The following is a 144,179-nucleotide window of genomic DNA, read 5'->3' on the forward strand; positions in this document are numbered from 1 at the left end:
CGAGATGTTTCAACTACTGTTTTTAAAGTGGTGATTGCATAAGCAGCTGTTGTTGTACCATATACTAACTTGAAACAGGAGCCATCCACATACAATTCCCCTTGGGGGTCAGATAAAGGAATGCCTGTGAGGTCAATCCGACCCTTGTCTCTTCTTCGGTCGGAAATATACAATCATGTACATCATTTTTAACTTCGTCCGAAGGGAGGGGTAGTAACGTGGCAGGGTTCAGAGTGGCACATTGTTTATTCGTAATATGCGGGGCAAACAAAGTCAATTCATATCCAGTAAGGCGCGCACTTGTGAGATACTGTGTTTTTGTCATATTTAATAATGCGTCCACAGCACGCGGCACCATTACTGTGAGGTCAGAATTTAGAATTAGCCCTTCTGACTGTCGGATGGCTACCGCAACAGCAGCAGTGGCTCTCGGACAGCTGGGCAGCGCTCTGGCAACATTATCCAATACTGCATAAAAATAAGCACAAGGTCTCTGCTTACCACCAAATCCTTGTGTCAATACTGAAAGCGAGCAACTGTCTACCTCGTGTACATAGAGCACAAAAACTTTTCAGTAATCAGGAGTACCCAAGACGGGTAAAGAACAACGTGCAGATTTTAAAGAATCAAAATATTGTTGACATTCATCAGTCCAAGGAACAGGTTCATGCACATCTTTAGTGGTTAAATACAACAACGTTTTAGTAAGAAGAGAAAAATTAGGAATCCATTGGTGACAGTAGGAAGTAATGGCAAGAAAAGCACGAACATCACGCTGAGTACAGGGTACAGAGGTGTTAGAAATGGTAGTAACACGCTCAGGGGTTAAGCGCCTCCCCTATTTCGACAGTAGATGACTAAGATAGGATTCGTTTATAAAAAAACACATTTTATGTATATGCTTGCCATTACAATAAAACATTAAAAGCTGTGTGAGGACACAGAGAGAGTTTTAAAACATAAATTCACTTGAAAGAAACAAAATGTCGACGCAGCGTTTCGGTATGTTGCAATAACACCTTCTTCAGGACAGTTCTCTAATTAAAGAAAACATGCAGTTATTATTCACATTAACAGAGTCTTTTACTACAATCACACAGGCTTTTATCTATATCATCCATTGTTTTAGATTTTCCACATGGCATGCATTATCAACTTTATTCCCAATTTTTTTTATATAAAACATGTTATAGGCACTCTACAAGACAGACAAGTGGGTCTCTTAGATTTCAGCTGTTCCAGTAGCAAAGACTATACTCATAGGGTTATTTACTCTACGTAATCCATTCTAAATCTAGACAGGAATTTTTCATAATTTCAGGCAGTTCAATACCTCATTTAGATTGTGTGCCTTTCCTTTAATTTTGGGCTTTCTTTTCTTCTAAAAAAAAATTTCCCATTTTTTAATTTTACACAGTAACGTTGAAAAATGTTAGAGATAAGGAGTATCTCTAAACCCTGCTTATAAATCTGACTGTATAGCTGAAACTACCTAACTCTAAATGTAAGACATTGGTGTTTATAAAGGAGACGGGTAGAAAATATAGAGAGTACCATAACTTGCATGCTGCACACAGATAGAACATATGGCAGTACAATTGGGCAGAGTGAGGCGCTGTAGAACCACTCAGCCTACAGACAGAAACTTATTTTTCAGGCATACAACACAAGTCTCATAAGGATATTCAGTAAAAAGGAGACAGGCATAATATTGACACATTTGTCTGCCATTCAAAACGAAAGAACAGGGAAATGTGCGCATGGTGGTTTTTTATAAACTAATACATGAAAATGTTTTAAATACAATCACTAAATCTGATTTTTTTTATTATTATTGTGTAATATAACGATAAATCTGTAGTAAACGGTACTAGTGGGCATTTGAATCAGCTGCCAGTCCATTTTTCCTATCAAGTGTTCTAGGGACCTTTCTTATTTTTGTATATATATACTTGGCTGTCAGTATAGCCTTGGGGGGCGCGACAAAATCTGAAGCTGCGACCAGATAACGAGAATCCAAAAATCTGTCGGCTATCAGGATGAATCGGAATGCTAAAGAAAGCATTCTTCAGATCAATAACTGAGAAATACTTATCCTTCGGGAGAATCATAGTGAGAATAGTAGTGATATCTGACACCACTGGATATTGAGGTATTACAATCTTATTGACCTCCCGTAAGCCAATTACAAAACAATATTTATCAATATCCTCTGATGCTCCATCAATTTCAAAAGCGGAAGAATAGGGCTATTACAGACATTGGCTGCAGTTCCTTCCACTATACCCTCATCAACCAAATCTTGTATTATGGACAGTAGGGCACGTTCGCCTGCTGGCGAAATCTTATATTGTGGTATACATGGCAACTTCACACCTTGTTTTAGAGTTATATGGACAGGAGGAATGTCCAACAAACCGGCATCCGCGTCTCCAGTAGCCCATAGTGAAGAAGGGACAGATGCTAGCTTGGGCGGAAGAGGTTCATTTTTAGCGAAGCACTGCCTAACATTTTTTACTAGGAGAATATATAGTTAAATAGACACCATCAGGGGAACAGTAGTTTTTTGCATTTAATTTCTTCAACATATCCAAGCCCAATAAGTTTTCTCCACAATGCGAGGTCAATAGAAATGGGGAATCAATTTTAACAGGTCCTATAGTAAAGGGAATCGGCTTGGATATGGGGCTTACCACCGGAACTCCTGAAAATCCGACTGAAACGTTATTTTGCCCAGACAGAGCAGCCCCTGGGACCAATGAGCGAGCAATAGAACTATTCATTGCGCCTGCGTCAATTAAAAAATCTTCAGAAGTCCCCATCAATATCCCTTTCCTATAGGGTCCTTGCTGATCGACAGTTACAGACACATGGCCCCCTCCTCGTCCAGGGCTGTCCTATGCGTAGGAATACCCATCTGGTTCCCTAAACTCACAATCCTCATTATAAAACTGCCTACCTTGAGAATTGTGAAAATAATGTCTTTCTGTGTTTCCACGTGCCACCTCTTCCCTGCACATATCACTCCGATTGATACCACCACAGCCACGTCCTCTTCCTCTCACAGCCCCATTCTGCGCCATCAATAATGGACACTGAGCTTGCCAATGTCCTTCCTGGTTACAATATGCGCACTGATTTATTCCTAGATCATGGGTCAGACCTCCGCCTCTTCCAGTCCTCACCCCACTTGGGGTGGACCCTCTACCGCCTCTTCCTCCACCTCGTCCTCGGACGACTTGCTGTAATAGTACTCGAGTTTTAAGATCTTTTGCTTTCTTTTCCATTTTATCTTTACTCTCGTTTTCCCTATGTTCATAATACTGAGCCATGCTCAGAATCACAGAAGGGGTAGAAGTAGTCCATGTACTTTTGGCAGCTTGCAATCGAGCAGAGACCTCTGGTAATAAATTGGTCACAAAGCGATTCACAAATAATCAAATCCCACCTTCCGTAGCAAGGCCCTGCCCACTAAAATCTATAAATGTGCCTTCAAACCTAGTAAAAAAATCCGACACACTTTCATCCTTATTTTGTTTACATGCTCTCAACTTATCCCGATCTACCTCACGAGGTGGAATCAATGAATGCATATATGCAATAATTTTAGCTGGGAGTGTCGTTATTTCATTCTTCGGCTTATCCCCTGGTTTGCGATCCTTGTCCCAGTCTTTCAATTGATCCCATGTTCCCCTTAGCTCCGCCACATGATCTGTATCATGTACTTGTCGCCACACATCCACTGGAACTAACAGTCCGAAAAACAACTCAATGTCAGCTAAGGTCATCATTGCAGTAGCAGCCGCTTCAGGTGACTCCTTATAGTAAGCCGTAGGATTCTTTCGGGGATCAGGAAGTTGGGATTTTAGTGAAAGGACCTCACTCTTTTTCCATGGAGTGTAAACCCATCGTTCCTGAAATCGAGTCTCCACTCTATCTCTAGTTACTACATTCTGATTGTTTCGTATCTCTGGTATCTCAGGATGATAAATGGGATGTACCTCTCTCATTGGATGCTGGGAGTCCCAATTGGGACATTTCAGAAATACCCTACCTCGGTATTTTACTACAATTTCTACATTCTTATATACTTCTTCGGGGCTTAGATACAATTTTTGAATTCTGTCTGAAATATCATATCATATCTGAGGAGCTAGCCCATCCCGAAAACACTGTTCCCATACATTAATGAGATAACGAGACATTTGATACAAGGCATGCTGCTGCATGACCGGCTCAAAATCCCTCATAGTACTCCGGATATCAGCCACTGTATATAGATCGTTCCGCATCCATTTAACTGCCTGTTTAGCTATTAGTTCTTTCTCATCATGCCCTGCTGATGCCCTCGTAATAAACCTTCGACTACTTAAGTCCCCGTAATCCCTGGAAGGGGTCAATTCCGCTGATACAGGTGTTGTGCCAGCAGATTGAGAAGTCCATACAGGACTCGGGACTGAAAGAATCACACGAGGAACCCCTATTGGAGGCTGTATATAAGGGATCAATGAAGCCGTCTCCCTTACTGAGGTAGAAAGGACTTTAGGAGTCCCTAAAAGGACAGGAGAACCAGCTGTCACAGGAATTTGGGCCAGCGGGACAGAAGCCAAATCTAAAGGAACAGCAGGATACACACGCTGAGGGGCATACGGGGAGGAGGGGGTCGGAAATTTGATTAATTCTTCTATTTTATCTTCTGCTTCAGTCCGAGTGACATAACTTGTATCTGTCTGTAGTCTAAATTGTCGATTCATACAGTCAATATTTTGCTCAGTCTGAGTTTTATCATAAGCAATGGCTTTCTGAGTAATAGTTTGTCCTGCTTTAATTTTCTGTAATTTTTCTGATCTAATGCATCTACGTTTTGCTTCTTTCTGCCACATATTTGGTGTATCAAACATTGCCTGTTTACTTCGTTTAGAGAACAATCGATCTTGTAAATACTGGATCTTTTTCTCATCAAAAGACCCCGTCAGTGGCCATTGTAATTCCACATTGTCCTTCGTGTATTTGTGCCACAATGTGTTAAACAGAAGCGGAGTAATTCTGTGCTTACAATACATATCATGACTAGGGCTTCCCTCAGTGGGAGCTGGCTGACTGTCATCCAATTGTGTGCCTTTTCGGCAAACACATCCAAAACATAATTTACTAATGCACTGCATTGTTCTTAATTCCTATTCACAGTTCTTGAACCATTCACAACAACTCTCTCTCATACATGGCCATGTTCATACAAAATTCTTCATTTTTTCACATTCACAAATGACATAAAACATAAACGAGAAAACGAAAAAAATAATGATAATAAGCAATTCAAATTGACATGTCGTTCCAAACAAAGAGCAGAGCTTAATTAATTCCAATTCTTACTGACAAGAACCAAGATCAGATAGTCGCATCCATCAACTACCTAGAGATTGCCACACAGGTTTTCAACCACAGACCGACCTACGGACCATCCGACAGCCTTCCTGGTTCGGCCTCCCGAACTATTCTGGCTCAGCCCGCTATCTTAGCGTTGCTCCAGATCTGTCTGAGGGTTACCCAAGTACAACTGCCGGCGTTTCCGAGAGCAGTCCGGCCGGGAGTATACTATCACATGTCACACCAAGGCATCTGGTCTATATCTCTATTGTAACCAAACAAATCCAGAGAGGAGCATCCACCCGTGCAGTCTCAATACTGCCCCGTCAGACCTCCACACAAGTTCTCCATGGCTTACCAACCACCAAATCCAAAGATCCAAAATCAAAAACACCAAAAGAACACCCCCTTTCGAGGTGTATCCGACACAAGACAAAACAAATCACTCACCTGGTGCACTCAGGTTTGATTGCGAATTCTCCACTGCCAAGTCCTGATGACCAATACGGTCAGCTCCTGGGTTACGCCCATAGGACTCCGGTGTGGGGCCACTAGCAGCTGAGGCTCTCTGATCGCGAGAGCGGAGCAACTCCAGAACTCCGGTCAGTCCACCCCCTCGACCAAAGATCTCCCTCTTATTGTCACTTTCTTTCCCGATTACGGGAGGACGACCCCAACGCGGACACCCGGCGGAGTCGCCAACTGATGTACCGATAAACTAAATAACCTATGGAGCTATACCTACCAATAGCTCCCAATACCAGTTACCAATAATCAGTTAGTTGGCAGTGAAGAAGGTTCAATCATTTATTAACAAAGACTCTGACAGAGGAGCCTCTCCCGACCTCACAGAGAAGACTGCTGGCACATACTCAATAGCTTGCATATATACTGTAACATTCTCAAACCGTTATCCAAGAAAGGAAAAATACAAGTTGATACATGTGGTTTCATAGGAAAAACCATATATGGCACACAAAGCAGCATCAGAATAGCTCTGTTCATTGTAGCAAGGTCAAAGAAGTTGACTCCCTTCAGCCTACGGCCGGGAGGGCTCGCAGGATGTCTCCAGGAATGTACTCATCAGGCTTGCACCCACTTGCACCCTTGAGGATCCTAACAAGGGAAGAAGCAAGCAACCCTTCCTCAGCTGCCTGTCTATAACTAAAACGCAGGGATCTTGCTTGTCAAACAGAAAGTTACGTTTTCCTAACCGAGAGTCGAGGCTAACGCCACAAAAAGGCATCAGTTCGGCTCTGCTAACTATTCTAACATGAAACATACATGAAGATATGTGTGCTTTTATACAAAACTAATCAATCGATATATTTCTCATCTAAATAAACTGAATACATAGCTACATCATGCTAACAATTATAATTATTTGTGCCAAGGCCCGCAGCAAGGGGGAAATTCGGACTTCTGTCCTTCAGTATGTATGTATTTAAGTAGGAGTGTATGCATCAATTAAAAGATGGTTGGATGGCGCACTGCTTAGGATAGATGGATGCTGAGCTTTAATTGGGCCAGGTCTGAGGGCTGGCACTTATTTTCAGGGAGCTTCCAAACGGGTGTCTATTGGGCTTTATTTTTGGCCCTCGCAAACACAGTCAATTTTTTGTATTTTTTAGTACACTGCAGTGAGAGCATGCACATCGATGTATGCATGCTTATTTTGCTCACTACTGAGACCTGGAGACATCACACTAGGTTACCCATATTGTATAAGGAAGGAAAATCCTTTAAAGAATGTTTTTCTTCCAAAAGTAAGATATTTGGAGAGGATTTTCTAAAGCACACAATGATACTTATCTTGATTTAGACCACGGCCCAACTTGCATAGCCCACACCCCTTTAAGAGCTTTGCCTCCCCTTTTAGAGCACCCCCACTTTTTTTCTCCCACTTACAACACTAACTACACCATAGTAACAAAGAAACATTGTAAGCTTCCATTGAAATCTACAATGGTACCAAGTTTCATAATTTTCCATCAACGCTATCAGCCTTCTACCACAGTACAAGAGTGTCTATCAGCACAAAGATTTCTCATCCACAGAAATGCTGTGTAATGTGTGTACCTGTCTGCTGGAACACTCATCACCAAAAGTTATTAAAACATGGGAATTGGCCAGAAAAACATATACCATACCATAAAGCGATTCATAAATGGGCACACTGCCTCTGCACCACCCTCTTCCCCCTCCTTCCTTAGCTTTACAAAATTAAAGAAAGAGCCACACCGAACCTAGTAGACACACTATAGCAATACTGGAACTTAATTTCAACAACTGTCTACCGGAACGCTCATGAAGAAAGCGTACTAACACATGAAAATTAGGGGGTAAAACATATACCATGCCATAGAGCACTTTATAAGTGCTCCCAGTGGTACTACATCACCTTTAGTAGCTCCACATCTGAATGTTACTATGTTCTGTGTTTTAATCAGAAACATACCCACCTCCCCCACACCCACCACAGCCCTTCCTTAACCATACGAAATCAAACATAAACCCCCACCATTCCTAGTAGCGTCACTATACCCATACACAGGCTTAATTTTAAGAGGTGTGCGCCGGAACACTTATCAACAAAAAGTATTCAAACATGCAAAGTGGCTGGAAAAACATAAACAATCCCATAGCACAGTTAATAAATGGGCCCAGTGAAACTACATTACCTTTACTAACTACACATGCCTACATTACAAATGTGTGTCTTAAAATCAGCAACATACAAACCTCACCCACCCATACCCATGCTTAACCTTAGGAAATCAAACAATGAGCCCCCGCAATCCCATTACGCCACTATAGCCATACATAGACTTAATGTCAACAGGTGTCTGCCGGAACGCTCATCAACAAAAGCTAATAAAACCTGCAATTTTCCAACTCAAACATACACCATACCATAAAAAGGTTTATAAATAGTCACAGTACTACTACACCAGCTCAACACCCGTCCTTGCTTAACTTCACGCAAGAAAAGAAAGTGCCCAAGCAAACGTAGAAACACCAATGTAGCCATACAGAGGCTTAATTTCAACAGATTTCTTCCGAAAAGTTCTTCAGCAAAACGTATTAAAACATGCAAATTTGCGAGTAAAACATATACCATGCCATGGCGTGCTTTATATGTGCTCCCAGTGATACTACATCACTTTTAGTAGCTCCACAACTCCACGTTACTATATTCTGTATTTCAAACTGCAACATAACTACCTCCCCCACACTCACCCCTTCCCTTAGTTAACACCTTAGCTGCGTGTAAACATTCCTCCTCAGTGCTGCGCTGTCCATTGGAACCAGTGCTGAATGGACGTCCAATGGTCGTGCGCAGCACTGGGGAGGTAGCGCTGCTGACGACCATTGGCCGTCAGCAGCACTTAAGGGGTTAACCGTACGATATCAAACAGGAACCCCCACCATTCCTAGTAGCGCCACTATACCCATACACAGGGTTAATTTTAACAGGTGTCTACCGGAACACTTCTCAGCAAAAACTATTCAAACATGCAAATTGGCGGGTAAAACACAAACCATCCTATAGCACAGTTTATAAATGGGCCCAGTGAAACTGCATTATCTTTAGTAACTACACCTGCCCACGTTATAAATGTCCGTCTTATAATCAGCAACATACACACCTATCCCACCGATGTCCTTGCTTAACTTTACGAAATCAAACAACAAGCCACAGGACTCCCGTTACTACCACTGTAGCCATTCATAGACTTAATGTCAACAGGTCTCTGCTGGAACACTCATCAGCAGTAGCTATTAAGACCTGCAATTTTGCAACTCAAACATACACCATACCATAAGACGGTTTATTTCTAGTCACAGTACCACTACACCACTTCAACAACCGCCCGTGCTTAAATTTGGTAATAAGGAGGTTTGTAAATGTGGAGGCATTGAGATTTTCTGGCCCATTTATGGGGGATGACAGGATCCAGGTAAAACAAGTATTAGATGATTCGACGGGGTGCATTACTTGTGTGCAGAAAATGAGACATAGACTTGGCATTGCAGGGTGATAGTATCAGATATTCGTAAGGTACGGGAGAAAGAGTTGATATTAAACTCGAAGTTTCGGATAGGAGGGTATAGAAATCACTCTGACCTATTGGATCATTAGGTGGCCGATTTACGACATTTGTTGGGTAAGTGAGACAAGGCTAGACCCGACTAGATACAGAACGAGGCAACCGCACGGGGAAATTTTAATCAGCCGGGTATTTCGAGCTGTTCTGAAGCACTATACTTGGGAGAAAGTAACTTGGTTCTCCACAAGATTGCTAGATGATGCTAAGAAATCAGGGAAGATTAGGATTGAATAATGGGAATAGGATTCAACCAATGGGGAGGAAGTTTGGTAAGCCTAAAGTACGGAAGAGACTTTAGCTCTCGGTTTGGATCGCGGGTCACTTTACTACAAGCAGGCTGATTCAGAGGTTAATTGTGGATGGTAGAAGAGTATTAGCTTGATGTAAAATGAGTGGGATAGTGGATATGTTATTTTTAGGTAAATGAGGTGGGGCGTACCAGATAGGAGACTGCCATGATGACATTTCCATACAGAAAAGACTATGACTGTGATACGTATTTGCGGACTGGAAAGGGAACGCTGATAGCTCAATGAGGAGGCGGTGGTGATTGGTTCATGTTGAAGGAAGGGTAGAGACGGTGACGGTTATTGGCTGTTCAAGGATTCAAAAGGTACTTGCGCGAATGCGTCTCTGCACTCCGGATTTATCAGGCCGGGGCAAGGACCGTAAGAATATATTTGTCATGGAAGCGGTAAGTGGAAATAGGATAAGGAAATGAGCTAGATGTGCTGGGTTTATGGATATCGGGGTTGGACGACTTTATGAGGATTATACGTTGAAACGCCAACATATGGTTTATTTTCTCGTTAACAGTTGTCGGCCGATTGGGGAAAGGCATTTGGAATCTAGAGAAGGAGAAACCTTGAGAATTGGACTAGAGCAATATACATAAGGGGTGAGTGAAAGAGACACGTAAGGACAATTGATTTAGGCAACACGGTGTAATGACCCATTTGACAGGAGAACTGTTTTTGTGTTCAGTCATGTTTTTTATAGATTTTACTGGAAATATAAAGGATGATCGTGTAACTTCAGTCAGTATACAGGATTTATGTGATTGGCTACAAAAAAGGAGTTGTTTTTCAAGAAAATAAGATAGTGATCGGGGTAGAGGTAAGCAATATTAGATGGAAGGCGCTTGACTCAGGTCGGATGAAATACTGGTTAGGCAACGGATTGGGGAATTTGAATTTCATATATTTTTCTGTGTTTTCCATGTGTGGATTATTCGCCAGGTGGGAGAACGGTCCTTCTATGGATTGGGGATGTTGAATTGATTCGGTGAAGAAGTTGGTTAAGCTAAGAATGGAAGAATAATAAACGCATATATTCAGGCGAGTTCAGTTAGAGAATTAGCTCTTAGCTAGAAGCAACATTTTATGGACATAGGGTTCATATATTTATTGTTTGCATTTTACTCTGACAGGGGTACTTTGATTCGAGGACATTCATATCCACCTCGACAGGATTAGACAAACAAGAAATCTTTGACAGACTCATGTGCCTAGAATCAGATTTGGCAGGAGGTGAGATGAACCTCTTATGTTAAATGTTACTAGGTGATTGAGTAATGGCGCAGGTATGACTAGGTACTAGTCAATACAGGAATGTCCCACTCTTATAAGTGTTATGGGCTCACCTCTGAGGATGTTAAATAAATTACAGCAGATTTGATAATGTAAAGGGGACTGCATAGTATGACTTGGGGGTGGTATCAGGTTGCGAGTACCATCAAGAATAACCACAGGCTATATTCAGCAAAGGAAACGCACGTGTTACAGTTTCTGCACGAATAGTTAGATAATGTATTTTTAAGATTGTTAAATAGGCAGAACTATGTTTTGATGGTTACATGTTAAGTATACATGGGATTGAAGAATGTGCAATTGTACATGTTCAAAAGTTGATTATGATTGTTTATTATTGTGTTTGCTTCACAGCCCTGATGATGTCCCGGCAAGGGACAAAACGCGTCAGCTGTTGAGTTCATGTAATTTTGAAAAGTTGGATGATATTGATGAATATTCGCAATAAAGAACAAGAAGCACAAAATATCTGACTGGAAGAATTTGTTTTGGGACTGAATAATAAGAAAGCAACAAATTGTTATATAGCATTTTCAAAGAAATTATTACGCTCCTTCTATATTGATTGTACAGGTGGCATTATTTAGGTTGGTGACGGTGGACCATTTGGGAGTTGAGCTTAGTGTCAGACTTATTATACATTTAAGAATTTATTTGAACAAGCCCTTTGGTGCACAGAGTAATAGACTCTCACCGTCCGGTTGTTGTGGGTTTTCTGGAATCTTTAGGGTCTTTGTAGCACAGGAGTGTAGTAATGGAAGATGATAGGGTCAAACTGGCCGCAGAAGTATTCCAGTTGGGGAAATCAGCCAGCTCTTCAGTAAGACCAGACACGACTAAAATAAGTTTCAGAGATAAATTTCTCAAATTAGTGAAGCTGCGGAAGGCAGAATTATCGAAGTGGTGGGACGGCATGACACTTAAGAATAATTTGTATCAAAAAAGGATACCAAGAGGCCTTTATAGATTTAAAAACTGCATTTGATGTAATACCCCGTGCCAAATTATGGGACGTTTTATTGGACATGGGTTTCCCATCCTATTTGCTACAATTTATTATCAAACTTCACGAGGGTACCTATGCTAGAATTCGATGGGGGACGCAGGGACAACTCACAAAGAGTATCCCTGTTAATAGAGGGGTGCGGCAGGGGTGCGTGATGGCCCCCACTTTGTTCTCCCTCTTCATAAATGGGGTGGTGAAACATCTGCAAGAGATACCGGCAGATGCCCCCATCATAGCCGGGGAGAAAACACCATCGCTCCTCTTTGCCGACGACACCCTTCTGTTATCAAAAACCCCCAAGGGCCTCCAAACTCTCCTTGACCAGTTTAGTGTTTTTTGTCAGGAACGGGGACTTACAATAAACACTGCAAAAACCAAACTAATGGTCATGACCGCCAAGAGAAACCACAGGAATATACACCTGACTTTGAATGGATCTCTCCTTGAGGTGGTCGAAGAGTTTGATTACCTTGGTGTTAGAATTAATAATAATATGAAATGGGAACCCCATATAAGTAAAATGATTTTAAACCTTAAAAGAGTTTCCGGCACTATTTTAAAAAACCAGCGTCTCTCAGTGAGCAGGCCAATTGCCCCTGCCTTGTCAGTTTATGAGGGAAAAGCAATAGCCTCAGCGGTTTATGGCTCAGAAATATGGGGCACCGAGAACACCAATAATCATGTCCTAACTGAGAATAAGTTCATGAGGGACTTGGTTTCACTACCAACTTCTACCCCATTAAAACCATTATTTGCAGATCTGGGTAGGAGGTCCATTCTGGATATTGTTCAGCTTCGTCCCCTCCTATATTGGGTACGTTTGAGGAGGACTCCCGAATTAGCTAATTATGCTTTAGTGTTGGATGAAATGTTAAAACTAAACATTTCAGGTAAAATCAAGTGGCTAAATATCTTAAAACAACTTGTAGCTAGCGTGGGTTTAAGCGATGCATGGGCCTCCCAATCCCCTCCACCAAAACAAATGGTAAAAAAACTATACTGGGACTGGATTGAGGCCAAGGCTTTACAGAACCCAAATTGGGGACAATTAACTGAGAATTTTTTGACCCATAAGTGTAATATAAAGCTAGAATTGTTTTTGGATTTTATCCAGATTCCTCGGGATAGGACACTTTATCTGAAATTTAGATATGGAACATTGCCCCTTAAAAATTTCACGTCTAGATGGAGTAGAAGGAGGGAAGAGGATACGAAGTGCCCAGGCTGTACAAATCCTGAAGAATCATTAGGCCACTTCTTTTTTGCCTGTAAAGCATATACCCTACCTAGGAACAAATGGCTAAAACCTGTATTAAAGAATCTTGGAGTCAGGGATCACAAATCAGCATTACGTATCCTCATCTCCAACACCTCTTGTATGGTTACTATTTGTGGGGTTGCAAAGTTTCTATCATGTGCCTGGATCATTAGGTTAAAGTTGTTAAATAATGTTTTATATGTATGTGTGTATTGTATGTTTGTACTTTTTATGATACATGTGTCGAATAAAAGTATAATGACTGACTGACTGACTGACTGGATTAAGAATACTCATCTTCCCGACCTTTGATGATCTGAAGGATGATCATTTAAAGGAATGGGAAGAGAACTTATATGCTTCATCGTTTACAATGATGAATATATTGATTAAAAGTGCCAATAGAAAGGTGGAGAAACTGAAAGAACAAATTGCAGATCAGGAAAAAGAAATTAAAGAGTTTAATTTACCAGATTTGACAGAAAAGAATTATGTAGTCTTGAAAGAAGTTATTAACCGTCACCAATTGCAGATCTAAGACAAGAAATTGAGTAAATTGCATTGGGACGAAAAGGACTATAACCAGGGTAGAGTTTTTACCTTCGCTAAGAGTTTTGACGATATACCCAGACCCAAACAACCGGTAAACCTGACACCTCAAGGGGAACTCAGTTCCGTAAATTATAGTAGTTCTAGTGTATCCTCATTGGATGATGCATCTGCTCTAGGAGCAGTTGGAGGAGCACCAGCAAGAAACTCTTGTTCTTGCAAGGAATTGAATAGATAGAATAAAGAAGGGTCGGAGAAAGATTCCCACCGAATTAGAGGGGGGCGGAAACACACCGGAAATACAAGGATGGGCACAAGAAGTCAGAACAAGAACAGGAATTAGATCAGGGTAGTGAACTAGGTGACGAACTGGAAGTGGTTCATCTATCGGATAGAGAATTGAGTGTAGCTGAAATATCAGTTTTAAAAAAAGGTTTATCTTTTTGTTAATTTTGTGTTTCAAACAACAACATAACTACCTCCCCCACACCCACCGCCACCCTTGGTTAACCGTACGAATTCAAACAGAAACCCCACCATTCCTAGTAGCGCCACTATACGCCTACACAGGGTTAATTTTAACAGGTTTCTGCCAGAACAGTTATCAGCAAAAACTATTTGAAAATGCAAATTGGCGGGTAAAACATAAACCCTCCCATAGCACGGTTTATAAATGGGCCCAGTCGAACTACACCACCTTTACTAGCTAGACATCTATATGTTACAAAAGTTGTTTAACCCCTTCCATGCTCATGACGAGCTCAGCTCGTCATGAGGCATGGTTGAGCTGTGCTGATGACGAGCTGAGCTCGTCATGAACAATGGGAATCATCCAAGATCAGCACAGGAGGTAAAAACACCTAGCAGCCAAGGTGTTAAACACTCTGTAAAGTGTATAGCAGGGCATTGAGAAAGTAAACAAAGCTCTAATTACCGAATACACCGTCCTTCTACTGTATCTATATTGAAGATATTAAATGGAATCAATAAATTGACAAGTGTCTCAAAAGGGGTAGTGAAGCTCAGCATCAGTAAAACACAGACCACTTCAGCACCTACATATATCCACCACAGCGACATAGCCTAAAAAATAGTATCACTTACAATCACATGTAGTTCTCCAATGTCAACAAAGTCATACAGAAAATATACAGCACATTTTCTTTTGTTTTATCTCTCACACATTTATAAAAACATCTCTTCTAAAGAAGCACTCCCCATTCACTTCTATTCCATAAGAACAGACAATAATTAATACATTTACTACCATATATTTTAGTATATATACCTTTTCATTATTCACTAGTAAGAAACTACAAAAACTATTAACTATACCCAAATGCAAACCAGAAACCATGTTCATATTATATCTCAACCTATGATCACATGATTCAAACTATGCATACATATAAAAGGTACGTATCACTTTTCCTATCTCCATCTCCATGTAATCTCCAAACACTGTAGACGGCCTCACAGTACAACAACCTACCTTGACTTACATTCAAATCTACCTCTCAGTGTCATCAATGAGACCATAACCTGCCCACATAACATTTCTGGATTTCGTTTTATCACATTTTACTTAATAACACATACATCTCCTACCACCACCCCCCCCACACCACTATTTCCACAAAAAGTATAATTTGCAAACGTGTGACATTTTGTTTATCTCCCCGAATACATTACAAACCCAAATTAATGCGGTACCTCATTTTCAAAACCATACAGTACTATAAAGATGACAAACTACACTTCTTCTCTGTGAAAAATTCCTAAACTTATATAAAGTACTTATTTAACAACAGCTCACATTTTATGCATATTTTATAACCAATATCAAACACCACACTTTACTAACACTATATTACTTTGAAATAAAAAATACTTTCAAAATTAAAAACATCACCTCAAATACTTAATCACTACTACAGAACACATAACACACCTTGTTCATTTCTATCTCACCTTTGTAGTGGTATGCAGATTGCAAATATCACACACGCATGGAATTCTTAATTCGTCACACACTACATGTAAAGCACCACTTTCATCAACAATGGAATCAGTAATGGCACAATTTCTGTCGCTCCACACATAAATACATGTACAGAACAAATCAGAATACTTCATTTCTTCAACGACATTCCAAAAAGTATCTCCATTGGTTAATTTAGAATTTTCCATACAAAAAGCTACTTAATATTCGGTGCCATATACAAGTCACAAGTTCAACCTATTTTATCACCACAATTTCTGGAACATTCTACGACACCTGTAGGTGAAAATTCATCAATTTATTTTGTAACCTAACAATATACTTTTGCAACATTTTATCGAACATTTCACGGCAGGTAAAAATTTCTCAATAGAGGTCATTAGTTCATCAGCTTTATCCCCCAACTCCAGCAGTACCTCAGCTTATGTCTCCAGTGCCATCAGACCCGTAGGACTCAGTGCTTTCCACTTTCCAAATACCAAATTAATTTCATACACACAAATTTACCTTTGCACTTCCTATATAATAGCCCCTAATCACCATACACAAGTTACAATGTTCGAAACAAAAGTTCCTCCAAGTAGCTATAACTAAATGCTGACACTACTTGGACAGATGTGGCACAGCGGCCAGAGAACATGACTTCACATCATATGACACACAGTTTAGGCTCACGCTTTTATCCCAGAGTCCGGCAGCAGCTAATTTTAGCAGCATGAGACTCTACACAATACCTCACATATTTTCCGTAAACAGGACTTTCAGACCAGAACGGATCAGTAGTTTGTCCTAGTAGTTATAAACACATGCTGACACTACTTCCACAGCTGTAGTGCAGCGGCCACAGCACATGACTTCACAGCATAAGACACACAACTTGGGCTTCCCTTTAATCTCCGAGTCCCGCACCAGCTCACCTTAGCAGCATCACACTCTAGGCAATACCTCACTTAATTTTCATAGCCTACCACTTTCAGACCGGTAGGTATGAGAAGTTCACTTTGCACCCCCTGTATGGAACACCCTAAACACCCCACAGAGGTTACAGTGCTCCTACCCTCCTATTTCCTACCTTTTCACCTGTTTTTCCCCCTTACTTGCTTCAACAGAATCACTAAATGGCGGCCAACACTTCCTTCTTCCTTGACACTCTAGTTAATACCTCACATATTTTCCGTACCCAGGACTTTCACACCAGTACCGGCCAGTGGTTCCTCCTAGTAGGTATAAACACGTGCTGACACTACTTCTACAAGTATAGCGCAGCGGCCACGGCACATGACTTCACAGCATAAGACACACAGTTTGCGCTCACGCTTTAATCCCCGAGTTCCGCACCACCTCAGCTTACAGCAACAGACTCTAGGCAATACCTCACTTAATTTCCGTAACCCAACACTTTCACACTTGTAGGGGTGAATACTTTGCTTTGACCGCCTCTATAGCACACCCTAAACACCCCACAGACTTTACAGTGCTCCTACCGTCCTATTTCCTAATTTTCTGCCCTTTTTCCCCATAACTCATTTCAACAGAACCACAAAATGGAAGCCAACACTTCCTAGTTGCAACCGCTCTCAGCCAATAAGCAGCAAGCTCGTGCTCGTAACGCCTCAGCCAATCAGATGGCAGAATTCCCAAATATAGATATCTGTACATTTCAATATTTCTCCAAAACTACTCAACGGATTTACACTAAATAAACAAAGGCATGCTTTCTAGAACAAGACCCTTCTCCCTGCCAATTTTTGAGTAAATCCGTTTACCCGTTCAACCTGTAGCCTTGTCTAAAGTTTCCTATGGAAATTAAGGTTGAAAAAACATGTTTTGGGACCCCCCTTTTCTCTCTGCCCCCTTTACAAATCACCCCCAAACATTCAACATAGGAGCTGATCTCAACAAAGAATTTGTTTTAAAAATTTTGCGAAGATTCATCAATTGGTGCCAAAGTTATTGGGAATAGAATGTTGCCCTTTTCCTATTGTAGCTAGGTCCTAACTATAACTACCTACTACCTACTACCTACATGTATGTATGTATGTATGTATATATACATATATTCACTGAAAAAAACCATAGGTTTCATACCAGTTATAGTTAGGAATTAGCATTTAAAAAACCTATTAAATTCACTGAAAAAACCATAGAATTCACACCAGTTATAGTTAGGTGGAAATTTTACTGACATAAAACCAATGAAATTCCCACGTTATAGTTATTTGGACTCACTATAACTTGCGCGTGTAATGCACTGGTGATGACATCACATATTACATCACTCATGACATGGTCAGTAACATCACTCATGACATCATTTCCTCCAAATAACACATCATACTCAATTTTCGATGATTAATCAAATGGCCTTTTCTCTGCTTCACTAGACATCCCTCATACCCAATGACAGCATATTTTCCATTATTGATATCTTCTGTGATGTTCCTCTTATAACTGTAGTTTTGCAGAACTTCATACAAACAAGTGTTCTCAAGGTGAGTACTTCTATTTGGATAGTATGTATCCAACATGTTTGTCTTCAAAATATCTGTACTGTTTGGTTCTTTCTCCGCCAAATATTCAATTTCTTGTACAGATTTCCAAACTCTGTTTCGTGTTGCAGCAAGACCTAGACTCACCCAAATGATTGTTCTTGATTTGCATAGAGACTTGCTGATAATAACCGATCAGAACATTCATATGCTCCAATTTTTCGATGCGACAACATCTTCAGACTGAAACTGTATAATTTCTTGCTTAGACTCTTTTCATGTGAAATGTCCTCCCACATTTCCTTCAGTTCTGTCTTTTCTTTATTTGTGATGTAAGATGTCACATATTGAGCCACAGCAATAGAGTTGTCAGCAACGAACTGAATATCCATGTTAGCATTCCACATGGACAAAATCACTGGGTTGTAGTCGTTGATGTACTTGGACTCTTCCTTTCTTTTGAAATTATATGTATTTTTGGGAGATTTCCTCGTCACAGTATGTCATAGAGATGACATCAAATTATTTACTCTTCCCTTAGAAATCACTGATCGTGGAAACGCAAAACGACATTTTGTGTAGTACTTTTCCTTGTTTTTAAATTTTCGACGACAGTACTTTCCACAACGATGAGATTGAAAACGTAAAACTTGTTGCCTTAAACTGTTTTCTTCAGTAGTTTTTGGAACAGCACATGTTGAATACTCTTCAATGAAACTCATCACTGTTTCATCAGAATCTAATCCAAATTTGGGTGCATCTTTATTCCATAACAACATATGTATATGGGGAGCACCTCTCGCTTGATATTCCTTCCTCCAAAAGAAATCCAAAACCTCTCCAAGGGGAGGATTTTTTTTGTTGGTAATAAAAGACATCATAGCTTCAAATCTATGATTAAAATATCTGCAAACATTCACTGGATCCAAAGAACACAGTTCTCCAGGTGTTTTCAATTCTATATATTGTATGTTTCAATTTGCCTCTCGTAGAAATTGAAGTAAGTCGTCCCATGCATACTCAGCACAGCTAGGAGTGAGGAACAATGTGGGAGTTCCTAAGTTTCTTAACATACATTTCAATTCCCCATGACGACGGAACCAAAACTCATTTGTTCCACGCTGACATGCCATGAGATTGATTAGCTGAGATTCCAAAATACTGTCTTTCAGATTGACTTTCTCCATAAAGTCCCTTGCTGAAACATTTTGCAGATGAGCTTCACTTTCAATATATGATTAACTGCATAAGAAAGCCCAGACAAATCACTTTCATACAGTAGATGAAACAAATACAGAATGCATTGCCGAAGCCTTGGATCTTCAGCATATAATCTTAAAGTCCGGTATTCAGCTGCAGGAATTTTAACAGGTCGATCGTCATATCGTCCACCACGACCTGTTGGAAATAACTGTGGAAAACAACGAGCTTCCAAACTTTCTTCCCATACACCAATGGGACTTCCTTTTGCTGCTTTCATTTGAAACAAGTCAATTGCATTTCCCATTACTTCTTTGGAATGCAAAGGATGAACAGTATAATGTTCATATATTTCTTCACTTCTAGACACATCAACTTTTTCAATTTGGCCAACTGAACAATCACTGTCTTCTTCTGTAGCTGTTTCCTCTGCTCCAACACTTACATCTTTATAGTACTCATTGTTTTTGACCAAATACAACGTTGCCTTTTTGACTTTGCTAACATCCACTAAATCTTGCCAGATTTTCTTACTCTTTGTCGGAACCCCATTAACTAGAATAACCAGAGGATCCTCGTCTACTCTTTCTACACCAATTGTATCAATATTTTTCTTGCCATCTAGAGGCAAATAAACAACTCTTCCCTTTAATCCTCTTTGTAAATCTGTAGGAGGTAATTTCCCTATCTTAGGCTCCATGCGAACAATAGCTTGAAAAGGATGGACACATTGAATCAAAATTGATTCATAAGTATTTAAATCCATCAATTCAGAAGGAATATCTATCAACTGAAGATTATTATGAGCAGCTCTAGCAGGCATTCTATTTTCATTTAATTTTTTCAAACAATAATTACAAAAACGCTGATCAAAACTCAAATCAAAAGAATTCTCCACCAACAAATAACTTACAAAATCCTTCCATTCACTATTATTTTCCAATTCACATTTTGCATATAAATCAACTAACCTAGTCTGAATCTTATAATGAGTCCGTCGACAACACACACAAGTTAAATTAGGCCTTTCACTGGATTTCACCTTAAACTTGGTAATTTCCTCGTCAACATTTTCTGTACTTGAAATCTGTACATTGTCTTACACATTAACATCCATTACTATATCCATTTCTACACTGTCCTCTTTGTTCCCAAAATAACAAAACTCAATTTCTTCACAAATAGTCTTCACATCTACTTCAGATCCATGCAAAAGAGCACTGTTTAACTGTTTAAGCTTAAGTGCTGTACTTTTTGCATAATACAACCTTCTCACTAATTTCCTCACCTTATTATGATGCACTGCTAACATCCTAAAATGATGAAAAACACTGTGACATACTTTTCTAGAAAGACAAGCCAGTGAATGCCCATGCAAACCTGTGTTTTCTCTTACTCTGCAAGGATCTAACTCTTGCAAGATCTTAATTTTTTGTTTTAGACTTTTTTTACTATATGTACGTAAGAAATTTCGAAGCAAATCGATTGAATCCTGTCGCACACTACAAATACTACTGCACTTCCATGTGTACACTGGACCCTTAGTACGTCTCCATAATACTTCATCACTTAACACCTCTTCTGCATCTCTTAACATAAGTTTCTCTTTTTCCATTACACAACCATCTTTCACCTCATATGCTTGACCACTGGTGTCAACTGCATGCACCAAATCATTTTCCTGAAAGTAACTCTCCTCATTAAAAAATGGCTCAGAACTTGAACTATGCATCCATTCTCCAGAAAATACTTCACAAAAATTAGTCCGATTAATAATTCTTTTCCATCTACTGTTCGATTTGAAAACATCAATTGCCTTATTAAGTATCCTAATTCTATTGATTACTAAAAGAAATATTTTTTTCTTAACTTCAAAAGCCTGATCAACAATCTTCTCTACACTTTTCTTTTTCTTGTAAAAAGCAGCTCTCTGTTTACCATTCTTTTCATTTTTTAGCAAATTTAAAACTACCCTATTGCGAAACATTCCTCTACGAATGTCCCTAAATTGATGTAACCTTCTATTGCTATCCATAGTCTTATCTCCTGCTCCAATAGAGACATTTTTTGAGGGCCTCTCCTTCCTTTTTAGATTTGCTCTCTGCTTCTGGATATTCACATTACCATTAATATTACTTTTTGATCTACATAAATTGTGAAGAAAAGACTTAATTGTCTTACCAGGAGCTTTTCTGGTGTTTTTTGAAGTACTTGTTGTAGAGTATTCTTTTAATTCCTTTAATGATTTTGTTCTTTTACGTATGGTATTTTTTCTATTCCTTTGCCTTGATGGCATTTTTGCTTGCTTTTAAAATGTTGATTTCAATCTGTGGTTCTGAAAAAAATAACACATTAAAGAACACTATTAGCAAACAACAAAGTAATGACAAAAAGAAAACAATAGAAACACTAATTTGCAACATATTAAAGTTTATACCACAGCAACTCAGGGCCTTATTTATGAAGGCCTTGCACCATCAGAGCGTCACTTATTCCCATGTTTAAAGTGATGCACCGGCCGCACAAGGCTATCATAAATAAGGGCCAAATGAAAATACCATTGATTTGCCCCCAAAATCGTTTTTAGAATAACATTTTAGAAACACAGCGAAGATTCTATTTACAAGCACTCAATATCACTACTGAACCCTCACTGTTTCCCAAAATACAAATCCTCTATCTTGCAAATGTTGATATCAAACATTATCAAAAAGCAAGACACAAACCAACAACAAAAAAACTCAGGGCCTTATTAATGAAGGCCTTGCGCCACCAGTGCGTCCCATGTTAAAAGAGACGCACCAGTGCCACAAGGCAGTCATAAATAAGGACCAAATGTAAATACCATTGATTTGCCCCCAAAATAGTTTTTTGAATAACAATTAAGAAACACTCCGCAGTACCTATGTACAACCACTCAATATCACTTTTGAAACCTCACTGTTTCCCAAAATACAAAGCCTCTATCTTGCAAATGTTCATAGCAAGCATTATCAAAAAGCAAAAAACAGAACAAAAGCAAATAAACTCAGGGCTTTATTTATGAAGGCCTTGCGCCACCAGAGCGTTACTTATTTCCCATGTTTAAAGTGATGCACCGGCAGCACAAGGCAATAATAAATAAGGGCCAAATAAAAATACGATTGATTTGCACCCAAAATCGTTTTTTGAATAACATTTAAGAAACACTGCGCAGAACCTATGTACAACCACTCTATATCACTTTTGAAACCGCACTGTTTCCCAAAATACAAATCCTCTATCTTGCAAATATTCATAGCAAGCATTATCAAAAAGCAAAAAACAAACCAACAACAAACAAACTCAGTGCCTTATTAATGAAGGCCTTGCGCCACAAGAGCGTCACTTATTTCCCATGTTTAAAGTGATGCACCGGCTGCACAAGGCAATCATAAATAAGGGCCAAATGAAAATACCATTGATTTGCACCCAAAATCGTTTTTTGAATAACATTTTAGAAACACAGCAAAGATCCTATGTACAAGCACTCAATTTCACTACTGAACCCTCACTATTTCACAAAATACGAAACCTCTATCTTGCAAATGTTGATATCAAGCATTATCAAAAAGTAAGACACAAACCAACAACAAAAAAACTCAGGGCCTTATTTATGAAGGCCTTGTGCCACCAGAGCGTCACTTATTTCCCATGTTTAAAGTGATGCACCGGCTGCGCAAGGCAATCATAAATAAGGGCCAAATGAAAAATACCATTGATTTCCCCCACAATCGTTTTTTGAATAACATTTAAGAAACACTGCGCAGAACCTATGTACAACTACTCAATATCACTTTTGAAACCTCACTGTTTCCCAAAATACAAATCCTCTATCTTGCAAATGTTCATAGCAAGTATTATCAAAAAGCATAAAAAAACCAACAGCAAACAAACTCAGGGCCTTATTTATGAAGGCCTTGCGCCACAAGAGCTTCACTTATTTCCCATGTTTAAAGTGATGCACCGGCTGCACAAGGCAATCATAAATATGGGCCAAATGAAAATACCATTGATTTGCACCCAAAATCGTTTTTTGATTAACATTTTAGAAACACAGCAAAGATCCTATGTACAAGCACTCAATTTCAGTACTGAACCCTCACTATTTCGCAAAATACAAATCCTCTATATTGCAAATGTTGATATCAAGCATTATCAAAAAGCAAGACACAAACCAACAACAAAAAAACTCAGGACCTTATTTATGAAGGCCTTGCGCCATGAGTGCATCCCATGTTAAAAGAGACGCACTGGTGCCACAAGGCAATCATAAATAAGGGCTAAATGTAAATACCATTGATTTTCCCAAATCGTTTTTTGAATAACATTTAAGAAACACTGCGCAGAACCTATGTACAACCACTCAATATCACTTTTGAAACCTTACTGTTTCCCAAAATACAAATCCTCTATCTTGCAAATGTTCATAGCAAGTATTATCAAAAAGCAAAAAAAAAAAACAACAGCAAACAAACTCAGGGCCTTATTTATGAAGGCCTTGCGCCACAAGAGCGTCACATATTTCCCATGTTTAAAGTGATGCACCGGCTGCACAAGGCTATCATAAATAAGGGCCAAATGAAAATACCATTGATTTGCACCCAAAATCGTTTTTTGAATAACATTTTAGAAACACAGCAAAGATCCTATGTACAAGCACTTAATTTCACTACTGAACCCTCACTATTTCACAAAATACAAATCCTCTATCTTGCAAATGTTGATATAAAGCATTATCAAAAAGCAAGACACAAACCAAACAACAAAAAAACTCAGGACCTTATTTATGAAGGCCTTGTGTCACCAGAGGGTCACTTTTTTGCCATGTTTAAAGTGATGTACCAGCAGCACAAGGCAATCATAAATAAGGGCCAAATGAAAATACCATTGATTTGCCCCCAACATCGTTTTTTGAATAACATTTTAGAAACACAACACAGGACCTATGTACAAGCATTCAATTTCACTACTGAAACGTTACTATCTGCTTCCAAATATTCTCCATACAGCAAACAAGTCTCTATCTAAATTAAATACATTATTACTTACCTTTACAAATGCTTCGGGAGATTGAAAACAATGTCAGACACACACACCAATTTTTCTTTAGCAGAGCAAAAGGTGTGCACTCAATACACTGAAACCAAGACTGGCATAGAAAATTTCTAACTTTACACACATATGCCTTATTTCAACCAATCAAAAGTCTTCCCTCACTATTTTCAAACAAACACCCTTCCCCCTCTCAGATCTTTCTATCTGTTACCATAGCAACTCCCTCCTAACTGAACTCTCAGGTTCAAAAGTTTATTCTACAATGTTGCAAATTAAGTCAGCAAGGATGTTTGACCTCTCGATACACCAGCTTATCCAGGGCATTATTGCTTTTAGTGACTTTTTCTTAACCATTCAAATTGCTTCTTATACACAACACAACCATGCACCCTAACTTTCTGTTTTCAACTAACTGAATCCACCAATCATTGCTTGTGATTCAACAGCAGGGAAACTCCACAATTATTTTTTTGTAAACTCCTACTGTTCCAACTGCCATTTCATTCCCACACTTCATCTGACTGCACCTGAACCTTCTCACATCATGTATTCTGTATGGATTATTGGAAATAGCTACATCCACTGGGCTCAAAGGTATGCAACAAGCAGAAATTATCACAACCTTGATTTATCAAATGTGGAAATCAAGTGGATTGGCCAGAGAGGATTGAGATGTCATCAATTGATACCATTGGTGAAAACCTTTTTGCATCTGCCAAACCCTGACCTCTTAATAGTGCACTGTGGTGGAAATGATTTGGGCACTATGACTGGGGTTGGTCTGGAAATGCGTTTAAAGGACACCTTTGATCAATTGATGACACTTTTTCCACAAACTGCCTTGGTATATTCCAATATATGCCAAAGACAGAAATGGAACTGGTCCAACCAATTTTGTCCACAATTTGAGAAAGCACGGGAACATGTGAATAAATCTGTTTCTGCTTACATGAGAGACTTTGGAATGGGTTCAATATACAACAACAACTTGCGTTACAACATGCAAGACATCTACAGAGGAGATGGTGTGCACTTCTCAGACGAGGGGAATAGAATATTCCTCCTGAATTTAAGACTGTGCTACGGAACCTACTTGTAGGTACATAAATCAGGCACAGAACCCAAAAGCTCTTTTCAGAGCTACCCTACCTCTAATCATTCAAAACGTTTATCTTTTTCTAACTTTTTTGACTATTTTTCACCAAAATACGCTCCCCGGTACGCTTACCGGTGCGCGTACCGAGCGCTCCCCCCGTGAAATTTTTCCCCCCAAAAAATCATTTTTGGCCTATTTGAGCGTCCTAAACCCCCCTCAGAAAACCTAGAGGGTCAGGAAGTGACTACCGTGCCCCCTTCTACCCATTCCCAAAGTTGTTTGTCCTCCATTTTGTGTCTCGATTCTACCGAAACACAAAATGGAGCTGCCGGTGTGCCTACTGGGGCGCGCATCGGTAAGCGCTCCCTAAAAAAAGGTGGGAAAGTAATTTACAGAAAAACCACTGGAGACACTTTCATAAAATATAGAATAGGCCCAACTACATAGCAATCCCTATCATTTACCCAAATTTGATGGAATTCCATTGAGACATTTATGCTGTAGGCCTGACTAAATATCCTGAGGTAAATTACATGACAAAAACACATATGAAGTGTTAGAATTGACAACCAATTAAAATGTTACTTTCATTTTCTACTATTATTTCATGACATTTGATTGGTTATGTACCTGAATATATATAAAGAAAGAGAGAGAAACACAGCCATTTTGACTACTACTTCCTGAAGTACATTTCAAGAGCATTTTCACTGACAACTTAAACTTCTTTTTGAAAGGTAAGATGTTATTTTAAAAACTGAAGTATGTTGTGCACTATAAGTTAATTTGGAAAACATTTTCTGATATTTATATACTATCCCTCTGTAATAGTTATAGAATAAGATAGACTTCTCTGTTATAGTTATGGATGGAGTTAGGCTTGTCTTGTATAATTATGAATTTACTTAGTCTTTATCACATACACTTTTTTATATTTCTACTTCCAGTCTGATACCATACACTGCCCAAAGATAAAATCACTGTTAAAAAAACCAAAGTACCTGTCTGAACTTAAACCCAACAGTGCCCTATCTCTACTGATATATTTTTGTTAAATGCAAATTACAGCACAAAAATGGAAGGAGAGCAAAAAAATTCCATCAAAATTGTTCTGGAGAGCAACAATAATAAAGTTATTGAACCCAATGACTCAGAATTCATGGATGAATCACGGGACTATGAACTACTTCAATGTGTACAATCAGTAGATTTCCTGATTCAAAATGAGGACATTTCTGACAATCAAATATTAGAAGTTCTGTTAAATTTGGAAAAGGAATCTGACAAATAAATTTATATTTAATAATTCAAAAATTGTTTGAGACATTATTCATTTTTATATGTATTTCTTAAACTAGTACCAAATTGATTATAATGTAAAGTCAGACTTAAAATATTCTGTGCAACTTTTTTGTGTTACATAGTAAGTTTGCTCATAGTTACTTACTTTCTCCCACTATATTATCTCCAATGTGTATTTAACATCTCTTTATCATCTCCTGCCTCCTAATTGTTTCTGCTTTCCTGACAGACTATGCTACGAATTCCATATACCACAATAACTTCTGTAACAACATGCAAGATATCTACAAAGGAGACGGTGTATATTACATTTTAGACTCTGCGTTGGTACCTACATCTTGGTACTTTAATAAAAAATAAAAAAAACAACAAAAAGAACAATTAATAAACATACAATATTTGAAAAGTAGGGCGGTCGAACTCACTTTTAGCCCGAACGGCTGAATGGATTTCCACCAAACTTGGCAAAATTGTAGGGACTGGTAGCCCGATGTGCCTTTGCTATGTCTCAAGATATGTGCTCCAGTGGATTTTGAGTAATTTAGGTTAAAAAATATATATATATCTATAAGCGCGCCCCGGTACGCGCACCGGGGAGCGCAGCGGGCGCAACACGCGAGGTGCGCACGAAAAGCTGATTGGCTATCGGGTGTCTGTAAACATTCGAAACAGTCCGGACCGGCCGCCATCTTGTGTCTCGGTAGGATAGAGACACAAGAGGTGGAAAAAAAAGGGGGAAATGACCATAAGGGGGCAGGGTAGACCCCCCCTGACCCCCTAGGTTTGATGTGGGGGCTATAAAAGGGCCCCGCGGTGCAAAATAATTGTTTGTTTTTTTTATTTGCGTGGGGGGAGCGCCCGGTACGCGCACTGGGGAGCGGACCAGGGAGCGGCCCATGGTGAAAGAAGAATGACAGAGTTTTTAAAAAATGTAGCCTTTTTTTATAAATTGGAGGTAGTTCTAAATAGAACAGTTTTTTTTCTTCTTTTTGTTGTTTTATATCTTTTTTGTGTTTTTGGAACATTTTGTACTTTTTTTGGCTTTTATGAACTATTTTATATTTTTTTGTAATTTCTATGGGGAGAAACGAAAAAACAGGGAATTGAAAATGGCTCAACTGGAGCAAAAAAAAAATAAGAAAAAATTAGGGTTTTTGGGGCATTTGTGGTTGTCCCCAGCAAGGACGATGAGCTTTATGCTCAGTTCACTATAGGAGATGGTCTTACCACAATGGATACATGTTCTACGGAAATCCGCAAACCGTGGCTGAATTCAAGGGATCGTCTCCCTTGCCTCTGGTCCCGATGGCGTGGGTTGCTTTCTTTTGGAGGTGGTGCTTGAAGATTGGGGAGGGTTACTGGCTAGTTCCCTCATCTCTGCAGCAGAATAGTTCATTGGATGCCTGCGCTGCATGTGGCGAATCATGGTGTTGTTTCCAAAAGAGTATTTTTTATTAGGGTTCCCCCTGGAAATTTCCATGCCACAGATTAGGCAAGTGACCTTGGCCGCATTGATTTTTTCTTGCCCTCTGGGATCGAAAAACACTCCCATACAATGTTTTTGGCTGGTATGGGGTATTGTGTTCTTGCAGCCATCTTCTCCTCCCCTCCTCCTCCTCCGCCTCCTCCTCCTCCTCTTGTTGACCACCAATGTAATCTTGTGGTGGTCTTCTTGGTGGTTGTGGTGGTGGTGGTTTTGGTGCAGATGCTCCAGCTGCTGCTGCTATTGAAGCCATTTCAAAGTACAAAATATACCTCAAAGATTGCAAAACTAGTCTTCCTAAGTCAAAGGACAAAGTCATAATAGGAAAAAAAAGTGGGGTCTTTCATCATTTGGAGAAAAAAAAGGCCTGAACCAATGAGAAGTGTTATTTTAAGGTCACAAGACCAGGGATTTCATCATTATGAAACCAAAACTGTTCTGCACCAATAAAAAGTGATAATTTTAGGTCACTTGACCGGCGCGCTTACGCGGTGCGCACCCGGACGTGTCGCGTAAGCGCGTCACATGTTTACATTGCGCAATCGTATTCGCTCGAGTGCTTCCGGGTGCGCTTACGCCGTGCGTATCACGTGGACGCGGCTCCGCGATACGTCACGATGATGTTTTCGTTCGCGGCAATAGCGCTAACGGGACTGAAGAAAAGTGGAAAATGACTCACTCTCCCCACCAGGGATCTATCCAGCAGTTTGCATAATAAAGCAGCAAAGGAATTGACAGCCATTCTGTAAAATTAAAAGACATCTTTATTATAATTAATTATGAGGCTTTGTCGTCCAACCGTAGTTTTACAATTGAAAGAGGGAGCCTGCCTGAGCTTTCTCAGGCAGGCTTTTTATACAAAAAGTTTGCCCCTAGGCTCACATTCTTGCTGTGTCACACATCATTGTAGGTCGCTCCCATGGTACCATAACAAAGCAGGCTATAATTATGAATTCCATTCTACTTGCCCAAACTGACCAACCCATCTTCCATCATGAACATATGTCAAACTTCACATATTTTTCTGTGCAGGCCGGAGAAGCTCACAATAGAACTGGTTTCCTCCCCATCATATAAACAGTCACCTCCCCATTGTAAAAGCCCAGAAGCAGAGAAACAGAGCCAGGTGTGGAAGATAGAAATGTAGGATAAGGGATGCTTGTGGGTCATAAACAGGCATGGCTACTGTATTCGGCCTTCTAATCTTGCTCAGGCCAATGTACACAACAAGTTGCTCAGATCTTTAATATAGATTGACTAGAGGGCATGGACTGGTTTGGTGAGGCCAACATCACGTAGGCAGATTCAGCCTGTTCAGGTCAAATGGGAGTCAGGAAGAACTCAAGCTAAGGAATACGTGTCCTTTAAGAATCATTGGCTCATGTATATGCCTATGTAAAGGGCAACAACTAAAATGGACGCTTGTTCACAACCTGGGGCCTGTGGGCTCAGAATGAATTTGCCAATAACTCCTGCATGCATCATTGTATTGTGATGAAAATACACACACATATTAAACTTGCCATTTTCGTTTCTCTGATATCAAAATCATAGCAGAATAATGATATTTTAAACACAGGTTCAGATTTCAAAGAACCTCAGACGCCCCTTTTGCCCTTACATAGGCAATTACTCAGTCTATATTAGCAGCTGTGTCCAAAATCCGTTATAAGCCTCTTGGAAGGCTTCTATTGTCCATCAAATCCGCTTCCATCATCTTCTTCACGTTGGGCCTCTCGATCCAGGCCTTTTCATGCTCAGTAGGAGTGCCCTCCTGGAACACCCACAGTTCATTCAAAGTCTCAATGTCTTAAAACAAATGCACCAGTGTCTCTTCTCTGTGACACCTCAGGAAATGTGCTCTTTATTGATCAAGGGCACAAAACATCTCGTGCAGAAACAAGCACCACTGAGAAAACACCCTCTCAAGATCAGTAGCTCCTTTCCGACTCCAACACTCATCATTTAGTGTCAGAGGACGATCAAGCTGCTCTTCTCATGGGCACCGGAATGTAGTGCCTTTTCCAAACTTGGATTCTCAGGTGCACTGCCTTTCTGCTGGAGCAAAGGGAAAAGAGGTGTGTGTGGGGAAAGGCCAAAAACTCAGGCCAAGGGGGTCAGGGGACCGCGCGCTGCCAGAGGTTCAAGCACATGACAGTTTGAACAAGTTGAACAAAGTGGATGACAGTCCTGCCATCAAAAGCAGGGATCCTTCGCATCTTTGCACTGAACTTCTGAGGCAAAACAGAAAATCAGCTCCTTTTTTCTTTTCTTTTTACAACGCCTTCTGATGAAACAAATGGCTTGCTTAGGAGGTACCACTGGAGGCACGCTGATGATCGCTGTCCATGCTGATGACCGCTGCCCACGCTGCTGATTGCTGTTCACGCTGCTGATTGCTGTTCACGCTGCTGATTGCTGTCACGCTGCTGATTGCTGTTCATGCTGCTGATTGCTGTCAGGAATTGCAAGGCCAAGAAGTCTGTAGTCGTCTGCCATGTTTACTGATGGGGACCAGGCTTTTTTGATCACCGGTCTGCAGGGTAACATTCTTCCTTTTTGACTCTGGAAGATTCCCGCAGAACCTAGTGATATAGGAAGTGTAACACAATTGTTAGTTTCCTTCAAGTCAGATATAAAAACAGTTCATGGGTTGGCTTTTGACAAGAGAGCTGCAAGCAAGTGGCCTGCAATCTGCAAAGGAGTGGCAATTCGTCATGGGAACCTAAATGGATGCCCTCACACAGTGGCATTATCTAATGGGATACATTATTTAATGGGGTAAATACATATTCTCCTTAATGATGAAGCCTAGGTGTTCCTAAACTCCTTATCTAGAACATCTCAAATAGAGCAATGGCATAATACACATTATCAAGGACATGAAGAAAAGTCCCTTTTTAAAACAATGTGCATCAAGTGCGCTATGTAATACAAAGGCTAATGATCAACTGTGCAGACAAGTGGACAAGAACTAGGGAGTCCTGGTATCTGCATGATTAGAACACATCTTATTAAAAAAATTGAAACAGCAGAAACAGAAGGGAACTGAAAAATTAAAAATAGACATAAAAATATGCCGTACTAAAAAGAATGTAAACTTGAGATATCTCCTATTGAGATGGAAAATCTCCTATTGAGATGGAAAACTTGTATTGGGTCAATTAACCAGGCTATCACTATCCTGACAGTCAGTCTGAAAAAGACATTTGAAGTGGGCCTAAAGAAAATTCTCGAAAACTAGTCTGGTCACACAAAAGGGAATGGTATGTAGCATAAGGGGGGTTCCTAATACATCACTGCAGTCTAAAAGTGTGAACATGAACAATACACCCATAATAATAAATGGGCTGACTGGTGAAAGGAAGATGGAGAAGGGAAAATGGAAGTAGGACACAACTAAAATCTTCAATAACTAAACATGATGCAACATTGGTCAGGTAAAAAGCAAAAAGAAAAATCTATAGGAAGGACAAGAGTTTGCTTTGGTGGCCTAAGGCATGTGACACAGCACCAAGAGCACAGGGATACATGAAAGACCAATGTTACACCAATTTAACTCTACCGCTGACAATCTATACCCTACACGGTAATTCTAACTAATGTTCAGTTGTCTCTTCAGGGAAAAAAATGAATCCATAGGCTTATTCAGGAATCAAAAAGTGCGATAAAAAAAATTCGATATCGAAATTAGGCCACCTTTAGTCACGGATCTATAATTCCATCCTTAGGCCCAATCAAGGATACATAAATGCAGAGCTGCCTGTCCTTAATGAAAAAGGCAGTAAGTGACTAAGAACGGATGGCAATCTTTGATCCAGTATATCATTTTAGTTTTTTTAAAAAAATCATTACAGCCAAATTAGGCATGCACTGGAAAAACAGCTGCCTTACTCGCTCACAGTATGGGGTCCATATCTGTGAAATTTATCCTAATACAAATTCATCCAATTTATTGTGAAACAATGCATATCGTCATATGCGTTCCTTCACAACACAGGGGAACTTGTACACAAAGGTAGCACCATAGAACAGAACATACACACAAAACATTAAAAAAAATAAATCAAATAACGCGTTTCAGTGGACCAAATGTATAAATGAAACATAAACACTCATTTTTTCTTAAAGAAATTACGCAAAAAAAACATTTCTCTTCAACCATCCAACTCACGTGTCTTGTGAATTAATCCATGAATTATCTGTAGGAAGAAGCAGAAAAGATACACAACACACACATTTCTCATAATACAACATCAATTATAACCCTTTTTATCAGACTACAAAACATGGCACAACGTGACATACAAAAACTTTTCATTACTTACCTGTAACTTTTTTTTATGTACTTTGCAAAAACGCCCGTTCTCACTCAGGCCTAAGGCCTTTAAGTTGCAGAATTTTGGGGAAGGGTTTCTACTTATTGCCTATCTAAAACTTAATGTAACACTTCGTTTTTCTTTTTGTCAAATAAACTTAACTAAAAAAAATTCCTAGCATGGAGACACACATATACCAGTTCTACAGATCATTTAGCAGAATGTTTGATATTTGTTTTCTCAAAGAAATAACTTTTGCATTTGCCCTTTTTAAATCATGTTCCTTCATTTTACACAGTGCTTAATTTGTAAGACATGAAGTGCAGGTGCTACAATTTTGCATGAGGAATACCTTTCCTATTTGTTTATTATCTCAGATGTGCGCTTTTAACGCAGATGTAATGTGAATGCGGCAAATGAGAACAAGCCAGCCTGCAATGAATGAAGGTTACAGATTTAAATCATATACAATCAACTACATCTCATATAAAGCACTTGTGTGCAGCATTTTGAAAGCAATTGAGGGCTATGCAAACCACGTGTGGGCTCTACAATCCTTCAGTGTATTGACAAATGAGGCTGTAGTTTTACAAATTAAATAGTGTTCCTTTTATTATTATTAGCGGGATGCAATGCTGTGTCAACCCTGCCGTATTTCTAATTTGAGATAAATGTGTTGATGACATAATTTACAGAACAACAAGCGTTTTGTGGGAACATGCTGGAGCTATTATTTATTCTTTGGCTAAAATGCAATCATCATTACTGTACATGGCCCTGCATCCTCTGCTCATTTTAGTTCAAAAACAAAAACCTCATCCCAGCTAATGTCATATTTTTAACTCTCTAAGAAGATACTTTTAAATTGTGAACATGAGCAGGAATTAAATTTATGGAGCAAGTCAGGCTATTCAAGTGACCTCAGGTCAGGACCGTGGCAGGGGCAGGGATTTAAATACAAAGCATGCTGCATTCCACAGGCGAGGCCCTAATTAAAAGGTCACAAATGTCAACAAGACAGCCTTACAAGATAACATCTCAGCTGCGACTGCTGGAAACACGTTATACAGGTTCTGCCAGTCCCCTGCTCGTGGTAACTGAAGCTGACAAGGCCAGTAGGTTTTTTAACCACTTCCACATAACCTGCAATATTTCACTATATTTAAAACAATAATTTCTCTCTTTTTTCTTGCAATTCTATGACACATTGACTCGCTGAATCATAAGAAGGCACAACCTGCAAACATATATATTAAGGTCTAAATGTATGCATTTACTAAAGAGACGCTTTAAAAGGGGGCCTTGAAACCATTCAAAACAGTCTATTTGTCTGAAAATCGACTTTTGCATTCTGGATACTAAGAAATAAATATTCTATAATTTTATTGCTTAATGGGTATTACTAGAATGTCTAATACCTAATTTATGAGCCATACTTTTGAAAATACTAAGTTATACCTTATAGAAATGAGCTTGTTTGCGCCTAGGGTAAGGGAAATTGCGCACAGAGGTGTTTGGTCATTTTCATGGTACAACATAACTTAAATCAAACATTTTAATGCTAGGGGGTCATAGTATGAGTGTTAAGCTTCACAAATATTAAAAAACGATTTTTGTAGCACTTGTTTTTAATAATTATATTTCATAATTAATAATTATTTTTTCCTAATGAAGCCTAATTATTGCTATTTGTTACTGTTCTACATATAAAATGCTCACTACATCCCTTGCCTATTATTTAGATACATATTAACACACAAGCCTAGGCGCAGCTGCCTAACTGGGACTGCGTGAGATTACTGCGCCACAATTTTTTTAAAAAGGACTGTTTGCAAAATTCCGCCACCCGTGTTTAACTAGAGAGGTGCTGGCTGAATGAACATTCTTATTAGATATACTGCAGCTGAAAAGACTTGGCTGTGAACATCTAACACAGTGCATTTAAGTGAAAATGCTGTACATTAATTTATTTTTGCAGAAACATGTAATTTCGTTTTTGTCTAGGGCTTCATTTATATCCATTAAATTTGAACCACCCACATTGAGCTCATTTCAGACATAAACAGAAAGGGGGAACAAACACTCAGGACACACAAAACAGCGCGCTCTAACCATTTCTTGTACATAGGGCCGTCGCAATTTACAACAAAACCCAAAAACAAAATAGACATTTAAACACACATTTTAACCCATAGGTCAACGCTTAGGACAGGAACAAGGAACAGCCTACAGACTGTGTTCAAAAATAACCTGCCAAAACTAGTTGTAAACCATATTTACAACAAAAACGTTTTAGTTCCTATTTTTTTTTTTTTTTTTTTTAAATTCTTCAATAGAGAGCTCATAAATTGGAGTTCCAACCGAAGGTATCAGACGCGAATCCTCCAACCGGGAATCCTTTGTTGCAACCTAGTCAATACTAATACAAAACAAAATACCGCGACCAGGCATCTGCGCTCACTAGTCGGGTTTCAAACTTCATGGGGCTATCTCCAACGATATACACGCAAATGTACGTGACCCACGGTTTTTGAATACTGCAGTGTTCAAATAAAACTAAGGAACCAATACTGAGGAAGATTATCCAACGATAATCTGAACCACAGCAACCAAAGGCCTACCAACTGAACCAAATGTACCGGTACCCAAACCAAAGCGTCACATTTCTGCGACCAATAAATAACTAAGGACTGCGTCACATTTCTGCGACCAATAAATAACTAAGGACTCAGAACCAAAGGACTGGGAGCGACCCATTTTTATTCTTCAACTAAAACAGATGGAGAAATTATCTCTTCAACTGCCTATACAAATTGCAATTTGCATATACACAAATATTTGTCCAGATTATAACTGTCAATTCCCCACTGCACTAACAGTCTGTTAAAAAAAATACTTACAGCAAAAAAAAGAATGGGTTCCTTAGTCAGGAGTGACATCTTTAGGAGAGTCTTAAGTCAGAAAAATCAAAAAACATACTGGGCCACAGAGACAGATAATCCCCCAGAAAACCCTGTGCCCAGAGTACCTCTTTTTGGTAGAATTCTGTCTTGTCTTCCCCAGCAGTTTTTCCATCCTTTGACAAAATACTCCTGCAGATAACCACTCCATGATAAGGCCCCGAGTTGGGCAGCCAACTGAAGAAAAGTGGAAAATTACTCACTCTCCCCACCAGGGATCTATCCAGCAGTTTGCATAATAAAGCAGCAAAGGAATTGACAGCCATTCTGTAAAATTAAAAGACATCTTTATTATAATTAATTATGAGGCTTCGTCGTCCAACCGTAGTTTTACAATTGAAAGAGGGAGCCTGCCTGAGCTTTCTCAGGCAGGCTTTTTATACAAAAAGTTTGCCCCTAGGCTCACATTCTTGCTGTGTCACACATCATTGTAGGTCGCTCCCATGGTACCATAACAAAGCAGGCTATAATTATGAATTCCATTCTACTTGCCCAAACTGACCAACCCATCTTCCATCATGAACATATGTCAAACTTCACATATTTTCCTGTGCAGGCCGGAGAAGCTCACAATAGAACTGGTTTCCTCCCCATCATATAAACAGTCACCTCCCCATTGTAAAAGCCCAGAAGCAGAGAAACAGAGCCAGGTGTGGAAGATAGAAATGTAGGATAAGGGATGCTTGTGGGTCATAAACAGGCATGGCTACTGTATTCGGCCTTCTAATCTTGCTCAGGCCAATGTACACAACAAGTTGCTCAGATCTTTAATATAGATTGACTAGAGGGCATGGACTGGTTTGGTGAGGCCAACATCACGTAGGCAGATTCAGCCTGTTCAGGTCAAATGGGAGTCAGGAAGAACTCAAGCTAAGGAATACGTGTCCTTTAAGAATCATTGGCTCATGTATATGCCTATGTAAAGGGCAACAACTAAAATGGACGCTTGTTCACAACCTGGGGCCTGTGGGCTCAGAATGAATTTGCCAATAACTCCTGCATGCATCATTGTATTGTGATGAAAATACACACACATATTAAACTTGCCATTTTCGTTTCTCTGATATCAAAATCATAGCAGAATAATGATATTTTAAACACAGGTTCAGATTTCAAAGAACCTCAGGACGCTCTCCGGAGCGCGCCCTGGGGCACTTCAAAAGACTACACTTTCCAGGGCGCTCACCGGGGCACGCCCCGAGAGCGCTCCAGGGTAAAAAAAAAAAAAATATATATATATACATTAAAGAAATTGTTTTAAATACAAATAAAATATAGGATTCATTCATTTTCAAAAATATTACATTTTATAGCTATAGACATTTGCTATTAACAACTTTTTGATATTCAAAGAAAAAAACATAGGTTTGGGGCCTTATATATAGTTAGGAATTAGCATTTAAAAAACCTATGAAATTCACTCAAAAAACCATAGGTTTCACACCAGTTATACTTAGGAATTAGCATTTAAAAAGCCTATTAAATTCACGGAAAAAACCATAGGTTTCACACCACTTATAGTTAGCTGGAAATTTTACTGACATAAAACCATTGAAATTCCCACGTTATACTTAGTTGGACTCACTATAACTTGCGCGCCTGCAATGCACTGCTGATGACGTCACATATTACATCACTCATGACATGGTCAGTGACATCACTCATGACATCACTGATGACACCATCTTTGTGACAGAGTGAGAGACCTCCTTTCAGTGTAATGTAACCCTTGAAAAACATAATCAAAAATAGAAACTAACATTTTCAAAAAAAAGGAGAAACCCATACCAGTTACAACAACCAATTCAGTAATTCCACCATCTATATACACATCCTCTCATTCAGCAACAGTTTTATATAGTCACTCATACATATACTCACTCATCATATGTAGTGATACACATATACATCCTGTTACACACCAACAGTCATCCAAAAGTTACTCACACACATACTCACACATGCAAATAAACTATTGAACCTCCATTTATTTGAATATACAGCTATACACACACTACCACCTTACTTCTAAGGAAACTTACACATACTTACTCTCTTAAACAATCACTTATAGAAACACATACTTATTTAAACAGGAACTCTTTCAATCTCTCACTCACATATACTCACTTATATACATTAATACTCACATATACTAGATTAAAACATATGTAGTTACGATAAAGACACTAGTGAGAAAGTCATTCACTCACTAACACACACATATACACACACATCCACCCATACAGTCCTGCACATATGCTGTCTTCAATAGATATAGAAACAGTGAGTCAATCATTGATGCATCTCTGTGTTAAGTAACACCCCCACCAAACCATACAGACACTCATACTGATACTAAAAAAAACATCTAATAACCCATATACACACGCATGTAGCAACTCACCAACCCATGCAGCCACTTATACACAAAGTGAAACACTGATACAAACATTTAAATATTTAAACAATACTCGCTAACAATAAGCCAGTTAACCAATCAATTTTTTTTTAAAAAAACATCCATTAACACCCGTATTTAAACATGTATTCGTCCATCGACCTTTACAAATACATATATAAAACATATTGATTTTTCAGAAAGACACACATCACTGGATGGTGTCATCAGTGATGTCATGAGTGATGTCACTGACCATGTCATGAGTGATGTAATATGTGACGTCATCAGCAGTGCATTGCAGGCGCGCAAATTATAGTGAGTCCCACTAACTATAACGTGGGAATTTCAATGGTTTTATGTCAGTAAAATTTCCAGCTAAGTATAACTGGTGTGAAAGCTATGGTTTTTTCAGTGAATATATATATATATATATATATATATATATATATATATATATATATATATATATATATATATATATATATATATATATATATATATATATATATATATATATATATATATATATATATATATATATATATATATATATATATATATATTCACTGAAAAAACCATAGGTTTCACACCAGTTATAGTTAGCTGGAAATTTTACTGATATAAAACCATTGAAATTCCCACGTTATAGTTAGATGGACTCACTATAACTTGCGCGTGCAATGCACTGCTGATGACATCACATATTACATCACTCATGACATGGTCAGTGACATCACTCATGACATCACTGATGACACCATCCAGTGAATGTGTGTCTTTCTGAAAAATAAATATATTTTATATATGTATATGTAAAAGTTGATGGAAGAATAAATGTTTAAATAAGTGTCTAAATGGATGGTTTTTAAAAATTGATTGGTTAACTGGCATAATAAGACATCATCAGCAGTGCATTGCACGCGCAAGTTATAGTGAGTCCATCTAACTATAACGTGGGAATTTCAATGGTTTTATATCAGTAAAATTTCCAGCTAACTATAACTGGTGTGAAACCTATGGTTTTTTCAGTGAATTTAATAGGTTTTTTAAATGCTAATTCCTAACTATAACTGGTGTGAAACCTATGGTTTTTTCAGTGAATTTCATAGGTTTTTTAAATGCTAATTCCTTTGTATATCGAGTTTCTAACCTTTTTTTTTTTTTACAATTTGCTGTTTTTTTTAAAGTATTCATGTTTTTTTTATATCATTTTTTTCTTTTGCGCTCTGGGTGCGCGCTCCGGGAAGCTTTCATCTAAGCTCTCCGGTAAGCTTTTCCGTGAGCTCATCTGAAAGCGCACCCAGAGCACAACTGTCGTTCGTGAAAAAAAATATGAATGAAAAGTTAATAATAATGCAAAACATTTCGTACCATACAAATAAAATTAGTTTTTTTTAATAAGGAAAATGATTATGCATTTCTGTAAAAGTTTGATGACGTCACTTCGGCGCGCAACGTAAGTGCCCTCGGAAGCGCCTACGTTCGCGGCGCATAAACGCACGCAAAAGCGCATACGATCGCGCCACGTTTGCGCCCCGGAAGCGCCTACGATCGCCCTGCGTAAACGCACCGGAAGTGCTCCGGAGCGCGCAGCGTAAATGCGTCGGGTCATGTGACCCTAAAATAACACTTTTCATTGGTTGCTAACAGTTTTTTTTTACAATGAATGAAATCCCCACCCATTTCCTTCACTTCTTCCTTCACTTTTGTGACTGAAAGACCTGCCTTTTTTGCTGTTCCATATTCCTTGATTAATCATGGCTGCCAGACCATCCAGCAGTGAAGATGACTCCAATGATTTCATTGATGAAGAGCCTCCACAGACGAAGGTCAAAGAACATTTCATCTGGAAATTTTTTAAGTTTCCAGCAGACCAGAAGAAGGTGAATGCACCAAAAGTAGAGTGCAGGATCTGCAAACAGGTCCTGTCACGGGGTAACGCCCCAAAAAAATACTCTTTTGGCAACTTCACCATGATTCGCCATGTGGAGAGGAGGCACCCCCAGAATTTTGCCCGGGAAAGTGTCAGGGCTCTGGCACAAGAGGCTCCCAGAGATGGGGCCTCTACATCAACAGGAGGAGCAACTTCTTCTGGGAGAGAACAATCGCAGGAGCAGGTGGCAAACATACAACCTGCATTTAACCATGGGGTCGTCAAATGCAGATACTGCAATCAACTCCTCACCTATGGGGAGCAAAGTGTCCTGCTCATGGTTCGAGCATTGGAGAACCATCGCTGCCCTTCCCACCCCTAATTTTTTTCTTTTCTTTTTGCTCCTGTTGAGCAGTTTCCATTCCCTGTTTTTGTTCCTGTTCAGTTAAAAGAAGAAAACCAAAAGTTCTTTTCAGAACTACCTCCAATTCTCATCAAAGAGCTATATTCTTAAAAAAATGAAGAGTAAGTGAAATATAGTGCATTGATAATTGAAAGGAGAATGAGTAAGAAAGAACAGAAAGGTATGAGAGGTGAAAGGAAGTGAAGTAGGAGGAATGAAAGAAGGTGAGTGTTAGAAAAGAAAGTTATGACACAGTGAATAAACTGGAGGCCTCATTTCTGAAAAGTGACGCATCGCTACGTGAAAACAGCGATGCGTCACTTTTCTGGACGCACTCCTTATGACATTCCAGATATGTCATATTTAATATATGACTAATCAATTCGCAAAGAGTTACAGATATGTCAGTATTTCTGACGTATCTGTAAACACAAAAGTAACGCATTGCTGGAGTGCGTCACAAAAGTGACGCAACTCCAGTAATGTGTCCTTTCACATGGAAAAAGCACCATGTGAAAGGTTTGCTGTGAAGCAGGCGCAAGATTTTGGCGCAACAGCATCCTAAAAAAGACGCACTGCGTCATTATTACCAAGCTTTTTGCAGGGGAACACCCCCTCTGCATGCATTATACCTGACACTATTTTTAAAAAGTGACGCATCTAGGTACATGGGTCACTTTTTAAAACTCTGCGCCACATTATATCTGCGTCAGGTATAATGTATGCAGAGGGGGCAATCCCTCGCAAAAAGCTTGGTAATAACGACGTACTGAAATCTATGAGATTTCTCTGCGTCACTTTTAGGATGCTGTTGCGTCAAAATCTTGCGCCTGCCTCACGTCACTTTCATGTTTACAGATATGTGAGAAATACTGACGTATCTGTAACTCCTTGCAACATGATTCGTCATACATTAAATATGACACATCTGGAATGTCATAAGGAGTGCGCACAGAAAAGTGACGCATCACACCAGCAGTGTAATAAAATGTGCCTCGTCGCACTATATTTAAAGGATGCAACAGCATCCTAAAAGTGACGCAGTGAAATCTCAAACATTTCACTGCGTCGCTATTACAAAGCTTTTTGCGGGGGAACACCCCCTCTGCATGCATTATACCTCACGCAGATATAATGTGGCGCTTGATTTTAAAAAGTGACCCATCTACCTAGATACGTCACTTTTTAAATATAACGCAACGAGGCACATTTTTTTACACCACTGGTGCGATGCGTCACTTTTCTGTGCGCACTCCTTATGACATTCCAAGTAACGCATTGCTGGAGTGCGTCACAACAGTGATGCAACTCCAGTAATGTGTCCTTTCACATGGAAAAAGCACCATGTGAAAGGGCTTGCGTCAGTCTAACACCTGCTGTAAAGCAGGCACAAGATGTTGACGCAACAGCATCCTAAAAGTGACGCAGTGAAATCTCAAAGATTTCACTGCGTCGCTATTACAAAGCTTTTTGCGGGAGAACACCCCCTCTGCATGCATTATACCTGACGCTATTTTTAAAAAGTGACGCATCTAGGTACATGGGTCACTTTTTAAAACTCTGCGCCACATTATATCTGCGTCAGGTATAATGTATGCAAAGGGGGCATTCCCCCGCAAAAAGCTTGGTAATAACGACGTACTGAAATCTATAAGATTTCTCTGCGTCACTTTTAGGATGCTGTTGCGTCAAAATCTTGCACCTGCCTCGCATCACTTTTATGTTTACAGATATGTCAGAAATACTGATGTATCTGTAACTCCTTGCAACATGATTCGTCATACATTAAATATGACACATCTGGAATGTCATAAGGAGTGCGCACAGAAAAGTGACGCATCACAACAGCAGTGTTAAAAAATGTGCCTCGTTGCACTATATTTAAAAAGTGACGCATCTAGATAGATGCGTCACTTTTTAAATTTTGCATAACAATGCGCATTTTTTTACACCGCTGGTGCGTCACAAAAATTGACGCACAGGAGGCGCAAAACTAGCAGCGCAAGGCCTTCATAAATATGGTCCTGGATTTTCCCCATGCTTCGCCGGTGCGCGTACCATGCGCTTCCCCCGCGCAAAACGAAAAAAAAAAAAAAAAATGTACTGCCCTGCAGGACCCTATTTTAGCCCCTACATCAAACCTAGGGGGTCAGAGGGGGTCTACTCTTCCCCCTTATGGTCATTTGCCCCTTTTTTTTTCAAACCCCTTGTGTCTCGATTTTACCGAGACACAAGATGGCGGCCGCTCCAGACTGTTTAGAATGTTTACAGACACCCAAGAGCCAATCAGCTTCCTGCGCGCAAGTCGCGTGTCGCGCCTGGAGCGCACTCCCGTGCGAGCACCGGAGAGCGCCTATAGATATATATATTTTTTTGAACCTAAATTACTCAAAATCCACTGCAGCACATATCTTGAGACATAGCAAAGGCACATCGGGCTACCAGTCCCTTCAATTTTGCCAAGTTTGCTGGAAATCCATTCAGCCGTTCGGGCTAAAAGTGAAATCGACCGCCCTATGGAAATTTACATGGGGAAAACGTGTTTTGGGACCCCCCTTTTATCTCGGCCCCCGCTTGACGTATCCCCCCCAAACTTTCAAGGAAGGACCCGAGCTCGACGAGGCCATTTTCAGGAAATTTTCAGGCAGATTCGTCAACCGGTGCCAAAGTTATTCCAAATAGAATTTTGAGATTTAACATTAAAAAAAATCCTAACTATAACTACCTACTGGCGACCGCCAGTAGGTAATATATATATATATATATCATCAGTGAGCAAGGACGTAAGTCCGAAACGCGTCTGATGACTGGCGCCACCTTTGCCATTTGGTAATAAATATCTTTTGTAACCGAAGCCTGGTTTGCGGAGATTATTGCAGTAGTCTGTGAACTTGTGTGTGCTGGCTGACGGCTGCCGCCGGCAACAGGTTGGATTTGATATATATATATATATATATATATATATATATATATATATATATTCACTGAAAAAAACATAGGTTATAGACCATATATGGTGATGACATCTCAAATGACATCACTGATGACATCTCAAATGACATCTCCCATACAAATACTTGGGCAACCAATCAATAACCCATATAGTTACTCATATAGCTACTGATCAACACATGCTGCAGTTTACAGAACAACAGACATAATGATGCACAAATTAAGACAGTTTAGTCACTAACCCATGCACTCAGTGAGACACATTTAATCACTTACTCATATAGTCAGTCATGCACCTACTAAATCCTTCATCCAGACACTTATACATCCACTCATTCTTCAATATGTAAGACATATTTTAACTTTACAGAAACATACAGTCACTGGATTTTGTCATCAGTGATGTCATTTGAGATGTCATCAGTGATGTCATCAGTGATGTCACTGACCATGTCATGAATAATATGTGACATGATCAGCAGTGGATTGCAGGTGCGCGATATATAGTTAGTGCAACTAACTATATATGTGAATTTCAATGGTTTTGTGTGAGTAAAATAAGGTTTTGTAAATGCTAATTCCTAACTATATATGGTCTATAACCTATGGTTTTTTCAGTGAATTTTCAAGGTTTTGTAAATGCTAATTCCTAACTATATATGGTCTATAACCTATGGTTTTTTTCAGTGAATTTCAATGGTTTTTTAATAGCAAATATCAAAAGCTGTAAAATGTATTCTTCTTTTAAGGGAAAAATATATTTTATATGTATTTAATATAATTTTTTTATGTATATAAATTTTTTGAGGGAACAAATTTATCAACTATCATGCTGAAGAAGAGTGTGGGGAAAAAAAACAAAGATGAGGACTAAGAGGAAAGAACAATCAGTTCAAAAATACAATTGCTTTAAAGCATGAAGTGCTTTTCCACACATTTACATTTAAATAACCCATATTAGAACATACAAAATATCTACAGAGGAGACGGTGTACATTGAATTTTAGACTCTTCATTGGTACCTACATATTGGTACTTACATCACCCACACAACACAACAGCTCTATTCAGAGCTACCCTACCTCAAAGCACTCTAAAATATTATTTTACTATTTCCCTTGGTTTTCCCCTTGTTACGCTTTCCGGAACGCTACCCGGTGCGCGGACCGGGCGCTAACCGTGCGAAAATTTGAAAAAAAAAGGTTTTTTTTTTTACATATATGGGCCTCCTCAGCCACCCTCAGAAAACCTAGGGGGTCAGGATATGTCTCCCGTGCCCCCTTATACCCATTCCCAACATTGTTTATCCTCCATCTTGTGACTAAATTCGTCCAAAACACAAGATGGCGGACTTCCGTTACGCTACCGGTGAGCTACCAGGTTCGCTACCCGGTTCGCGTACCGGGTAGCGCTTCCACCACGAAATATCGACAAAAAATGTATTTTATGTTTTTTGCCCCGCGGGTCCTTAAATAGCCCCCACATCAATCCTAGGGGGTCAGTAGGGGTCTACCTTGCCCCTTTCATTCATTTCCCCCTTCGTTTATTTCCACCTCTTGTCTCTCGATCCTACTGAGAGACAAGATGGCGGCCGCTCCGGACTGTTTAGAATGTTGAGAGTCACCGTAGAGCCAATCCGCTTCTCCTCGCGAAGTTCCGTTACGCGTCTGGTACGCGAACCGGGGCGCTAACCGGGACGCTGTCACAGATATATATATATTTCTTTGAAAGTTAATTTCTCAAAATCCACTGGAGCACATATCTTGATACCTAGCAAAGGCACATCGGGCAAACAGTCTCTACAATGTTGCCAAGTTTCATAGAAATCCATTCAGCTGTTCTAGCTAAAAGTGACTTCAACCGCCCTATGGAAAACTCAATGTTAAAAACACGTTTTGGGACCCCCCCCTTTTTTCTCGGCCCCTGCTTGACGAAACACCCCCCAAACTTTCAGAGGACGCTTTGAAACAAAATGTGCCATTTTCCTGACAATTTCAGCCAATTCCGTCCATCAACGCCAAAGTTATTCAACATAGAATTTTCAGAAATCCCTATTCAAAAAAATCCTAACTGTATATACCTACTGGCGACCTCCAGTAGGTAATATATATATATATATATATATATATTCACTGAAAAAACCATAGGTTTCACACCAGTTATAGTTAGCTGGAAATTTTACTGATATAAAACCATTGAAATTCCCACGTTATAGTTAGTCGGACTCACTATAACTTGCGCGTGCAATGCACTGCTGATGACATCACATATTACATCACTCATGACATGGTCAGTGACATCACTCATGACACCATCCTTGTGACATAGTGACAGACCTCCTTTCACTATAATGTAACCCTTGAGACACATATTCAAAAATAGAAACTGAAATTTTTAAAAAAATGGAGATACCTATATCAGTTACAACAAGCAATTCAGTAATTCCACTATCTATATACACATCCACTCATTCACCAACAGTTCTATATAGTCACTCATACATATACTCACTCATCATATGAAGTGATACACCTATACATCCTGTTACACACCGACATTCATCCAAAAGTTACTCACACACATATTCACACGTGCAAATAAACTATTGGACATCCATTTATTTGAATATAGAGTTATACACACACTTCCACCTTACTTCTATTTAAAATTACACATATTTATTCTCTTAAACAATCACTTATAGAAACACATACTTATTTAAACAGGAACTCTTACAATCTCTTACCCTCACATATACTCACTTATATACATCAATATTCATATATACTAGATTAAAACATATGTAGTTACTGATAAAGACACTAGTGAGACAGTCATTCACTCACTAACAAACACATATAGACACTCATCCACCCATACAGTCCTGTACATATGTTGTCTTCAAAACACATACAAACAAAGAGTCAGTCACTCATGCATCTATGTGCTAAGTAATACCCCCACCAAACCATATAGACACTCATACTGATACTAATAAAAATATCTAATAACCCATATACATACACATGAGTGGATGTGTATTAGATGGTGGTATTACTGAATTGGTTGTTGTAACTGGTATGGGTATATCCACTTTTTTGAAAATATTAGTTTCTATTTTTGAATATGTGTTTCATGGGTTACATTACACTGAAAGGAGGTCTGTCACTGTGTCACAAGGATGGTGTCATCAGTGATGTCATGAGTGATGTCACTGACCATGTCATGAGTGATGTAATATGTGATGTCATCAGCAGTGCATTGCACGCGCAAGTTATAGTGAGTCCGACTAACTATAACGTGGGAATTTCAATGGTTTTATATCAGTAAAATTTCCAGCTAACTATAACTGGTGTGAAACCTATGGTTTTTTCAGTGAATTTAATAGGTTTTTTAAATGCTAATTCCTAACTATAACTGGTGTGAAACCTATGGTTTTTTTCAGTGAATTTCATAGGTTTTTTAAATGCTAATTCCTTACTATAAGTTTCACTTTATAAATAAGACTGTTAGCACTCTAGTTGTTCTTTTTAACACTCTGGTACATTCTGTCATTGGGCTACAGTTGTGCTACATCTAGTTGAATTTTGGGCTACATTTACAATTTTTGATCTCTGGTGGCCATCTTTGGGCTTCATTCGGCTACTTTGGGCTACATTTGGGCTACATTTTGGCTCTAACATATATTAAGCCCAATGTAGCACAATACATATTTTTATAAAGTTAATTTTTTTACAAACCACTTCAGAATAGGGCTACCTGTCTCTACAATTATCCCATTTTTTTTTTTTTTAATTTTTGGGGGGAGCGCTCCCAGAGCGCGCCCCGGAGTGCGCCCCGAAAAGCGTATTTCTGAAAAGCGCCCCCGGGCGCGCTCCGGGGAGCGTCTCGTGAGCGCCAATATCGCAAACGAAAACATGATCGTGACGTATCACGTAGCCGCGACCGCGTGATACGCACGGCGTAAGCGCACCCGGAAGTACTCGAACGAATACGATCGCAAAACGTAAACTTCCGACGCGCTTACGCTGCGCGCCCCCGTGCGCGTAGCGTAAGCGCGTCGGGTCATGTGAGCAGAAAATAACACTTTTCATTGGTTCATAACAGTTTTAGTTTCATAATGATGAAGCCCCTGGTCTTGTGACCTGAAAATAACACTTCTCATTGGTTCAGGACAGTTTTTTTTTCTAAATGATGAAAGACCCCACCTTTTTTCCTTATTCTGACTTTGTCCTTTGACTGAGGAAGACCTGTTTGTTGCTCTCTCTACTTTTTTGCTCCAATGGCTTCAGTAGTAGCATCAGCTGGTGCATCTGCCCCCCCACCACCACCACCACCACCAAGAGGACCAGCTCCAAATTATATTGGTGGTCAAGAACAGGAGGAGGAGGAAGAGGAAGAGGAGGAGGGGAGAAGAAGATGGCTGCCAGAAGAAAATACACCTTACAAACCCAAACCACACATTGTTTGGCAGTTTTTTTCAATCCCAGAGGGGCAAAAAAAGGTGAATGCTCCCAAGGTGACTTGCCTCATCTGCAATGATGAACTTTCACGGGGCAACCCAAACAAGAAATATTCTTTTGGTAACTATACCATGATTCGGCACATGACAAGAAAGCATCCAAACAACTACTCTCGCGCAGAGTTCCGGGAACTGGCCAGTAACCTCCCCCAGTCATCAAGGACCCCCTCCCAAAGAAACCAACCCTCTTCCTCGCAACCAGAAACATCTGAGGTGATGCCTTGCATTCAGCCGAGATTTGCTGATTTTAAAATTACTTGCACTGCTTGTGGCAAGCTTATCTCCTATGGGGAACAAAGTATTAAGCTCATCGTCCTTGCAGGTGATAATCACAAGTGCCCCAAAAAGAAATAATTTTTTGGGTTTTTTGTTTTTTTGCTCCAGTTGAGCCAGTTTCAATTCCCTTTTTTTGTTTCTCCCCCTAAAAAATACAAAAAAAATATAAAACTGTTTTGAAAAGCCAAAAAAAGTTTAAAAAGTTCCAAAAACACAAAAAAAATATAAAACAACAAAAAGAAGAAAAAAAAAAGTTCTTTTAAGAACTACCTCCAATTTCTAAATGAAAACTTCATTTTTTTAAAACTCTGTCATCTTTTTCCCTCATTTTACGCTCCCCGGTGCGCTACCTGGTGCGCGCACCGAGCGCTTCCCCCGCGCAAAACGAAAAAAAAAAAAAATATTTTAAATGCCCCGCGTGGCCCTTTTATAGCCCCCACATCAAACCTAGGGGGTCAAAGGGGTCTATCCCTGACGCCTTATGGTCAGTTCCCACTTTGTTTTAGCCACCTCTTATGTCTCGATTTTACCGAGACACAAGATGGCGACCGCTCTGGACTGTTTGGAATGTTTACAGAAACCCGAGAGCCAATCAGCTTTCCATGCGCACCTCGCGTGTCGCGCCTGGAGCGCACTCCGGTGCGCGCACCTGTGCGCTGCTATAGATATATATATTTTTTTGGACCTAAATTACTCAAAATCCACTGGAGCACATATCTTGAGACATAGCAAAGGCACATCGGGCTACCAGTCCCTACAATTTTGCCAAGTTTGGTGTAAATCCATTCAGCCGTTCGGGCTAAAAGTGAAATCGACCGCCCTATGGAAATTAACATGGGGAAAACGCGTTTTGGGACCCCTCTTTTATCTCGGCCCCCGCTTATTGTATCCCCCCCAAACTTTCAGGGAAGGACCGGAGCTCGACGAGGCCATTTTCCTGAAATTTTCAGGCAGATTCGTCAACCGGTGCCAAAGTTATTCCAAATAGAATTTTGAGATTTAACATTGAAAAAAATCCTAACTATAACTACCTACTGGCGACCGCCAGTAGGTAATATATATATATATATATATATATATATATATATATATATATATATATATATATATATATATATATATATATATATATATACATATATATATATATATATATATATATATATTACCTACTGGCGGTCGCCAGTAGGTATATATAGTTAGGATTTTTTCTCTATGGGATTTTTGAAAATTCTATGTCTAATAACTTTGGCGTTTGTGGACGGAATTGTCTGAAATTGTCAGGAAAATGGAACATTTTGTTTCTGAGCAGCCCCTGACAATTTGGGGGGGTTTCATCAAGGGGGGGCCGAGAAAAAAGGGGGGTCCCAAAACGTGTTTTTCCCATGTTAATTTTGTTTTTCCCATGTTAATTTCCATAGGGCGGTTGGCCTCACTTTTAGCTCGAACGGCTGAATGGATTTGCACGAAACTTGGCAAAATTGTAGGGACTGTTAGCCCGATGTGCCTTTGCTAGGTCTCAATATATGTGCTCCAGTGGATTTTGAGTAATTTAGGTTCAAAACAAGATATATATCTGGGCGGAGCCTAACCACACATCTGATCTGATTGGCTGTCAGCGCTTCATCCAAGAAGTGTTGGCAGCCATCTTGGGACCAATATACATGATAGCACCTCATTAAAAAGCATTGTAGTTAATAGAGGGTTTTAGGACTTTAGTTACATTATAAATCATTTGTTGATGGTACCATACTCGTTTTAGGAATTGTGGTGGGTTCTAAGGTGATTTTACCATGTGAAAAAACCTTCTGCTGTGATATCATGAATATTGTTAGAAAGAAAACTAATATCTCATGATTTTCCCACAGTGGTTTGGAAGGGGATCTATAAGCTAAACTGAAAGCATATTTTCTGTAAATTCACATTATCTTTCTCAGTCATGTGAAAATGAAGTCTGACATTCTCAGTAAAACATGTACATCCAACAAGGACAGAGACTGTCAGTTGATTCCTTTGTGTTCTACTGCAGCCTCCTAGAGTGTTCTAAAGAACAACTAGAGCGCTAACAGTCCTACTTATTACAAAGGTATGGCACACCTGAAGCCATCTTGATTGGAATAAAGTGGTAACTCTTAAAACATTTAATTTAAAAAGAAACAACATGAGGGGGTATATTTTGCCATAGAAAGTATGATTAGTGCTGCAGAATGAAAAATTAGGGCACATTTTGAGTGACTTCTCAAATCCTTTTCTATTTCATTAAAACATTCTGACATGCAGTCTCCCAAAATGGCCACCAGAGACAAAAGAGCCCAAATGTAGCCCAAATATCACCCAGATGTAGCCCAAGTATAGCCCAATGACAGAATGTCCCAGAGTGTTCTAAAGAACAACTAGAGCGCTAACAGTCCTACTTATTACAAAGGTATGGCACACCTGAAGCCATCTTGATTGGAATAAAGTGGTAACTCTTAAAACATTTAATTTAAAAAGAAACAACATGAGGGGGTATATTTTGCCATAGAAAGTATGATTAGTGCTGCAGAATGAAAAATTAGGGCACATTTTGAGTGACTTCTCAAATCCTTTTCTATTTCATTAAAACATTCTGACATGCAGTCTCCCAAAATGGCCACCAGAGACAAAAGAGCCCAAATGTAGCCCAAATATCACCCAGATGTAGCCCAAGTATAGCCCAATGACAGAATGTCCCAGAGTGTTCTAAAGAACAACTAGAGCGCTAACAGTCCTACTTATTACAAAGGTATAGCACACCTGGAGCCATCGTGATGGGAATAAAGTGGTAACTCTTAAGACATTTAATTTAAAAAGGAACAAAATGAGGGGGTATATTATGCAATAGAAGGTATTATTAGTGCTGCAGAAAGAAAAATTAGGGCACATTTTGAGTGACTTTTCAAATCCTCTTCTATTTCATTAAAAAATTCTGACATGCAGTCTCCCAAAATGGCCACCAGAGACAAAAGAGCCCAAATGTAGCCCAAATATCACCCAGATGTAGCCCAAGTATAGCCCAATGATAGAATGTCCCAGAGTGTTCTAAAGAACAACTAGAGCGCTAACAGTCCTACTTATTACAAAGGTATGGCACACCTGAAGCCATCTTGATTGGAATAAAGTGGTAACTCTTAAAACATTTAATTTAAAAAGGAACAAAATGAGGGGGTATATTTTGCCATATGAATTATGATTAGTGCTGCAGAAAGAAAAATTAGGGCACATTTTGAGTGACTTCTCAAACCCTCTTCAATTTCATTAAAAAATTCTGACATAGTCTCCCAAGATGGCCACCAGAGACAAAAGAGCCTAAATGTAGCCCAAATATCACCCAGATGTACCCCAAGTATAGCCCAATGACAGAATGTCCCAGAGTGTTCTAAAGAACAACTAGAGCGCTAACAGTCTTACTTATGACAAAAGTATGGCACACCAGAAGCCATCTTGATTGGAATGAAGTGGAAAGTCTGAAAACACTCAATTTGAAAAGGAACAACATGAGGGGGTTAATTTTGCCATAGAAAGTATGATTAGTGCTTCAGAAAGAAAAATTAGGGATCATTTTGAGTGACTTCTCAAATCCTCTTCTATTTCATTAAAAAAATTCTGACATGCAGACTGAAACATGCACTTTGAATACCAGCAGCAGACGTCCCTGGTGAGCAGTAGCTTTACTACAGTGATCTAATGTGCAACTAGAGTGCTAACATTCAGAATTTATGGCAAATGTGTGACACATCTGAATGCCTTCTTGATGGAACCAAAGTAAACAAGCATTGAAAATGCAATAGATCTCGCCCTCGTTTAAGTTAAAGCCATTCTGTTTGTAATGAGGTGGCTTTTTAGCTTTGCTTTTATTAGTGTTTTTTCAACTTTCATGTAAATAACGCACCGTTTTCACCAAATCGACTTTGCCCAAGCACACCCTTCCCTTCAGCCAAGAAATCCCAAAAATTCGGCACACCTGCCGATCCACACTCCCTACAGCTCACCCAAGCCCCGTCCCTCTAGCGCAACTGGAACACCCCAAATTCACCTTCTCCATGCGCACCAAAAACTCCCATTGAATAACATGGCAATTCGCTACTCCGCACAAAAATTGCTCTTTAAAGCACTTCCACTGCTCCGATCCGCTTCAAACTTGGCTGGACACTAGTTCCAGCAATTTCCTAACATCTCACCAAAATTCAGCCCAATCCATCCACTGGAACGGGGACGAATTTCAACCCGAATACGCGCCCCTCGCAAACACAAAAAAAAGCCATAAAACGGCCAAATCTCGACCAAAAACCGCCAAAATCCCTCAAAACCTTGCCAACACCAAAACGCACGAAACTGAACCGGCCCCTCAGCCCTAGGCTCTGGGAACCCTACTTAATTGACCCAAAAGCCCTAAAAAAGCAACATAATACACACGAAAACGCCCTAACAACCCTAAAATGCATATAAGTATATGTATGCATGCATTTATGTTTGTATTTATATAGATATACAGATGATATATGTTTATATATGTATGTATATATATATATTCACTGAAAAAACCATAGGTTATAGACCATATATAGTTAGGAATTAGCATTTACAAAACCTTGAAAATTCACTGAAAAAACCATAGGTTATAGACCATATATAGTTAGGAATTCGCATTTACAAAACCTTATTTTACTCACACAAAACCATTGAAATTCCATATATAGTTAGTTGCACTAACTATATATCGCGCACCCGCAATCCACTGCTGATGATGTCACATATTACATCATTCATGACATGGTCAGTGACATCACTGATGACATCACTGATGACATCTCAAATGACATCACTGATGACATCACTGATGACAACATCCAGTGACTGTATGTTTCTGTAAAGTTAAAATATGTCTTAAATATTGAAGAATGAGTGGATGTATAAGTGTCTGGATGAAGGATTTAGTAGGTGCATGACTGACTGTATGAGTGAGTGATTAAATGTGTCTCACTGAGTGCATGGGTTAGTGACTAAACTGTCTTAATTTGTGCATCATTATGTCTGTTGTTCTGTAAACTGTTGCATGTGTTGATAAGTAGCTATATGAGTAACTATATGGGTTATTGATTGGTTGCCCAAGTATTTGTATGGGAGACTGAGTGTGTGTGTGGGTGGCTGGGAGGTGTATGACTCTGTGCATAGATGTGTGAGCAGTTGATTCACTAGATGTATGGTTTCAAAAGTGCATGTGGAAACAGCTGTATGGGAGGTTGACTGTGTGCATGAGTGTATTGGTGAGTGAATGGATATCTCAGTGCTACATGTCAAAGTAAGTACATATGTAAAACACAGTACATGTGAGAGTTGACATATATAAATAACTGTGCATAAGAGCCAGTGAATGTGTGAGTGGCTGTATGGATCATTGTGAACTTGTATCAGGGATTGTATAAGAGAGTAAATATGTGTTAGTATATGTTTGAATAAGTAAAGTTTGTATAACTGTATAGTTGAGGAAATGGAGGTGTGATTGATTCTTTGCATGACTGACTAGGTGTGTGAGTAACTCCATGGATGAGTGACAGTCTGTGAGTGTCTGTTTACACTGATTGTATCTAAGGTTATATTAGAGTCTGAAGAGGTTCATCCTATTATCACATGAATGATATCATCAGTGATGTGATCAGTAATGTCAAATGAGATGTCATCAGTGATGTCATCAGTGATGTCATTTGAGATGTCATCAGTGATGTCATTTGAGATGTCATCAGTGATGTCATCAGTGATGTCACTGACCATGTCATGAATGATGTAATATGTGACATCATCAGCAGTGGATTGCGGGTGCGCGATATATAGTTAGTGCAACTAACTATATATGGAATTTCAATGGTTTTGTGTGAGTAAAATAAGGTTTTGTAAATGCGAATTCCTAACTATATATGGTCTATAACCTATGGTTTTTTCAGTGAATATATATATATATATATATATATATATATATATATATATATATATATATTCACTGAAAAAACCATAGGTTATAGACCATATATAGTTAGGGATCAGCATTTACAAAACCTTATTTTATTCGCACAAAACCATTGAAATTCCATATATAGTTAGTTGCACTAACTATATATCGCGCACCCGCAATTCACTGCTGATGATGTCACATATTACATCATTCATGACATGGTCAGTGACATCACTGATGACATCACTGATGACATCTCAAATGACATCACTGATGACATCACTGATGACAACACCCAGTGACTATATGTTTCTGTAAAGTTAAAATATGTCTTACATATTGAAGAATGAGTGGATGTATAAGTGTCTGGATGAAGGATGTAGTAGGTGCATGACTGACTGTATGAGAGAATGATTAAATGTGTCTCACTGAGTGCATGGGTTAGTGACTAAAGTGTCTTAATTTGGCAATCATTATATTTGTTGTTCTGTAAACTGCTGCATGTTCAAATCAGTAGCTATATCAGTAACTATATGGGTTATTGAATGGTTGCCCAAGTATTTGTATGGGAGACTGAGTATGTGTGTGGGTGGCTGGGAGGTGTATGACTCTGTGCATAGATGTGTGAGCAGTTGATTCCCTAGGTGTATGGGTTCAAAAGTGCATGTAGAAACAGCTGTATGGACAGTTGACTGTGTGCATGAGTGTATTGGTGAGTGAATGGATATCTCAGTGCTACATATCAAAGTAAGTACATATGTAAAACACAGTCCATGTGAGAGTTGACATATATAAATAACTGTGCATAAGAGCCAGTGAATGTGAGAGTGGCTGTATGGATCATTGTGAACTTGTATCAGGGATTGTATAAGAGAGTAAATATGTGTTAGTATATGTTTGAATAAGTAAGGTGTGTATAACTGTATAGTTGAGGAAATGGAGGTGTGATTGATTCTTTGCATGACTGACTAGGTGTGTGAGTAACTCCATGGATGTGTGACAGTCTGTGAGTGTCTGTTTACAATGAGTGTATCTAAGGTTATATTACAGTCTGAAGATGTTCATTGTATTATCACATAAATGATATCATCAGTGATGTCATCAATAATGTCAAATGAGATGTCAGTGATGTCATCAGTGATGTCATTTGAGATGTCATCAGTGATGTCATCAGTGATGTCATTTGAGATGTCATCAGTGATGTCATCAGTGATGTCACTGACCATGTCATGAATGATGTAATATGTGACATCATCAGCAGTGGATTGCGGATGTGCAATATATAGTTAGTGCAACTAACTATATATGGAATTTCAATGGTTTTGTGTGAATAAAATAAGGTTTTGTAAATGCTAATCCCTAACTATATATGGTCTATAACCTATGGTTTTTTCAGTGAATTTTCAAGGTTTTGTAAATGCAAATTCCTAACTATATATGGTCTATAACCTATGGTTTTTTCAGTGAATTTCATTGTTTTTTTAAAAGCTAATATCTGTAGCTGTAAAATGTATTCTTCTTTAAATCCAAAAATATATTTTATATGTTTTTTATTAAATTTTTTTTAAATATTTTTTTATCTTCGCTCCCGGTTCGCTAACCGGGAAGCTTCCCGTTACCTCATCTTGATGCCGCGACTTAGTCCGCGAACCGGTAAACGTTCCGTTTGCGCAACTGCCACGTTAGAAATCAACATTGTGACGCATCGCGGAAGTGCGACGTATCACGTTGTCGCGTAATGCGTCTTATGACGCGCCGCGTTAGCGCTCCCGGAAGTGCTCCGGACCGCGAACCGGAAGCGATCCGTGGCGCGGCGCGCACCGCGTAACGTGAGCGGAACAGGTCATGTGACTTGTTTATGAAACTTTTCATTGGTTCATTTCACTTTTGGTTTCCAAATGATGTAAGACTAGGTCATATGACCTAAAATAACACTTTTCATTGGTTTAGAACTTTTGCTTTTCCCAAATGATGAAAACACCTCCTTCTTTCCTCACTCTGACTTTCATCTTGGTGAGAGAAAGACCCTTTTTCATAGTTGAGCAATGTCTTCAGTAGTTGCTTCAGCTGGTGCACCCCCACCACCACCTTCACCTCCTCATGGGAAGAGAGGACCACCACCCCAGTTCATCACCAACACAGAGGAGGAAGAGGATGAACTAGAGGAAGAAGAGACAGAAGGACCACAGTTCTTACAAGAGGTGCCCCGTGTTTCCCATCGGAAAACCAGTTTCATTTGGCAGTTTTTTCACTCCCTCGAGGGCAGAAGAAAGTAAATGCTAAGTATGTCACCTACCTCATTTGTAAAGACAAGTTATCAAGAGGCACTGATAAAAAGTATAGCTTTGGGAACTATACCATGCATCGGCATATGAGCAGGTGGCATCCATTGAACTAAAGCTGTGCAGAGTTGCGTGACCTGCAGGATAATCCAACAACAACTCCTGTGGCCAGGTCAACTTCGCAAATATCGTTGACAGGAGCAGAGGCATGGGAAACCGTGCCAAACATTCAGCAGAACTTTTTACATATGAAATTAGCCTGTTTGTATTGCGGTGCATTGCTTTCATGTGGTAACATGAGCATATCGTTAATGAACGTTGCTTATGAAAATCATAATTGCCCTAACCGCCCCAGACAGTAATTTTTTTTTTGCTCCTGTTGAGCCCTTTTCAATGCCTGTTTTTTTGTTGTTTCCCCTCCATCAAAAACAAAAAAAATCATAAAACTGTTCAAAAATACAAAAAACCCAAAAAATGTTCAGAAAAAAAACCCAAAAAACAACAAAAACATTAAAAAAAAAGTTCTTTTCGGAACTACCTCCCCTTTCAAATAAAATTGCTAGAATGTTTAGCACTCTGGCAAGCTCTATTTCTTTTGGTTCGCTGCCCGGTTCGCGAACTAGGAGCGAACCAAAACATTTATAAAAAAAAAAAAAAAAAAAAAAAGTATAAGGGAAGTAAACAGAGAGTAATGTTAAAAGAAAAACAGCTATAGGGAGTAAACCAGAGATACTGTTTAATAGATCTATTTACCGAAGAAAAGATGGAAGAGGGTATAATTGCGAAAAACAAAATGGATAAGGAAGTGAAAGAAAAAAAAGAGAGTAGAACAATAACAAAGAAGAGTTTCTTGGAGAATGTGAGTGAATGTTCAAAATAAGATTAAAACATGTGGAATAACAGAGAGAAAAAATAGAAAACAGAAAAGAAAAAATAACAGAAAAAGATTAATTGAAACAGCAAAGAAATGTAAATAACATAGAGCCATATCATCAACATAGGCAATAAAAGTTTTGCAGCTTTTATCAGCAGAAATATGTCGCCAAAGCATTCTAATTAGCTTGATACATATGGCCCCAAGTGAGGCCTGTCTTGCAACATGGTGCATCTTTTTCATCACTGCTGCATCGGTTTCATGTGGCACGGTTTTAAAACAGCATGACACATTTGCCTAGATGCATCAATTTGTAATTTTGACGCCTCATAGCAAATCTTTTGCACCGCCACTGCGTCACAAAACTGACGCACAGTGGCGCAAAAGAGGCATACACATATCATAAATCTGTCCCTAACATTTTAAATAAATAATTCAGGATGACGATAAGGTGTGGTCTCTCCAGAGGTTTGTTTAAGGTGAGGCCTACTCAGGGTTGCAGATCAATTTTACGCTTGTTGAAGAATACAGAGGAGATAATACATGTGAAGGCCTACCAATGAAGTAAGTCATGTCCACTTATTACATCATTCATGACATGGTCAGTGACATCATCAGAAGTGGATTGCGGGTAGAAAGAGTAGAAAACATTTACCTTATAATTCTTGTTAACTTTTTCAATTCTTTTTTCATACTTTCAATCTGCGAAAGAGAGAACAAACATTTCAAAAATATTAAAACATGTATTTAAAAATTAGAAAAGACAAGGGAAAAGGTTCAAGAACAAACAGTTTTTCAACAACTTTGACATTTACAGAAGCCTCTGCTTCTCTACGTCCCCTACACAATCCTAAAGATATATATATTAAACAAACAGTATCTTGATGCTGATGAAGTGAGGCCTATTTTGGAACATGGTGCATCTTTTGCACTGCTGATGTCTCACAATAGTGATGCAATAGCAGCGCAAAAGAGATGTAAAGCCATCATAAAATTGTGTCTAACATTTTAAATGATTGTTTCAGGATGCAAATAAGATGTGTCCTTTCAAGAGGTTTCTTTGAGGTGAGGCCTATTCAGTTTTAAAAAAAAACAGTACCCAGAAGTGCAGCACTGTAAGCATTAACTTTGACACTTACAGAAGCCTCAGTTTCTCCATATCTACCTCACATTTCTAAATGTATATCATAAGTACAAAAAGTAGAACATTAATTATACATGTTAAATGGTTTATTTTTGCTGTTCTCAGAATGTATCAAATTTCACTTAAATCAGTGACTTGAAGGTATTCATCATGTAACAGCGGGGAAAAAAAAACACAATCAAAATGATTGTGCTTAAAAAACCCATACAACATAAGAAATCTGAATTCAAAACTCCTTAAAATTAACTTACTTTCCATAACGTCGAAGGATGTCCTATGAACAGCGTACACTCTGTTGTGCTATTAATATTTTCAGCCCGCCACTTTCTGAAAGTAAACCTCCATCGTTTTGAAAAATATGTTACATACAATAAAAGACTTCTCACATTCTACCACATGTTTCCACTTGGCCAAATCATGTTGCAGCGATTTACAACTCTTGTAATTCTTGTAATCAAATCCCGTCATTTTCTATTTTCGCAACTTTCAAAAAGAAAACATTTAAGATTACTTTCACAATCCTGGACTACTAATATCTTACCCTTCTTGCTCACTCATGTTCTACTTTTCCTATGACACTGATACTGCTTACTATGAAGCAGACTTACTTGCATCAGGTTTATATAGTAGGATTTTTAAAATGACATTATAATTAAAAGTTTTGGACCAATAATCTAGACAGCATTGCAGACTTACATTCCCTCTACTTCATGAACGTTTTGCAATTCCTCAGAGGAAATCCCGAGATTCTTTCCTTAAAATTTTGGTTTTAATAACACCAGGTAAGAATTTTTAAGGACAAACGGCAATTTTTTTTTGAAAGTTACAACAGAATCGTTGCAGAATGACCAGCCGTTTCTAGACTTTAAATAAGCTGTGTAATGTCCTGATGTTGTTGAAGGACCAACGTGATAGATAATTGCTACAGTTACAAAGTCCTTCCTGATATTGACAGCTGAGAAGCAACAACATTTTTTATTAAAGTTGACAATTTTGATCCATCAGGCCTACATCGTTGGATCATTAAAATGACATACTGGCCATATCTTCGTATAAATAATGTTGACATCATTTCAGATTTACATTGGCTACACTCCATGTTGTGATCAGCTGCATTTACTAGCTTATTAAAGGAGACTGATTTACTGTCTGGCAAAGTTAAATATATAAATTTTTCTAAGTCTACACTAGTAGTACTTGATACCATACAGTTCTCGCAGTCATACAGCCATTGATAAGAAAGCCCAAACAGGTGATCTACATCTACACCCTCATCTTGCAATACATCAAGCATATACATTAAAAACTCCTGACAATCCTGCTGATTATTTTCAGAGAAGTCTGTTTGACCTGAACATTCATCTAACAGATAACGAACTTCAGACACACTTTCTACTTTTGTTCAATCAGTGCTACATTTCTCTAACACAGAATTCAACAAACAGCATAAACTTTGTTCCGAATTGAACACAATCTGTTCTTTTAAAGTCTCTAGTGAAAAGATAACATTACCCACAACATTTGCATAGCAGTTGACACCAGAACTGTTTTCAAATTGAAAACCGACAACATCTTCAACAGAATCCGTTTTCTTTCTGCTTACAATTTTCGGTTCATCGACTTTTCGGCTTTTTGCTACAACCTCCCTACTATTAGTGATATTTCGTCGTTTACGGCCTACCACACGTTTCTCAAACAAAGGATATTGAGGCAAATGTGGCGCATACTCTCTTCTTAACCTATTGTATTCCTTAACACAATCTAGATCTGCACAAATGTTTGTGACATCACAATCAATCAAGTACAATCCCGATAAAGTTCTAACTCGTGACAATTCCACATATGCCATACCCTCTTTGAACACAGAACTGCCAATATTCACCAATGCACTATCTACACTTAAACCTTGCGATTTATGGATTGTCACCACATATGCCAAGCAAACAGGAAACTGTTAACGGCGAACATATAAGTCTTTAACAAGCAAAAACTTAGCAGAACAACGACCAATTAGCTGTACTTCGTCAATGCCATCAAATTTAACTTTTAAAAATTCAATACCATCTCTACTTCTGTATTTCTCAAAATCAACAACATTACCCATTGATCCATTTACCAGACCTCTTTCAACATGTAAATTCCTTCTCAAAATGATTCGGCAATTTAAACACACATTCAAAGTCTTTTCAAAACCCGCTGTTTTAGATATAGTCTTCTCTAATGAATCCAATTTTGATTTCAAATTCTCAGACAAAATAATTGTTGATCCCATATGCTCTATTCTGTCAATAGCTTCAAGTTTCACAATCTCTTGCTTTTCTAAATTCAACATTTTGTTGTTGAAGCTGGCACATTCTGCAAGAGTTGGCATCAAACATATTCCGGATTTCTTCTCAGTAATTTTCTGAAAAATATTCTCAGGCACAACGTCTTGTTCTGGATATAAATTTGACAGTAATCGTGCATTTAAAGCTTCTTTCCCATGCTCGGTCACTTTTCCAATTCTAATATCTTGTAGAATATTCTTGTCATCTTCATCCTTTGCCTGATGCATATTTTCATGCAGTTCAGCATAATTGAAGTTTAACCATATATTGACGTTGCCAATGCTCCCTAGGCACTTCCTGGTATCTTCATGCGTGAGTATTTTGAACACAGGTTGTCCTTTTACTGGTGTCAGCTGCAGAAGATCTCCGAAAACAATGATGTGTTTGCCACCAAATAACACATCATACTCAGTTTTAAGAACTTCTTGCATTCTCAAATGCACAAAGGCAAGCATGACATTGGAAACCATGCTTACTTCGTCAATGATAAGAAGTTTCATTTTCCTCAAGACTCTTGAAACTTCACAACAAGCATCCCCAGATAACTTGTGGTATTGTAATTTGTTGTCATGCTCCACTGGCAGCATCAGTAGACGATGCAAAGTAATACCTTTAATGTTATGTGCTGCCAGTCCAGTAAGAGCGGTAACAACACAAGACAGCGATGACTCAGTCCTTTCCTGCAAATAACAAGAAATTGCTTTAATAAGGAAACTTTTCCCAGTTCCCGCTTCTCCACTCACGTACAGTCGGACAGGCTTCAACGACGTACATGAGCACTCTTTCTTCTCATGACTTAATCCATGATCAATTTGCTTGGTCACTTCATCATATATTTTCCTCTGCTCAACGTTGAGTTGTTTTTCCAAGTCTTCTAAGTTAACCGCATCCTCCTGAGCATGTGCCATGGCTCTTTCCACTTCATTCATAGCAGTGGCAGCTTCATTTTCGATAATAGGTCCTCCTAGTGGATCCTGACTCAATGAAACAGAACTCTGACTGTCCTGAGAACTGTCTCTGGCAATCTCGGCTGCAATCGTTGCTTCCTGCTCAATTTCCAAAGTCAACATTTCTTGATATTTGGGAAAAGCAGGACATTCTATGGTCTCCTTAGCAGCAGTGAAAGAGTCTTCGTAACAGAGGAAATCTCCAAGCAGTTCCTCTTCTGCACGCCAAGGCTTGAAAAGTTGCAAAAGTGCTAAATAGAAAAACTCCTTTTTTTCTGGAGATTCGCCACTCAATTTTCGATGGTTTACTAATTGGCATTTTCTTTGCTTGACTAGACATCCCTCACTTCCAATTACAGCATACACTCCTTTCTCAATATCTTCTTTGATGTTCCTCTTGAATATATAATTTTGTAGAACCTCATATAGACAAACATTCTCAAGGTGACTTCTTCTATTTGGATAGTATGTATCCAACATGTTGGTCTTCAAAATGTCGGTACTGTTTGGTTTCTTTTCCGCCAAATACTCAATTTCCCGGACAGGTTTTAGAACTCGATTTCGCGTTACAGCAAGACCAAGACTCTCCCAAACGATACTCCTGGATTTGGCATAGAGACTTGCTGAAGACAACCGGTCAGAACATTCGTAAGCTCCGATTTCTCGATGCGACAACATCTTCAGACTGAAACCGTACAACTTCTTGCTGAGGCTCTTTTCATGGGAAATGTCCTCCCACATATCCTTCAATTCTGTCTTTTCTTTTTTGGTGATGTAAGATGTCACATACCGAGCCACAGCCATACAGTTGTCAGCCACAAACTGTATATCCATGTTAGACATGGACAAAATCACTGGGTTGTAGTCGTTGATGTACTTGGACTCTTCGTTCCTTTTCAAATTGTATGTATTTTTGGGTGATTTCCTCGTCACATTATGTCGCAGAGAAGACATCAAACTATTCACTCTTCCTTTAGAAATCACCGGTCGTGGAAAGTTGAAACGACATTTGGTGTAGAACTTGTCCTTGTTTCTGAATTTACGACGACAGTACTTTCCACAACGATGGCTTTGGAAATGTAGAACTTGTTCTCTTAGGCTTTTCTTCTCCGTTGCGTTTGGAACAGCACACGTAGAATAATTTTCTATGAAATTCATCACTAAGTCATCCGGATCTGTTCCAAATTTAGGTGCATCCTTGATCCACAGCAACATATGTATATGAGGAGCACCTCTTGCTTGGTACTCCTTTCTCCAGAAGAAATCCAACACCTCTCCAAGAGGTGGATTCTTCTTATTTGTGATGAAAGACATCATAGCTTCAAATCTATGATTGAAGTACCTGCATACATTCACTGGATCCAAAGAACACAGTTCTCCAGGTGTCTTGAATTCAATGTTTTCAATATTTCCATTTGCCTCTCGTAGAAATTCAAGTAAGTCTTCCCAGCCATACTCGGCACAGCTCAGAGTGAGGAACCATGTTGGAGTTCCTAAGTTCCTCAGCATACATTTTAAATCACCATGACGACGGTACCAGTACTCATTAGTACCACACTGACACGCCATGAGATTAATTAGGTGAGAATCCAAAATACTGTCTTGGACATTGACTTTATGCATAAAGTCACTTGCCGAGATATTTCGCATCTGTATACCACTTTTTAAGATGTGGTTCACTGCATATGACAGTCCAGACAGATCGCTTTCAAACAGGAGATGAAACAAATAGGGAATGCATTGACGAAACCTAAGATCTTCTGCATACAATCGTAAAGTCCGGTATTCAGACGCAGGAATTTGATGAGGTCGCTCATCATATCTTCCTCCTTGACCTGTTGGAAATAGCTGTGGGAAACACCGAGCTTCCAAACTTTCCTCCCAAACACTAATGGGACTCCCTTTGGCTTGTTTAATTTGAAACAACTCAATAGCATTCCCCATGACTTCCTTGGAATGCAAAGGATGAACACTATAATGTTCATATATTTCTTCACTTTTAGAGGCCTCTACTTTCTCAATTTGGCCAGCACACAAATCGCTATCCTCTTCATCACTTACTTCCTCTTCTGCAACATATACATTCTTATAGTACTTATTATTTTTCTTCAAATACAATGTTGCCTTTTTGACTTTCCTAACATCCACTAAATCTTGCCATATTTTCTTATTCTTTCTCGGAACCCCATTAACCAAGATAACCAGAGGTTCCTCTTCCACTTTTCTACTCCAATTGTGTTAATGTTTTTGTTCAAATCTAGAGGCAAATAAACAACTCTTCCCTTTAATCCTCTTTGTAAATCTGATGGAGGCAACTTCCCTGTCTTTGGCTCCATTCTTACAATAGCCTGAAAGGGATGGATACTTTGAATCAAAATAGATTCATAAGTATTTAAATCCTTCAATTCAGAAGGAATCTCAACCAATTCCAGATTATTATGAACCGCCCTAGCAGGCATCTGGTTTTAATTCAATTTGTTACAACAATAAGTACACACACGTTGATCCGATCCCAAATCAAAATAATTTTCTACCATCAAGTATGTGGCAAAATCCTTCCATTCACTATTATTTTCCCTTTCACTTTTTGCATATAAATCCACTAACTTAATCTGATTCTTGTAATAAGTGCGCGACAACACACACAAGTGAAATTAGGCCTCTCACTTGATTTCATTTGAAACGTGGCAATTTCCTTCTGAAATTTATCTGTACTAGAAACCTGTACATTATCTTCAACATTACCCTCTACTTCTGGGTCAATTTGAACATTCTCATCTTTACTTCCAAAGTAACAAAACTCAATTTCTTCACAAATATTCTTGACATCTATTTCAGAACCATGCAAAAGAGCAGCACATAATTGTTTAAGCAGAATTGCTGGACTCTTAGCATGATACAACATTCTCACTAATTTCCTCACTTCATTATGATGCACTGCTAGCATCCTGAAATGATGAAAAACACTCTGGCATACTCTCCTGGAAAGACAAGCCAGTGAATGACCACGCAAACCTGTCATTTGTCTCACTCTGCAAGGATCTAATTCTTGCAACAACTTCATTTTCTGCTTCAAACTTTTCTTATTAAATGTCCGTACAAAATCACAAAGCAAATTGATGGAATCCTGTCGCACACTGCAAATAGAACTACACTTCCAAATGTACACAGGACCCTTAGGACGTCTTCCTAAAACCTCATTACCTAACACCTCGTCTGTCTCTGTTGTCACAAGTTTTTCTTTTTCAACTGGACAACCATCCTTCACTTCATAAGCTCGACCACTGGTGTCAACTGCAAACACCAAATCATTATCCTGAAAATAACTCTCCTCATTAAAAAATGCCTCACAACTTGAACTATGCATCCATTCTCCGGAAAAAACTTCACAAAAGTTACTACGATTTACTACTCTCTTCCATCTACTATTTGATTTGAAATCAGAAATTACCTTGTTTAGTTTCCTAATTCTATTGATTACCAAAATAAATAACTTTCGCTTAATTTCGAAAGCATGATCAAAAATTATCTCTACATTTTTCTTCTTCTTATAAAATGCCACTTTCTGTTGGCCTTTCTTAATATTTTTCAATAAATAACTATTATCCTGTTGCGGAACATTCGTTTTCGAATGTCCCTAAACTGTTGTTCCCTTCTACTATCATGCACAGAGTTATCTCTTGCTCTAGCAGTAACATTTTTGATTGGTCTTTCCTTTCCATTTAAATTGCTTCTCTTTTTCTGGACTGAAACATTTTTTGTTGAAATACTTTTTTTACTACAAATATTTCTTATGAATGATTTCGTGCTCTTACCCGGAGCTTTCTTGGTGATTTCACAAGTTTTTTGGGGAGAGGACTGCTGCAATAATAGATGATCCTGCTGTCTTTGACGTTTTTTAGCCTTTCTAATTCGATTCTTAGTTGGCATTTTTCAAATTTTGAAATGATCTGCAGTTGAATCTGCGGAAAAATATAATAAAAAATGTTATTAACCACTATTACCAAACAGTAAATGAATAACAGTCATCAAAAACTTAACACCCTACTTATTATTTAACATAGCAAATCTTTTGCACCACCATTGCGTCACAAAAGTGACACACAGTGGTACAAAACAGGCATACACCTATCATAAATCTCTCCCTAACATTTTAAATGATTGATTCAGGATGACGATGAGGTGGGGCCTATCTAGAGGTTTGTTTGGGCCCAGATCTTTGGACTGGGGTGAATGTGTGTCATTGATCCACATTTGGTCCATCACCTGTTTTGTTTGTTTGAGGTGAGGCCAACACACGGTTGCAGATGAGATTTTCGCTTGTTGAAGAAAACAAAGGAGATAATACATGTGAAGGCCTACCAATGAAGTAAGTCATGTCCACTTCACTCTTGAACAAAGGGCAGACCTCTTTTGAATCTGTGGTCCTAAACTTCATCTGCACAATGTCATTCATAAACTTAGGAAACACTAGTGGTGTAATTGAAAAATGTGGAGTTTCTTTTCCTCATTTCAGAATTACATCACCTGTGTTTCCTCATTGACTTAAAATGTCCTTAATACACATGAAAGCGTTTTTTTGATTGCCCTTGCACCATTTTTGGGTCATTTTTAACATGGCTATGTAACTCCCATAATCAAAATCTAAATTTGCCAAGCACAGGTGGGAGCGTATTTACAAGAAACTTGCCCCATGAAGAACGCTTTCCATTTAAAAAGGGAAAAATAACATAATAGACACTCAAATGCCTTATAAATATGACCCAAAACAACCTATGAAGCTCTAGCAGTAGATATCCAGAAATGTAATTGATTTCAAAAAATCGTTTTTAAACACAGCATATAAATCAATTGTATACCTGCATTCAAGAGGAAATGACTGAAAATGTCCTTGAGACACATGAAAGCGTTTTCTGGAATGCCCTAGCACCATTGTTTAGACATTATTTACATGGCTATGTAACTCCCATAATCAAAATCTAAATTTGCCAAGCGCAAGTGGGAGCGTATTTACAAGAAACTTGCACCATGAAGAACGCTTTCCATTTAAAAAGGAAAAATAACATCATAGACACTCATATGTCTTATAAATATGACCCAAAACAACCTATGAAGCTCTAGCAGTACATATCCAGAAATGTAATTGATTTAAAAAAATTGTGTTTAAACACAGCATATAAATCAATTGTATACCTGCATTCAAGAGGAAATGACTGAAAATGTCCTTGAGACACATGAAAGCGTTTTCTGGAATGCCCTAGCACCATTGTTTGGACATTATTAACATGGCTATGTAACTCCCAAAATCAAAATCTAAATTTGCCAAGCGCAAGTGGGAGCGTATTTACAAGAAACTTGCCCCATGAAGAACGCTTTCCATTTAAAAAGGAAAAATAACATCATAGACACTCATATGCCTTATAAATATGACCCAAAACAACCTATGAAGCTCTAGCAGTACATATCCAGAAATGTAATTGATTTCAAAAAATCGTTTTTAAACACAGCATATAAATCAATTGTATACCTGCATTCAAGAGGAAATGACTGAAAATGTCCTTGAGACACATGAAAGCGTTTTCTGGAATGCCCTAGCACCATTTTTTGGACATTATTAACATGGCTATGTAACTCCCATAATCAAAATCTAAATTTGCCAAGCACAGGTGGGAGCGTATTTACAAGACACTTGCCCCATGAGGAATGCTTTCCATTTAAAAAGGAAAAAATATCATCAAAGACACTCAAATGCCTTATAAATATGACCCAAAACAACCTATAAAGCTCTAGCAGTACATATCCAGAAATGGAATTCATTTCAAAAATCGTTTTTAAAAACAACATATCAGTTTCAGCTTACATAAGAGACCATGGAATGGTCTCCATGTACAACAATAACTTGTGTTACTGCATGCCAGAATGCTACACCGAATATGCAATTACAATTTCTCAAAGAAACAAAATCTATATGTATATCACTTGAGACAAAGCCACATTTTAAAAACACAGCTTTCTTCATCATTTTCTCCTTAAATCATACTATTCTCTATCTAAATTAAATAAATCTTTTCGCACCTTAGCAAATCCTTTTTGAGTTTTGAAAACAGTCTCAGAAATACACCAAATTGTCTTCAGCAGAAGAAAAAGGATGCACTCCAGAGGCTGCAGCTATTGAAAGCACAGAAATACAGATATTCATTTCACATATCTCTCATATTAGCCAATCATAACTCTTCCCTCACTTTTTTCAAATCAAAACCCTTCCCCCCTCTGCTCTCTCTGCCTTTTTTCCATAGCAACCACCTCCTGGAAGACCTCTCATGTTTGCAAATTCACACAACAATGTTTCAATTGAACTCTGAACTCTCAGTGCACCTGCGTATCCAGTGCAATCTTTCATTAAATGTTTCTTCGTTGACCATTCAAATTACATCTTTCAAAGAACACATCCATGCACCCTAACTTTCTGTTTTCAGAAATGGAAATGCACCAATCACTGCTAATGAATCATTAGCATTGGAAATCCACAGTTTTTTTTCTTTACAAACTCCTACTGTTTCAACTGCCCTTTCATTACAACACTTCATCTGACTGCAGCACAACCTTCTCCCACCATGTTTAAGGTCTGGATTGTTGGACATAGTTACATCCACTGGGCTCAAAGGTATGCTGAGAACAGAAATTTACCTAACCTCAATTTACAAGATGTGGAAATTAAGTGGTTGGGCCAAAGAGGATTAAAATGTCACCAATTGATACCATTGGTGAAAACCTTTATGCATTTGCCAAAACCTGACCTGTTAATTGTGCACTGTGGAGGTAATGATTTGGGCACTTTGACTGGGGTAGGTCTGGAAATGCTTTTAAAGGACACCTTTGAGCAATTAATGGCACTTTTCCCTCAAACTGCCTTGGTATATTCCAATATATGCCAAAGACAGAAATGGAGGTGGTCCAACCAATTTTGTCCACAAATTGAGAAAGCGAGGAAGCATGTAAACAAATCTGTTTCGGCTTACATGAGAGACCATGGAATGGGCTCCTTGTACAACAATAACTTGCGTTACTACATGCAAGATATCTACAGAGGAGATGGAGTTCACTTCTCAGATGAGGGCAACAGAATTTTCATTCTGAATTTAAGACTGTGCATTGGTACCTACTTATAAGTACCTAATTGTCCCATAAACCCAAAAGCTCTTCTCAGAGCTACCCTTCATCTGATCACTCACAATTATTATTTTTTTCTAACTTTTTTCTGTAATTTTCAACAAACTACGCTCAAAGAGCGCTACCCGGTACGCGAACTGGAAGCTAACCGCGCAAAATTTTTAAAAAAAGTTTTTTCTTCGCACATATGGTCCTCCTCAGCCACCCTCAGAAAACCTAGGGGGTCAAAATACTTGTTCCGTGCCCCCTTCTACCCATTCTGAACATTATTTGCCCTCCATCTTGTATCTTGATGCGACCGAAACACAAAATGGTGGACTCCTGTAACGCTGCTGGTTCGCGAACCGGGCCGCTTCCCGGGAAGCGGTCCAAAAAAAAAGGTGGGAAAGTAATTTACAGAAAAACGACTAGAGACACTCTCACCAAATATAGATTAGCTCATACTACATAACATTCCCTTTCAATTTCACAAATTTGATTGAAATTTCATTTAGCCAATAAGCCTGTAGACCTCTCTAAATACCGTGAGGTAAATTACTTCACAAAACACATCTGAAGTGTTGGAATTGACAACCAATGAAAATGTTACTTTCATTTTCTACTTATATTACCTGACATTTGATTGGTTATATACCTGAATATATATAAAGGAAGAGAAGAAAACACAGCCATTTTGACTACTACTTCTTGTTGTACATCACATTTGAATAGCTACCATACACTTCAACTTGTTTGTGAAGGTAAGTTGTTATTTTTAAAACTGAAGTATATTGTGCACTATAACTTAACATGGTAGACTTTTTCTGATAGATATACACTATCCCTCTGTAGTAGTTATGGATTTAGATAGACTTCTCTGTTATAGTTATGAATGGAGTTAGGCTTCTCTTGGTTAAATCACATACACTTTTTTATAGTCCTATTTCCACTCTGATACTATACACTGCCAAAAGAAAAATTCACTGATAAAAACTGCCTATCTAAAATTAATCCCAACAGTGCCCTATCTCTACTAATATATATTTTTTAATCATAATTTCAGGCAAAATGGAAGGCGAGCAACAAGTTAAATTTACAATTGTACTGGAGGAGAGCAGCCAAGAAAAAATTGATGATTTTATGGATCAAAGTAGAGACCAGGAACTACTACAATGTGTTGAAGCAGTGGATAACCTGCTTCAAAATGAGAACATGTTACACCCTATATTCAATTTTGAAATTTCGGACACTGAAATGTTAGAAAGTTTAATGAATTATGAAACACAATCAAAATAAAAAAAAATACTTTAAAAAAAAGAAAACAACAAAAACCAACAAAAACAACAAACAATTAACATACAGTATTTGAAAAGTCTATCATTCTATTATCCTTATAGTACGCTGTCCAGAACGCTTTCCGGTTCGCGTACTAGGCGCTCACCACGCAAAAATAAAAAAATTTTTTTTTTTTTGACCCTGCTGGGCCCTTTTTAAACCTCCACATAAAACCTAGGGGGTCAACGAGGATCTACTATGCCCCCTTATGGTAATTTCCCCCTTTGTTTTGGCCTCCTCTTGTCTCTCGATCCTACCAAGAGACAAGATGGCGGCCGCTCCGGACTGTTTAGAATGTTGACAGACACCAGAGAGCCAATCAGCTTCGCATCGCAAAGTTCCGTTACGCGAAAAGTACGCGAACCGGATCGCTGCCCGGAGCGCTGTTACAGATATATATCTTACTTTGAACGTTAATTTCTCAAAATCCACTGGAGCACATATATTGAGACCTAGCAAAGGCACATCGGGCTAACAGTCCCTACAATTTTGCCAAGTTTCGTGCAAATCCATTCAGCCGTTCGAGCTAAAAGTGAGGCCAACCGCCCTATGGAAATTAACATGGGAAAAACGCGTTTTGGGACCCCCCTTTTTTCTCGGCCCCCCCTCGACGAACACCCCCCAAATTTCCGGGAGCTGCCCAGAAACAAAATGTGCCATTTTCCAGAAAATTTCAGCCGATTTCGTCCACAAACGCCAAAGTTATTAGACATAGAATTTTCAATAATCCCATAGGGAAAAAATCCTAACTATATATACCTACTGGCGACCGCCAGTAGGTAATATATATATATATATATATATATATATATATATATAAAAACATTTCTATGGCAAAATGAAACCCCTCATTTTGTTCCTTTGCAAATTAAATGTATTAAGTGTTAACACTTTATTCCAATCAAGATGACTTCAGGTGTGCCATACTTTTGTCGTAAGACTGTTAGCGCTCTAGTTGTTCTTTAGAACACTCTGGGACATTCTGTCACTGGGCTATAGTTGGGCTACATCTGGCTGATATTTGGGCTACATTTGTTTTTTTTTTCTCTGGTGGCCATCTTTGGGCTACATTGGGCTACATTGGCCTACATTGGGCTACATTGGGCTACATTTGGGCTCTAACATATATATAGCCCAATGTAGCCCAATATATATTTTTCAAAGTTAATTTTCGTAAAAACCACTGGAGCATATATCTTGAGACATAGCAAAGGCACATCGGGTTACCAGTCCCTAAAATTTCAGCCAATTCCGTCCATCAACGCCAAAGTTATTCAACATAGAATTTTCAGAAATCCCTATTCAAAAAAATCCTAACTATAAATACCTACTGGCGACCGCCAGTAGGTAATGTATATATATATATATATATATATATATATATATATATATATATATATATATATATATATATATTACCTACTGGCGGTCGCCAGTAGGTATATATAGTTAGGATTTTTTCCCTATGGGATTTCTGAAAATTCTATGCCTAATAACTTTTGCGTTCGTGAACGGAATTGGCTGAAATTTTCAGGAAAATGGCACATTTTGTTTCTGAGCAGACCTTGAAAATTTGGGGGGGTTTTGTGGAGGGGGGGCCGAGAAAAAAGGGGGGTCCCAAAACGCCTTTTTCCCATGTTAATTTCCATAGGGCGGTTGGACTCACTTTTAGCCCGAACGGCTGAATGGATTTTCACGAAACTTGGCAAAATTGTAGGGACTGTTAGCCTGATGTGCCTTTGCTAGGTCTCAATATATGTGCTTCAGTGGATTTTGAGAAATTAACGTTTAAATCAAGATATATATCTGTAACAGCGCTCCGGGCAGCTATCCGGTTAGCGAACCTTTCGCGTAACGGAACTTTGCGATGAGAAGCTGATTGGCCCTCCGGTGTCTGTCAACATTCTAAACAGTCCGGAGCGGCCGCCATCTTGTCTCTCGGTAGGATCGAGAGACAAGAGGAGGCCAAAACAAAGGGGGAAATTACCATAAGGGGGCATAGTAGATCCTCGTTGACCCCCTAGGTTTTATGTGGAGGTTTTAAAAGGGCCTAGGAGGGTCCAAAAAAAAAATTTTTTTTTGCGTGGTAAGCGCCAAGTTCGCGAACCGGATAGCTTTCTGGGCAGCGAACTTTATGGATAAAAGAATGAAAGACTTTTCTAATACTGTATGTTAATTGTTTGTTGTTTTTCTTGTTTTTTTTTGTTTTCTTTATTTATTTATTTTTTTTATTATGATTGTGTTTCATACTTTATTAAATTTTCTAACATTTCATTGTCAGAAATGTCATAATTTATTATAGGGTGTAATTGTTTTTCATTTTGAAGCAAGTTGTCTACTGCTTCAACACATTGTAGAAGTTCGTGGTCTCTACTGTCATCCATAAAGTCATCAAGTTTGTCTTGGCTGCTCTCCTTCAGTTCAATCGAAAATGAAACTTGCTGCTCGCCTTCCATTTTGCCTGAAATTTGGATTAAAAAAATATATATTAGTAGAGATAGGGCACTGTTGGGATTAATTTTAGATAGGCAGTTTTTATCAGTGAATTTATCTTTTGGCAGTGTATAGTATGAGAGTGGAAATAGGACTAAAAAAAAGTGTATGTGATTTAACCAAGACAAGCCTTACTCCATTGATAACTATAACAGAGAAGTCTATCTAAATACATTACTACTACAGAGGGATAGTGTATATGTAGCAGAAAAAGTCTACTATATTAAGTCATAGTGCACAATATATTAAATTATAACTTACCTTCACAAAGAAGTTGAAGTTTTTTGAAGCTTTTGAAATAGGAGGTACAACAAGAAGTAGTAGTCAAAATGGCTGTGTTTCCTTCTCTCCCTTTATATATATACAGGTATATAACCAATTAAATGTCAGGTAATAAAAGTAGAAAATGAAAGTAACATTTTCATTGGTTGTCAATTCCAACAATTCAGATGTGTTTTGTGAAGTAATTTACCTCACGGTACTTGGAGAGGTCTACAGGCTAAATGGCTAAATGGAATTTCAATGAAATTTGTGAGAATGGAAGGGATTGTTATGTAGTATGAGCTAATCTATATTTGGTGAGAGTGTCTCTAGTCGTTATTCTGTAAATTACTTTCCCGCCTTTTTTTAGGACCGCTTTCCGGGAAGCTGCCCGGTTAGCGAACCTTAAGCGTCACGGGAGTCCACCATTTTGTGTTTCGTTCGCATTAAGATACAAGATGGAGGGCAAATAATGTTTAGAATGGGTAGAAGGGGTTATGGTAGACTTATCTTGACCCCCTAGGTTTTGTGAGCGTGGCTGAGGAGGCTTATATGTGCGGAAAAAAATTTTTTTTTAAAAAAATTCCGCGAGGTTAGCTTTCGGTTAGCGAACCGGGTAGCGCTCCGGGGAGCGAAATTTGTGGAAAATTAGTGAAAAAAGTTAGAGAAAAATAATAATTGTGAGTGATCAGATGTAGGGTAGCTCTGAGAAGAGCTTTTGGGTTTATGGTACATTTAGGTACTTATAAGTAGGTACCAATGCACAGTCTTAAATTCAGAATGAAAATTCTGTTGCCCTCATCTGAGAAGTGAACTCCATCTCCTCTGTAGATATCTTGCATGTAGTAACGCAAGTTATTGTTGTACAGAGAGCCCATTCCATGGTCTCTCATGTAAGCTGAAACAGATTTGTTTACATGCTTCCTCGCTTTCTCAATTTGTGGACAAAATTGGTTGGACCACCTCCATTTCTGTCTTTGGCATATATTGGAATATACCAAGGCAGTTTGAGGAAAAAGTGCCATTAATTGCTCCAAGGTGTCCTTTAAAAGCATTTCCAGACCTACCCCTGTCAAAGTGCCCAAATCATTACCTCCACAGTGCACTATTAACAGGTCAGGTTTTGGCAAATGCATAAAGGTTTTCACCAATGGTATCAATTGGTGACATTTTAATCCTCTTTGGCCCAACCACTTAATTTCCACATCTTGTAAATTGAGGTTGTGTAAATTTCTGCTCTCAGCATACCTTTGAGCCCAGTGGATGTAACTATGTCCAACAATCCAGACGTTAAACATGGTGGAAGAAGGTTGTTCTGCAGTCAGATGAAGTGTGGTAATGAAAGGGCAGTTGAAACAGTAGGAGTTTCTAAAGAAAAAAAACTGTGGATTTACAATGCTAATGATTCATTAGCAGTGATTGGTGCATTTCCATTTCTGAAAACAGAAAGTTAGGGTGCATGGATGTGTTCTTTGAAAGATGTAATTTGAATGGTCAAGGAAGAAACATTTAATGAAAGATTGCACTGGATACGCAGGTGCACTGAGAGTTCAGAGTTCAATTGAAACATTGTTGTGTGAATTTGCAAACATGAGAGGTCTTCCAGGAGGTGGTTGCTATGGAAACAAGGCAGACAGGGCAGAGGGGGGAAGGGTTTTGATTTGAAAAAAGTGAGGGAAGAGGTATGATTGGCTAATATGAGAGATATGTGAAAAGAATATCTGTATTTCTGTGCTTTCAATAGCTGCAGCCTTTGGAGTGCATCCTTTTTCTTCTGCTGAAGACAATTTGGTGTATTTCTGAGACTGTTTTCAAAACTCAAAAAATATTTGCTAAGGTGAGAAAAGATTTATTTAATTTAGATAGAGAATAGTATGATTTAAGGAGAAAATGATGAAGAAAGCTGTGTTTTTAAAATGTGGTTCTGTCTCTAGTGATATACTAATAGAATTAGTTTCAAAGAGAAATTATAATTGCATATTTGGTGTAACATTCTGGCATGCAGTTACACAAGATATTGTAATACATGGAGGCCATTTCATGGTCTGTTATGTAAGCTGAAACAGATATGTTGCTTTTAAAAACGATTTAAGAAATCAATTACATTTCTAGATATGTACTGCTAGAGCTTCATAGGTTGTTTTGGGCCATATTTATAAGGTATTTGAGTGTCTAAGATGTTGTGTTCGCCTTTTAAAATGTAAAGTGTTCCTCATGGGACAAGTGTCTTGTAAATACGCTCCCACTTGTGCTTGGCAAATTTAGATTTTGATTATGGGAGTTACCTAGCCATGTTAATAGTGTCCCAAAAATGGTGCTAGGGCATTCCAGAAAACACTTTCATGTGTCTCAAGGACATTTTTAGTCATTTCTTCATGAATGCAGGTATACAATTGATTTATATGCTGTGTTTAAAAACGAATTTTGAAATGAATTAAATTTCAGGATATGTACTGTTAGAGCTTCATAGGTTGTTTGGGGTCATATTTAGAAGGCATTTTATTCTCTGTTTACTTCCCTTATACTAACTCTTCTTTTTTTTAAAAAAATATTTTTTTAGTTCGCTTAAAGTTCGCGAACCGGTCAGCGAACTTGAAGCGAACCAAAAGAAATAGAGCTTGCCAGAGTGATAAACATTCTAGCAATTTTGTTTGAAAGGGGAGGTAGTTCTGAAAAGAACTGTTTTTTTTTGTTTTTGTTGTTTTATATTTTTTTTTTATTTTTTGAACATTTTTTGATTTTTTTGTATTTTTAGAACTGTTTTATGTTTTTTTTGTGTTTTTTATGGAGGGGAGACAACAAAAAACAGGCTTTCAAAACGGCTCAACTGGAGCAAAAAAAAAGAAAATTACTTTTTGGGTGCATTAGGGCACTTATGATTTTCATATGCAATGTTCATGAGGTTGACACTCATGTTGCCATATGACAGCATAGCACCACAGTAAATACAAGACAACTTCATGTGCTGGAAGTTAGGTTGGATGTTTGGCACAGTCTCTTGTGCCTCTCTTCCCGTCAAAGACAATGTGGATGTAGATCTTGCCACAGGAGTTGCCGTCGGATTGTCTTCAAGATCCCTCAACTCAGCCCGGCTGTAGTTCAAGGGATGCCACCTGCTCATGTGACGATGCATTGTATAGTTCCCCATACTGTACTTCTTTTCTGTGCCTCTCGATAATCTGTAGTCACAGATGAGGCAGGTGGCATATTTTGCATTCACTTTCTTGGTTCCAGGAGGGATGGTGAAAAACTGCCAGATGAAACTGGTTTTTCGTTTAGAAACTCGGGGCAACTCATCAACAAATTGTTGTCCCTCTCTCTCCTCTTCTTCTTCTTCCTCATCTTCCTCCTCTCTGTTAGTCATAATTTGACTGGGTGGTCCTCTCTTCTTATGGGGAGGTGGAGGTGGTGGTGGGGGTGCACCAGCTGCAGCAAGAATGGAAGCCATTGTGGAACTTCTGAATAATGGTCTTTCTCTCACCAAGATGAAAGTCAGAGTGAGGAAATAAGGAGGAGTTTACTTGATTTGGGGAAAACAAAAGTTCTGAGCCAATGAAAAGTGTTATTTTTAGGTCACATGACCTAGTCATACATCATTTGGAAACCAAAAGTGAAATGAACCAATGAGAAGTTTGATAAACAAGTCACATGACCTGTTCCGCTTACGTTACGCGGCGCGCGCCGCGTCCCAGATCGCTTCCGGTTCGCTGTCCGGAGCACTTCCGGGAGCGCTAACGCGACGCGTCATCAGACGCATTACGCGATAACGTGATACATCGCGCTTCCGCGGCGCGTCACTGTTCCGCTAACGTAACGTTGACCGGTTCGCGTACTAGATCGCGGCATCAAGATGAGCTAACGGAAAGCTTCCCGGTTCGCGAACTAGAAGCGAAGAAAAAAATATTTTAAAAAAATTATCAATAAATATCTATATATATTTTGGGATTTAAAGAATAATACATTTTACAGCTACAGATGTTAGCTTTTAAAAAACCAATGAAATTCACTGAAAAAACCATAGGTTATAGACCATATATAGTTAGAAATTTGCATTTAAAAAACCATTGATATTCAATGAAAAAACCATAGGTTATAGACCATATATAGTTAGGAATTTGCATTTACAAAACCTTATTTTACTCGCATAAAACCATTGAAATTCCATATATAGTTAGTTGCGCTAACTATATATCGCGCACCCGCAATCCACTGCTGATGATGTCACATATTACATCATTCATGACATGGTCAGTGACATCACTGATGACATCACTGATGACATCTCAAATGACATCACTGATGACAACATCCAGTGACTGTATGTTTCTGTGAAGTTAAAATATGTCTTACATATTGAAGAATGAGTGGATGTATAAGTGTCTGGATGAAGGATTTAGTAGGTGCATGACTGACTGTATGAGTGAGTGATTAAATGTGTCTCACTGAGTGCATGGGTTAGTGACTAAACTGTCTTAATTTGTGCATCATTATGTCTGTTGTTCTGTAAACTGCTGCATGTGTTGATCAGTAGCTATATGAGTAACTATATGGATTATTGATTGGTTGCCCAAGTATTTGTATGGGAGACTGAGTGTGTGTGTGGGTGGCTGGGAGGTGTATGACTCTGTGCATAGATGTGTGAGCAGTTGATACACTAGATGTATGGGTTCAAAAGTGCATGTGGAAACAGCTGTATGGGCGGTTGACTGTGTGCATGAGTGTATTGGTGAGTGAATGGATATCTCAGTGCTACATGTCAAAGTAAGTACATATTTAAAACACAGTACATGTGAGAGTTGACATATATAAATAACTGTGCATAAGAGCCAGTGAATGTGTGAGTGGCTGTATGGATCATTGTGAACTTGTATCAGGGATTGTATAAGAGAGTAAATATGTGTTAGTATATGTTTGAATAAGTAAGGTGTGTATAACTGTATAGTTGAGGAATTGGAGGTGTGATTGATTCTTTGCATGACTGTCTAGGTGTATGAGTAACTCCATGGATGAGTGACAATCTGTGAGTGTCTGTTTTCACTGAGTGTATCTAAGGTTATATCAGAGTCTGTAGAGGTTCATCGTATTAACACATGAATGATGTCATCTGTGATGTTGTCAGGGATGTCATTTGAGTTCTCATCAGTGATGTCATCAGTGATGTCATTTGAGATGTCATCAGTGATGTCATTTGAGATGTCATCAGTGATGTCATCAGTGATGTCACTGACCATGTCATGAATGATGTAATATGTGACATCATCAGCAGTGGATTGCGGGTGCGCGATATATAGTTAGCGCAACTAACTATATATGGAATTTCAATGGTTTTATGCGAGTAAAATAAGGTTTTGTAAATGCAAATTCCTAACTATATATGGTCTATAACCTATGGTTTTTTCATTGAATATATATATATATATCTTCTACTGGCGGTCGCCAGTAGATAGTTATAGTTAGGACCTATTATCCATAGGCAATCCACAACATTCTATTGGCAATAACTTTGGTGTCGATTGATGAATCTTCTTGAAATTTTCCAAACTTTTGGCCAGCTCAGTTCCGCTCCTTCCCTAATAGTTTGGGTGTGATTGGTGAAGCAGGGGCCGAGAAAAAAAGGGGGTCCAAAAACATGTTTTCCCCATGCAATTCCCCATAGGACCTTGAGCCACGGCTACAGCTCGAGCGGCTGCACGGAATTACAACAAATTTGGTAGATAGGTATTCCTCAGTTCCGAATTGTGCCTTTGGCATATCTGGTTTCAATCTGTTCAGTAGTTTCTTTAAAAATTATAGTTAAAGTCATTTATATATCTATGGGCGCGGAGGATCCGTGGATTGTGCGAGAATTGGCCTTGTAGGATAAGCGCACCGTCCCGTTCACACGCTCAATTCTAATTGGCTGTCATGCGGTTGTAAACATTCAAAATCAGGAACTGTTGGCAGCCATTTTGTGCCTTGATAGAAGTGAGGCTGAGGAAGTCATTGACATATGTGTGGTACGTGTGAAAAGGGGGCAGGGAAGACACACCCTGACCCCCTAGGCCTGATCAGGGGGTCCCACAAGGTACCTCCAGTAAGTGCCATGGAGCTGTGTTACAGAGTGTTGTAAAGAGGGGTGTGGCCTCTGAATACCTCTCTGCAACGCAGCTCCCTGGCACATACTAGAGGTACCTGCTGGGCTAGTTGGCCCCCAGGGGACAGCAGCATTGAAGAGTAATTAATTCCCCAACCTAAAATGCGCCACAGGGCGTGTTTGCACACATGTCACCACAGGCCCCGCCCCCTTCCTTCACCATTGTACAAATATTCCTCTAAAATCAGCAGAACTACAAATTCTGATTTACTCACCTGTTATCAGGAGAGAAGCCAGTGATGCATCTTTTAGGCCAGCACTGACCCTGAAAAGTAATTCTAAGCAAACTTACCAGTAACTTGTATTTCCTTCCATAGGAATCTATTGTGTGGTTTTCAGGAGAAAAGTTTCTAAGTGTTGATTTTTGAAACTTAAAAATATTCCTCTAAAATCATCCGAACTACGAATTCTGATTTAGTCATACGTTATCAGGAGAGAACCCAGTGCTGCATCTTTAGCCCAGCACTGACTCTGAAAAGTAATTCTAAGCGTACTTACCAGTAACTTGTATTTCCTTTGATAGAAATCCATTGTGCGGTTTTCACCAGAAAAGTTTCTAAGTGTCTATTTTTACAAACTAAAAATATTCCTCAAAAATTGCCTGTATGACTTAAACGCATTATTTCGACTGTTTACAGGAGATGCACCCGTGCTGGATCCAGGATCCACCACTGAGTATGAAAAAGTAACGTTAACACTACTTACCTGATAAGTGATTTTCCTCTCATAGGATAACATTGGTGGTTCTATGTGAAAAAGTTTTTAAGTGTCAACTTTTGAAATACAATAATATTACTTAAAAATCACTACTGTAACCAAAACGTTTTTACTCAACTGTTTACAGGAGATATCCCAGGAATGAATCTAGGATCTAGTCTTGTGGTTAGGAAAGTAATCCAAAAAGTAACTAATTGCATTTAACTAGAAATTCATATTGAGCTCAATGTTGCATTGTGTCTGAAATTGTGTTGCGCATTACAGCAACTGTAACTACTTTACTTAAAAGTCTTTTGCCTATTTGCAAAGTATTTAAACTAAAATAATTTATTCTGAGAAAGTATATTTTGTAATGTAATGTATACTGTAATTATAATGTAATTTAAAACATAAAAATATCTAAAAATAAATAGTTTAAAAAAGTAGTAAATCAGTATAAAAAAATTAATATAAGAATTAATACATTAAAAAACTCATTTACAAAACCCTTGAAATTCACTGAAAAAAAACATAGGTTTCAGACATGTTATAGTTAGGAATTAGCGTTTAAAAAACCTTAGAAATTCACTGAAAAAAACCATAGGTTTTAGGGGTGTTATAGTTAGTTGGACATTTCACTCGTACAAAACCATTGAAATTCCCCCATTATAGTTAGCTGTACTCACTATAACTCATGCGCCCGCAATCCACTGCTGATGATGTCATATATTACATCATTCATGACACCGTCAGTGACACCACTCATGACATCAGTGATGACATCTCAAATGACATCACTGATGACTTAACTGATGACATCATCCAGTAAATGTGGTTTGGTTCGATATTTAAATATGTATTATATATAAGAAGTGTAGGAATCACTGAGTGGGTTTTTAGAAACTTGTACTGGTTTAGGAATTGTTTCAAATATGGTAGTCCATATTTTATAATGAGTTTGGAAAGGTTATACTAGTGTATGATAAGATGTATCACAGTTTCACGTGGATGAGGTCATCAGTGATGTCACCAGGGTTGTCATTTGAGATGTCATCAGTGATGTCACTGAGAATGTCATGAATGATGTATTATGTGACATCAGCAGGGGATTACGCGTGCGTGAGTTATAGTGAGTACAACTAACTATAACGGAGGAATTTCAATGGTTTTTTAAATGCTAATTTCTAACTATAACACGTCTGAAACCTATGGTTTTTTGAGTGAATTTCAAAGGTGTTTTTCAATGATAAGTTTTAAATGTATTAATTGTTATATTTATTTTTTTCATATTTTTACTACATTTTTTAAATGTATTTCTTTTTAGATATCTTATTTTTTAAATTACATTACTCATTTTTAATATATATATATATTTTTTAAATTCAAAATATTGTATTTTTTATTTTTTTAATTTTTGTACTTTTTAAAAATATATTTATAATATTATCTTTATTGGATTATTTTGCAATTTTTTGGGGGGAGTCGGGCATCCAAAGCACACCTTACTTTATCAATGCTCGGAACCTAGTCGCCATTTTAGAATTGTTGTGTTGGATCCGCGTAGGCTGTGCGACGGGTGCCTATTTTCGTGTGCGATCACTATGCGACTGGTACGCGACTCCAGGTGCATACGCAACACATGCGTATTACTTTACGTGACACTTGCGTGCTTACGTGTGACATCATATACATGTTCTACACAGTGGGTGTGCGACTCCTTCAAAAGTTTTAAATGTCTAAAATGATATATATTGATATATATATATATATATGTATTTTATACACATATTAGGGCTAGACATTATGTAACCTAATCATAAAAATAATATATTTTTTCCTTTTATTAAACTTATATTACTTTTAAATGCAATTTTGCGAAGTCGCGTTGGGTTCCTGCTGCCTGTGCACAAGGTGAGCGGACCTCATGTGACCTGAAAAAAAGAGATTTGATTTGTTCATAACTTTTCCAATTGTATTGAAGGACCTCACCCTTTTCAATCATTCATCGTAGAGCTTCTTTGGAGACAGATGGCTTAGCTGAAAAGAACTTCGTTTGGAATATTTATTTTCTGATGTTTTTCGATTTGAGGACTAATGGCTTCAGGACAACAGCCACCACAAGAATCGGACCATTTTACGGACGAAGAATCTGTTGTGGAACCCCCACCTCCAAAAAGACCTTCTTCAGTGGTGTGAAAGTTTTTTACCTACCCTGAAGGAGAATGCCACAAAAGTCACCTTTAAAATCTGTGGTAACGTTCTTTCAAGAGGCAGTGCCGATAAAAAGTGCTCGTGTGGCACTGCAAGTATGTAAAAACATCTTAAGTGTCTGCACCCTGTTAATTTGTCTCGGGAGGAGTGCAGGAGACTTCGAGACAACCCTCAAACTGCAGTGCCAATTACTTTTGCCAGTTCCTCTTCGCTATCTCGTCCGAACATACGTTCCGAATTTGCATACATAAAAATACACTGCATCAAGTGCAACCAATTATGTGCTACTTAGTCTGTACAGCACAATGAAACCACCGCTGTTAGACTTTTTTTGCACCATGGCGCAAGGATATCTGTGTCATGCAGAATTAATTTTTGTGCAGGAAGACACAACTTCCTGCACAAAAACAATCTCTGAAGGCATTCTTCTCCTTCAATGTATGCTGTGCATTTTAGCATACATTCAAAGAGAGAAAATGGAGAGAAATGAAAATAATTCTCCTTGTTGTGCCTTCTTACCCCGATTGGAGGATGGTGCAGCATTCACACACATGTCCTGATTTATGATTTCTAATAAGATGTGTCTTGTCCTTTGAGTGTTCTGTGCAAACACGCACACCAATGGAACGCCCCTTCTACATAGAAGTTTGAAGCACTCCGTTGGGATTGCAAAAGCAGTCACAGGGTGTTTGCTGGAGTGTATGGATACTGATTGGGGAATTTTAGGCCTGAAACACAAGTATGAAGGTGGTTAGACCACTACATGCATAGTGCATAGGAGTTTGAAGCACTCTGTACCCTAAAGCCTGGCTCACTACATTTGTAGATGCATACTAACTGAATGATTACAGTACTATAAGGAGAGACATTGGGTGTATTCATAATTGGTTGAGTTTTACTTTAGTGAATGGATTAGTACATGGTACTGAAAGAGTCACTATGGGACTGCAAGAGCAGTCACAGGGTGTTTGCTGGAGTGTATGGATACTGACTGGGGAAATGTAGGCCTGAAGCACAATTTGTGTACTTAGTTAGTTAGTCAGAGTCCTGCACCCAACGCGTAGAAGTCCTGCACCAAACACATTGGAGTTGCACACCCTACATGTTTGGAGCCGATCATCCAACGCTTGCACACGAGGGGGCCACACTGAGCGCCACTGGGTACGCAACTCCTATTTTTACCTTCCCAAAAAAATAGCCCCATCACTAATTTCTATTGTCCCAAGGCACCCCATCCCCCGGGACTTATATAAAACATTGGGTACTGGGGGGAGAGCTGCAAAGGCCCCAGGGTCCCAGCCGGCTCCCCGTGTCCTTCAGGAGCTGGCATTTGCTTTTCCACATAGGGAGCTGCTAACATGCAGCTCCTGTGTGGAAAAGCAATTTGGTTTGGATTTTGAAAGAGAGAGCAGGTTTCCATGCTCTCTCTTTTAAAATCCAAACCAAGTTTCCTATGGGAGGGCGGTAGCCGTGAGACTTCCACCCTCTCATAGCAAACAGCAGTGTCCCAGTAGTGAGAACCCCGGGACACTGCAGGAGCCGGCCCTGGAAGGTGGCGGTCCCCAGGGCCCTTAACGGCTCCAGGAGGGGGGCCACGCAGCCCCCCTCCCACAATATACAAAGGCCCAGTGGTGGTGTTCCCCGGGGGTTGAGGGGGCCGTTGATCCCCCCACCCACATACTTTGCTGGGGGGACCTTGGAGCCCCCAACCATTTGTTTTGAAAGCCCCGGGGGGTGGAGGTCCCCGGGGCTTGGGGGCAGTTAAACCCTCCACCAACATATTTTGCTGGGGGGGTCCTTGGATGCCCCAAACATTTATTTTGTAGCCCCGGGGGATGGCTGCCCCAGGGTTTGGGGGCCCCTCTAGGCCCCCCATACATTTGCCCCTGGGATTTGGCACCCTTGGGGACTAATTATTAAAGAAGCTCTATTTTATTTTATTTGTTTTAAGGCACCCTGCATGCACTTTGCCGTTTAAAAAAAATAATAATAAATTGGGGGGCCCTGGGAGTCCTTTTGGGACCCCCTAAGCAGGTCTAGAGGGTCAGGGTATTTCTACCCAGCCCCCTTTATGCGTTTTGCACACTTGTTCCACTGCCTTCTTCAGCCTTGCATCTACCGAGGAACAAAATGGCTGCCAACACTTTCTGGTATTGAATGTTGACAACCAAATAACAGCCAATTAGCATTCAGCGCGTGATCGAGACAGTGCGCTTAGGGTGCACTCAGGATGAGCGGATCCACCGCTGCCATAGATATATATATATAGATATATATGTACTTTTAATTGTCATTTTCTCAGGAACTACTGAACGGGTTTACACCATTTAAGCAAAAGGAACGAGTCTGAACTAAGGACTACCTCGTTGCCAAATTTGGTGTAATTCCGTTCAGCAGTTTATGCTGTAGCCACGATGACTAATTCCTATGGAAAAGTGCATGGGGAAAACACATTTTGGGACCCCCCTTTTTTCTCAGCCACTGCTTCACGAATCACCCTGAGACTTTCAGGATAGGAGCGGACCGGAGCTGGCCATTCGTTTTGAAAATTTAGCGAAGATTTATTTATTACCTACTGGCGGTGGCGAGTAGGTAGTTATAGTCAGGACCAATTTTCCATAGGAAATCTGCAACATTCTATTTGCAAAAACGTTGGCGCTGATTGTCGAATCTTCCCGAAATTTTCAAAACTCGTGGGGTGCTCTGGTCCGCTCCTATCCTGAAAGTTTGACGGTGATTTATAAAGCGGGGGTGAGAAAAAAGGGGATCCAAAATGTGTTTTCCCCATGTAATTTCCCATAGGAACCTTTAGTCGCAACTACAAACCGGACTGCTGAACGGAATTACACCAAATTTGGCAAAGAGGTGGTCTTTGGTTCAGACTCATGCCTTTTTGTTAAATGGTGTAAATCTGTGCAGTAGTTTTTTAGATTTTAAAGGAAAAAATATATATATATGTATCTGGGTGGAGCCTAACGACACATCTCATCGTGAGATCTGATTTGCTTTCAGCACTTCATCCAAGAAGTGTTGGCAGCCATCTTGGGACCGATATACATGATAGCACCTCATTAAAAAGCATTGTTATAGACCTCTCTCTTGTTATCTTTGGTCTTAATAGTAAAGCCCGTAATGCCGCAACCAATTTGCTATTCTACGCCATTTTAGCGGCACGTAGGGAGATATCTAGACACTGGAAAGATGCTCAACCACCCACAGTGCATGAATGGCGAGCATCACTTCTTTTTTTTCTTTGTTTTGCTGCTATGGGGGTTTCGATAACTCGGGCACTATCTACTAAGGTTCAGCCCTAAGCAAGATCATGTCTGGCCTGTGTGAATGGTGCTGATGGGAATTGGTATTCCTCCCTCCCTAATGAATTCCCCCACCAGCTATATGCTGAGACAGCACAGAACACGACCATACGCCTTATTGCTCTGTGGCGCTCTTTTGATTTTGATAGATTTGAGCCATGCACGCAAATGAGGGTAAAAAAAAAAAAAGCATTGTTGTTAATAGAAGGTTTTAAGACTTTAGTTGCATTAAAAATCATTTGTTGATGGTACCATACTCATTTTATGAATTGTGGTGTGCTCTAATGTAATTTTACCATGTGAAAAAGCCTTCTGCCTGGATATTATGAATCATGTTTGAGAGAAAACTATTTTTCATGCTTTTCCCACAGAGGTTTGGAATGTGATCTATAAGCTAAACTGAGAGCATATTTTCTGTAAATTCACATTATCTTTCTCAGTCATGTGAGAATGAAGCCTGACATTCTCAGTAAAACATGTACATCCAACAAGGTCAGAGACTGTTAGTTGATTCCTTTGTGTTCAACTGCAGCTTCCCAGAGTGTTCCAAAGTACAACTAGAGCACTAAAAGCCTTACTTATGACAACAGTATAGCACACCTGAAGCCATCTTGATTGGAATAAATTGTTAACTCTTAAATTTAGAAGGAACAAAATGAGGGGGTTCGTTTTGCCATAGAAAGTTTGATTAGTGCTGCAGAAAGAAAAATTAGGGCACATGTTAAGTGACTTCTCAAAACCTCTTCTATTTCATTAAAAAAAATCTGACATGCAGACTGAAACATGCCCTTTGAATACTAGTTGTGTTTAGGAAAGACAAGGGAACCCAAAAGGTAGGCCATTGGGACCTCGGCCAGTGACATGCTACAAAAAACAGTGGTCCCTACTCATGGACACAATGGTATACTGAGCTAATAATCACACACCTGATAAGTGTTATGTCTTTTGTCCAGCCGGACAAGGAATTTATTTAACAATTTTCTTAATAAAACTGAATGAACATATTAATAACAAGTGGGCACAGCCGTGACCCACAACATTCAGACAAAACAACGAACAGAATGGTAAAAGGAGCAAAGCAAAAATATGTCTGTGTACTTGTAGTCAGTGTTACAGACAGAGATTGTTATAACCACACCATTGCATTTCACTATATTTTAAATGGTTACAACAAGGAGGGGTTGCTGGACTGTTCCTAAGCGTGACTAAGGGAAGAACTAACTGGCGTGACCAAAGGTGTAAGTGTAACACCCAAGGGCATCCATTTTGTTGGATGGATTTGCCTCACACACCCCGAAGGATGTCATGCTTCATCATCGGCGGTTGCTCCTCGTCGGGGAGGCGGTGCAATCCCCGATGGGCTCACCTCAATGAGGGGCTCTTTGGCGGAGATCTTTTTTCCAACAGCCTTATGGTGAGATGTGGGTGTGTGGGCAGGGTGGAATGTGATAGTGAAAAGGGATATTTAAAATGTAGCTGAGGGTACCGGAATTAACTTTATTCTGGGGGTCCCTAGCTGCAATTAAAAACAGGCGGATAGCTCACTAGGAGTCAACGAGTAAAGTCAGGTGAACCTAGATGGGGCTAGTTGTGAAGACGGTCGACATGTTTCTCGCAGTGGGCAATAGTTACCCGCGATTCATCAGGACCTATAAAAAGGTGATTTACAACATGCTGGTGTCATGTGTGAGTTTGTGTGTGTATTACCTCTGTGGGGGTTGTCCTATGCCTAAACATAGAAAAGAGATAAAACAACAATGATTAAAAACAATTTGCAAGATGCAAAGTAGGTCACGCCATGGGAAAGAACTGTGAATAGTGTGGCATGCTATAGGTGTACTTGTGATTCAAGTAATAGTCATTGCATGCCTAAGTGGTTATGTATGCCAAGTGTCTAAAGTGTGGCACACAGAACAATCACTGAGTAGGTGAGGTGGATTGTTGTGAAGTGTGAAGAGGTTTAAAAAGGTTAAAAAAGGTTAAAATATGCAGTAGCTGTCCAGGCTCAAGTGTGCACCTGGGTTCATACCATGTGTAGGCATCAGTCAGTGGAGAGGGAGACACCCATTGAAACATAAAGGTGATTAAGTGAACAATTGCACACATACCCTGACTTTAAAAGAGCCTCAGTTATAACAAACTCACATTGCCCACTCACCTATCTGTCAAGAACTACCTGCCACCAGAGGGGTCGGCGGGATGAGGCATCAAGGATGAGTCCATAGGTTAATACTGGGGTAAAAGATAAACAAACCGCCAGGCAACCGTTAATAGGTGAGCAGTATCTACTACCTGTTGTCCCGCTGCAACACTCACCTCTAATCTCTTGTGCCTTCGCTGCATGACCTACCCTTCTCCGCCGAGCTCGAGTAGATATGGGAGCTCGGCGGGGAGGGTTATTTACATCGGCAACAGCGAATCGAAACGAAACACGCGTCTCCGCCTATCGGCGTGTCACGTGGTTTCCGTCGATCGCGGAGCGGCCATCTTTGACTAGTGGATCTGTAGCGTCAGGGAGGCTATGATGTGTATTAGCGCACCATTTAACAGTGTTCAATGTGCAGGATACCGGTTAATCAGGGGATTAAGTCACGTAGGAGCCGTGTTTCCATTCATTATGCCTCGCTCCAGTGGCGAAAATGTGATGGGGCGAACATCATTCTAAATAGTGATGTCGATCAGTGTAGCGGCGGCCATATTGGAATGGTGTCACAATGCCTATACCCCTGAGTGAGTCCACAGACCAAGCGTGCTGTAGACAGATTCGTATTGAATTTTGGGGTGTACATGCATCAGAGGTAGGCTGCTCATAGCTCATTGGTAGTATTAATTGAAAAATGCCGGGTCGTCTGTTCCGAGTGTGTCATGAATAGCCCCTGAGGTACTGTGGCATTAGTTCTGGTCGTGGTGTCAACAGTGTGGGGAAAACCACGTATTTGAGTGTGTGTTAAGTTCACTATGGGGTATGAACCCAGTGGGGGGAGGTATAATTACAGATTGCAGCCCAATGCTGGTTGTAAGGCTGCATGCAATAGTTGGCAACAATGTTTTAAGTTGGAATTCGGATGGCTCACAGCGAGTGCCACAGGATGTCTTCATTGAGACCCAGTTTATCAGAGGATAGACGGTGGACCCATCTCTGTTCTTTCTGAAAGAGGGCATTCTTGGGGCAGTTAGGGCTGGACTCGAGTACTACCCACTTAACAGAATCCTCGTCATGGCCTTGGTCTACATAATGTTTGCACATCTTTGTGTGTGTCCTTTTGCAGATATTTCTAAGTTGAACAGACACACACCACACTGCAACATCTCTAGGGATGAGATGAAAGTTCTGAGATCACTGGCTGATGATCCTCTGATCACTATAAAACAAGCAGACAAAGGAGGCGCCACGGTCCTAATGAATACCAAAGACTATGAGATAGAATGCAACAGACAACTGTGTAACCAAAAGTACTATACTCCCATCACTAACGATCCAACCCAGCGCTTGCTAACTACCATCCCGAGCCTGGTCACAAGCGCAGAGTGTGATCAATGGATCACGAGAAAGGAGGCAGACTTCCTGATCAAAAAGGACCCGAGGGTCCCCTATTTTTACATCTTACCCAAGATTCACAAGGCAACAAGACCTGTACCAGGGAGACCAATCGTCTCAGGGATAGACTCCGTCCTGGAGCCCCTTTCACAATTTTGTGACCACTTTCTGCAACCCCTCGTCAAAAACATACCCTCCTACATCCAGGACACCACAGATGTGTTACGCATCCTGGACAGTGTTCAGAACGCTGAGGAGATTGATCTATTGATTACCCTAGATGTGGAGGCCCTCTACACGAACATCCCTCAGAGGGCCACTCTAGAGGTAATTGAGGAGAGACTAGGCCTGGAAAGGTGGAATTCGAACACTCCACAGTCGTTTATCATGGAATGCGCCACCCTAGCGCTTACAGAAAACTATTTTGAATTTAGGGGCAAATTTTACCACCAGACCCAAGGCACCTCTATGGGCAGTACATTTGCTCCCTCGATAGCCTGTTTGTATATGGCCCAGTTTGAAAGTACACACATAGACCATGAGTCCAATCCTTTCCGCAATAACATCAAAATGTGGAAACGCTTTATCGACGACATCCTGATCTTGTGGAAAGGGCCTACAACCTCCCAGGAAGCTTTCCTAGAGTGGGTCAATGCGCTAAACCCTCATTTGAACTTTACCATGACCTCATCACCCAAGGAGATTGCTTTCCTGGACTTAACAATAAGACTAGACGAGGGGTCTATAAGCACTACCATGTATCGGAAACCCACCGACCGCAACAGTCTCCTACACTATAAAAGCTACCATCCGAAGGCCTTGCGCACCAATTTGCCCTTTGGGCAATTCTTGCGTATAAGGCGCAATTGCAGTGATGTGCGTGATTATAAAAAGGAATCCACAATCTTGTCTAGGAACCTTCTTGACAGGGGTTATCCTAAAAGCGATGTTCTGAGAGCTAAGAAACGGGCTAGAAATAACAATCGCGAGGCACTGCTCGAGCGCCGGGAAAAGGTCCCTACTGAGAACCAACCCATCACATGTGTGACCACGTTCACCCCCCTGTCTAACCAAATCAGGAAGACAATCAAACACCACTGGGGAATATTGAACACAGGTGATATGACCCTGGAAGACCCCAGGTTCGCCTTCAAGAGGTCACAGAACCTAAAGGATATTTTAATCAGTACCCGACCTAAGAAGGCCAGAAAGGAAACCCAACAGACACTGTGGCATCTTCCCCCGGTCACGGGCCACTATCCCTGTGGCATGTGTGGAGTCTGCCGATACACCATGACAGTTAAAACTATACAGCTCTCTGAGACCTTCACATGGGAGCTTAGGCACCATACCAATTGTAACACCTCACACTGTATATACCTCCTCACGTGCCCTTGTGGTTTGCATTATGTCGGAATGACAACCCGCCCCATCAAAACCCGTATTATTGAACATCGTAGCAACTTCCGCTGCAAAAGGACACACACAAAGATGTGCAAACATTATGTAGACCAAGGCCATGACGAGGATTCTGTTAAGTGGGTAATACTCGAGTCCAGCCCTAACTGCCCCAAGAATGCCCTCTTTCAGAAAGAACAGAGATGGGTCCACCGTCTATCCTCTGATAAACTGGGTCTCAATGAAGACATCCCGTGGCACTCGCTGTGAGCCATCCGAATTCCAACTTAAAACATTGTTGCCAACTATTGCATGCAGCCTTACAACCAGCATTGGGCTGCAATCTGTAATTATACCTCCCCCCACTGGGTTCATACCCCATAGTGAACTTAACACACACTCAAATACGTGGTTTTCCCCACACTGTTGACACCACGACCAGAAATAATGCCACAGTACCTCAGGGGCTATTCATGACACACTCGGAACAGAGGACCCGGCATTTTTCAATTAATACTACCAATGAGCTATGAGCAGTCTACCTCTGATGCGTGTACACCCCAAAATTCAATACGAATCCGTCTACAGCACGCTTGGTCTGTGGACTCACTCAGGGGTATAGGCATTGTGACACCATTCCAATATGGCCGCCGCTACAATGATCGACATCACTATTTAGAATGATGTTCGCCCCATCACATTTTCGCCACTGGAGCGAGGCATAACGAATGGAAACACGGCTCCTACGTGACTTAATCCCCTGATTAACCGGTATCCTGCACATTGAACACTGTTAAATGGTGCGCTAATACACATCATAGCCTCCCTGACGCTACAGATCCACTAGTCAAAGATGGCCGCTCCGCGATCGACGGAAACCACGTGACACGCCGATAGGCGGAGACGCGTGTTTCGTTTCGATTCGCTGTTGCCGATGTAAATAACCCTCCCCGCCGAGCTCCCATATCTACTCGAGCTCGGCGGAGAAGGGTAGGTCATGCAGCGAAGGCACAAGAGATTAGAGGTGAGTGTTGCAGCGGGACAACAGGGCTCTAGACTAGGAGTCCCTTGAGGTAGTAGATACTGCTCACCTATTAACGGTTGCCTGGCGGTTTGTTTATCTTTTACCCCAGTATTGACCTATGGACTCATCCTTGATGCCTCATCCCGCCGACCCCTCTGGTGGCAGGTAGTTCTTGACAGATAGGTGAGTGGGCAATGTGAGTTTGTTATAACTGAGGCTCTTTTAAAGTCAGGGTGTGTGTGCAATTGTTCACTTAATCACCTTTATGTTTCAATGGGTGTCTCCCTCTCCACTGACTGATGCCTACACATGGTATGAACCCAGGTGCACACTTGAGCCTGGACAGCTACTGCATATTTTAACCTTTTTTAACCTTTTTAAACCTCTTCACACTTCACAACAATCCACCTCACCTACTCAGTGATTGTTCTGTGTGCCACACTTTAGACACTTGGCATACATAACCACTTAGGCATGCAATGACTATTACTTGAATCACAAGTACACCTATAGCATGCCACACTATTCACAGTTCTTTCCCATGGCGTGACCTACTTTGCATCTTGCAAATTGTTTTTAATCATTGTTGTTTTATCTCTTTTCTATGTTTAGGCATAGGACAACCCCCACAGAGGTAATACACACACAAACTCACACATGACACCAGCATGTTGTAAATCACCTTTTTATAGGTCCTGATGAATCGCGGGTAACTATTGCCCACTGCGAGAAACATGTCGACCGTCTTCACCACTAGCCCCATCTAGGTTCACCTGACTTTACTCGTTGACTCCTAGTGAGCTAGCCCCCTGTTTTTAATTGCAGCTAGGGACCCCCAGAATAAAGTTAATTCCGGTACCCTCAGCTACATTTTAAATATCCCTTTTCACTATCACATACCACCCTGCCCACACACCCACATCTCACCATAAGGCTGTTGGAAAAAAGATCTCCGCCAAAGAGCCCCTCTTTGAGGTGAGCCCGTCGGGGATTGCACCGCCTCCCCGACAAGGAGCAACCGCCGATGATGAAGCATGACATCCTTCGGGGTGTGTGAGGCAAGTCCATCCAACAAAATGGATGCCCTTGGGTGTTACACTTACACCTTTGGTCACGCCAGTTAGTTCTTCCCTTAGTCACGCTTAGGAACAGTCCAGCAACCCCTCCTTGTTGTAACCATTGATACGGGCACACGCTGTGACTGGACCTTCCACTCTCCTGAGTGGTAAACGGTGTCCGTTGATCAAGTGATCACTTCTCCTTCCTCCCTCTTTTTTGATAATACTATATTTTAAATGTCATATTGCATAAGGGTTTTTTTTGGTCGACGACGTTTCGATGCCTAAGTTAAATGAGGGGCATCATCATCAGGACAAAAATATAGTCATTGTTGTCTTCAAATATTACACTGCCTTTTAACGCAATTGCGTATTACAGCAGGCAAATCATCGGATCAGCAGATACCATGAACATAGGAGTAATCGGTACTGCCTTGTCCAGCGTGGAGAGTCGTCTGGATCGGGAGCGTAATAGCTCAGTATGCAGAAGTCGGCGGCGCTGTGGCGGACACCAGAACCCCACCATCCGCCACAGCGCCGCCGACTTCTGCATACCGAGCTACTACGCTCCCGATCCAGACGAATGCGCAGGAGCAGGAGTCATGAACTGGTCACCTACTAATCGCACACATCACCTAATATTAAATGTAAATGATGTAACTGAAAAACATGCAGCCGTCATACACCGTATGCGGATCCTTCACGACATTTCTAAAATGGCGGCTAGAATCCACGCACCCACCGTAATGTGTACGCTTTGGGTGCGCGACTCCGAAAAAAAATTGATTTAAAACAAATCATTTTTTTGCAATTTTCAGAAAAATATATTATGTTATTTAATGAATAAAATATTTATAAATAAACAGTTAAAAAACTGTAGAAAATCATTACAAAAAAATAGGTATAACTACTATTACACTTAAAAATTAGCATTTAAAAAACCTTTGAAATTCACTGAAAAAAACATAGGTTTCAGAGACGTTATAGTTAGAAATGAGCATTTAATAAAGCTTTGAAATTTACTGAAAAAACCATAGGTTTCAGGGGTGTTATAGTTAGCTGGACATTTCACTCGTACTAAACCATAGAAGTTCTGTTAACTATAACTCGCACGCCCTCAATGCACTGCTGATGATGTCACATATTACATTATTCATGACATGGTCAGTGACATCACTAATGACATCTCAAATAACATCACTGATAACATCACTGATTACATCATCCATGTGACAATCTGATACACCTCATCATACACTAATATAACCTTTCATCACTCACTGTAGAGAGTACCATATTTGAAACCATAAACACACCAATACCAGTGACTACATACCCACTCACTGATTCCTAAGTCTACACACACAACTACCCATTCAACAACAGAATCACTTATATATGAAGTCTCTAATTAATAGAACACTATCAAATGCACGTATGCACATATAAAGACATTGACACATCAGCAGTCATCTTAGTCAGTTATGCAGTCACCCTAATCACTCATGAAAAAAATTAATCACACTTACATTTACTTACTTACACAATTATACACACACCTCATTTATTCAAACACATAGTAATTCATAGTTAATATGTTAAAAAATCACCATTACAATTATACACTCATTCAAATAGTTATTCTCACAATCACTGACTCTTACATATACTTATTTATATACACCAACTCTCACATACAATGCCTTTTATTTTTTTACTTTGTTGAAGATGTACAACTAAAACATATATTCGCTCACCAACACACAAATAAATACACTTAGTCACCCAAACAACTGTTTTCACATGTACTCTTAAACCTATACACCTAGTCAATCAACCATTCACACATCTATGCACAGTTACACACACCCCATGCAACCACACAAACTCAGTGTCCCATACAAATACTCACCCAACTAATCAATACCTAATATACGCACTCATTTAGTTAGTGACCAACTCATGCAGCATGCTGCACAACAACAGAGACAGTTTAGTTACTAATCCATGTATTAAGTGAGACACTTTTAATTAATCGCTTAAACAGACAGTCAGACAGCTACTAAATCCTCCATCCAGACCGTTATATATCCACTCAATTTTCAATACAGATTGGTATATATATATATATATATATATATATATATATATATATATATATATATATATATATATATATATATATATATATCACGCTTCAAGCTGCGCAGACGAGCGTTTCTCCTTCTAACGCCGCCGTAGACAAGACACGGACCCAAATCAAGTGCTTAGTTAATTTATTGTCCCAAAAACCTTCAGAGACGCGTTTCACCGCTTGCGCGGCTTGTTCACTCAATATATATATATATATTACCTACTGGCGGTCGCCAGTAGGTAGTTATAGTTAGGATTTTTTTCAATGTTAAATCTCAAAATTCTATTTGGAATAACTTTGGCGCCGGTTGACGAATCTGCCTGAAAATTTCCTCAAAATGGCCTCGTCAAGCTCCGGTCCTTCCCTGAAAGTTTGGGGGGATGAGTCAAGCTGGGGCCGAGATAAAAGGGGGTCCCAAAACGTGTTTTCCCCATGTTAATTTCCATAGGGCGGTCAACCTCACTTTTAGCCCGAACGGCTGAATGGATTTTCACCAAACTTGGCAAAATTGAAGGGACTGGTAGCCCGATGTGCCTTTGCTCTGTCTCAAGATATGTGCTTCAGTGGATTTTGAGTAATTTAGGTTAAAAAAAATCTATATATCTATGGCAGCGCCCGGTACGCGCTCCGGGCGTGCCACGCGACTTGCGCGCAGAAAGCTGATTGGTTCTTGGGTGTCTGTAAACATTCAAAACAGTCCGGAGCGGCCGCCATCTTGTCTCTCGGTAAGATCGAGAGACAAGAGGTGGCAATAACGAAAGGGGAAATGAATAAAAGGGGGCAGGGTAGACACCCACTGACCCCCTAGATTTGAAGTGGGTGGCTGAAAAGGCCCATATAAGGCAAAAAAAAAAAATAATAATAATTTTCGCCGGTTTCGCGCCCGGTACGTGAACCGGGCAGCGCTCCGGGAAGCAGAACAAAGAGAAAAAAAGAAAGACAGGGTGTAAAAATTTCAGCAATTTTGTTATAAATGGAAGGTAGTTCTGAAAAGAACTGTTTTTTAAATTCTTTTTCTTCTTTTTTATTTTTTTTATTAATTTTCTGAACAATTTTTTGATTTTTAGGGATTTTTGAAAATTATTTTGAGTTTTTGTTGTGTTTTTTTAGAGGAAATAACAAAAAAGCAGGGTTTGAACATGTCTCAACAGGAGCAAAAAAAATAAAAAGGATTCATTGTTTTCTCTTCTTGTTGCATTTATGATTTTCTCCAGCTCGGTTAATCAAAGTAATACTCTTTTCTCCAAAAGAAATAGTTCCTCCACAATATATACAAACTATTTTGTAGTTTTCTAAAGGACTTTGAATATTGTGGACCATTTCTCGGCCTTCTGGTCCGGCGAATGATGTTTGTCCACTGGAGGTGCTGGGGATGACATTTGGGGGGTTGGCAGCAAGATCCCTTACTTGTGCTTGGGAAAGATTATTAGGATGCCACTGCTCCATGTGGCGAATCATTGTATGATTCCCAAAGCTGTATTTCTTGTTGGGGTTGCCACGAGAAAGTACATGTTTACATATTAAACAAGACACCTGGGGTGCATTGACCTTCTTTTGTCCAGGTGGAATTTAAAAAAATTGCCATATGTAGTGCTCTTTAATATGGCTCTGCCTTGGTGTTTCTGGCAGGAACTGCTGCCTTGCTTGCTCTTCCCCCTCCTCCTCTTCATCCTCATTATCTTCCTCTCTACCAGAGTCCAGTGTTGGAGGTGGTCCTTTTGGTGGTGGTGGTGGTTGCTGAGAAGCACCAGCTGCAGCTATTACAGAAGCCATTGTCAAAAACAGGTCTTGCTCTCTGGAAGTAGAAAGTAAGAATGAGGTAAAAAGGTGGGGGCTTTCATCATTTTGAAAAAAAAAATGTTCTGAACCAATGAAAAGTGTTATTTTCAGGTCACATGACCTGTTACGCTTATGTTACGCGCCCCGCGCCGCGCCCCAGAGCGCTTCCGGAGCGCTGCGCGTCACGCTCTGTAGCGCTCCGGAGCGCTTCCGGGTGCGCTAACGCAGTGCATCATAAGACGCATCACGTGGCTACGCGATAGGTCACACTTACGCGACACGTCACGATGTTGTTTTCGATCGCGTCAGTTGCGCTAACGGAACGTTTCCCGGGGCGCGAACCGGGGCGCGATCCAAAGTTACGCTAACGGGTCGCACCCCGGGGCACGCACCGGAAGCGTACCAAAGCAAAAATTAAAAAAAAAAAAAAAACTTTCATACATTCAAAAAAAAATTAAATACATAGAAAAAATAGTATTCACACAGTTTAGTTACTATCCAATATATTTAGTGACAAACTACAAATTAGTCAAGTAAACAGTCAATCACACTGCTACTAAATCCTCCATCCAGACACTTATACATCCACTTATTCTTCAATGCGGATTGCTATATATATATATATATATCCAATGAAAAAACAATAGGTTTTAGACCATATATAGATAGGAATTAGCATTTAAAAAACCTTTAAAGTTGATATTTTACTCACACAAAACCATTGAAATATGCATTGAAAATATAGTATTCATTATAAAGAAGAATATATTTTACAGCTATAGATATTTGCTATTAAAAAACCATTGAAATTCACTAAAAAACCATAGGTTTGAGACCATATATAGTTAGAAATTTGCATTTACAAAACCTTGAAAATTCACTGAAAAAACTAAAAGGTTTCACACCAGTTATAGTTAGGAATTAGCAGTTAAAAAACCTATGAAATTCACTGAAAAAACCATTGGTTTCACACCAGTTATAGTTAGGAATTAGCATTTTAAAAAACCTATTAAATTCACTGAAAAAACCATAGGTTTCACACCAGTTATAGTTAGCTGGAAATGTTACTGACATAAAACCATTGAAATTCCACGTTATAGTTAGTTGGACTCAGTATAACTTGCGCGTGTAATGCACTGCTGATGACGTCACATATTACATCACTCATGACATGGTCAGTGACATCACTCATGACATCACTGATGACACCATCCAGTGAATGTGTGTCTTTCTGATGAATAAATATGTTGTATATATGTATATGTAAAGGTCGATGGAAGAATAAATGTTTAAATAAGTGTCTAATTGGATGTTTTTTTAAAAAAAAATTGATTGGTTAACTGGCTTATTAAGTGTATCTTAGTGAATACATATATTAGCGAGTAATGTTTAATTATTGAAATGTATGTATCAGTGTTTCACTTTGTGTATAAGTGGCTGCATGGGTTTGTTACTGACTCACTGTTTGTATGTGTTTTGAAGACAGCATATGTGCAGGACTGAATGGGTGGATGAGTGTGTATATGTGTGTGTTAGTGAGTGAATGACAGTCTCACTATTGTCTTTATCAGTAACGACATATGTTTTAATCTAGTATATGTGAGTATTGATGTATAAAAGTGAGTATATGTGAGAGTGAGAGATTGTAAGAGTTCCTGTTTAAATGAGTATGTGTTTCTATAAGTGATTGTTTAAGAGAGTGAGTATGTGTAAGTTTCCTTAGAAGTAAGGTGGTAGTGTGTGTATAGCTGTATATGCAAATTAATGGAAGCTCAATAGTTTATTTGCATGCGTGTGAGTAACTTTTGGATGACTGTTGGTGTGTAATAGGATGTATAGGTGTTTCACTACATATGATGAGTGAATATATGTATGAGTGACTATGTAGAACTGTTGGTGAATGAGTGGATGTGTATATAGATGGTGGTATTACTGAATTGGTTGTTGTAACTGGTATGGGTATCACCACTTTTTTGGAAAATGTTAGTTTCTCTTTTTGAATATATGTTTCAGGGTTACTTTACAGTGAAAGGAGGTCTGTCACTCTGTCATAAGGATGGTGTCATCAGTGATGTCATGAGTGATGTCACTGACCATGTCATGAGTGATGTAATATGTGACGTCATCAGCAGTGCATTACAAGCGCAAGTTATACTGAGTCCAACTTACTATAACGTCGAATTTCAATGGTTTTATGTCAGTAAAATTTCCAGCTAACTATAACTGGTGTGAAATCTATGGTTTTTTCAGTGTGAATATATATATATATATATATATATATATATATATATATATATATATATATATATATATATATATATATATATATATATATATATATATATACATAGTACCTACTGGCGGTGGCCAGTAGGTATATATAGTTAGGATTTTTTCTCAATGGTATTTTTGAAAATTCTATGTCTAATAACTTTGGCGTTTGTAGACGGAATTGGCTGAAATTTTCAGGAAAATGGAACGTTTTGTTTCTGAGCAGCCCCTGACAATTTGGGGTTTCATCAAGGGGGGGCCGAGAAAAAAGGGGGTTCCAAAACGCGTTTTTCCCATGTTAATTTCCATAGGGCGGTTGGCCTCACTTTTAGCTCGAACGGCTGAATGGATTTGCACGAAACTTGGCAAAATTGTAGGGACTGTTAGCCCGATGTGCCTTTGCTAGGTCTCAATATATGTGCTCCAGTGGATTTTGAGTAATTTAGGTTCAAAAAAAGATATATATCTGGGCGGAGCCTAACCACACATCTGATCTGATTGGCTGTCAGCACTTCATCCAAGAAGTGTTGGCAGCCATCTTGGGACCAATATACATGATAGCACCTCATTAAAAAGCATTGTAGTTAATAGAGGGTTTTAGGACTTTAGTTACATTATAAATCATTTGTTGATGGTACCATACTCGTTTTAGGAATTGTGGTGGGTTCTAAGGTGATTTTACCATGTGAAAAAACCTTCTGCTGTGATATCATGAATATTGTTTGAAAGAAAACTAATATCTCATGATTTTCCCACAGTGGTTTGGATGGGGATCTATAAGCTAAACTGAAAGCATATTTTCTGTAAATTCACATTATCTTTCTCAGTCATGTGAAGATGAAGTCTGACATTCTCAGTAAAACATGTACATCCAACAAGGACAGAGACTGTCAGTTGATTCGTTTGTGTTCTACTGCAGCCTCCTAGAGTGTTCTAAAGAACAACTAGAGCGCTAACAGTCCTACTTATTACAAAGGTATGGCACACCTGAAGCCATCTTGATTGGAATAAAGTGGTAACTCTTAAAACATTTAATTTAAAAAGAAACAACATGAGGGGGTACATTTTGCCATAGAAAGTATGATTAGTGCTGCAGAATGAAAAATTAGGGCACATTTTGAGTGACTTCTCAAATCCTTTTCTATTTCATTAAAACATTCTGACATGCAGTCTCCCAAAAAGGCCACCAGAGACAAAAGAGCCCAAATGTAGCCCAAATATCACCCAGATGTAGCCCAAGTATAGCCCAATGACAGAATGTCCCAGAGTGTTCCAAAGAACAACTAGAGCGCTAACAGTCCTACTTATTACAAAGGTATGGCACACCTGAAGCCATCTTGATTGGAATAAAGTGGTAACTCTCAAAACATTTAATTTAAAAAGAAACAACATGAGGGGGTATATTTTCCCATAGAAAGTATGATTAGTGCTGCAGAATGAAAAATTAGGGCACATTTTGAGTGACTTCTCAAATCCTTTTCTATTTCATTAAAACATTCTGACATGCAGTCTCCCAAAATGGCCACCAGAGACAAAAGAGCCCAAATGTAGCCCAAATATCACCCAGATGTAGCCCAAGTATAGCCCGATGACAGAATGTCCCAGAGTGTTCTAAAGAACAACTAGAGCGCTAACAGTCCTACTTATTACAAAGGTATAGCACACCTGGAGCCATCGTGATGGGAATAAAGTGGTAACTCTTAAGACATTTAATTTAAAAAGGAACAAAATGAGGGGGTATATTATGCAATAGAAGGTATTATTAGTGCTGCAGAAAGAAAAATTAGGGCACATTTTGAGTGACTTTTCAAATCCTCTTCTATTTCATAAAAAAATTCTGACATGCAGTCTCCCAAAATGGCCACCAGAGACAAAAGAGCCCAAATGTAGCCCAAATATCACCCAGATGTAGCCCAAGTATAGCCCAATGACAGAATGTCCCAGAGTGTTCTAAAGAACAACTAGAGCGCTAACAGTCCTACTTATTACAAAGGTATGGCACACCTGAAGCCATCTTGATTGGAATAAAGTGGTAACTCTTAAAACATTTAATTTAAAAAGGAACAAAATGAGGGGGTATATTTTGCCATATGAATTATGATTAGTGCTGCAGAAAGAAAAATTAGGGCACATTTTGAGTGACTTCTCAAACCCTCTTCAATTTCATTAAAAAATTCTGACATACAGTCTCCCAAGATGGCCACCAGAGACAAAAGAGCCTAAATGTAGACCAAATATCACCCAGATGTACCCCAAGTATAGCCCAATGACAGAATGTCCCAGCGTGTTCTAAAGAACAACTAGAGCGCTAACAGTCTTACTTGTGACAAAAGTATGGCACACCAGAAGCCATCTTGATTGGAATGAAGTGGTAAGTCTGAAAACACTTAATTTAAAAAGGAACAACATGAGGGGGTTAATTTTGCCATAGAAAGTATGATTAGTGCTTCAGAAAGAAAAATTAGGGATCATTTTGAGTGACTTCTCAAATCCTCTTCTATTTCATTAAAAAAAATCTGACATGCAGACTGAAACATGCACTTTGAATACCAGCAGCAGACGTCCCTGGTGAGCAGTAGCTTTACTACAGTGATCTAATGTGCAACTAGAGTGCTAACATTCAGAATTTATGGCAAATGTGTGACACATCTGAATGCCTTCTTGATGGAACCAAAGTAAACAAGCATTGAAAATGCAATAGATCTCCCCCTCGTTTAAGTTAAAGCCATTCTGTTTGTAATGAGGTGGCTTTTTAGCTTTGCTTTTATTAGTGTTTTTTCAACTTTCATGTAAATAACACGCATCTGTATGCATATAAGTATATGTATGCATGCATTTATGTTTGTATTTATATAGATATACAGATGATATATGTTTATATATGTATGTATATATATATATTCACTGAAAAAACCATAGGCTATAGACCATATATAGTTAGGAATTAGCATTTACAAAACCTTGAAAATTCACTGAAAAAACCATAGGTTATAGACCATATATAGTTAGGAATTAGCATTTACAAAACCTTGAAAATTCACTGAAAAAACCATAGGTTATAGACCATATATAGTTAGGAATTCGCATTTACAAAACCTTATTTTACTCACACAAAACCATTGAAATTCCATATATAGTTAGTTGCACTAACTATATATCGCGCACCCGCAATCCACTGCTGATGATGTCACATATTACATCATTCATGACATGGTCAGTGACATCACTGATGACATCACTGATGACATCTCAAATGACATCACTGATGACATCACTGATGACAACATCCAGTGACTGTATGTTTCTGTAAAGTTAAAATATGTCTTACATATTGAAGAATGAGTGGATGTATAAGTGTCTGGATGAAGGATTTAGTAGGTGCATGACTGACTGTATGAGTGAGTGATTAAATGTGTCTCACTGAGTGCATGGGTTAGTGACTAAACTGTCTTAATTTTTGCATCATTATGTCTGTTGTTCTGTAAACTGTTGCATGTGTTGATAAGTAGCTATATGAGTAACTATATGGGTTACCGATTGGTTGCCCAAGTATTTGTATGGGAGACTGAGTGTGTGTGTGGGTGGCTGGGAGGTGTATGACTCTGTGCATAGATGTGTGAGCAGTTGATTCACTAGATGTATGGTTTCAAAAGTGCATGTGGAAACAGCTGTATGGGCGGTTGACTGTGTGCATGAGTGTATTGGTGAGTGAATGGATATCTCAGTGCTACATGTCAAAGTAAGTACATATGTAAAACACAGTACATGTGAGAGTTGACATATATAAATAACTGTGCATAAGAGCCAGTGAATGTGTGAGTGGCTGTATGGATCATTGTGAACTTGTATCAGGGATTGTATAAGAGAGTAAATATGTGTTAGTATATGTTTGAATAAGTAAAGTTTGTATAACTGTATAGTTGAGGAAATGGAGGTGTGATTGATTCTTTGCATGACTGACTAGGTGTGTGAGTAACTCCATGGATGAGTGACAGTCTGTGAGTGTCTGTTTACACTGATTGTATCTAAGGTTATATTAGAGTCTGAAGAGGTTCATCGTATTATCACATGAATGATATCATCAGTGATGTGATCAGTAATGTCAAATGAGATGTAATCAGTGATGTCATCAGTGATGTCATTTGAGATGTCATCAGTGATGTCATTTGAGATGTCATCAGTGATGTCATCAGTGATGTCACTGACCATGTCATGAATGATGTAATATGTGACATCATCAGCAGTGGATTGCGGGTGCGCGATATATAGTTAGTGCAACTAACTATATATGGAATTTCAATGGTTTTGTGTGAGTAAAATAAGGTTTTGTAAATGCGAATTCCTAACTATATATGGTCTATAACCTATGGTTTTTTTCAGTGAATATATATATATATATATATATTAGGAATAGGGTTTCAGTCGAATTAATCTCTGGCTGAAATCATCCAGGCACTCACGAGCATTATTCCATAGGCTTCTTTATTTATCAAAGCAATGTCATCAACGCGTTTCGGGAGTCAAGCTCTCTTGATCATGATGTTTTTTGCGTTGTCCAGAGCCCTCTCTTTAGTGCATGCAAACACAGTGGAAAAAGTAGAAGGACTCACATCAAGACAAATAGTTATTTGCGAATACAGTGGCCATTTTAACACAATCAAAATGCCTTTAGGAAAGATGTAAAATAAATACAAACATTTGTTTCCCCACTTAAAAATAGATTTACATGTGAATAAACATCACGGTCCCAAAATGAAAATGAGCAGAACATAATAGTGTCACTCATAAGGGAAATTTCAATGTTTAAAGTGCAAGTGCATTTTTCATATTAAAAGCGTTAACGCAATATTTCACATTTTTTTTAGGGCAAGTGCCTATTTCTGCAAGTGGGACCTTATTTATAAACGAAATCACTCATTATTTACATCTTAATACTTTTTAAGTATTTTGCCGCAATGTATTCAACTTAGCACAATTATGTCTTATGTGGATTCGCTTCTGGCTCTATTGATCATGTTAACTCATAGATCCTAATGGGACTAATACAAATGGAAATGCTGGTTAACCAAAACAACCCTATTTTTCAATCATAAAGTGCAAGTGCTTTCTTAAACTAGTATTTCTATACTGTAAACATATTATCCAGATATTGCACAATAGAAATATTAAGTGCCAGTGCTAAACAGTGCATTCAATTTCAATAAAGTGCTAATGCTTCTATACCAACCACAGTACTTCATAAATGTAAACATTCCACTCATATTGCACTTCAGCAAACATTTTTCTAAAGTGTCTTCAGTTTCAATAAAGTGCTAATGCTTCAATTTCGACCACAGTACTTCATAGATGTAAACATTCCACTCATATTGCACCTCAGCAAATATTTTTCTAAAGTGTCCGTGCATATCACAAGAAAACAGCATTACTCATTGCAATATAGCTGCCCCTGAGCCAATTTCATTGCAAAACAATCCACCACCATTCATGCAAATTTTAAAAGGAAGGAACTCAGAATAAGACTTTTAAAATCGAAAATTTTCATCAATTAAAATCATTAACGAAAAGATTTTCGGATGCAGTTTGGGTGTACTCAAGGGTTAGAAAAGACAATTCATTATATTTACAGTCAATCATTTCAAACAAGTATAAAGGTCTTCATCGACATTCAAACCCTGTGGCTCATTACAGTTAAATTCGAATATAAAATAGGCCTCTAATCTTCTCAGCTCACTCTTTCTATCTCCCCCTCTTTTCTTCTTTGGGACCTCTGCAATACACGAGTATCACAGACCTTCGGGGTTACTTTGGTGATGGAGTTCAAAGTGTTGGGCCATTGGGTAGGACCTATCCTGATTGACTATTGCCCTTCTGTGCTGTAAAATCCGTTGGTGTACAGGTAAAATCATACTACTGATATAAGTCTTTGGGCATGGGCACTGCAATAGATAGACAACGTACTAATTTTTGCATGTGATGGTGCTTCTCACTTTCACGGTTTTATTAAGAGTTGTTTTAAAATCCGTGCGGTTCATTCCGTGCTGGCACGCTTTACATTTAAAACACTTTTTAAAACCGGGTTTAGGTTTCAGCCAGTCAGCATTACTCTTTCTCTTGTCCACAAAATCACTACGTACAATCAGATCTTTCAATGATTTAGATTTTCTATAGGTGATTTCAGGGTTCTTCTTCACCTTAGAACCTAATACTGGATCATTTTTGATTAGGTACCAGTAATTTCTAAGTATAGATCTCACTTCCTTGTGTTTAGTATTGTACGTAGTGATGAATCTTGAGCTTCATTGATCTAGCTGACCTCTATTCAATTTGCGAGTTCTAGAGGGCTCAAAGAGTAAAGAGTGTCTAGTTAGCTTCCTCGCTTTTTTTGAAGCACCTTTTAGGATCGTCTTGCTATATCCCCTCTCTAGGAACCTCTGGGTCATTTCTGTTTCAATGGTGTCGAACTGCTCATCGCTACTGCATGTACGCCTTGCCCTGTAGTATTCCCCAAACCGAATACTCCTTATTAATGCCGTGGCGTGGCCACTTTCTGTGTGCAGGATTGAGTTTCCAGCAGTTTGTTTTCGGAACACAGTAGTTTCTAATTTGTTGTTCATAGGGGTGATCCTAATATTGAGGAAGTCAATCGAGGTTTTACTAAAATTCCCTACGAATTCCAAATTTAACGAATTCTGATTTATCGCCTCGATAAACAGGTTGATTGATGTCTCCGTGCCCTGCCACAGCACGAAGACATCATCAATATAACGTACCCATAAAAGGATGTGTTCCGACCAATGAACAAGCGGGCCCCCTCTGAGCACCTGCTCCTCCCATTAGCCGAGATGTAGGTTGGCATAACTGGGGCAAAGCAGGTGCCCATCGCGGTCCCCCGCTCCTGAATATACAGATCATTGCCAAAAAGAAAGATGTTTTTTGTTAGGCACCATTCCATGATTTCAAGAATCATTCTGTTCTGGGATGCAAGACGCATCGGTCTCCTATTCAAGTAATGCTTGCAAGCTCTAAGACCATCTATGTGTCTTATACTCGTGTATAGAGTAGAAATGTCCAATGTCATTAGGACCATAGTTGTAGGGTCCCAACAAATATCAAAAATACACTTTAAAAAAATCGGTAGAGTCTTTTATGTAGGATGGAAGTGTTCTGACAATAGGATTCAAGAAATAGTCTATATATCTTTACGCTTTCTCAAATAGACTGCCACATGATGAAATGATGGGCCTCCCTGGTGGACTAGTGGAGTTTTTGTGAATCTTTGGTAGCATATAGGTACTGGGATCACTGAATTATCTTGTTTGATGTATTTATGTTCATCCAAGCTCAATAAACCAGTTTCCTTCCAGTGATCCAGTCTTCCATGAAATTCTCCAATTACATTCTCATATTCTCTGGGGCTTATTCGTTTGTAACAACTGTGGTCAGATAGTTGACCCATCGCCTCTTTTTTGTATTGTTCTTTTCCCCAGAGAACCACATTCCCTCCTTTATCAGAAGGTTTCACTAGGAGGCCATCTTCCATTTGTAGTTTCTTTACCGTCTTGTGGAAAATAGCTTTCTTGGGATTAATTTTACATTTCTTTTGATTTTCTTGGAAATATAAATTCTTAAGGTCTTTAGTTACATTCTCACCAAAGAGGTCTACATTGTCTTTTAATGTTTGTGGAAGAAATTTAGATGCAGCCCTGAATGGCGTATGATCTCCAGCTAATAAATCATTCCCACAATCGATATTGTCATAATTTTCTTCCTCAGAGGTGTCATTCAGTAATGCCATCATATCAGTTAAAGCGGGTAATTCGTTGACAGTGAGGAATGGCTGTATGGCATCTGATTCTATTATCGGGCTCAGTCCAGAGTTGCTATTTTTGGTTGCATGCATCTTTGTAAGTTTAAGTTTCCTGATATATCGGTAAAGGTCCATCCTGCTGTTTGGGTAATTAAATTCATTAGTGTCACAGTAGGAGAGTACCAACTTTAGGATTGTCTCATCTTCATTGGTCAATTGAACTGAGCTCAGATTGATAATTGTGGTGTCTTTGTTGGCAACAATGACTACTTCTTGCTGTTCGAGCGTAGAGATCTTTTTGTTTGCCAACCTTGTACTCCTCCTGTACCCTTCGCCCCCTCGTCTTTGTCTTCTTTACTGCGGCCCCTTCCCCATCCTCTTCTCTTCCCCGTGCGATGGTCTGACTGTTGTTCCATGATCATAAAACAGAATTCGTCCATGACTGGCAGCCGTACATCACTCGGTCCTTTCCGGCTGCCATCATCAGATTCCTGTTCTGAGCCCGTTTCAGAACTTGCATCACTCTGCAGTGGTGTCTGCTGGATGTTTTGTCCACTAAAGATCTTTTGGCACCTTACTATGTCGAATTTCTTTGCGAATGTATAGATTCGCCCAGTTTCATAGTCTATGCGATCTCTTATAAACTTCGTGGATTTTCTATCTTTAATACGTTTTTCATATTTTTCAAGTTTGGGCTTAAGATTAGTTTTAAATTTATCAATTCTTGTTTTATCATCATGTTTGTCCAATACTTCATTCAAGTCTTTTAGTTTATCAATTACTTCCAGTCGTTCTTTCTCAGCGTACTTCAGAAGTATTTGCATCATATTTTTCGAGCTCCCAGCACTATTCTCGGCCCACTCTTCAAGCATTCCAATGGCTGGGTTTTCAGAGGAGGGGGAGATCATTATTTGGAGTCCTCGTGGAATTCGATTTACTTCAAGATAACGTCTTAATGATGCCACCTCCCACCATCGGGATATTTCTCTCTTTTTCAATTTCTCAAGAGTTTGTAGATTTTTTGTTAAATCCGGGTTACCGGTAGGGGCAGCCGCCCCTCCTTTGTCCGGTCTTGATTGCACAGAGTCTTCGAAAAGTTTCACTGCCTCGAGCTCCCTCGCTGCATACTCTTCATCGCTCATATTTCTTGCCTATGTAATGTTCGTCCGGTAATTCCCCTTAAATAAATCACTTTACGTTGGTTACCCAATGAAGAAATTGGTTTCTCCGTCGAAACACAATTAAAGGGGAAGAAAACCAAAAGCCGGCTCCCGTTTACCCAGTAATGGACCCGGAAGAAAAAGCGTGTGTGTGTTTGTGAGTCGGGCTAACTTACCGAACCGCTGGGACCCTCCGATCCCCGGGCTGCAGAAACCCGCCTTCCTCAGCTACACCACTTGCGAACAGTTCACCGGTCCACGGGGTCGTTACGGGGGCGCGCCTGTCTTCGTTTGTTTTCTGTTGTTGGCGATTCAATCTGGCGTGCTTCCAAAGCGCCGGCGGTGCCTGGTTCTGCGACAATCGACCACGTCACTCTCTATTAGGAATAGGGTTTCAGTTCCAATTAATCTCCGGCTGAAATCATCCAGGCACTCACGAGCATTATTCCATAGGCTTCTTTATTTATCAAAGCAATGTCATCAACGCGTTTCGGGAGTCAAGCTCCCTTGATCATGATGTTTTTTGCGTTGTCCAGAGCCCTCCCTTTAGTGCATGCAAACACAGTGGAAATAGTAGAAGGACTCACATCAAGACATATAGTTATTTGCGAATACAGCGGCCATTTTAACACAATCAAAATGCCTTTAGGAAAGATGTAAAATAAATACAAACATTTGTTTCCCCGTTTTAAAATAGATTTACATGTGAATAAACGTCACGGTCCCAAAATGAAAATGAGCAGAACATAATACTGTCACTCATAAGGGAAATTTCAATGTTTAAAGTGCAAGTGCATTTTTCATATTAAAAGCGTTAACGCAATATTTCACATTTATATATATATATATATATATATATATATATATATATATATATATATATATATATATATATATATATATATATATATATATATATATATATATATATATATATATTACCTACTGGCGGTCGCCAGTAGGTAGTTATAGTTAGGATTATTTTCAATAGGGAAATCGCAACATTCTATTAGGAATAACTTTGGTGCCGGTTGAGGAATCTGCCTGAAAATTTCCTCAAATTTGCCTCGTGGCGCTCCGGTCTTTCCCTGAAAGTTTGGGGGGATTCGTCAAGCAGGGGCCGAGATAAAAGGGGGGTCCCAAAACATGTTTTCCCCATGTTAATTTCCATAGGGCGGTCAACCTCACTTTTAGCCCTAACGGCTGAATGTATTTCCACCAAACTTGGCAAAATTGTAGGGACTGGTAGCCCGATGTGCCTTTGCTATGTCTCAAGATATGTGCTCAAGTGGATTTTGAGTAATTTAAGTTCAAAAAAATATATTTATCTATAAGCGTGCCCCGGTACGCGCACCGGGGCGCGAACCAGCGGGCTACGCAAGTTGGTGCACGGAAACCTGATTGGTTCTCGGGTGCCTGTAAACATTCCAAACAGTCCGGAGCGGCCGCCATCTTGTGTCTCGGTAGGATCGAGACACAAGAGGTGGCAAAAACAAAGTGGGAAATGACCATAAGGGGGCCGGGTAGACCCCCCCTGATCCCCTAGGTTTGATGTGGGGGCTATAAAAGGGCCCCGCCCAGCAGAATCATTATTTTTTTTTTCCGATTTGCGCGGGGGGAGCGCCCGGTACGTGCACCGGGGAGCGGACCAGGGAGTGTACCATGGGGAAAAAAGAATGACAGAGTTTTTAAAAAATGTAGCCTTTTTTTTATAAATTGGAGGTAGTTCTAAAAAGAACTGTTTGCTTTCTTCTATTTGTTGTTTTATATTTTTTTTGTTTTTTGGAACATTTTATACTTTTTTTGGCTTTTATGAACAGTTTTATATTTTTTAGTATTTTTTTATGGGGACAAACAAAAAACAGGGAATTGTTGTAAATAGCTCAACTGGAGCAAAAAAAACCAGGAAAAAATTAAGGCGTCTTTCGGCACCGGTGGTTGTCTCCAGCACGGTTTATCAGTTTGATGCTCTGCTCCCCATAAGAAATGGTAGTCCCACAAAATATACAAGTAATCTTGTATTCTCCAAACTGGCGTTGGATGCATGTGACCATCTCTCTAGTTTCAGGACCCGATGGAGTGGGTTGTTTAGAGGTGCTCGGAGAAGATTGGGGAGGGTTTTTGGTCAGTTCTCTGACCTCTGCTGCAGAAAAGTTATTGGGGTGCTTTCGTTGCATGTGGCGTAGCATTGTGTGATTCCAAAATGAATATTTTTTTGCAGGGTTCCCCCTGGAAAGTTCTGCACCACAGACGAGACAGGTCACCTTTGCAGCATTAACTTTTTTGAAACCCCTTGGGATTTTAAAAAACTCCCATATAAAGTGCTCCTTAGGTTTATATGGGGGATTGTATTCAGGCAGGAACTGCCTTCTCTCCTCCTCCTCCTCCTACTTTTCTTCTTCACCACCAATGTGATGTTGTGGTGGTCCTTGTGGTGGTGGGGGTGGTGGTGGTGGTGCAGATGCTCCAGCTGCTGCTGCTACTGTACCCATTTCTCTATCAATAGAAGCAGGTCTTCCTCACTCAAAGAATAAAGTGAGAATGAGGAAAAAAGGTGGGGGCTTTCATCATATGGAAAACAAAACTGTTCTGAACCAATCAAAAGTGATATTTTCAGGTCACATGAGCCGGGCTTTCATCATTTGGAAACCAAAACTGTTCTGAACCAATGAAAAGTGTTATTTTCAGGTCACATGACCCGACGCGCTTACGCTCCGCGCCACGGTGCGAGCCTGGGGGCGCACCCCGGGGCGCGCCCGGCGGCGCTTACGTAGCGCGTTCGTATGCGCGTGGGTGCTTCCGGGTGCGCTTCGCCTTGCGTATCACGTGGCTACGCCATACGTCACGATGATGTTTTCGTTCGCGGCAATAGCGCTAATGGGACGCTCACCAGTACGCTTCCTAGGGCACGGGCAAGACTGCGCTTACCGGTGCGCTCACCGGGACGCGCGCCGGGAGCGCTCCTGGGAAAAAAAAAAACAATGAAGAATATACAAATAAAAAATAGTATTACATAAATATACAATTTTTGATTCATTAAAAAAATATATATATATATTTTATAGTTATAGAAATTTGCTATTAAAAAAAAACTATGAAATTCACTGAAAAAACCATAGGTTTCATATCAGTTATACTTAGGAATTAGCATTTAAAAAACCTATGAAATTCACTGAAAAAACCATAGGTTTCACACCAGTTATAGTTAGGAATTAGCATTTAAAAAACCTTTGAAATTCACTGAAAAAAAACACAGGTTTCACATCGGTTATAGTTAGGAATTAGCATTTAAAAAACCTATTAAATTCACTGAAAAAACCATAGGTTTCACACCAGTTATAGTTAGCTGGACATTTTACTGACATAAAACCATTGAAATTCCCACGTTATAGTTAGTTGCACTCACTATACCTTGCGCGCCTGCAATGCACTGCTGATGACGTCACATATTACATCACTCATGACATGGTCAGTGACATCACTCATGACATCACTGATGACACTATCCTTGTGACAGAGTGACAGACCTCCTTTCAGTGTAATGTAACCCTCGAAACACATATTCAAAAATAGAAAATAACGTTTTCAAAAAAATGGAGATACCTATACCAGTTACAACAACCAATTCAGTAATACCACCATCTATATACACATCCACTCATTCACTCACAGTTCTATATAGTCACTCATACATATATTCACTCATCATATGTAGTGAAACACCTATACATCCTGTTACACACGACAGTCATCTAAAAGTTACTCACACACATACTCACTCATGCAAATAAACTTTTGAACATCCATTTATTTGCATATACAGCTATACGCACACTACCACCTTACTTCTAAGGAAACTTACACATACTTACTCTCTTAAACAATCACTTATAGAAACACATACTTATTTAAACAAGAACTCTTTCAATCTCTCACTCTCACATATACTCACTTATATACATCAATACTCACATATACTAGATTAAAACATATGTAGTTACTGATAAAAACACTAGTGAGACAGTCATTCACTCACTAACACACACATATACACACGCATCCACCCATACAGTCCTGCACATATGCTGTCTTCAAAACACATACAAACAGTGAGTCAGTCATTGATGCATCTATGTGCTAACTAAGATACACTTAGTAAGCCAGTTAACCAATAATTTTTTTTTTAAACATCCATTAATAAACTTATTTAAACATTTATTCTTCCATCGACCTTTACATATACATATATAAAACATATTTATTTTTCAGAAAGACACACATTCACTGGATGATGTCATCAGTGATGTCATGAGTGATGTCACTGACCATGTCATGAGTGATGTAATATGTGACGTCATCAGCAGTGCATTGCAGGTGCGCAAGTTATAGTGAGTCCAACTAACTATAACGTGGGAATTTCAATGGTTTTATGTCAGTAAAATTTCTGTTTTCTTTAGTGAATTTAATAGGTTTTTTAAATGCTAATTCCTAACTATAAGTGGTGTGAAACCTGTGGTCGCCAGTAGGTACTTATAGTTAGGATTGTTTTCTATAGGAAATCCGCAACATTCTATTGGGAATAACTTTGGCGCCGGTTGAGGAATCTGTCAGTAATTTTCCATAAATTTGCCTCTCTGTGCTCCGCTCCTTCTCTGAATGTTTGGGGGGGATTCGTCAAGCGGGGGCCGAGATAAAAGGGGGGTCCCAAAACGTGTGTTCCCAATGTTAATTTCCATAGGGCGGTTGGACTCACTTTTAGCCCGAACGGCTGAATGGATTTCCACAAAACTTGGCAAAATTGTAGGGACTGGTAGCCCAATGTGCCTTTGCTATGTCTCAAGATATGTGCTCCAGTGGATTTTGAGTAATTTAGGTTAAAAAAAATATATATATCTGGGTGGAGCCTAACCACACATCTGATCTGATTGGCTGTCAGCACTTCATCAAAGAAGTGTTGGCAGCCATCTTGGGACCAATATAAATGATTGCACCTCATTAAAAAGCATTGTAGTTAATAGAGGGTTTTAGGACTTTAGTTACATTATAAATCATTTGTTGATGGTACCATACTCATTTTAAGAATTGTGGTGTGTTCTAAGGTGATTTTACCATGTGAAAAATCCTTCTGCTGTGATATCATGAATCATGCTTGAAGGAAAACTAATATTTCATGATTTTCCCACAGTGGTTTGGAAGGGGACCTATAAGCTAAACTGAAAGCATATTTCACATTATCTTTCTCAGTCATGTCAGAATGAATTCTGACATTCTCAGTAAAACATGTACATCCAACAAGGACAGAGACTGTCAGTTGATTCCTTTGTGTTCTACTGCAGCCTCCTAGAGTGTTCTAAAGAACAACTAGAGCGCTAACAGTCCTACTTATTACAAAGGTATAGCACACCTCAAGCCATCTTGATTGGAATAAAGTGGTAACTCTTAAAACATTTAATTGAAAAAGGAACAAAATGAGGGGGTATATTATGCCATTGAAAGTATTATTAGTGCTGCAGAAAGAAAAATTAGGGCACATTTTGAGTGACTTCTCAAAGCTTCTTCTATTTCATTAAAAAATTCTGACATGCAGTCTCCCAAGATGGCCACCAGAAACAAAAGAGCCCAAATGTAGCCCAAATATCACCCAGATGTAGCCCAAGTATAGCCCACTGACAGAATGTCCCAGAGTGTTCTAAAGAACAACTAGAGCGCTAACAGTCCTACTTATTACAAAGGTATGGCACACCTGAAGCCATCTTGATTGAAATAAAGTGGTAACTCTTAAAACATTTAATTTAAAAAGGAACACAATGAGGGGGTATATTTTGCCATAGAAAGTATGATTAGTGCTGCAGAAAGAAAAATTAGGGCACATTTTGAGTGACTTCTCAAATCCTCTTCAATTTCATTAAAAAATTCTGACATGCAGACTGAAACATGCACTTTGAATACCAGCAGCAGACTTCCCTGGTGAGCAGTAGCTTTACTACAGTGATCTAATGAGCAACTAGAGTGCTAACATTCAGAATTTATGGCAAATGTGTGACACATCTGAATGCCTTCTTGATGGAACCAAAGTAAACAAGCATTGAAAATAGATCTCGCCCTCTTTTAAGTTAAAGCCATTCTGTTTGTAATGAGGTGGCTTTTTAGCTTTGCTTTTATTAGTGTTTTTTAAACTTTCATGTAAATGTAAATGTAAATGTAAATGTAGGTGTACTTATATAGCGCAACCTGTCACCCAATGGGCATCCTGGCGCTTGCTTAGGGAACCCGTCCTGGTATTCCCCTGTGAGAGGCCCCGGCAGGGTATCCACAGGGTGAAAGCCAGGCATCCCGCCGCGAGGGGCCGTTGTGGAGATTAAGCAAGCTATTGCCCAGAGTCGCAGAGTGTGAACCCGTGAGTCGAGAAGGCACCGGAGCGAGAATTAACGAGTCCGTGGAATTTTGAGCCCAAGACCCGCCGAGGTGGGGAATTGAACCCTGGTCCCGGGCCGAACTCAAGCTCCAGGTCTGCCGCCTCTAACCCCTGAGCCACACTTCTCCAATAACATGCATCTAAATAACATGCATCTGTATGCATATATGTATATGTATGCATGCATTTATATTTGTATTTATATAGATATACAGATTATATATGTTTATATGTATGGATACATATATATACATACACATACATATATATAAATGCACATGCATATATATGCATATATATATATATATGTATATGTGTGCGTGTAGAGAGAGGTAGAGAGGTAGAGGTGTAGAGGTAGAGAGGTAGAGACTAGTAGAGAGAGAAGTAGAGAGAGGTAGAGAGGTAGAGAGTAGAGAGTGAGTAATAGAGAGTAGAGAGTGAGTAGTAGAGAGTAATAGAGAGCAGTAGAGAGAGTAGCAGAGAGTGAGTAGTAGAGTGAATAGTAGAGTGAGTAGTAGAGAGTAGTAGAGAGTGAGTAGTAGAGAGTGAGTAGTAGAGAGTAAGTAGTAGAGTGAGTAGTAGAGAGCAGAAGAGAGTGAGTAGTAGAGAGTAGTAAAGAGTGAGTAGTAGAGAGTAGTAGAGAGTGAGTAGTAGAGAGTGAGTAGCAGAGAGAGAGAATAGTAGATAGTAGAGAGTGAGTAGTAGAGTGAGTAGTAGAGACTAGTAGAGAGAGAGTAGTAGAGAGTGAGTAGTAGAGAGTAGTAGAGCGTGAGTAGTAGAGTGAGTAGTAGAGAGTGAGCAGTAGAGAGAGAGTAGTAGAGAGTGAGTAGTAGAGAGTAGTAGAGAGTGAGAAGTAGAGAGTGAGTAGTAGAGAGTAGTAGAGAGTGAGTAGTAAAGAGTGAGTAGTAGAGAGAGATTAGTAGAGAGTGAGTAGTAGAGAGTAGTAGATAGTGAGTAGTAGGGAGTGAGTAGTAGAGAGAGAGTAGGAGAGAGTAGTAGAGTAGTAGAGAATGAGTAGTACAGAGTGAGTATTTGACAGTAGTGGAGAAGGAGAGAGTAAGTAGTAGAGAGTAGTGGAGAATATTCCAAAGTTTGGCACAGCACCACTTGCACAATAAGTCCAATCAAATCATATCACTCAGAGTCCTTATTGAAGCGCTGAATCTTGATGTATATTCAAATGCTTTTATTTTCCTTAAGTTTATGTACCACAGCCACCTGAAACGTTTCGTTCTGTACAACAGAACTTCTTCAGGGCGTTCTTATTTCCTTCAAGTTATGTCGGTATCCTGTTGTCATATAACTAGCTATTTCTTCCAAATGTTAGACGAGACGTAAGTACTTTCTTATTCAAAGTGACTAGGTATCACTTTTACCGACACAATTCGGGCAGACTTGAGTAATTTATAACATCCTCAAAGTCAGTCTTTCAAAAATTCCAAAGTATAGGACTTGATAATCCAAATCCGAATGTTTCTCAAGAAAAGTCATTTTCAATCGTTCGGAATGTCGGTGTTTGGGCAGATATGTCCCAGGGACCCCCAGTATGCAAGGGGAATTAGTCCCCCCTTTGCAAACGCCCCAGTGGCCTGCGTTGCAGAGAGGTGTAAAAAGGGGCATAGCCTCATTACACCTTTGTGCAATGAAGCCCCCTGGTGCATACAGGAGGTTCCAGGTGGGCTAGTTGGCCCCCAGGGACCCCTAGTATGCAAGGGGAATTAGTTTCCCCTCTTCAAACATGCACGGGGGCTGCGTTGCAGAGAGGTGTAAAAAAGGGTGTGGCCCCATTACACCTCTCTGCAATGCAGCTCCCTGGCGCATACTGGAGGCTCCTGGTGGGCTAGTTGGCCCCCAGGGGCCCCCAATATGCAAGGGTAATTAGTTCCCCCTCTTCAAACATGCAAGGGGGCTGCGTTGCAGAGAGGTGTAAAAAGGGGCGTGGTTAATCAGTTTAATACTTTGCTCTCCATAGCAAATTGTCCGTCCACAAAGTTTGCAAACAATTTTGAAATCTCCAAACTGGGTTTGGATGTTTGGGACCATCTCACTTGCCTCTGGACCCGAAGGAGTGGGTTGCTTACTTTGGGAGGTGCTGGGTGAAGATTGGAGAGGGTTTCTGTTCAGTTCTCTGGCCTCTGCCGCAGCATAGTTGTTTGGGTGCCGGCGTTGCATGTGGCGAATCATGGTGTTGTTGCCAAAAGAATACTTTTTGGCAGGGTTCCCCCTGGAAAGTACAGTGCCACAGATCAGACAAATAACCTTTGGTGCATTAACTTTCTTGAGGCCCCTTGGGATTTTAAAAAACTCCCAGACAATGTCTGATTACCAACTACTACGACCTTTTCCCTCCTGAGGCGGAAGCCGGGAGGTCTCCTCTCTTTTCTTGCACTTTTAAACCTGTGTGCTTTGATTTGTGTGTTTTGACATTTTAATATTGTGCCGTTTTTGCTTTGCGCTTCGCGCTTGAATAATAAGCATCTGAGTTCAGAGCTTGAGACTTCCCAGCGCTCCTAGGCGCTTCGCTGCTCCCTCACCCTTCCTTGAGATTCAGACCGCCCTCGGCCGAGCATTGTCGCCGAGAGCAGGGATCTGACTTTGGCGGCCATATTGGGTGTAGGCCTTGCCGTCCACGCGCTCTAGCAGCGCTATAAAAAGGAAATCGAGTCTTTGCTTAGGGATTACCAACTGCTACGACCTTTTCCCTCCGGAGGCGGAAGCCGGGAGGTCTCCTCTCTTTTCTTGCACTTTTAAACCTGTGTGCTTTGATTTGTCTGTTTTGACATTTTAATATTGTGCCGTTTTTGCTTTGCGCTTCGCGCTTGAATAATAAGCGTCTGAGTGCAGAGCTTGAGACTTCCCAGCGCTCCTAGGCGCTTCGCTGCTCCCTCACCCTTCCTTGAGATTCAGACCGCCCTCGGCCGAGCATTGACGCCGAGGGCTGCGATCTGACTTTGGCGGCCATATTGGGTGTAGGCCTTGCCGTCCACGCGCTCTAGCAGCGCTATAAAAAGGAAATCGAGTCTTTGCTTAGGGATTACCAACTGCTACGACCTTTTCCCTCCTGAGGCAGAAGCCGAGAGGTCTCCACTCTTTTCTTACACTTTTAAACCTGTGTGCTTTGATTTGTGTGTTTTGACATTTTAATATTGTGCCGTTTTTGCTTTGCGCTTCGCGCTTGAATAATAAGCGTCTGAGTTCAGAGCTTGAGACTTCCCAGCGCTTCTAGGCGCTTCATTGCTCCCTCACCCTTCCTTGAGATTCAGACCGCCCTCGGCCGAGCATTGACGCCGAGGGCTGGGATCTGACTTTGGCGGCCATATTGGGTGTAGGCCTCGCCGTCCACGCGCTCTAGCAGCGCTATAAAAAGGAAATCGAGTCTTTGCTTAGGGATTACCAACTGCTACGACCTTTTCCCTCCTGATGCGGAAGCCGGGAGGTCTCCTCTTGTCGTAATTGGCCCGTTCGCATTAGCGATTAGCTGAACCTACACGTTGTCCTCCTTAACTTGGCTATATATGATAAACGCCATTTTTAATGTTACGGCGGCCATCTTAGATCATGAGCGGCCTCGTGGCCGGCGTGCCCTTTAGTCCGTTGTCCGTTCCACTGGCCATGCTTGTCTGCCCAGCAACAGGCTATTTTTAGTACTGGTCAAGCCGCACATGCGCAGCTCCAACTGACCCATAGATCTTCAGGAATGTGCACCAAACTGACCAGCGGAGTTGTGCCCCCTCCAATGAGCTGGCAGTATTCCAGAACATGACCATATATGTCTCGAAAATGTGTCTTAACTTGTGCCGCCTATCTTTTATTGCCCCAAAACTGTATATAAAATGAGGTTGCACCGATGTTCGGTGTGATACCTCTTGCATTACCGAAGGGTGCTGTTTTAGTGTACCACCACCCCATGGGGTCTTAATAAACTTGTTCTTTGCCTTTTACAGTTTCCGTGCCAACAGTTCTTGAGTGTGAGTGGGTTATCTCCGGAGCGTGTAGGCCTTGGGAACCCCGAAATACTTCAATTGGCGACTCTGGTGGGACTCATCGGCGACACGGATGCCCGAAGGAGAGGTCGTGACGAAGGCTTGGAAATCCGCCATGGGCGCGCGCTGCCACGAGTGACCCGAGTCTTGGCTGCCACGGTGTTTTTTCCTTTCCTTCCGATCTGACCTTCCAGGTGGCGCCGGTCTCCGACTGAGTCTTCGAAGTGTCTGCATCGTTGAGAAAGTGCCGTTTGGCTGATTTGGCTTACAAGACCTTGGCAGTTGGAATCTGGACAGTTGGGAATTTGGTATGCTTTGTGTTCGGTAAGGTAGTCTTCGGACGCTTACTGAAGTTCTGCGATTTGTGTTCGGTAAGGTAGTCTTCGGACGCTTACTGAAAATCTGTGCTTTGTGATCGGTGAGGTAGTCTTCGGACGCTTGCCGAGTCCTATGAACTTTGATTTGAGTTAGCTAACATTGTGAATTTGTGATCTTTGAACTTATATGTGTAGTGCACTTCACATAGGCAGGCATGTAGAGATGTTTCTCTAACTTTGTTTTTTTTCCCTTTGAGCGCCACAATCGTGTGGAGAACTGTAAGTGCCATTTTGTCTGGTGTCACGCTTTCGTGATACTTTTTGAACATGCCTGTTTTCAGCACACTCCGAGGAATGTGTTGTCTAGGAGAAGGTACCTCAATTAGGTTAGCGGAATCACAGCCGGCTCCCCCAGAGGGAACTCCAAATAGGGACATGTACATAAAGCTTGGCCTTCCCCCTATTATGTACAGTAAATTATGGCATAAATACACCAAGGCCGATCCTGAATTGCAATGGCCTCTACACGGGTCGTATGATTTGAGTAAAATACAATTTGTAGAGCAATGTATGTTTCAACGCAGGTCTAGACAAAACATGTTTGATTGTGTACGAATGTGGGAGAAAGCGGCGCGTGAGCGAATGAAGCGTGAGGTTGCCTTGGCGGACAAAGAGCAGCGCAAGGCTGCTCGGGATAAGGCTTTACAGCTTGAGGAAAAGGAGGCTCAGGAGAAGAAAGAAAGGGAGGAACGGGAACGTAATTTGCAAACGACTGGTCAGTTTCCTATTCGCCGACCACTTTATCCTGTCCTTAATAATGAAATTGATGATTTTTCTTTGTTAGATCGGTCACCGCCTCCGTACGTTTCACCGACGGCTCCGGCTGCGGATTCCGAGGATGATGGACAGGATCAGTCGAGCAGGAAGGGGGTATCGGCTCTCAGGTTTCCTGCGGATAGGTCCGCTCATTTACGCAGTTGGACTCGCAAAGTGAATAAGCATTGTGTTACTCAGGATCAGTTGTTAACAGAAAAGAAAGGTTGGTCGGATCTTGAATTAATGTATTTTCTGTCCAGTCTGGCGGATGAAGTTGTAAACGCATATCGTGAACTTTCTGATACGCTCGAGCCTAAAGTGTTGTCGGTGTATCGTGAGAATTTAGCTAAAGGTGATTTTGATCTTTCAGATGTTGACGACCTGTTCAAGCAATTGATCAAGCTGCGGGATGAGACAACCCAATTGCGACAGGAACGAAAACGGAGACAAAAGGAGTCCGAGCCGGGAAATGACGGGCAGGCTAAGGAGTGTTCTCTCCGTGGTTCAGATAAGAGTTCTGCGTTGCATGTTATGCCTATGCGTGAAGCCGCGCCTTTGTATGTTCCACCAAAAGGGGAAGGTACGGATGATGATAAATTGTCAAAGGATGCGAAAGGGTATTTTGTGTATAATTGGGTATACACGCCATGGAATAGAGCAGATGTCATGGCATTGAAAAATTCTTTACCTGATCTTCGGAAGAATCCGGCGGCATTTTATGAAGGGGTGGAGGGGGCTATATCGTCTTGTGTGATGACTCTTGTGGATATAGATTTGTTTTTTGGACTAATTTTACCACCTGATATGTGGAGACAAATTCGTAAAAATAATGATGAAACGATATTGGGGGGGACGTGGAAAGACATAAATGCTGCAGATTTGGACAGGGAACCAGCATGTAAGCCTTGTCAGTTGATTCTAGACCTTCCGGCAGCTATCTTGAATAAATTAAAAACGCTCGTTCCACCCAAAAAGATTGATTGGACCATGTTAACGTCGTGCAAGCAGAAACCCGATGAAACGGTCTCAGATTTCTTTACACGCTTCGAGGAGGCGTTTCATGATTACAGTGGTCAATCTTTAACTGATGATACGGGTCGGCATTTGTTTGTAGATAAGTATGTCGCCAATCTCCTACCGGAGATCGCAAAGCGATTGAAGTCGAGTGAGAGTTCCTGGGCCACGGCGACCCCTGCGTCCTTGTTAACTATGGCTCAGTATTATGAGCGGCAGGAAGTGGAGGCTAAAGAAAGTGTAGAGAAAAAGGCGAAGGAATTGAAAACGAAGGTGATGTTGGCGCAGGTTCGGGGAACACAGGGTAGAGGGAATGATAGAGGTAGACGAGGTGGAGGAAACGCATCGTATGGTCGTACGGACATTGGGGAGGATCAGTGTGCTTATTGTAAGGAGTTTGGGCATTGGGCCGAAGATTGTCCGGTACTTCGTGAACAGCGTAGTCAGCGTGGTCGAGGCAGTGGAAGGTCAAGAGGAGGTTATACTGGAACGAGAGGTGGCGGAGGTGATCGTAGACAGGTTGAGGAGAGGGGCCGTGGCCAGGATGAACGAAATACGTTTGATAGACGGAATCAATATCAGATTTCGGAAGGAGAGAATGTGGAACATCAGGATTATGTGCATGCATAGGATTGCGTAGGATGGGGTAAGGAATCAGTTGAAGTGCCGGTAGATCAGCAAGGTCCATATGTAACAGCGGGTATTTTGGGTTCTACTGATCAATTTCTAGTCGACACAGGAGCTACTCGTAGCGCTCTCTCGAAAAACTTGGTTCCGAGGGCTCCCCTGTCTGGCGAAATGATTACGTGTGTAGGGTTTGATGGCACACCCTCCCCCAGCCCATTGTCCAAGCCCCTTGCACTATGCATTGACAAATACTTTAGTTTTGGCCAATTTTTGTTATCACCCCATACCCCAGACAATATCCTGGGCATTGATTTGCTTAAATATTTTCGAGCAACAATACGCTGCGCTCCAGAGGGAGTGCGGGTTATTCTGAACGACAATTACCCTGACCCTGATGATTGCCCTGACCCTGACAGATTTTATGCCATTTTAGACATCCCTGCTTTGGCTTCCCTGCCGCCCACGTTGTGGGCGACATCAGATACGGATGTGGGAGAGATGCGCATTCCACCAATACACATTACTGTTAAGGAGGGGGCCCCTCTACCACGAGTGCCACAGTATAAGATTTCGAAAGAAGGTGAAATTGCACTGACACATATTGTTCAGGACTTGATTTCTGCAGGGGTGGTGGAGGAGGTCCCTTATAATGTTTGTAACAGCCCTATTCTACCGATTCTTAAGAGAGACTCAGATGGCAAAATCTACCGATTTATTATTGATTTGCGTGAGATAAATAAAATTGTCATTCCCCAATACCCGGTGGTGTCTGATATCACGACTTTGCTTACTTTGGTTCCACCGACGGCCACCACCTTTAGCGTTATTGACTTAAAGAATGCGTTCTTTTCCATCCCTGTGCACCCAGATAGCAGATATCTGTTTGGTTTTACGCTCAATAATAAATCGTATAGATTTTGTCGTGTTCCCCAAGGATATACTGAAAGTCCTAGCATCTACAGCCAGGCTTTGAAACGACAACTAGATTCCTTTAAATTGCAGTCTGGCGTTGCGCTCATCCAGTATGTGGATGACCTTTTGCTTGCCGCCGACTCCTATGCACAATGTGAACAGAGTACGCTTGCATTGCTTTCCTTTTTGGCACAAAACAATCACAAGGTTTCCAAGAAAAAGCTTCAATACTGTAGACCCCAGGTGACCTACCTCGGTCATCTGTTGTCTAAGGAGGGGCGGGCATTAACATCTGATCGAATTCAAGCAATTTTAGACACACCAGTCCCCCGCACGCAGAGAGATGTGCGTGCCTTCATAGGGTTGACGTCCTTTTGTAGGCAATGGATCATGGGTTTTTCACATATCATAAAACCTTTGCTAGCATTACTGTCCAAAGCTACACCAATGCCCCTTGAGTGGACAGATGAATGTCAGAAGGCTTTTGAACAGTTGAGACAGGCCCTTTGTTCCGCACCCGTGTTAGGAACACCAGACTACACGAAACTTTTTACATTGTACGTGCATGAGAATGATGGGTGCGCGTTGTCAGTGTTAGTGCAGTTACACGGGGATAAGCAGAGACCATGTGCATACTTCTCTGCCATTTTGGATCCTGTAGCACGAGGGTTGCCTGGGTGTTTTCGAGCGGTAGCGGCAACAGCAGTAGCCATACGACAGAGTGAGGGCATAGTGTTATCACACAAATTGTTGGTGTTAGTCCCTCACGCAGTAGATGCCCTGTTAAATCAAACAAAGACCCAATACCTCACGAGTGCACGACTTACAGGATACGAGCTGACACTCTTAGCGCCACACATAACATTGAAAAGATGTGCTACTTTGAACCCTGCCACCTTATTGCCCTATCCGGCCGAGGAGGGTCAGGAAGAAAAACATCACGACTGTTTTTTCCTGACTGAGGAACAGACAAAGGGTCGTGTTGACTTACAGGATGTGCCACTTCCTGATGTGGATGGGGAACTGTGGGTTGATGGATCGTGTTTAAGGCTGCCAGATGGTACGACTTCCGCAGCATATGCGATCACGACTCTTAAGACGGTGGTAGAAACATCTAGAATACCACAAAAATCGGCTCAGGCAGCAGAGCTGATAGCTTTAACAAGAGCCTGCGAATTGAGTGCTGGATTATGTGTGAACATATACACGGACAGCCGGTATGCCTTTGGAGTGGCCCATGACTTCGGGCTTCTTTGGAGGGAACGCGGGTTTCTGACATCACACGGGGAGCACATTATGCACGGAGAGCTAGTGCGTGATCTCCTAAATGCGTTGCTTAGTCCTAAAAAAGTAGCGATAGTGAAGTGCAGTGCCCATAAGAAGATTACGGATAAAGTGGGTCAAGGAAATGCCTTTGCAGACAGCATAGCAAGGCAAACGGCTATGTCCCGAACTAGCTCCCCCATGTACGTGGTACAATCACAGGCTGAGCGATGGAGTGATGCTAGAGCAGAGATACGGGATATTTAAAAATCAGCTACAGAATCTGAACTTGCGGCTTGGGCAGCAGATGGGGTACTAGATGACGAGGGTTGTTGGAGAAGCAAAGACATGGAGAAGTGGAAATTGCCTGCGGCTTACTTACAGGCGATGGTCCAGATGACACATGGACTGGCCCATGTCGGAGCTCTTACAATCACTCGGCTTTTAACACGAGTTTGGGAACATCCCGAGATTGCGAATACTGCAAAGAGAGTAGTGCAGACCTGCCTGGTATGCTTGCAACACAATCCTGGAAAAGGGACCCATACTCCGAAAGGAGGGTTCATTCCACCTTCTGCACCGTTTGAAGTACTTCAAATGGATTACATCCAACTCGAGCGCTGCAATAACCTGAAGTACGTCCTAGTGGTGGTGTGTGCTTTTAGCAAATGGGTTGAGGCCTACCCCACGAAAGACAATACGGCTTTGACAACAGCTAAGGTGTTGCTTAAGGAATTCTTTCCTCGCTTTGGAGTTTGCAAATTTTTGTGGAGCGATAATGGGCCCCATTTTGTTGGAAAGATTGTGGAATATGTACTGAAGGGGTTAGGGATTCAGCAAAAGTTCCACGCTGTATTCCACCCTCAGTCAGCAGGTTTGGTCGAGCGGTACAATGCCACGTTGAAGCTTAAGCTGGCCAAAATTGTGGCGTCTACATCGTTGAAGTGGCCAGATGCGTTGCCGCTAGCACTACTATCTCTTAGATCAGTACCCCACTCACGAACTGGCCTTACGCCCTATGAGGTGGTGTTTGGCCGCCCTATGAATATCTGGGGGGTGCCCAAGCCGCGATTAATACATGATGTGCCTTGTGTTATGATGGATGATTATTTGGCACGATTAACAAATGATTTGCTCTCTATTCATCAACAGGTTCGAGAAGCGCTCCCTGATAACTCTACTGGAGAGGGCCACGATCTTCGTCCTGGTGACCATGTAATGGTCCGCTCGTTTGAGAGAGCAAGCAGTCTGGAGGCCAGGTGGAAGGGCCCCGAGCAGGTCCTCCTGGCGACCCGCACCGCCGTACGAGTGACAAACAGGAAGCGGTGGGTGCATTCGACACATTGTCGCCGTGTCACTCCGGATCTGGTGACTCCTGCTGTGTTGACTGATTATAAGGAGATCTTGGAGAAAGAAAAGGGCCCAGCTGTGACGTCGGCCGAAGTGGAGGGAGCCTTCCCAGACCAATCTGCTACCGGAAGAGAGCGCTACGATCTACGTCCACGATAAGAAGATTTTTGTTCCTTTTTAATGACTGGTTGGTTACCGCTCCAGGTTTGAGAAACGGAAACCGGGAATTCCAAGGGGGGGGATCAGTTCTGCCAGAGTAGCGACACCCGTCTTGGCCCGGAGAAGAAAACAACGGCTACCTCGGAGTTCAGCACAGCATTTTTCTTTTTTTTTAGGTATACACGCACGTGTATCTGGGACAATTTGTGAACAATTTGTGAATAATTTGTGCCACTTGAGACTTTGCACAAACTTTCTTGAACTATGGCACCAACGGCATCTCGTGATAAAATATTGGTTGCCTTTCTCTTTGTTTTGACCATTGTGGTGATAGCTGTTATAGCCTGGGTAGTCGAACTTGTGGTGCCTGTACGTGAACATTTGCTGCCGACTACCCCGGCACCGTCTGAACACTTTCATTTTACATTGCCTTTCCATGAAGAGCGCCATCGCCAAACGTATTTAAATAACAGTTTCATTCAGATTCCTCACCACACGCATAATATGACCAATACCTCTAATTGCTGGGTGTGTGGAATGTTGCCTGGGCACCAGAAGAGAGGGGGCACCCCACTTATTCCACTCCCGTTTTCGCACAATGGGTCGTGCAACGCCTGGTACACCCTCCTTTTTACTCTGAGATGGCCAACAAAAGGGGGGGTGCTTTTCCGTCTGAATAAAGTATGTTCCCATGACAAGGATGGGTTTCCCCGGGCTGAGGGCACACGTTTCGAATGGGAAGAGTACAGGCCTGACAATGTATCTGCTCCACGGGTATATAGCAATCAGCGAAATGTGAATGTATCTAGTGCTCATGTCATAAATGTCATTGCTACAAAAGCCGATTTATGTATTAGAAACAAGGGCACGATTGCAGTGGGGAAAAGTGAATGTAACATTACTCTCACGTTTGATAGCCCGAATGGCATTTCATTTGTTGCATCTCGAAACACATATTTCATCTGTGGAACGAAGGGGTACCATCAGCTTCCAGTGGGGTGGTTGGGCACGTGCTACGTATCGTTTGTGCTACCTCCTGTATTCATTGCCCCTCCAATGTACCACAACGATTACACATTGTACCACGATTTCGTTTTGAACAGGGTTAAACGAACTGTTGCCCTAGAGGACATTGATCAAACGGACACTGCATTACAACAGTATGTGGATTTTAATTTGGGACTATTCTCCTTTGTGGGGGCTGCATTGAACAGCCGGAAAATCAGACGACTGACACGCGTTGTCGAGGCTGTTGCGAATGACACTGCCGTTGCCCTGGGGAATATTACCGAGGAACTACAGATTTCCAGAATTGTCACCCTCCAAAATCGAATGGTTTTGGATGTTGTTTTGGCTGATCGCGGGGGGGCATGTAGAATTATCGGAAGCAGCTGTTGCGTATACGTCCCGGACAATTCTCCATCTGTGTATGATGCTATTTCCAAGCTGCATAAAATAGCTGCTGAGATACACCCGGACAATGGGACTTGGACACTTTCAGGATGGTTCTGGTCCATAATTGCAACTTGGGGCTGGAAACTGTTGACAATTCTCTGTATACTTGTGGGAGCAATGTTCTTTATATGCTTATGTATTCAATGTGGCCCCGCCTTATGTTCAATGTGTCTATCAGCTTGCTTACCATCAAGGCGAGCTCTTGCCCACGACAAAATGATGCTACACAAAGAGGTGACACAAATTATGTTAATAGACATTGAGGACGAACATCCTGACTATGTTCATTATGAGGTAGATTCAGCTAAACGCTAAAAGGGTCGTCTGTCGTAATTGGCCCGTTCGCATTAGCGACTAGCTGAACCTACACGTTGTCCTCCTTAACTTGGCTATATATGATAAACGCAATTTTTAATGTTACGGCGGCCATCTTAGATCATGAGCGGCCTCGTGGCCGACGTGCCCTTTAGTCCGTTGTCCGTTCCACTGGCCATGCTTGTCTGCCCAGCAACAGGCTATTTTTAGTACTGGTCAAGCCGCACATGCGCAGCTCCAACTGACCCGTAGATCTTCAGGAATGTGCACCAAACTGACCAGCGGAGTTGTGCCCCCTCCAATGAGCTGGCAGTATTCCAGAACATGACCATATATGTCTCGAAAATGTGTCTTAACTTGTGCCGCCTATCTTTTATTGCCCCAAAACTGTATATAAAATGAGGTTGCACCGATGTTCGGTGTGATACCTCTTGCATTACCGAAGGGTGCTGTTTGAGTGTACCACCACCCCATGGGGTCTTAATAAACTTGTTCTTTGCCTTTTACAGTTTCCGTGACAACAGTTCTTGAGTGTGAGTGGGTTATCTCCGGAGCGTGTAGGCCTTGGGAACCCCGAAATACTTCACTCTCTTTTCTTGCACTTTTAAACCTGTGTGCTTTGATTTGTGTGTTTTGATATTTTAATATTGTGCCGTTTTTGCTTTGCACTTCGCGCTTGAATAATAAGCGTCTGAGTTCAGAGCTTGAGACTTCCCAGCGCTCCTAGGCGCTTCGTTGCTCCCTCACCCTTCCTTGAGATTCAGACCGCCCTCAGCCGAGCATTGACGCCGAGGGCTGGGATCTGACTTTGGCGGCCATATTGGGTGTAGGCCTCGCCGTCCACGCGCTCTAGCAGCGCTATAAAAAGGAAATCGAGTCTTTGCTTAGGGATTACCAACTGCTACAACCTTTTCCCTCCTGAGGCGGAAGCCGGGAGGTCTCCTCTCTTTTCTTGCACTTTTAAACCTGTGTGCTTTGATTTGTGTGTTTTGACATTTTAATATTGTGCCGTTTTTGCTTTGCGCTTTGCGCTTGAATAATAAGCGTCTGAGTTCAGAGCTTGAGACTTCCCATCACTCCTAGGCGCTTCGTTGCTCCCTCACCCTTCCTTGAGATTCAGACCGCCCTCGGCCGAGCATTGACGCTGAGGGCTGGGATCTGACTTTGGCGGCCATATTGGGTGTAGGCCTCGCCGTCCACGCGCTCTAGCAGCGCTATAAAAAGCACGCACTCTCCTCCGCGTAGCGGACGCGTACTGCGCATGCGCCGGACCTGCGCCGGAGTTGCGCCAGAGTCCTGCCCGCCTGCGCCAGTCCGCGTCCCGGAGGCGTACGGCGTGGCAGATTGTTATCTTCCATACACATTTTTACCTCTGCGTTACTATGTTATCCTACTCGCCCCAGTAGCTTTGCTCTTTTTACTAACCTTCCGAAGCCTGTCATGCGGTATTCCCTGGCCGCTTCAAGGGTAAGCGTAAATGTCCTGGTTGCAGCTGGCATCTCGCCAGTGTCCCCCCTCCCATTTCCAGCAAGGAGGAGGGAAACGTTAAACATCTCTGCTTACTCCTTAACACCAGATCAGTCCACAGACACGCCCAGGAAATCTTTGATCTCCTGGCCACTGAAAAACCTGTTTGTCTGAAGTTGACTGAGACATGGCTGAGTGAGTCATCACTCCCTGACATTGTTTCCGCGATCCCCCCTGATTATAACATCTACAGGCAAGACAGAGGGAAGGGCAGAGGAGGGGGCGTGGCTCTCGTGGTACAAAAAGCCTATACGTGTTCTGTCATCCACACGGAGGCCATCAAGGGTGCCGAATTCCTCGCTTTCTCCTTATCCCTGTCATCCCAACAATCTCGCGAGGGGCTTCTAGTTTACAGGCCTCCAGGTCCCGCAGGATCCTTTTTTGAGGAACCTCAGTCTTTAATTTCTACATTAGCCTTAAGAGCAGAGCACTGTGTACTAGCCGGAGATTTTAATTTCCATATGGAAGACAGCTCTGATCCGGATACCACCAAGATGATCGAGATCACGGCCTCTCTGGGCCTGTTTCCTTATCTTTCTAGACCTACCCATGATAAAGGGCACACATTAGATCAGGTTTTCTCTACCCTCCCGGTTGAGGTGACAGCACTGCTGCCGGTCCTATGGTCCGACCATCGGCTAGCTCACTTTTTTATACTAGGCACTAAGAAACCAGCAGCTACTGCCATGAGACATCAGGGAAGTGACTTTAGGGCAATCCATCGGGTGACCCCGGAGATGTTGGCCCAGGCCCTTCAGGACTATATCGTCTCCTATACCGGTGATTTGGATAATGATCTTGAAACCTTGCAGACGTGGCTCGTAGATAGGTTGAACGAGCTTGCCCCTGTGATGCCACCTCGAACTACTGTGAAACGGGTTTCGGCACTGTGGTTCACCGAAGTGTTGGCGCACTCCCGTAGGCAGTGTAAAATTGCCGAACGGACGTGGCGGTCTCAATACGATGCCGAGGCGAGGCTGACCTATAGATCTATGATTAAATCTTACCATCGACAAGTATTTCAGGAAAGAAAATGCTACTTCGCTAGGAGAATCGAGGAAGCAGCAAACTCCTGTAAGGAGATTTTCTCGATTGTCAGGGAATTTACAACTATGCGCTCCAACTCAGTTCAGGAAGTTCCTTCTGAGACTTGGGCCGCCACCCTGGCCAATTTCTTCACCACCAAAATCAGGCTGATACAGGATTCTTTTCCTATTAGGCCGACGGTTGGTTCTTCGAACCTTCCGGAGGGACCAGTCCACCCTATTTCTCGGCCCAGTCTTGGCGGTTTTCCCACCACTCTCGATCTCTTCGTCATTAACACTTATGACGAATCTCAAATCTGGATCGCCTCAGGATCCCTGCTCGGCCAAATTCCTAGCTAAAATGGCTATTGTCAACCCTTTAGCCAACCCAATTTTGAATCTTTCCCTTAGTCAGGGGGCCATCCCGCAGACATGGAAGCAGGCTATGGTCATTCCTCTCCTCAAAAAACCGAGCCTTGCCCCAGATGTCCCTGCCAATTACAGGCCCATCTCGCTTCTTCCGGCATTGACTAAAATTCTTGAGAAACATGTACATGGTGTGCTTTCCGATTTGTTGGAGTCCCACGAGCTACTACATGCCTCTCAATCCGGCTTCCCCCCAATTTAAGCACTGAGACGGTGCTATTGGAGGTCTCGGAGGCCGTTAAGGAGATGCTGGATGCTGGAGGCAGGGTTATGCTGGTCATGCTGGATTTGTCGGCGGCCTTCGACACCGTCCCCCACGAGGATCTCCTCGTAAGACTTCATGATATCGGTCTGAGGAGTTCAGTTGGTTTCGTTCTTTACTAGCCAACCGCCGACAAACGGTCTGGGCCTCCCCTGGATCCGCCGAGATGTCGCCTTTGGGAGTCGGAGTTCCTCAGGGCTCCGTGTTGTGCCAGACTCTATTTAACATCTTTATGACCCCTTTGGCGACACTAGTGGAGTCTTTCGGGCCCAGATTGTATCCTACGCCGATGACACCGAGCTTCTCTTCACCTGCCGAAAGGGAGAAGAATTTGATGGTGAAAGTATCTGTGAGTGCCTTGGGGCTGTTTTTAATTGGTTCCAGCTAAACAGCCTCAAGTGCAACTCAGACAAATCTGAGATACTTTTTTTCGGATGTCCATCTGATCCGGATTGGCATGGGTGGTGGCCTGCCGACAGGTTCCTTCCAGCTCATTCTTCTCAGTCAGCCAAGAACCTGGGAATTAAAATCGATAATGGGTTGACACTCAAATCCCAGGTGCTGGCTCTTACAGGAACATGTTTCAGTATTCTTAGGATGCTGCGAAAGTTCTTCCCGCTACTTTCTGAGGAACATAGGAGAACAACAGTTCAGGCCCTCAATGGATCCAGATTGGATTACTCGAACATCTTATATCTTGGTCTCCCGGAGTACCTATTACAACGCCTACAGGTGGCCCAGAATGCTGCAGCTCGAGCCATCTTTGGCCTCCACAGGCGAGCCAGTGCCTCCAGCCTATTGCAAGCTCTACATTGGCTCCCTCTCCGGAAACGGAGAGTATTCAAGGCTATGACGTTGGCCCACAAAGCTTTGCATGCCGCGGGAGCTCAATACTTGCAAAAGAGGCTGGCTTTTTACCACCCGGCACGATCTTTGAGATCGAGTCCCTTTTCCTTGCGGTTGTGCCCCGAATAAAAAAAGCCCGCATTGGGGGACGTTCGTTCAGGCTGTTAGCTCCGCAGCTGTGGAACTCCCTACCTTTAACCTGCGCTCTACTTCTAATTTACTTGCGTTCAAGAAAGGCTTAAAGACTTGGCTCTTTACCTGCTAGAGAACTTCCTGCCCTGTTCGGATTCCTGTCCTTTTGTTTCTTATTTCTACTGTTATGTTTTGCTTGTCCTTTCTTAGGTCATATAGTACAAAGCGCCGGGACACTCCTCGGAGTAGCCGTGCGCTATAGAAGACCTATTTAACATAACGTAACATTTAACATAACAATGTGCTCCTTTATCTTATAGGTGGTAGTATCTTCAGGCAGGTACCACCTCTCCTCCTCCTCCTCCTCCTCTTCTTCTTCTCCACCACTGTGGTGTTGTGGTGGTCCTTGTGGTGGTTGAGATGCTCCTGCTGCTGCTGCTAATGTAGCCATTTCTCAGTACAAATAGGTACAAATAGGTCTGCAAACAGGTCTTCCTCAGTCAAAGTAAAAAGTGAGAATGAGGAAAAAAGGTGGGGGCTTTCATCTTTTGGAAAACAAAACTGTCCTGAACCAATGAAAAGTGTTATTTTCAGGTCACATGACACTGGCTTTATCAGTTGGAAACCAAAACTGTCCTGAACCAATGAAAAGTGTTATTTTCAGGTCACATGACCCGACGCGCTTGCGCTACGCGCCCCGGCACTTACGTAGCGCGATCGTATGCGCTCGAGTGTTTCCGGGTGCAAATACGCCGTGCGTATCACGCGGACGCAGCTACGCGATACCTCACGATGATGTTTTCGTTCGCGGCAATAGCGCTAACTGGACGCTCACCGGTTCGCGCACCGGGGCGCGCCGCAAGACTGCACTTACCGGTGCGCTTACCGGTTTCGCGCACCGGGAGCGCTCCAGGGCAAAAAACCTCCCCAAAAAACCATGAACAATATACATACAAAAAATAGTAATACATAAATATACAATATGGAATTCATTATAAAAAACATTACATTTCATAGCTATAGAAATTTGCTATTAAAAAACCTTTGAAATTCACTGAAAAACACATAGGTTTGAGGCCCTATATATAGTTAGGAATTAGCATTTAAAAAACCTATGAAATTCACTGAAAAACCATAGGTTTCAGACCAGTTATAGTTAGGAATTAGCATTTAAAAAACCTTTGAAATTCACTGAAAAAACCATAGGTTTCACACCAGTTATAGTTACATGTCATGAGTGATGTAATATGTGACGTCATCAGCAGTGCATTGCAGGCGCGCAAGTTATAGTGAGTCCACTAACTATAACGTGGGAATTTCAATGGTTTTATGTCAGTAAAATTTCCAGATAACTATAACTGGTGTCAAACCTATGGTTTTTTCAGTGAATTTAATAGGTTTTTTAAATGCTAATTCCTAACTATAACTGGTGTGAAACCTATGGTTTTTTCAGTGAATTTCAAAGGTTTTTTAAATGCTAATTCCTAACTATAACTGGTGTGAAGCCTATGGTTTTTTCAGTGTATATATATATTTAACCAGTTATTTATTCTCTTTATTTCAATAACTCTTATGCATAATCCTGGATTTAACCTGTGATTAGCTTTCATAAGTGTGCCACAGATACATTGACTTTGCAGCGATAGTCTGTTTTCACTGTTATCACTCACGTGACACGGGAAGTCACCACCAGGGGGAGGTAACACACATTGGTGCACTGCATTTAAAAAAGGCTTGTGATTGCTTTATTCTTTCACTGCAGTGTGAACAAGGGCACTCGTGCTCGAAACGCGTCGCTGAAAATTGGCTTTGTGAACTGAAATAAAACAAAATTTGCTTGCTGAATTGGTGGTTCGTTTTTCCTTCCTGTGGATGGCGTGGAGGCTTTGACCGCGTACGCAGATCTGAAGAGAGGGAACTTGTGCTCTTATATATATATATATATATATATATATATAAAGTTCACAGTTGCCGTGATCAAGGTGCGGCTGCACCGAAACGCGTCGGGTGTTGTTTGACACTCTGTGTATTAAATAAATTGCACGCTGAAAGGACCTGGGCTCGAGTAACTTCTTTGGTGGCAAAGACGTTTTGATTGAATATATATATATATATATATATGTATATATATAAATATATATATATATATATATATATATATATATATATATATATATATATAGATTCCAACCGGAGGTTGCGGCGCTTCCACAACAAACCCAGTGCGCAGACACAGATGGATAAATCCACAGCCAGACTTTTTAAAGGTATTTTCTTCGTCCTTTATTTCATCAAAGTGCAGAGGTGCAACACACTGCCAAACAGACGCGTTTCGGGCGTGAACGCCCTTGCTCACTGTCAGCGGGTAAGCGGTATATACAAGGTTTATATACATTGGTTGATTGTTTAAAACGCGCCAAAATGCCTCAATCAGTTACATTGAACTAAAGGAAGGACTAAAGCTACAACCTTTTATGCGTTGAATACGGTCAATGGTTCAGCCATGTTGCAACGGGACCAAATTCAAAAGTAGTTGTGCACATAAATTCAAAAATATATACAACGGAGAATCAGCCCATATTTACAATGGCTGTGGTATAGCTTTTTACAACTTATGCAAGGAGTACATTAATGTAAACATTTTACACGTGCAAATACGCAAGAATAGTTCATTGTGCAAATACGCCACATAATAACTGTACAAATACAGTAGTATACACACTTAAATAATAAATGTATGTACATAATAAAGTGCAAATGCTTAGCTGCCTGATCTGTTGTAAACAAACCACGTGCAAATACGTAAAATAATTAAAACGTGCAAATACGTAATGATTAATTTATGCATTTCATATATATACAACAAAGAGATAGAACTCGAGTCCTTGCATGTGCATATCTCCTACCACAGCACTGTTCACAATTTATGGGCAATCCTTTTGGTGATACATTTGAAAGACCAACAATTTGTCAAATGGACACACTAGAATTGGTTGCCCCTAGTATGTTGACTAATCTAAATATTGGCGCATATAATAATATCACTAATACAACCAATGCATTACTCTACCGCTCAAAAAAGATACAATAAAGCATAATTAAATGGTGAGGGAGTGCTGAGATGTCTTACATAAATCACAGAGTGGACATCAAGATGTGAAGGGAATAAAAAATTCCAAACAAAACTGTTTCAGTGAATTTAAAATATGCAAATGCATATAAATGCTCATTTGTCCACAAGTCAAGCAAAGCGACAATTTATGTGGTGGTTATACAGAACGCCTGAGGGGACCACGGAATGTGAGCAAAAAGAATGACATACAGATAGAATATTACAGAAAAGTACTCAGATCTTCCCCCATGTTCAAACCTCCCGGGGTCTTGGTATTGAGGCGAACTATGTAAAGGGACTCCAACTGCCTTAGACGTTTTTCATAATCACCCCCTTTCTTGCTGGTCTTAACTGCATCAATTACAAAATAACTCAGATGGGAAAGGTTACGACTATGAAATTGATCAAAATGGCGGGCTACTGGATAGCTTTTATCACAGTTTACTATTGCTCTCAGGTGCTGAAGGATACGTTGGTGCACGGGTAACTTAGTGCTTCCGACGTACCTCAAATTACACGTACAAGTGAGAACATAAATGGCTAGCTCTGTTTTGCAATTGAAATAGGCTCTTAAATTGATAGGTTTGTCATCAAAAGGCGTCATATACGATTTGGTATTTACTCCAAATTTGCACGCCCTACAGGATATGCAACGGAAGAAACCCTTCCGTGATGACAGCCAATCTGCCTTGCTAGCAGTCTCGGGGGAACTAGAGACCAAAGCATTCCTCATACTGTAAGCCCGCCTAAAGGTGATTTCAGGCTTGTTGGGCATGATCTGTTTCAAAACTGGGTCTCTAAGGATGACTGACCACTGTTTCCTCACCATTCTGGAAATTTGATTGGCCTGTCGACTGAAACCTGTAATCAATCTTATTGAATTGCTGTCGCCAACTGAATTGTCACTAGCAGAAGTGGGCTTGCTGGGGGCCTGCAAAAGTTTAGATCTATCCACTTTATTTGCTTTATCCATTGCCGATCTAAGGGCGCATGGTTTATAACCCCTCGCTTCCATCCTTCTCATCGCTTCCATTTGGTGGATGTTCCTTAGCTCTAATGAACTACAAGTTCTATGAATTCTGAGGAACTCCCCATAGGGGATGGATCTAATAGTGTGTCCTGGATGGAAACTCTGCGCGTGCAGGATGGTATTGCCAGCTGTACTTTTCCTAAATAGGCCTGTTGTTATGCCCCCATTAACTATGCTGACTTCAACATCCAAAAAGCTGATGTTGGTCTCACTTATGTCTGCACTAAAGATGAGGTTGGCATCATTAATGTTAATGGCATTCACAAAATTGCTAGCCTCTTCTTTACTCCCTCGCCAAATGATGAAAATATCATCGATGTAACGCATGTATTTAATGATATTTTCTTGCCAAACGGTTGAAAATTGTGTCCTGAGGACATGCTCCTCCCACCAACCCACGTGGAGCCCCGCGTAGGTCGGGGAGAAACATGCCCCCATGGCAACCCCCCTTAGTTGTCTGTACAATTTGTCATCAAACAAAAATACATTGTTATTAAGGCACAACTCAACCATGGTTAGTAACATTGCGTTGTGCTTGTGGAGTTCCACTGGTCTTTTGGCGAGGAAATGATTCAAAGCCTTCAAGCCGTCGTGGTGCGATATGCTGGTATATAGGCTAGCAATGTCCATGGTGATCAATAAACAGTCAGTGGACCATTCACATTGTTCCAAATTCCTCAAAAAATCTGTACTGTCTCTGATATACGCTGGTAAGGTAGTTACAAAGCCTTGCAAATAATGATCGATGTATTTGGATGTATTCTCAAACAGACTGTTAATAGCCGATACTATTGGTCTTCCAGGTACCGGTCTCACCCTCTTGTGAACCTTTGGAATGAAATATAAATTGGGTATAACAGGATGATCATTATAAAGATATTTCATTTCTTCCTTAGTTAGAAGACCATCCCGTTTCCATCCATTCAATTGCTTCCAATATGATATTTGAATGTTTTTGACCGTTTTAAAGTCACAAGGTTCATAACAGGCTGTGTCATTAATGTGGCGAAATGCCTCTTCCATGTATTCCGCCCTGCTCCAAAGAACCACATTCCCACCTTTGTCTGACTGATTGATTATGATGGTATTGTCAGATTGCAGTTTTTTCATCAAGTCATTGTATGGTTTGGTCTTGGCATTGGAGACACTTTTTTGTTTACAGACTTGGGTATGTAATTTCTTCAATTCGTCCGTTAGTAAATCTGCATAGGTGTCTATGGCATCCTTGGGCATGGAAGGAATAAATGTGGAAGCAGGTTTAAAGCCACTGGGTTCACTTTGGCCAATGTCAAGATCTTCTTCATTGGCCATATCCTGAGTGCAGGGGGTGGATGTCAATTCATTGCGCAACCCTTGCATCGATTTTAAGAGAGGAATGTCCCTGGCCTGCAACCCACTTCTGTCTGGATTGGATACAGATGGGCCGGTTTTTTTATTCTGAATTGAGTCCCTCTTGATAGCATAGTATTTTCGCAATTTAAGTTTTCTAATGAACTTGAAGACATCCACTCGCGTATTTCCATAGTCAAAATTGCTCTCAGGACAAAAGGACAGACCTAAAGCCAACAGTTGCTTTTCTGCTTGATCAAGTTGTACATCGGTCAAATTGATAATGGATTTCTCGATCGCTGCTACTTGTTCGCAGCGTTCTTCTTCTTTTGCGGCCTCCCTTTGTTTTTTTGCGCATTTCCGACGTTCCCTGCGTCTTTGGTTTCTGCGATGTTTGGTTTCGCGTTTCTTGAGCGCAAAGTACCTTTCCTTTGAGTTCTCACGAACTCCATCTCTTCTTCCAGGGTGAGTTGCCCCAAATCCCCTTCTTCTGAACCTTGGGCTCCTCCATCCGACTCTTCACTGCTTGGTACAAGGCTCTCTGCTGAGCTTGAGGCAATGAGGCAGCCTGCTCCTGCTTCATTGGATTGGGCTTGAGGGGGGGCTGGCACAGTTTTAAGCTGTTTATTCCCCGTAGCTCTCTGTTTGCGCAGGTGGTCGTATTTTTTTGCAAACGTATAAATTTGCCCCAATTTGTAGTCCTGCTCATCTCTTGCAAATTTGTACACTTTTCTCTGTTTGATTGTGTTTTCGTGCTTGCTCAAACGCTCCTTTATTTCCTTTCGCGTTTGCTCGATAAGGGCACTGTCATTGGAAAACATATCTTTGGCCAACTCCTCATTGATCCTCGTTATTTCCAACAAGTCGCTATCCCTATCGATTCTCGCATATTTTACCAACAAGCACAAAAGTCTCATAGATGCTTCCAGGTTGCTCTCTGCCCAATCTTTGAGCAGTAATGGGTTTGGATTTTCGAAGCTGGGGACCAGCATAATTCTAAGGCCCCTAGGCACCCGGTTCACTTCTCGGTACTTCTCCAATGAGCGAATCTCCCACCATTTTGTGAGTTCGCTTCTCATGCGTTTCTCTAGCTCACGCAAAAGTTTCCTCACATCGCTGTCTTTGGCCCCCATGGCGTTTTTGTTCACATTGCTGCTCTGTTTGACTGCGGGCAAATTAGAAAACAGTTGCTCGAAAGCCTCCTCCCGATCCCGCTCCTCTGACATGGTTGTTCCTCAATGGATATGCACATACGATATATAGAAAATGAAAGAGACTGCTCTTGCCAAGTGCGTCTCCTTACCGCTGGCTGCTCGGATACTTCCTCGACCTGCTTCGGTTTCTCACTTCCGTAGACGTCCCACGCGCCCGGACTCCCGTGCCAGACGGTTCCGACTTCCGACGGTTCCTTCGGCACACCAAAAACCCGGACACTGGAATACGATTCCGTGAGAGTTACCTCGATGCAGGGGGCTGGTATATTTGCTTCCCAGCAACAATCTCCTCGACGGTCCGTCTTTCCCAGCCTACTTGCTTCAGAAGGAAGGGTCTGCGCAAACAGGAGCCGACCACGTCCTGTGACATATAGATTCCAACCGGAGGTTGCGGCGCTTCCACAACAAACCCAGTGCGCAGACACAGATGGATAAATCCACAGCCAGACTTTTTAAAGGTATTTTCTTCGTCCTTTATTTCATCAAAGTGCAGAGGTGCAACACACTGCCAAACAGACGCGTTTCGGGCGTGAACGCCCTTGCTCACTGTCAGCGGGTAAGCGGTATATACAAGGTTTATATACATTGGTTGATTGTTTAAAACGCGCCAAAATGCCTCAATCAGTTACATTGAACTAAAGGAAGGACTAAAGCTACAACCTTTTATGCGTTGAATACGGTCAATGGTTCAGCCATGTTGCAACGGGACCAAATTCAAAAGTAGTTGTGCACATAAATTCAAAAATATATACAACGGAGAATCAGCCCATATTTACAATGGCTGTGGTATAGCTTTTTACAACTTATGCAAGGAGTACATTAATGTAAACATTTTACACGTGCAAATACGCAAGAATAGTTCATTGTGCAAATACGCCACATAATAACTGTACAAATACAGTAGTATACACACTTAAATAATAAATGTATGTACATAATAAAGTGCAAATGCTTAGCTGCCTGATCTGTTGTAAACAAACCACGTGCAAATACGTATATATATATATATAAAGTTCACAGTTGCCCACAAGCAAGGTGCCCTCCCCCTTGGCATCGTCAGGTCAAGGAAGGTTGTAGGTGACACCAGCGTCATGTCAACCGACGCGTTTCGGGCATCCGCCCTTCTTCCAAGGTTTTATGCTGCTCCCCAAAGATTACCAACACACAGAAGTGCCAGTGTACGCCCTTTTATTATAATCCACAATCAGACTCAGGTGAGTAAATGTCACAAAGGATTCTGGGACTGGAAGTTCTTTTCGCAAAATGACACCCAAGTGGGTTGCTGGCGATTTTTGAGGCAAATGTCAAAATTCATCTTGTAGGTGTGCCCACACTTCCTTCCTCCATTCAGCCTTTCGTCGATTTGGCCCCCAGCGCTGTCACGCAAAACAGCAGCAGGACCGCCTAATGAGCGGCGGTGCGCCTCCCGACCGGACCGGCCGGAAATATACAAAGTTCCCAGTTGCCCACAAGCAAGGCGCACTCCCCCTTGGCGCCGTCAGGTCAAGGAAGGTTGTAGGTGACACCAGCGTTATGCAGCAACCGACGCGTTTCGGGCATCCGCCCTTCTTCCAAGGTTTTATGCTGCTCCTCAAAGATTACCAACACACAGAACTGCCAGTGTACACCGTTTTATTATTATCCACAATCGGACTCAGGTGAGTAAATGTCACAAAGGATTCTGGGACTGGAAGTTCTTTCGCAAAATAACACCCAAGTGGGTTGCTGGCGATTTTTGAGGCAAATGTCAAAATTCATCTCGTAGGTGTGCCCCCACTTCCTTCCTCCATTCAGCCTTTCGACGATTTGGCCCACAGCGCTGTCCCGCAAAACAGCAGCAGGACCGCCTAATGAGCGGCAGTGTGCCTCCCGACCGGACCGGTATATATATAACATATTTACATTTCAAACTAACCCACATCCACTGGATGATGTCATCAGTGATGTCATCAGTGATGTCACTGACCATGTCATGAATGATGTAATATGTGACATCATCAGCAGTGCATTGCGGACGCGGGAGTTATAGTTAGCAGAACTTAGTATAATGGAGGAATTTCTATGGTTTTGTACGGGTGAAATGTCCAGATAACTATAACACCCCTGAAACCTATGGTTTTTTCTGCGAATTTCTAAGGTTTTTTAAATGCTAGTTTCTAACTTTAATATATATATCCCCATTTAGTGTCTGTGAGAAGTACCTCCAAGTACTCACCCAAAGGGCGCACTGAAGAACTAAGTTAAACTTTTTATCAGATTTTAGGTCTGCGCACAACCGTGATATAATACTCTTCGTGGACCTAGGGTCCAGTATCACCTGTAATACTTGGGATTATCCTGCCTCCTCCGTAACATCATCCAGATGTACGAGGAAGTGTGCGAAGTAATGGCATACTGGAGAAATCGCCCCTCATCTACACCAAAATGCTTACCCATATCTTCCCTGGAAAACAAGACTCTGCTCAAGAAGAGATCTCCTGTTCTCCTACAGTCCTTGGTCAACCACCTCGAGAAATCAACTGAGTCCTGTATATGCACAAAAGGGTGTAACCACCAGATTGGAAAGAGCCTGGCATAGGGAGTCTGATGTATTACCTGTTTGGCTGTCCTGATGAAGCAGAAATGTCATTTTATTGGTAGGGATGCACCATAATCGACAGAGTTGGATAGTGTGGCTGATCAGCAGCAGAAGGAGGAGTGAGTATTAATAGGATGCATGTAGTATGTTAGATTGCGGGAATTATTTGATTGTGTGATGTCTTGTGGAGTTGGAGAGAGAGTTTTGGGCCAGATGAGTTCCAAGGATTGAGATTTGAGTTGCAGGTCCTGAAGTGGCCTAAGATCCCAGGATATTAAAAGAGGTAAAACACACTCAGATTGTGATTGTCTGACTGAAGAATTGAGGAGTTGTAGTGAGACATCATCGCACGTTCACCAAAGACAGGGAACTTTGTGTGAATGGGATGCATGGGAATTGTCTAGTGGTCCTTGTCTATAGAGGCTAACTATACTAATTTGGGTGATCACAGCAGGTCGACGGTTACCGTGTGTGAATGTTCTCGAGTGGTTGACTTCTATTGATCTTTTAGAGTGGCAGACAATTATGGATTTGAGACGATTGTATGAGTGAATGCACACAAAGAAATGTTGAAGCAGGGTGAACCGCTGCAAGGAGTGAGAGTGACGTCATAGCGATAGGTCAGCTGGTGAAATGCTGCGCTGGGATTTGTTGGTACTCATTGAAAAAGATTGTTCCATCATAATCTATTGGACAACAAGTTGCATTTCGGAAATCATGCTATGGTTTAGGGTGTTACGGGGTCTCTTCAGCGAAATGAAGGGGTTGTTACCCGAGTGAGCGAAGAGCCGCCACCCGAGGATACTCCAGCATAGTATATGGTGACAAAGGTTCGACCCCACACTATGATTTGCCTCCAAAATTGACATTGAATCACTGCAAAGGAGTGCAAATTGTCATTTCCATACTTTGTTTCATGCCTGTTAGATGCATTGAATCACCTTAAAGGAACTATGTTTGCACTTTGAAATTTGCCTAGACCAACACAGTTTGATGCGTTAGATGCATGGATGCATGCAGCTCATGCTAAGCAGAGGGAGAATTATCAAGGGAGAATGAGGAAGACTGTGAGAGCGTCTCAGGTTGTACAGTGGGATGCAAAGCTCAAAAGGTGGGGAGTGGATATCATTGAGTGAGAGGTTGCATCCAGTGCTTTTAGGAGATGGAGGACCTCCGGATAGGAGTTAAAGGACAAAGGAGAGTGATAGAAGTGACAACAAAGACAGCCTGTTGGAGGGGTTCTTAGCCAAGGGTCTTTCACTTTATATTCCACAATCAGGTGAAGATGGACAAAACATGAAAAATGCAGATAATGGGAATAGTGTCGCAGCTTACGTGGGTCCTGATCCAGGGGCTGTGGGAAGACTATCAGCAAGAGTAGGGGAGACAGGAGTGTCTGCCTTAGGAAGTATGGAAAATAATGGCTTTAATGCTGCTTCACGGTTGACAGAAGCTCCAACAGTAACAGTTGCCATTGGTCCTGCTGTTCCTGTCTATGACCCAGGCTCAGTGGGAAGCATTAGTCAGAGACATCCCATACATGTCAAAGGGACAAGGTTGGGAAAGCCAGAGAGCACAAATGGGAGTTGCCCTTCCTTAGTGCCTATGGAATCTAGTACCCCTTTAGGGACCACTGCTGACCCTTCCAGGGGGTGTATTGACTCCAGTACTATACAGTTTCTACCCATGGTAAGCACTAGTTCAGATTTGGGAATGTGGGAAACTCTGGTGAAAGGACCAAGTGGTGCAACTCTAGAAGTCAGTACAAGTCAGAGAGCCTTCAATAATCACCATGTTTTAGGGCACTGCAGACTTAGAGTAATGGGTGGGAGACCATAAAAACAGCATGGAGAGTCAGAATAGTGAGTCAGGTCAGGATACTATCCGGGCTGAAATGAAGGTTAAGTGAGTGGATGTGGTGAGACTGAAGGCTGAACTAGAGAAAGTAATCAATGGGAGTCAACTTTTAAACAGAATAAAGACCTATGAGCCAGACGAGTTGCTGTTTGTAGCTAAGAATGTTACACGAAAGGCAAGACAGGCACATGAGAAGTTGTCGAAGTTGGCTTAGAGGTATGGAATAGACTTGCCCAAAACAAAGACACTGCAGTAAATCATAGGCTTACTTACAGTGACCAAGAGCTAGAGGAAAAGAGAGTGACAGGATTGAAGATGCACATTAGCAAACTCGTAATAGGATGAAGGGCTAGGAGTATGCTGTATAAGTAGGATGAGAGGTGGTCAAGGAACAAGCGCGTAGGAAAGGCTACAGGAGAATCACCACCTCCAGGAGGGAGAATGCAGAGGGTAGAAGCATATCCATTATGGGAGGTGCCTACTGGAGCATATGTGCATGTTCCCTGGAGTCGGGTGACATTGCTGCAATCACAAATGATTTCCCCAGGCTGAGGGAGAAACCTGCTGAAAGGTTTAAGTAAGTTGATTGCTTTGTTAAGATCTCAAAAGTGTTGTGGATTTATTTAAAGACCTTATTCGAAATCAAGGTTCCCATTGATCTAGGGTCTGCTTGTAAGATAGCTGTTGAGTGGCCTACTGCTGAAGCAGAGAGGGACTCTGTAACTCATGGACTTTCAACAATGAGTATGTAGAAGTACAATCTAGTGATCACATGGTCGTGGTCCAAAATTGCCCCACAAGACATCAATTGGGTTAAGAAAGATCGAACAACCCAGGAACCTAAAGAGTTGGTACACGCTTATTTCAAGAGGCTCTTAAAAGCCGCCTTCAAAGCAGTAGAGTGGGTTAGTCACGTTTGATCTTAAAGACATTCGACAATTTGTGTCCAAATTTGTGATTGGATTGAGGCTGCAGATTAGATTTATGATCCAATAGAACCTTATTTCTGTGGACGTGTTCCTATGGTATGACAGTTACTGCAGCAGTGATGAGGTGGACTCTAAGCATAGGAGTATAAAAGAGAAATTGATGCTGGTCCAAATTCAAAATACCCACAGGGGAGAGAAGGTACAGGCAATGATGGGAACTGTAGCTTGTGGCAAAGTGAATGTCCCATGAGTTGTTTAGGTACCATCAGTCGCAGGGTCAATGGGACACAGAAGAGGAGGAGGTGTCCCTAGAGATCCAAAGATAGTGATACATATTGTGCCTCTGAAGAAGACCACTACCTGTCATTTTTGGCATAAGTTTGGGCATTGGACCCACAAGTGTTCCCTTTATCCTTATAATCAGGAGCAGGGAGTAGAAGTCGTACAAGTGGCAGATGGAGTAAATCAGTTACCGACAGTGGCTTGGCCAGGATCACTTTATGCAGGAGAATATCAAAACCAGTTAGTACAAGTTCCGCAGCCTCAGAGAATTTTGGGGTAGGGCATCAAACCTATCATCAGATGCTCTTAATCTGGACATGTCTTGTGATTTTGCCTGAGGGGGGAGGATGCCTGTCCCCTTGGTGCAGTCATAGAGATAGACCAGAGTGGGCTGTGCGTAGAAGCAAACGTAGATGGTGATCCTATTACATTCTTGATTGATACTGGCACAACCCATTCTACAGTGAGATCTGCAGTAGCCAAAAAACCTGCCCCTCTCAGGAAAATTGATCCAAGTAGTAAGAGTTTCAAACAAAAGAATGACAAACCCTGTGATGGAAGAGGTGCCAGTGAAAATTGAGACCTTTCAGGATCAATATCCTTGTGATTCAAGTCCAGTCTGTTTGCTAGGGTTAGACCTGATTGAATTGTGCCATCTAGTGCACACCAAAAGTAATTGAATTGCATACTAATGATAAGGACATTGCTTTCAAATTGGCTAAACTGAATTTTTGTACTGCCATGTTTCAAAATATTGAAAGGGGAAGACATGCCGCTGAGTCACAGAGACACCATTTCTGCAGTGGTATAGGACTTCTCAAGGGAGGAGATAGGACTGATTCAAGGAGTCTAGCCAGTCCGCGTACAGGTCAAACCAATTGCAGAGTTTCTAAGAACACCTCAGTACAATCTGACTCCGGAAACAGTGGCAGGGATTATACCTGGCCTTGAATCCATGGTTGTGCAGGGCATCCTGAAGGAAATCATGGGAAATCTGCTAATTCTCCTATCATGGGATTGCAGAAGCCAAGTGGGAAATATTGCATTGTCCAAGACCTTAAAAAGGTCAATAACATAGTGATTCCATGGTGTCCCGTGGTACCAAATCCATCAGTAATCCTATTTCAGTTTGCTTGTAAAGCTGAATGGTTCACAGTGATTGACATATGCCAAGCATTTTTCTTCATCCCATTTCATGAGGAAAGGCAACTTTTATTTGCTTTCCGTCTGGAAAATCATGTCTTAACATATTGTTGTATCCCTCAAGGATATAGTGAAAGTCCATCCCTTTTCAATCAGGTCTTGAAGAAGAATCTTGAGAGCTTGATTTTGCCCCAGATCTCAGTGCTGGTTCAGTATATCAACCACATTCTCATTGCATCCGAAATGCGAGCAGCTTGTAGGGACTATATTATCACCTTACTGAACCATCTGGCTGACAATGGGCATAAGGTGTCTCTGAG

Source organism: Lissotriton vulgaris, chromosome 4_1 (assembly GCF_964263255.1).
Source record: "Lissotriton vulgaris chromosome 4_1, aLisVul1.2, whole genome shotgun sequence".
In the NCBI taxonomy this organism is placed as follows: Eukaryota; Metazoa; Chordata; class Amphibia; order Caudata; family Salamandridae; genus Lissotriton; species Lissotriton vulgaris.